Source organism: Hippoglossus hippoglossus, chromosome 22 (genome assembly GCF_009819705.1).
Source record: "Hippoglossus hippoglossus isolate fHipHip1 chromosome 22, fHipHip1.pri, whole genome shotgun sequence".
In the NCBI taxonomy this organism is placed as follows: Eukaryota; Metazoa; Chordata; class Actinopteri; order Pleuronectiformes; family Pleuronectidae; genus Hippoglossus; species Hippoglossus hippoglossus.
In genome coordinates, this window is record NC_047172.1 from 7,889,055 (window position 1) to 8,029,141 (window position 140,087).

At 42.3% G+C, this 140,087-nt stretch overlaps 11 protein-coding genes and 2 long non-coding RNA genes across 22 annotated transcripts in view; 9 read left to right on the forward strand and 4 right to left on the reverse strand.

Annotated features, from left to right (window-relative positions):
• The first annotated feature begins 6,856 nt into the window (after positions 1–6,856).
• On the forward strand, positions 6,857–18,891 carry lclat1 (lysocardiolipin acyltransferase 1). 4 transcript variants are annotated; one of them, XR_004612605.1, is made up of 7 exons: positions 6,862–7,221; positions 12,293–12,460; positions 12,874–13,072; positions 13,681–13,827; positions 15,451–15,567; positions 16,448–18,385; positions 18,442–18,891. XR_004612605.1 is itself a non-coding variant. In XM_034575366.1 (6 exons), exons 2-6 carry the CDS (start codon positions 12,293–12,295, stop codon positions 16,969–16,971), a joined length of 1,155 nt encoding a protein of 384 aa, XP_034431257.1. In that variant the 5' UTR covers positions 6,857–7,221; the 3' UTR covers positions 16,972–18,891. The 4 variants fall into 4 exon arrangements, 3 of the variants coding, with proteins under 3 accessions (XP_034431257.1, XP_034431258.1, XP_034431260.1); XM_034575366.1 differs by having other exon boundaries at positions 6,857–7,221; positions 16,448–18,891; XM_034575367.1 differs by having other exon boundaries at positions 6,861–7,036; positions 16,448–18,891.
• Positions 18,892–21,194: 2,303 nt separating this feature from the next.
• Positions 21,195–24,765, reverse strand: ypel5 (yippee-like 5). Its single transcript, XM_034575372.1, has 3 exons — positions 24,559–24,765; positions 23,281–23,447; positions 21,195–23,168 (listed from the first exon to the last, which is right to left on the reverse strand). The coding sequence occupies exons 2-3, from the start codon at positions 23,419–23,421 to the stop codon at positions 22,944–22,946; spliced, it is 366 nt and encodes a 121-aa protein (XP_034431263.1). The 5' UTR covers positions 23,422–23,447; positions 24,559–24,765; the 3' UTR covers positions 21,195–22,943.
• A 1,423-nt stretch (positions 24,766–26,188) lies between these two features.
• Positions 26,189–41,514, forward strand: LOC117755514 (phospholipase B1, membrane-associated-like). Its single transcript, XM_034575371.1, has 42 exons — positions 26,189–26,932; positions 27,921–27,973; positions 28,082–28,145; positions 28,271–28,334; positions 28,423–28,457; positions 28,941–29,007; positions 29,093–29,141; positions 29,495–29,560; positions 29,670–29,735; positions 29,819–29,874; positions 30,006–30,075; positions 30,304–30,411; positions 30,548–30,601; positions 30,980–31,048; positions 31,232–31,436; positions 31,530–31,588; positions 32,209–32,282; positions 32,381–32,424; positions 32,522–32,630; positions 32,732–32,783; positions 32,875–32,955; positions 33,327–33,392; positions 33,486–33,586; positions 33,688–33,769; positions 33,954–34,058; positions 34,154–34,249; positions 34,353–34,424; positions 34,532–34,609; positions 35,248–35,308; positions 35,389–35,447; positions 36,320–36,387; positions 36,468–36,511; positions 36,636–36,735; positions 36,820–36,871; positions 36,988–37,068; positions 38,337–38,402; positions 38,555–38,649; positions 38,900–38,981; positions 39,091–39,195; positions 39,305–39,400; positions 39,544–39,618; positions 39,696–41,514. Exons 1-42 carry the CDS (start codon positions 26,644–26,646, stop codon positions 39,933–39,935), a joined length of 3,558 nt encoding a protein of 1,185 aa, XP_034431262.1. The 5' UTR covers positions 26,189–26,643; the 3' UTR covers positions 39,936–41,514.
• Positions 41,515–42,384: 870 nt separating this feature from the next.
• On the forward strand, positions 42,385–58,066 carry LOC117755516 (serine/threonine-protein phosphatase PP1-beta catalytic subunit-like). Of its 2 annotated transcripts, none has more exons than XM_034575374.1 (8): positions 42,385–42,522; positions 47,945–48,076; positions 54,316–54,546; positions 54,639–54,743; positions 54,852–54,923; positions 55,176–55,327; positions 56,353–56,487; positions 56,586–58,066. In XM_034575374.1, the coding sequence occupies exons 1-8, from the start codon at positions 42,471–42,473 to the stop codon at positions 56,592–56,594; spliced, it is 888 nt and encodes a 295-aa protein (XP_034431265.1). In that variant the 5' UTR covers positions 42,385–42,470; the 3' UTR covers positions 56,595–58,066. The 2 variants fall into 2 exon arrangements, with proteins under 2 accessions (XP_034431265.1, XP_034431264.1); XM_034575373.1 differs by having other exon boundaries at positions 56,597–58,066.
• Positions 58,067–58,585: 519 nt separating this feature from the next.
• manea (mannosidase, endo-alpha) lies at positions 58,586–61,909 on the forward strand. Of its 4 annotated transcripts, none has more exons than XM_034575375.1 (5): positions 58,586–58,769; positions 59,419–60,028; positions 60,279–60,388; positions 60,744–60,820; positions 60,977–61,909. In XM_034575375.1, exons 2-5 carry the CDS (start codon positions 59,527–59,529, stop codon positions 61,608–61,610), a joined length of 1,323 nt encoding a protein of 440 aa, XP_034431266.1. In that variant the 5' UTR covers positions 58,586–58,769; positions 59,419–59,526; the 3' UTR covers positions 61,611–61,909. The 4 variants fall into 4 exon arrangements, with proteins under 4 accessions (XP_034431266.1, XP_034431268.1, XP_034431269.1 ...); XM_034575377.1 differs by having other exon boundaries at positions 58,594–58,922; positions 60,977–61,752; XM_034575378.1 differs by having other exon boundaries at positions 58,594–58,840; positions 60,977–61,752.
• On the reverse strand, positions 61,788–62,114 carry LOC117755519. The gene is made up of 2 exons (XR_004612606.1): positions 62,009–62,114; positions 61,788–61,927 (listed from the first exon to the last, which is right to left on the reverse strand). It is a non-coding gene; the product is annotated as an uncharacterized LOC117755519 (long non-coding RNA).
• A 2,584-nt stretch (positions 62,115–64,698) lies between these two features.
• On the forward strand, positions 64,699–71,276 carry fut9a (fucosyltransferase 9a). The gene is made up of 3 exons (XM_034575381.1): positions 64,699–65,181; positions 67,004–67,240; positions 67,472–71,276. The coding sequence occupies exon 3, from the start codon at positions 67,480–67,482 to the stop codon at positions 68,560–68,562; it is 1,083 nt and encodes a 360-aa protein (XP_034431272.1). The 5' UTR covers positions 64,699–65,181; positions 67,004–67,240; positions 67,472–67,479; the 3' UTR covers positions 68,563–71,276.
• Positions 71,277–76,468: 5,192 nt separating this feature from the next.
• On the forward strand, positions 76,469–79,458 carry fhl5 (four and a half LIM domains 5). 2 transcript variants are annotated; one of them, XM_034575382.1, is made up of 6 exons: positions 76,469–76,657; positions 76,756–76,936; positions 77,094–77,268; positions 77,955–78,124; positions 78,280–78,466; positions 78,893–79,457. In XM_034575382.1, exons 2-6 carry the CDS (start codon positions 76,775–76,777, stop codon positions 79,042–79,044), a joined length of 846 nt encoding a protein of 281 aa, XP_034431273.1. In that variant the 5' UTR covers positions 76,469–76,657; positions 76,756–76,774; the 3' UTR covers positions 79,045–79,457. The 2 variants fall into 2 exon arrangements, with proteins under 2 accessions (XP_034431273.1, XP_034431274.1); XM_034575383.1 differs by lacking the exon at positions 76,469–76,657 and having other exon boundaries at positions 78,893–79,458.
• Positions 79,459–80,762: 1,304 nt separating this feature from the next.
• si:ch211-266g18.9 (transforming growth factor-beta receptor-associated protein 1) lies at positions 80,763–87,847 on the forward strand. The gene is made up of 12 exons (XM_034575380.1): positions 80,763–81,644; positions 81,829–82,023; positions 82,210–82,364; positions 83,205–83,287; positions 83,415–83,765; positions 83,941–83,998; positions 84,078–84,221; positions 84,587–84,721; positions 84,801–84,945; positions 85,028–85,449; positions 85,552–85,671; positions 85,730–87,847. The coding sequence occupies exons 1-12, from the start codon at positions 80,957–80,959 to the stop codon at positions 85,739–85,741; spliced, it is 2,508 nt and encodes an 835-aa protein (XP_034431271.1). The 5' UTR covers positions 80,763–80,956; the 3' UTR covers positions 85,742–87,847.
• Positions 87,848–103,425: 15,578 nt separating this feature from the next.
• On the forward strand, positions 103,426–108,187 carry col10a1a (collagen, type X, alpha 1a). The gene is made up of 3 exons (XM_034575384.1): positions 103,426–103,555; positions 103,877–104,021; positions 105,712–108,187. Exons 2-3 carry the CDS (start codon positions 103,892–103,894, stop codon positions 107,544–107,546), a joined length of 1,965 nt encoding a protein of 654 aa, XP_034431275.1. The 5' UTR covers positions 103,426–103,555; positions 103,877–103,891; the 3' UTR covers positions 107,547–108,187.
• A 3,247-nt stretch (positions 108,188–111,434) lies between these two features.
• On the reverse strand, positions 111,435–114,373 carry marcksb (myristoylated alanine-rich protein kinase C substrate b). Its single transcript, XM_034575385.1, has 2 exons — positions 113,943–114,373; positions 111,435–112,989 (listed from the first exon to the last, which is right to left on the reverse strand). The coding sequence occupies exons 1-2, from the start codon at positions 114,036–114,038 to the stop codon at positions 112,396–112,398; spliced, it is 690 nt and encodes a 229-aa protein (XP_034431276.1). The 5' UTR covers positions 114,039–114,373; the 3' UTR covers positions 111,435–112,395.
• Positions 114,374–119,499: 5,126 nt separating this feature from the next.
• Positions 119,500–140,087, forward strand: part of fyna (FYN proto-oncogene, Src family tyrosine kinase a) — a 21,152-nt gene continuing 564 nt past the window's right edge. Inside the window, exons 1-11 of the mRNA XM_034575386.1 lie at positions 119,500–119,689; positions 129,816–130,066; positions 132,294–132,390; positions 133,010–133,108; positions 133,348–133,451; positions 134,136–134,285; positions 134,440–134,604; positions 135,752–135,931; positions 136,355–136,431; positions 137,041–137,194; positions 139,277–139,408. Of these exons, the coding sequence (XP_034431277.1) occupies positions 129,826–130,066; positions 132,294–132,390; positions 133,010–133,108; positions 133,348–133,451; positions 134,136–134,285; positions 134,440–134,604; positions 135,752–135,931; positions 136,355–136,431; positions 137,041–137,194; positions 139,277–139,408 (1,399 nt within the window). The 5' untranslated portion in view covers positions 119,500–119,689; positions 129,816–129,825. The remainder of the gene's footprint in view (positions 119,690–129,815; positions 130,067–132,293; positions 132,391–133,009; positions 133,109–133,347; positions 133,452–134,135; positions 134,286–134,439; positions 134,605–135,751; positions 135,932–136,354; positions 136,432–137,040; positions 137,195–139,276; positions 139,409–140,087) is intronic.
• Positions 124,362–140,087, reverse strand: part of LOC117755526 — a 17,280-nt gene continuing 1,554 nt past the window's right edge. Inside the window, exons 3-4 of one of the 2 annotated variants that reach the window (XR_004612609.1) lie at positions 137,847–137,879; positions 124,362–124,375 (exon numbers count right to left, since the gene is read on the reverse strand). This is a non-coding gene — a long non-coding RNA (uncharacterized LOC117755526). Of the gene's footprint in view, positions 124,376–137,355; positions 137,880–140,087 lie in introns of those variants that run through there. The other variant, XR_004612608.1, reaches the window with a different exon arrangement.

The following is a 140,087-nucleotide window of genomic DNA, read 5'->3' on the forward strand; positions in this document are numbered from 1 at the left end:
ACCACAATGATGCAGGACTAATAAAATGTGGTTGAGTGGAACAGCTCTAATGGGGAACTGGGGGACTTTACAGGAATAAACAGAAAGCTTTCTGATCACGGTTACAATGGAAACGTCTGAGGTGATTTGCTGCTACGTTCTGTATTAGCGACCCAGCGGGTCAAGTTTGATTGCCCAGTACCGGGAACAGTCCATCAGAGCTGCTGCGGTATGGACTTCAGGGGCCTAAAGGATTGGCCAAGGTGAAACTTTCAGGGCCTTAAAGTCGCTTCCTGGAAAAAGAACAATGAACTGACATTCTACTCTGCTTCCTCTTTCCTTAAAAAAAAAAAGAAGCTGTATAAAGAGTTATTAATACCCCCCAGGCTTATGGTAGAATAGTGGTCAGCGGCAGTGAGCGTGTGGCTGTAGTGGCTTTAGTTCTGGGCCAGAAAACGAAATGTCCTCTGTCCCTTTTCTTAATGACTGTTTTTTGATCTCAGTGGAAAATGCCATGAGATCACGGAAAGAAGAAGTCATCAGAAGTTAGGGAAGGACAGAGCGCGGCCCCTTGAGAGTGCGACCGACCCTGCGTCCACCTACTCAAGCATGTGACATCAGTCGGTAACCTCTGAACTTGTGCCGTCTTGCAGATATTGCTGGAGAAAGCAATATGCTTCGGCATTAATAAAGAAAAGTCCTGTATTTCGGAGGCTTTAGAAGATATCGGAGGAAGCCCTGGAGCGTCTTTCCTTTGCTTTTATACATTTCGAGAGGCTCTTATGTTTAGTTCCCCTTCTTCACCCAGAACCTCAGTTAATTAACTTGGGTTCACAGGAGTTCAACGTATTCTAACATTCATAAAATAATCTTGTTTTAAACTTTACCATCATCTTTGAGTTGCTGGTAGTTAACACCAATAAAGATCTAACTTTAAACGACCTATTTTCCTTATAATCTTCTTTTTATCATCATCGATCATGATCTTCTAACAATTTATAAATTAAGCTTTTTATATGTTTCGAATCTCACTTGTCGGTTTGTTTGCATATGTTGCCAAGCCAATATCAACCTAATCTGATCACAGCACAACCGCAGAGTCCTGCTAGGGCAGATTAGCTGAGTTTTTCTTATTTAAAAGAAGTTATATATAGACTATTTGGACAGATGATAATATTTTCTTGTCCGCCAAGAACTTGATGAACTCTCATGTCTTCATGATATTGTCCAGCTGAAGCCAAAGACCAGGGGTCTAACTTGAGACAACATCAGGCAAAATATGTTCAACATATCAACACATATAAAACTCATTAGCATTTTAACTCTAACTATAAAATAATCTAAACCCACCATCTACTGGCTCAAACGTGATATTTTCCGGACCAACGAGCGCTATCAATCTTTTTATGCAGTTCTCGGCAGAAGCATGAATAAGCATATTTCCCCAAACTACTCCATTACAATCTAAATAAATAACTCCTACAGACGTTTTCTCCCCTGAGTTTAAACTCGATAGCTTATTTAGTCATGGCTGTTTCACGTTACAAGGAAACATTCTCGATTTGTCATCAAGTTTTTCCGAGGATTAACTCATACATTCCCATATGGATGTGCCCCATTGTGGTTGATGTCACTCTAGATTTTAACCACTTTATCTCTTGTGTAAAAGTCTTTATACTGTAAAGCTGCTCATTAACAACCTGGTGGTCCCGTGTGACAGCGTTCATTCTGCAACTGGCAGGACAAGTAGCTCTGGGTTCTCTGTGACATACGGGAACAAGGAGAGTGTCTGGCACACCATTGTTGGCACCGTATCTCTGAGAGCGTGCGCGCCTGTGATGTATTAAAACCGTTGTTAGGGTCCTCTGAGTGAAGTCACTGATAGCTCTTCTCGCTCATTCTTGGAATTCTTTCCGATGGAAACAATCCCATCGCTGATCCCAGTGTGTCAGCGGAGTCTGACCTGCCAACCCCTGAATTCTCCCCGACTCCCAACTATAGTCCACATTAACACTGTTTCACTGTCACTCCTCCACACATAAACTCACACCAACCCCTGCATGTGCCATAACATAACCCCCCCCCCCACACTCCCCCTCTAGTCTTAAGTGTCAGGAGGAGAAAAATAATGCTTATCCTCTGAACTCATTTTCCACTCCTTTGCCATTTTTTTTACCCTTCTCTCCAATATCCTTGTTTTCTTGTTCTTTCTATTTTTCGCTGTCCCAGACTTTTATCCCGCTCTGTTGTTTCAGCGAGTTTCCCATACTTACATGACAGGAGACATGTACTCTGCATTCCCACAGAGCAGGTTATGTAATTTAAGTTAACATTTCATCATAAACACTGCCCTTGTTCCTATAACCTTGCTATTTTAGTGCTGCAACCTTATTGTGTAAGCCCCCACAAAGGTTTATCCTGTGTGTGCATGCAAAACCGCATCTGTGTGTTTGTGCAAAGTGTGCAAACAGGCCGCATGCGCTCGGAGGTTTCATGTATAACCGTGTCTGTTATTATGAGCGCCGTGTGCGTAAGGGAAAGATTCTTTTCCCATGGTTCCTCAAGTGTGAGAAGAAAGCAGAGCTCTCAGGACATGGAGCAAAAAAACTCTGCTGGTTATTTATAACCTGTCTGGAGACGGCCCACTGAGCGTAGACACATATCTGGCACTGTCAACAGGAGAAGAGCTAGAATAAGATACGCTGAGAAGCACACAACAGGGAGGATTAGAAGGTGAAGGAGTCAGGGGAAGGGAAAAAGAAGGATGTGGAAGAGGTAGAGAACACCTACAGGGGAACGTGGGTAAATCACAGATCCCAGACTGGATGTCTCCCTCGGTGGCCAATGTAGATAAGACGTAGTGACATAAGGTAAAATGCAGCCACGGCATAAACGACACTTGGGAACCTGCTTGGTGTTATGATGCCCTCATAAAAATTTTACAACTCAGGACTACTGTACTTTCCAAATGACATCAAGAGCAACAGGGATTGCGTCGGAGCTCCAGAAGTCTGAGACAAATCATTTTTTGTCCTCACAGCGCCACGTGAGATCCAGCAACAGTTGAGCTGAAATGATTGCTATTCACAACAAAGCCTCCTCAACTTCACAATTAATCAGACTCAGGCACACACTGAATGCCAAACTGCACGTCTGCACACCGGCCTTCGAGGACATAATGCAACTGCACATATTTCGATGGATGAGTCTGATCACCCTGGGACTCGTTCTGTATTTAACACGGTGATCTCCAGCTACGTATCTATCTCATCCTCCAGCTTTTTAAAGCTTCGATCAATACACGTCTGCTGGCATCTGCCTCGTACTGTAGTTTTTGTGTGTTAATGTGCAAAGCCACAGGCTGCCGCTCCTCTGTTTTTTGGTATAAATAGACATTTTATGGCCCCGCCACTGTAATCCTTATTGCCTCGAGACCGGGGCTGGAAAAGGAGAAAGAAAAGGGAGACAGGATCGGAAACACACAGACGGAGATAAAGGATGCAAAACCAGTTACAGTAAAAAAAGAAAAACAAGACAGGAATGTCAGGTGCTGTCAGGTGCAAGGGTGAGATGTGATGTCAGTGTGAGAAGGAACTTCACTGAAAGACAAGTTAAATCATCCGTGGCCTCTTTTGAATGTTCAAGAAAAGGAGCTCAAGTTCATGAGAGGCAAGAATGTTTTAAAAAAGCAAAGTGGATGAGTTCTTTTCTCAATAAAGCCTTGTTAAGGGGCTAAAAATAGTCTCAAAATAAACCAAAACAATGCCCGAAAAAAGTCACTGTCTCCCTCATGGACTTACATAAGTGGAACGGCATGTCCAACGAGAATTAACCTCGCTGGTCCCTGCATTTATCTGCTAATTGGATGTGAGCGCTCACTTGAATTTAACTTGGCCGACCTCCTGTGTTGTCTCTATCAGTGAATATAACTTAAGTGAGCATGTTTTCTATCTTTTGGTGGATTAGAGCGAATGTGATTCTTACCGCAGGGCTCAGATATTTGGAATTCTTAAAGGTAGTATGATTAGGAGCGCTTGATCATATTGCTTTGGCCAAATTATCTCGGACAAGCGTCATTAATCATGGGGATGTGCTTCGCTTTTGAAGGTGAGTTGGCATCAAACTGTAAAAAAAAAAAAAAAAGAAATCAGAGCTTGTTTCGGTGCAGAGTTTTTCCGATCCCCTCTGAAGTGATGCGTTGACCCTTGAGAAGTTTATACTGATAAAGCTATACAGTTCACTCAGTCGCTCAGATAGAGTGCATGCCATAGGGAGCAGGTCATGGAAAAGTCTTGAGTTTGACTAAGTGCACTCTCTCTCTTTTACCCCTGTCTGTCAGTCCTCGTCTACCTCACTCAGCCACGCACACGCAGCCACACACACCCAACCCAGTCCATGTGCATGCTCGGATACACTCAGACACGTCGACCGGTCCGAGCACTCGCACATCACTGAATGCTGAGGTAATTTGTAACAGTAGAACGGCTCATGACGGTGGGTAAGAGAAACATATGACACATGCTGGGATTTACACTACTTTAAAAGGCCATGTCGGGAGACTCGGTCAATACCAGGCCCTGACGTTTGAATGAGTTCTGACTGATTACCAGCCCCGGGATCTTGGGGTGGAGCACTGCAACGTGAGCAAAGCTCCCTTGAGCGCACAACAAGTACTTACAAGTATAGTGTAGGTGTAGCTCTAAGTGTTTGCAGACATTTAGGCCACAGCAGAGGTTAACTTCCTGAAATGAAGTGGGTGGGGTCTTGAATGATCGAAAATATCAGCTCCCGACTGGGAAGATTCTCGTGAACGCCATCACAAGTTGGTCCAGCAACTCGGAAAGTCTGTGGTACACGAGTTGCCGAGCTGCTGACGTCATCACCTATGAAACAATTATCATCATTTTACAGTCAGCTTTAAATAGCAGCATATTTGTTAAATGTTATATTTTTGTCACCTGCAATCTGTATGTCCATCTCTCATTAGAGCCCAAAACCACCTTTTGACCAATACAGATATTTATTTGATTAATATGCACGTTTGAAATGTGTCTGTTGCACCAGATCCTTTTTCTTTGCTCTTAGTTATAAAGCAAATATTGAAAAGAGGTGTCGAGGTGTTGTTTAAACGCTCTGCATATATAAATACAACACATTTTGAAGTTCACAGCTTATTCACTCTTTAAATCTAAAGGTATAAATGATGAACTTCTCCTTGGTGTAGTATTGTAGTCTTGTGCTGTTTCTTTTTTTATTGTGCTGTTAATTATCTTTTTATCATCTTTTTTATTGTCTTCTTTATTATTTTCTTATCACCTTTTTATTTAACTATATTTATTGTCCCTTAACTGCTTTTATGTGATCAAGTTTGTATGTGACAAACCTCAGTGTTGATGTCTGGCCTTCCTGTCACGTTGCTTCCTGCCGATTGTTATTTCTCTCGCAATTGCATTTTGCTTTGCTGTCAAAGTTTGTCTGTTTTTAAAGGTGCTATTGAATAAAGTGTTATTATTATTTTTAACCTGTATTTGCCTATTTCACAGCAGACATTTTGACTTGACACTTTACCATTTTCAGACATAAACTTCAGATAAAGGGCAGACAATTGAGCCCAGACATTTTCTGGAGTTTGACTTTATCATATGAAGAAATCAGCAGGAGATTGACCGGGTCCAACGCATCCACAAAAACAAGAAAATCTCGGGAGCGTTCATGTGAGGTGTGGCATCTGGGTAGAGCAGGAGGCAGGACATAAGGTGCAAATGCTGCTGTGGAAATCGCTTGTATTTGTTTATAGCATAGTGACACCGGCTCTTTTTAATCCAGGGAAACCTGTTTTCTTTTTGTTCAGTTTTGCATCTGTTGTAGAAACCTCATCAATCCACCCACTTGCTCACAGTGAATCTTACAGATAATCTCCTGCTGCCTTCTCACATGGGCTCATGGCATGCGGACATTCTCTGGAGTTTCTACCAGGGGGCTGGCGGGGAAAAATCCAGAAAGTGTCTGCAGCAACTGACTCGGACGTTTGTGTTCTCACATACATCTCTGGATCATTTGAATATATGGAGTTCAGTGCATGTCTGTAGGCGGATTAGCAAAGGCCCAGCTGTTCCTCATCAAATTAACATAGGCAGTGATTAACTTCATTATTTTACACCTATGCTTTTCCTGCTGTGTCATGTCAAACTGTCTGCTGTAAAAAAGAGCCTATTTATGATTGACATGACAGAGAGTGTTGTAATAAGTCAGTTGGATGATTTACTAAAACTCTAGCCTAGTTTAAAAAAGTTACGTTGCGTGATTATTCCCATTTTGTCCGGCCTTATTCTTCTTCTCCATGACATTTTGATTGGAAATATTGTCCACAAAATGTATTTGAGAGCAACAGTTTTATTTATTTCATTTATTCTTATTTATTTATCAAATACAAAAATTTTATGCAATACATCATTTCTGAGGGGAAGAATTGCCTAAAATCCATCCAGCAGCTTAAGAAGTGGCAGATAATGACTAACATATGTAAATAATTGAATGTGAAAATGATCACATTGAAAATAATATGATGCATTGTTGCTCAGGCATTAATTCAACTGCAATAATGATAATAAAAAGAGTCAAATTTAGTTTTATATGAGAAAATGATGTGAATACTTCAACATTGGAACATGAGTAGAGTTATCTGCCTTTTTCCCTTTTCACCCCTCGACTCCAACTATACTATACTATACTTACAGCTAAAAATAAAACGACCTCAGCCACTATCAGTGTGTGAAATCTACTTATTCTTTAAAATGAGGGCACATGCTGCTGCTGCTGCTCATTCTGCCTCTGTGGTTTCCCCATTACTGCAGCTTCTACAAACAGCGCCCCCTGTCTGCGCCTGGGTGTAAGGTGCGATAGGAGGTGACAGGTTGCGTTAGCAGAGCAGCATGGCGGCTACACCTCAGCTGCAGTGATATTAAAGTAAAGAAACATAAAGAAAGCGAAGTCACCGCGGGCCCGCGACGGTCTCCGCTAATATTCAACAGTTTTCGCCTTGAAGACCAGTAACGCGGTTGTTATTTTATTTTTTTAAATAAGCCTCTGCTAGTTAGCGTAGCTCATGTTAGCAAGCTGCTAACTAGCTAGGTGGCGGAGCTGCTATGTCGCAACCGAGCGGTTCGGCTTACAGGAGCTAACAGGAGCTAACGCAGCTCGCGCGCCTCAAGCAAACTGTGCATTTGGAGGAAAACCGAAAAGGTGGGTGTGTTGTCATTCAACGGTATGTAGAGGATATTCCACTGTGGTTAGCGCGACTGCTAACTGAGCAGGATTACCCCCGGCTAACATGTGCTAGCTTTGTGTTTTAAATGTTGCCTTTAGGGTTTTGCTCTGTTAGCATCAACGTTGTTGTTGTTTTCGTCAGCCCCGGTTGTTGTTGACAATACGCGCGCTGCAGGCAGAGATTACCCGGGTAGCCGTTAGCAATGCAGGCTAATCCCCCCCACCCAAGCGAATTCTATACACTAACGTTATTTTATACAAATAGTGCAACTTATGGCTGAGTTGTGCTAAGTTTTAAAGTCGCAGTTATTCACGTTTTAACGGTGCAGAAGCTCGCATGATGTAAACTGTGTGACATTTGCTCTGCACGCTTGTCTTGATCACTCCCATCACAGCTCAGTGTTTAAAGCTGTCACTCATTTGCATCTGAAGGCCATGTCAATAACTAACCCGGCTACAATGCTAACAGGAAGTTTTATTATGTACACATCTTCCTGTTTGTGCAAGTAGTCTCCTTCGTGTTAAACCTTAACTAACCCTCGAAGCTCTCTCGCTGCCCCACCCTAGCTCAATGGAAAACTGCTCTTGATTATTCATCTAGGAGACGTGGGTTTACCCAGTCTGCTTTTCCTAATGCTGGCAGATTTGACCACAGAAAATACTACTGTGGTTGAACTAGGTGAGATGGCAGGTTGTGAGGCTCCAGTCACTGCACCTCATTATTTATCTATAGATCAGTCAATATGTAATTCTTCGGTCAACAAAAGTTGACGTAAACACGAGCAAAGTTATGTGTACACTGGAATTATTGTCAGACTCTGACACTTTTCCTACCTGTGTTCAGTATGTTTGCACAGTGTATCTATCCCCAGGGGCTGCTTGAAGGTCACTAAAGGACAGTGTCAACAAAACGTTTCTCCTGAAACCCAGATTTTCCTCTCTTATCAAATGAATTTGCAGAAAGTGCACATCCCTGCCAGAGCCCAACAGTCCCATTATGAAACCCCATTTAAATCCACTGGACCCATTTTTTTTATTTGGACCTGCACCAAATTGCACTCACATAGATATAAGTCTTCTAAACATGCCAGCTTTTTTTTGCATCTACATAAAATAAAATAATCATTTATTAGTCCCACAATGGGGAAATATGCAATCCATCCATTTGTCATTTTCCAGAGAAATCAACAAACTGTTGAAAAGCCTTATCTCTCAATGTTAAGCAAAGTGATATGAAAAAATTCGTTATCCAGATCCACATAAAAACTGAATGGGTTCCTCCCTGACACTTACTGCATCCTTAAAGTTTTGTGGTAATGTAGCAGTAGTTTTTGCATAATCCTGCTAACTACACTAATATACAAACAAACACACCCTACAACATAATCTCCTTTGGGAGGTGATAATCATCTCAGCCTGTTAAGCCTTCTGTATTATGTTTAGTTAAGTGTTTGAGTCCACAAGACACTTTTGGAGTTCCAAGGGTAAACAGCGTTGCAGCCAAATCCAATACAATTGATCTAAATGGCAACCACTTCTTAAAACGTAAAAAACAACAGAACAAAACCATAAAATGCCTTCATACTGCTCCTGTGGTGTCATCTAAGTGTCCGTAAGTCCCGACATCAAATTCGACTCAAAACAAAGTCATTTATTTTACACCATGTTTTTAGCAAGTGTCCTCTGTGATCCTCTGGAGCCGCGTTTGCCTGTGAATCACAGCATTGACTGATATTAGCCTTTCACTTACATATTGGTATAAGCTAGGCCTAGGCAATAAAACAATATGAGTGATTATCACAATATAATTTTCATTAATAGTAACATAACAAAGGTTCTATAATGCCAATGAGTTGTGCAAACACAGTGAGGAGTTATAATACATAATTAAATAACCTGAGATTTGCAAAATGTTTTGCTGTTTATCAGGTTTTTGTCATTTTCTGCTCATACAGAAGTAAATTTCCACGAAAAATGCCGCAGAAAGATGTGCATTAGTTTATTTTCTGAATTCAAGTTCACGTAACTGAAGCCTAATTAAAATTTCTTTGTCATAATAGTTTGATAATGGCATCCAAGCAAACATTGCCAAATATTTGTACATACACATTTTCATATATTGTTTTTTATTTTATGTATTTTTTGTTAAGAAAAAAAGAGATGTAGAGGATGTAGAAGAGTTGTAGACGATGTAGACGTTGTAGGGTGATGGCGAGTTGGGAGACATTTGGATTCTTCCAAGTGCCCTTTAGATCAATAAATAGACCTGCACTTAAATCTGTTTGCAGTTTAATTATCTATTTCATCATCCTTCCTCTCTTTCATCCTCTTACACACACACACACACACACACACACACACACACACACACACACACACACACTACCTAAGCACATTGTTTAGCCTAGACATGCTTGACCTCTTCACTCTGCTATGCTCTACTGGGATGTCTGCTCTTCTTGGCTTAAAGTGAGGAATGTAAAATGATTGCCAGAGAATTCAGACTTGGACTATGGGGAGTATGCTGTGTGTTGCCTCTGCTGGTGTGTTTCGGCAGTGCTTTCAGGATAATTACATAGGCGAAAATGTTAAACCAACCCAGATGGATGGGAATAAATCAAACTCACAACGTGTGCTAGCTTTGGAGTATGAAAACAAAAGCGTTTCCTTGGATGCCTTACGTAAATAGTGTTCGGTCCCTGGTGCCCATGCCAAGCGGAACAAAAACATGTTTATTTAACACTTTAATGTTCATAATTCCATTCAATTCTCACATCTCCTACTCCATGAGTGTTATGCCTCTGTGCTGCGTGTGTTAACTGACTCTGAATGTTCCAGCAGCCACCCAAGGGTGTGTCTTTTGTGTGCGTGGGGACATAGTCTAATTGTGGCAACTGTGCTGAGCAAGCCTTGTTTCCTCACCTGTCTCATGCCTCACATTTTCCGTTGTTAAAGCCAGTAACCCTTAAACCCTCATTGCCAGCATAAACATGCACGCAAACAGACTTGCATTTTTTTTAAATGCACCTTCAGCCACTTTGGTGAGACTTGCTGCGTCACGGTGCCACAGAAGTTGTCGACGTGAGCAAGACGATGGGAGTGTTGGGGTCAAGTAGTCTGAAACAAATGCTTGTGCAATCATAATAGTAATTGAGGTGAAAAGGTGTGAATCACTGTTAACATTAAATAAGAGAACACCTGTTGGATGACATAGCTCAGACTACCATACGTCAGCAAGGCCGGGAGCTAATCAGATCATGACTCGCTGTAATTCTCCTTGCAAACCTTCACCTTACGCCTGCAAGTACTGATCCGGTTGTAGTTCCAAGCTTAAGTTTTGTGAAATTTGGTGTTTGTCTTTGTTTATAAAAACATTGGATTTTTTATATGTTTCTGAACATGTATCCCATACTATGTACTACGTGAGGTCACCAAAGTTCATGTACTAATAAAGTACAGCCAAAGCAGGTGCAACAAGATGAACAGGACATTGAGAGTCAAGCCTGTCCTGCCTTACCAGGAAAAATAAAGTTAAAATACCTCAGTTGGGTGTACCACAGTTATGTAGGGATTTTCAAGACGGATATAATCCACATTTAATATTACCATTGAATGCTGAAGAGGTCACCACTGATGTCATTGAAATGACAACTGATCCCCCATTGGTATGTCCCTATGAGCCCCTATAAACTTATTTGTTAGGTCATAGACAATTGAAGGTCCTGTTACTTGGTTTTCTCTTCCCTCAGGGATCTAATGACCATGAGGTGTTTCTGTGGCAGTTACTGTTACAAAAAAGCTTAACTAGCATTCAGTCTACCCTTTTTACATTCATCCAGGTTACTGATGTCTATACAGTTGTGTGTGTAGTTTCATTTTAAATAGGTTACATCAGCTGTTTTCAAAATGACCTTGTCGTGCGTACATTAGTGTCAAAGACACTACTGGTGTATGGGCTTATAATGACTCCAGGATAACTATCTATGGTTGTGTCACTAAAACAATGACCTGGCAGCATTTGTTGAAAATTCCTGTTACATTAAAAAGTTGTTGACAAGATTTTGTTGGTTATAGTTGGATTTTATTACCCTATTGATGCCACAGCACCGAAGACAGAGGCATTGTTTTCTCGGGTTGTCTGTCCGTCCCATTCTTGTGAACATGACGTGTTGAGAAGAATGCCTTGAGGGAATTTCTACAAATTCTGTACGAACATTCAGTTGGGCTCACAAATGAACTCATTCGATTTTCTTGGTCGAAGGTCGCTATGACCTCTCATAACACGTTTTTGATCTTGTGAACGCAACTTGTCAGGAACACCTCCAGGGAATCCTTTCAAAATTGGTCACTTGGACTCGTGGTGGAACTGATTCTAATTTAATGGTCAAAGGTCATTCTGACATTACACATTTATGATCTTGTGAATATCATAACTAGGGGAGTTCTTCAGATTTGGTACAAACACACACTTGGACTCTAAGATGAACTGTAGACTTTGGTGGTTAAAGGTCAATATCATGATGGCCTCACAAAACATGTTTTTGACATTTTGAACTTGAAGTCTGCACTAAGGGGCCGGTTGTTACTTGGACTGATAACAATTCCTGGAAAAAAATGCATATAGACTGAAAATACTGGTTGGTGGCAGCATACAACCCGAGAGTGGCTGTTGTAGATTTATGTCAGAAAACGTGGCTCAAAGGTTGAGCTCAACGTTGAGTTAATCATTCCAAAGCCACAGCCACACTTGATTTAGTGACCACGCACCCTCGATTTGTTAACCACAGTCAGAAAGATTCTCCTATTTACATTCCTGGCGTGGAATGTCTGCCCTGGATTTTCCACTGTTTGTGGGAAAATATGTCGGAAGAACAACAGAACAGCAGGCTTCAGTATTGATGAGCTCCACTTCAGCTCCTTTCCATAGTAGCAAGACAGGAATACATTCCATTAACATTTTTTTTGTATCCCCATCCTCAGCTCACATTTTGCTTAGCTGTGACGTATATATATTCCAACTAACCTCGTCTCATTCATCTCTCCACAGATGGCTGTGTCGGTGCGGGGCCTCTACTTTATGGTGACCCTGTTTTTGGGTAGTTTCTTTGGAAGTGTATTCATGCTGGGCCCATTTTTGCCCCTCATGCTGCTGTCTCCTGCTTGGTACCGCTGGATCACCGATCGCATCGTCGCTACCTGGCTCACCCTGCCTGTGGTGTGTACCCTGGCCTTTACTGAGCCTAATTCTGTGTGTGCCAGATGGTCTGAAGTAACCTAATTGACACAGTCACGATAAGATGCGTCATCTCCAGCTTTATTTATCCTTCCCTGTTTATTTTTGTCAGAAGTACACTTCATTTATTCAGACTGCCCTTGAGAAAATATATGCAAATCTTGTTTACAGTGGCTACAAAAATGAATAGCATTATTTATTCATTTTCATGTGACTCTTTTCTCTCTTAAATTCATCTTGCCACCATTCCTCTTCCCAGTCTCTCCTCTCTCCCTCTTCATCCTTTTTTAAATTCCCTTTCTTCTCTATCTCTTACCCTCTCTTCTTTCCATTCTTCCCCCTTCGCACTACTATCTTTTATCCTCCGTCCATCCCCACTACTCTGCGCTTTATAGGCCTTGCTGGAGCTGGTATTTGGGGTGAAGGTGGTGATAACAGGGGATGGCTTCATTCCGGGGGAGCGCAGCGTGATCATCATGAACCACCGTACACGTCTGGACTGGATGTTCCTCTGGTGTTGTCTGCTCAGATACAGCTACCTCCGCATGGAGAAGATCTGCCTCAAGGCTGTCCTCAAGGCTGTGCCTGGCTTTGGTGCGTATACAGTTGTCATCGTGCTTATACAAACTTGCACAACTTTGCATACTAAAATATAATCTTTTCTTCATACAGCATTTCTTCAAAGTAGTTTACATTAAAGAGGAGGGGAAATAATTCAAATGTGGAAATATAGAAGACAAACAGTATCATGTAAACTCAGTATGTTGATATGAAAACACAAGACAGTTTAATATAAGCAAAGAAAATAAGCAATTTTTATGCCTCCGCTTCAGCGACAAGTGTTTGGTGCTTGTGTATGTCCCATTGTTGTGAACAACTTGAGGGAATTTCTTCAAATTCAAAATGTTCAGTTAGATTCAAAGATGAATTAGTTAGATTTCAGCAGTCAAAAGTCACGGTGACCTCACAAGTCTGAAAAAAAAAATGTATGTTGACTGAAACCGCACTGAGTGGCATCTTCCAACTGGAGGCTCGTATTTCTAGTCTTTCCTGCAAACATTTCCACCAGCAGGTTATCATAGAGCATTATGCAAATGTCCCAGATCTCAAGGACAATTCTTGAAAAAGTGTTGCACAGTCACTTGAATATGAGAAGTAATCAGTCACACATATAAAGACAATGCACTGTGTGTATTTTCCAGGCTGGGCAATGCAGGTGGCCTGCTTTGTCTTTATTCAGCGTCGTTGGGAGGCGGACAAGAAACACATGGAGAACATGCTGGACTACTTCTGTGACATCAGAGAGCCACTGCAGCTGCTGCTGTTCCCAGAAGGCACAGACCTCACTGGTGAGAAGTCAAAAACGCATCGCTCCATCCATACCTGCAACACTTTGCTCACAATTCAGTTGTTATTCTCAGAATGTGTAGTCCACCAGCCAGTTTATGGAGCTCAGTGTGGCCTGACACCTGACACTGTTACGCAAACATAATTTCAAAGTGATAAGACGTAGTCAAATCCCCTGACACACACCCCACACAGTCATTTCTGCAGGAATGCTCTGATCTTTGGTGTCCAAAGCCCCTTTGGATCACAATTAAGCCAATCAGAGTCTAGAGCAGCTTTTCTAGGGGAAGCTTAACTTCTCTTTACATTTCATGATGTCATGACCTCTCATGATGTCATGAGGGGGTCCAGTTTTGTTACATCATAATTGGCTGGCAGCTTTAGGGCTTTAAAAGATTGTTTCACTTTTGATGTTGCGTTTGTACTTGCGCGTGTGGTTGCACGAGCTTGCGTCTGCAGTTAAGTCTCTTAAACCACTGGGCTTATTGTGGTGTTATGTATACAGTATGTTCTGAGTAGGGTTGCAACTGTAGGAGACTTTACGGTATGACAACTGTCTCGGATAATAAAAGGTTTCACGCTATCGCTGTGTTTCACAATTCATTCTTGTGGGATCTAACCTAATATCCTCTTTGCCAGTGACTGTGTGACAGTTGGTCCTAATGAATTAACAGAATTATAATCAACTGATTTACAAACACAATTTAAAAAGTAGCATGTAACTCTGGCATGTTGCATAACTAAAGCATGTTAGTTTGCACACGCAGGCCTCCAGCTTCAGGATCAGGTTCTGGATGTACGTAAGACTCTCTACAAACTTAATTGATTGAAAGATTGCATAAGAGTTACAAGTTCAGTACGTCCCCTCGAGGGAACAGAGGCCTGATCAGCAGGGGTCTTTCCATACTACCTCTGTGCGTCTGAAGCAGCTGCTTGTTACATAATATGATTAATGAGTCATGATATAGTTTACATGTTCCCGCAACTAGCTCCTGAGGAATGTCTGGTTAATAAACACACATCTTTCCTGTGTTTATGTACCGCTCTGGTTTTTACAAATGTGTAAGTATTTGTCACTGGAGGATGTATTTCATAAATGAAGTCACATCCCGTTGTTTTTCCAGCTTATTTTTGTGATTGTATCACTCTTGTTTTAGTTCCTAACTTCTATACAGTGTCAGGCTGTTGTATAGAATGTGCATGTATGTGTATTCAATGTGCATTTGTTAATATTTTACCCCAAACATTTCTTAATTCATGTTCTGTATGTTTGGTTATATTTGTTTTCTTTTTAGTAGTTTATAATTAACTTTATGGTTAAACTGTAAAATATCAAGCCTCAGTTACATTTCTTAGTCACAAGGTGTTAATATCAACATCTCAGGAATCATTGCCAAATTGCTTTTTATTTAACATATCTGTATTGGAATTTTTTACCCCCTAATATAGGTATAAGGGTTAAATAGTTTTACTAGGTTGTAACTGTAATGTAAATCGTATAATATACAATTACTGATTGCATCCTAGTGAGAACAGAAAACATTTTTAGCACAATGTACTTGTGAAAATGTATGACTTGGTGATTGTGTCTTCTCGAGATTTATCACTGTGTCTGTCTCCTGCAGAAAACACAAGAGCAAAGAGTGATGTGTTTGCTGCCCAGAACAACCTGCCAAAATTCGAGTATGTGCTGCATCCACGAACCACTGGATTCACCTTCATTGTGGACAGACTGCGAAAAGGTCAGCTGGGATCCACATCAACACTTTTCTGAAATCCTGTAAAGACAATGGTCCTCTTAAAAATCTGCAAAAAATGTTGTGGATGGTGATGCAACAAACAGTGTTGTCGACAGACCAGTGCTGTGTTATTTATTTTTGATGAATGGAATGATTTGGTTGCAAAAAGAATAAGTAGGGCACAAAGCCTGTCATAATTATGGAAACGCGTCATCAGCATAACCAGGGGAAATTGACATGTTACTATAATGACTAGTTATTCCACTGACGCTGTTTTGAGAAGAGGGATCATACCTGTTATTCAAAGATTAAGACCTATAATTCATCCTCCTGCCAGCCGTTACAGCACCCCTGGGATTCTCATGTTTCCCTATGAGCCAATTATGGCAGTCGTCCAGAGTTCTTAAATACCACTTCTGGTCTCGCCGTCTCGAACCCCACCCACCCTGGATGCTGAGCATGGCACTAACTCTCCAAGCAGGTGCTGTGAATCATTATGATTTCATCAGACTTAGCGAATTCTCCTCTCGGGCTCTCTGCACCGCTGACTGACATGCTGCACATGTCGTCTTTGTCCAGTCTGCCCCTCTGAGCTCTATTTTTTCCATCATAGACCTGAGGTGTACAGGAGCAGGCGCTGGCATGTGTCCTGTACACTTGATATTTCATTCAGTTCTCCATTCAGTTGAATAGCACAGTTGAATAACCAGTGTGGATGTGAAAAGGGATAATATGAAGTCTCCTTGTAGTGTCATGTCTTTGTCTGGAACTACACAGTTCACATTAAGTGGGGACTGTTTAAAGTGGGAAGTCTTGGAGTCAAAATCAAGTTCTGCTGTTCTTTTATTTAACTAAACTTAAGAAATTGTGTCCTTTTTCTTAGGAGACAATCTGGATGCCGTTCATGACATCACAGTGGCCTATCCTAAGAACATCCCCCAGACAGAGCGCCACCTGATCCTGGGGCTTTTCCCCCGCGAGATCCACTTCCACGTCCGCCGCTACCCAGTGTCTTCCCTGCCCGGCTCATCAGACCTAGAGTCTTGGTGTCGAGACCGCTGGGCTGAGAAGGAGGTCCGTCTCCGCGACTTCTACTCAAGCCAGCCCCGGGCCTTCGACAGAGAAGGTGTCGCACGTGTGCCACCCTGTAAGACGGAGCTGCGCGTGGCTCTGATCAAAGCCGCCTCGCTGCTGTACTGGACCAGCTTCATCGCTCTGTGCTTCACCGGCCTGTGGCTGTGGGCTCCATTCAGGCTCTATTTCGTGGTCATGGTTGGAGTGTACATGGCCCAGCAGAAGCTGATTGGAGGGCTGGAGCTGCTTGAGTTGTCCTGCCACCGATACTGGAAGTCCATGGCTGCTGATGTGGGTGACAAGAAAAAGGAGATGGCTGGGAAGATGCAGTGAAGATGAAAGACTGGATTGACTGGTCAGTGGCATGTGCTTGGCGAGGACGCTGAGGACTCCATTGTCTCGGTGTGTTCAGTCCAGAGGGCTAGAGGATCCCTTAGAGGGAGTCAGAACTCCATGCCTTAGAAAGGGAGTAGTATGTGCTCACCTGCAGTTTGCATGGCTTCAGTGGAAAGATCTCATCTTTCTGTTGAAGGAAAAAAAAGAGGAATGTTATGTAAATTTGTGTTGGGTTCAAGAATTCCATCATACATGGTGTCAACTGCCCTGTAATTCTCTTCCTGTATAATCACAGTGGATTCGCTTGCTGTCTGTGCATTTTATCTGTTATTTTGTTGTTGGTGTATCTGTTGTCGAAGAACCTCAGTGTTGACATGTGTCATGGAATATTGTTGTTAGTAATTTTTTTTTTATACAATTGCCATGTCCTGTTAACTTTTTTTTTTATTCCTGTGTTGCCCTTGGTTTTATTTTGTATTTTTCATAAGATATGGAACAGAGCCATAGTACAGTTAAAATGTACATGTGATGACTTGATTAACCAATTTTCAAATAAGCACTGTAGTTAGTGGGAGTATGATGAGACTAATTAAATGAATCCATCATAGGACGGGTACAATTCCTAGAGAATTATCAAGGTGTATACAGGTATATATGTACCACTGTTTACCTTTACTGGGTATAACTGCCCTTTTATACAAATTGGGGAATGGAATTTCCCACGTAGTCATAAGAAAACTTGTGTGATGTTGTTTATCACTTTAAAAAAATATGTTGAAACTTATATATAATTCTGCTTGTTTGCTCAAGTAGCTTTTGCGCATAAAAGCCAAAGGTGAGAGAAGCGGACGCAATGTAAAACAGTACCAAACAGAATGTAGTAGGAGAGAGTGTAGCTTCACTCACCACTGACGAGCTCGTCTGCAGCTCCACTGAGTCCACGCTTGTAATCAGCGACTCATCAAGATCAAACATCTGACTGAGATGTTACGTCTGGATAAGCGTAGAAGCAGATGAGCTTTGTGCCCTTTCTAGGAATGAAGGGATGCCGTGCAGAGGCAGGATGTGGGTGGTGCTGGGGTGGAAGAATGCCCTGTTGGGACAACATTACCCTTCGATGTGCAGGGTGGCACAGAGGACCAGACTTGGAGTGGAAAACTGGCCCTCAACTCATCCTAATCCAAAAAAGCCCTGTAATGCCCACCTCTGCCTTTGTCACTCTCTAGAGGACTGGCATTGATGCGCCTGCTAAACTCAATTAGCGAGTGACAGCTGAGAAAGCGTCTCCCAATTGTGCCAAAAAAGGACAGAAATTGAAACAAGATTGGAGCGGTGCTTCAACCACACTTTTAGCCACTGACTCCTGCTACCACTGAGCTCGATACCGTCTCAAACCACGTTAATTCTCGGGGTCGGGGAACTTCCGCGTCTCTGACGACCTTTAGCAGTTTCACCGCCACTGTGCAGTGTGTGATCTAGCTCGCGATTTCAACCCTAGTTTGTTATATAATCGTCTTTCATGATCGACCGCACTATATAGAAGGTGTCTGAAGCGTTTTCCTTTTTTTATGTGAATCTGAAGCTCCTGTAGTTCATGTGAAGGGGCTGGTTTCATTCACTGTGATCAGCTGTAAACACTTATCAGCAGCATGTTGTAGTTTACCAAACACTGTTCTCTGTCCATATATCCTCAACACACGCTCAGCTAGAAAGGGATTTATCTGTTCACCTGTGCTGTCTTGTGTCGCTCATTTTACAATCACTTGCTGATGCTGGACCTCATTAAAGTCACTGTCCTCAGGTACACACAGTGGACACTGTTGTCAGTCCGTCTCTGAAAGGAAGATATATATATATATATATATATATATATATATCTCTGAATAAATAAACTGTATCAATTCAGTTGGATTTCCAGACGTTGTTATTTCAAGTTTTTTGCAAATGACGACTACCGCCTGACAACTCACCTGATCTTTTGGGTAAATTATGTAATAGCTCATATCACTGTCATTAGGTTGATGGTATCATCAGTTTAAATGTTATCGACCCTTGTTTCTCAAACATTTTGTTTTATTACAGGAAGTGTAGCAAACTCCAAAAAACAAAATAGTCATATACATTATCTCAGTGTGTTACTTATGATTGAAATTATAGTGAAGATAAATGATTCCCTTTCTGCCTGGAACCCTCCCGGAACCCCCTCAAGGACCTTTAGGGGTCCCCGGCCCCTGTTAGACACGTTATAGTGTGTTGTCACGACTTTATGAAGAAAGTTTGACAATATGTCTCAGCTGCTGCCCCGTCATCTCACGCATTCTCTCGTCACTGCTTTAATCTACTGTATCAACCCCTACGCTGCAGCGGCTGAGTCGAGACCTTGAACGCTCATGTTACACAACACCAGGGAGTATAGTCTTCATTGCCTGTTTTGCGTGCACACATACAAATATGTTCTTGTCCGCCACGGACGACGAAGAAGGTCAGGAGCTTTGAAGGTGAAGAGCAGTCGCCATAGTAACTAATGTTGACTCCCCTGTCTCCTAGCAACGGGATGTGGAGTGATGTCAATGGAAAGCATGCTATTTTCTCCTGCTGACAGAATGATGTCACTGCTCTGTGTGTGTGTGAAGAGAGAGTGGAGGGGAATGAGAGAAGTTTATTTCTACATTCTATATATCGCTCCTCTCCTGGAGGGATAGAGAGTGGGGGTGTGATGGTGATATCACGTGGAATCGGAGAAAGACAAAAAGGTGAGGGTGAACTAAAATAACTGGGGATGGTGATGAATCACGGGCCAATTAAGGGCGCAATTATGCTCCCAGTGATTTTTTTTGGTCTCTTCAATCAAAAATAATCCTCTGTATCTGAACACACTTTAAATCTGCTCTGATGGGTTCTATAGTGGGTGGAAGGAAGACACAGACGCCATCATTTCACTAGTTCATGTTGTACTCCTGCTGTTTGATTTGTTTCCAAAAGACAGAGCTTAGTAATAGACTAGTTGGATATCAGAGCCGGAGGTTTGCGTCTTGAGAGAATCTGAATGTCCCGAGAGGACTGGATGTCTCTGAAGGGTAGTGGAAAAATAGGTCTCCTTGTAAGCACACACACAAAAGACTGCCACATCCAGATTGGTGCCATGTCTTTCCAATTGCATGCAGACTAATAGGATCAACAGGACGGTGTCATTATCCTTATCTGACCATATGGCTTTTTTCAATAAAGACGTCAGACAACCCTGAGGTTATGCAGGGACGAAGTCCGAGACTACTATGAATTATGAAGCAGGACAGTCAGTTCTCTGGAGATGGAGCCTCCTTTTTGCCTCTAGTCATGTCCGGCATTTAAATGGCACTGGATATGCTCATAAAAACATCAGTCTCCTCAATCCATTAATCCTTTAGATCCCTGGCAAAGGAGAAAAAAAGGAAAAGGAAAGCAACTGCTGTTGGTTACTAAAATAACCCGGGACAGTTTATTTTGTTCAATGACCTTAATTCATATTTGTGCGAGCTAAGTTTAGTGCTGCGTGCTCGGTGCAGGGCGCCTGCAGGAGTGACTGCAGAGAAGCAGACCTGTTGTTGATCTCACCGTTGTGACACAGACACACCAACAAAGAGGCCTTCCAACAGGATCACGGCTATAAATAACTCCGTGGCAGCACTGCAATATTAGTGGGTGGATTAGGGCTGAAACGTCATTGCCTATTTATAAACCAAAATGCAGTCAAACCTCTGCATGGTGGGTGATTCACAGTGAGTGCAGAGTAGGTGGGATTAAACAGGATTATAGTCTGGATGTGATGTGTTACTGGTCACAAATGTTTCACATTTTCTCCCTCACTGCTCATTCTGTTTTCTTGCCTTAATAGGGCATTTATTTGACTTTAAATAATCCATCAGATTTCATTCATTTTCTCCGTCCCAGTGAGTAACATCCTTCTATTTCAATCCTGCAGTGAAGCTCCACGAACCACGCGAGGCGAGCTAACGTCAGAGGCAGGCGAGGGACTCAGCATCATGCCTCCATGGGAAAACGTCCAGAGATCATCCTGTTCTTCAGTATTCTGCTGCCACCCACAGGCCAAACACGAAGTTTATAAATCTGATTTACCTTGAGAACAAATTTCTTGTAGGACAACGTATATCATTTGAAAATGTATAATAATTATCGTTAAAGTGTGTAGAAAGCTACAAAACAAGCACAACCATGATGAATTGAACCCAGCAAGACTGCATCTTTATTTAGAAATCACACCAGAGAAAATCCTTCTGTAGCCATACAAGAAAACAACTTCCTTTCAACCTCCAATCAGGAAAAAAATACACTAAGATAAATGCATCAGACAATAAAATAATAACAGAGTAAATCGAATAAAATCAATCGCTAAAAGTGAACAATAAGTGGTAACTATATTCTGTCATGGCCGTTGACTGAACACTGCACTGACTTGCTGATATGGATGGTGTCAGCTTCCTCTCTGTGTTTTAGTGTAGAAATGACACGTGCACCCTCTCACATGACCTTGCAAAGGCGAGGAGAAGCATTAACAGCATCACTTGTGAAGGCTGTTCCATTCCGGTAACGCCTGTGGGCTTTCACCACATCTGAAACGGCACAATGTTACACCAGGGCCACGATGCAGCGCTGCGAACCCGCTTCCAAAAATAACCTCAAATGTCAGGAAAACTGAGATTTCTTTTTTTTCTAACAGTGTGACATTTTGAAATCTTCACAGGGCAACGATGGTATAAAATCGGGGCAGGGACACAGGGCAGATTTGAAAGACTTGTTAGTCCATTAAAGCTCTGCACTGTAATGTAATGTGCAATGTGCCCTAATATCAGGATTATAAAGGATGTTTTTGGTTTGTTGTCGTTTCAAAAACTGTGTTGTGATAGAGAATGGGCTCTTTGTTAAACCTCTATTGTGTTACTCCTGAGGCCCCGTTGGCTCGTCACCGCTCGACACGCTGAAGACACACAGGCACAGAATCCATAGTAACAGACGCTGATTGGTTGAACTCTGTACAGGATCAACACTACGATTTTTGTACTGTGCACAGGGGCTCACTTCCACACCATGAACTGGGAAGAATAGGGACATTTTAAAGCCACTTTGTGTTCATCCCCAAAAATGTCATGTCAATCAAAACAATGGTACATCACACGAAACCTGCCCATCATCATCATCATCAAACACTACAATGAATACTTACACATGACATCAATCTGTGCTGTATCATTTGGATGAGAACAGAAATTTGAAACACTTTTACATTCGGTACAATAAAGGCTAATAAAATAGGTCACAGAAATGGCAACTAACTCTCTTGACTGTGTTTGGGGCTCACCAATGACGGATACAGAGAGAGACCAGGTTCACGACACAGAAGGACAAGCCCCAATAAAGAAATGTGGTTCGGTTAACATTGCAGTGTAGAACTGGGCTGGTTGCTTTGCCCCGAGTGTGAGAACGATGAACACACTCGTCTCTAACGCCTCCAGGTTATCTAAGTAAACCAAACAACCAGTGACTGATGATGTCTATTATCGTGCATGTTTTCAACTATTATACCCAAAAAAGTGTGGAGCATGCCGTGTGCAGCGATGATGAGACTGTGTGACCGTACATGAACACTTAACAAGTGAAGTTACAACAGTGTCCCCTGCTGTTCTGGAGGGGTGGGGATGGGGGGTGTACCCTGCGACACATCAATCAGGGAGTATTTGTTGGGAGAAGCTTATTGAGCAAGAATAGATCCAGCGAAGATCTAATCAGCAGAGGTCTAAGGTCATGGGCCAGAGACAGGGGGGGGGGATTGAGGGTGAGGGGGAGTGGTCAGCCATCACTTCACTGAGCACGAAGTCTGCAGGTGGCGCCATGCAGCACAGGGGCAAAGGGGTAGAGGAGAGGGACAGGAGTGCACAGGAGTGAGCCTTCAAGTTGGTTTCAACTTCAGGGGCTCATGAGTTGTCGGAGGGGACGTGCTCCTCGAAGCCCTCGCTCTCCCGAACCAGCGCCCTCTCCAGGATGACGCGTCCCTCCTTGTACCGCTGACTGTCCTCGGTCGCAAACTCGTAGATCCAGCCCAGCTTGCTGTTGCAGTTCTTGCAGCTGACGTCCCTCACCATGTGCCGGCCGGTGAGCATCACCCTGTCCTGGACCTCGCTGTACTGCAGGTTCACCACCTGCAGGGTTTGAGACACAAGCACACGCATGGGTTTTCAAGTGAGGAATGAGATACTGAATGTTTGTATCCTGGGTGTTTGATCCATCTCTCTTCATGGCTTTTCACTGTACCTTATTGAAGAGGAACGCTCGGCCTGTGGCTCCTGTGAAACGCGTCGAGATGAGCTCAGAGCGATTAGTCAGGATGGTGTCGCAGTTGGCGCAGGAGAAGAGGCGTGTTCCGCCAATGTGGTCCAAGAAGATACGCCCCATTGTCAGATCTCTGGAAAATGACTGAACTAATGTGGGGGGGGGGAAACAGAAGGACAAACATTGTTTTGTTGGAAAGTGAACTAAAAACGAGAAGTTACACATAAATGGATATATTTCAAAGACATCATTATGATAGACAGGCACGTCACCATATAAACACACACATCCCGTGATGCAGGATTTTTAACTCTTTTTATTCATTGAATTTAGTTTATCTATTCATTTATACATCTTAGACTGTTTTACAGATCCTCCCTTTATGCTATTTAATTTATTATTCAATAATTTACTTACGTATTTATTTTCACATCAATATATTACAACTTATAGTTTTATTTAATCCTCATAGAATTTATTTAATCTTTATCATTATCATTTATTTCTTTTTACCTCCCTTTGGTGTTTTCTTATTTCAAATTTAAGACAGTTATGACAGCGATGGCCCAGTTCCTGTTCATATTGTTTTGCTCTGTGTGGATGGGGGGGGGGGGGGTATTGTATTCTGTAAAGCACACTGTGTTACGTTGTTTGAAAGAAATTAAATGGATTGAAAAGACAAAAACACACAAAGTCTAACTGATTGATTGAATGACATCAGAATCATTTTTGAAGTGTTTGCCACCAGTCAACTGAAGTAAATCAGCTGTTGTCATATTTAACAGATTCTTTTTTTCTACAGGAATATAACTTTAAAGCCTTTAACTTAAATAAAACAAAAACTTGAGCTGACATGATTATCATTTTATTATCATTATCATCTCGACGTGTTGTTGTTGCTACAGCAGCTCTGACTTCCACCAGAACTTCATGTCCCCTGGACTGTGTTGTGTCCGGAGTCGTGTTGACTGAACATGGCAGCTCTGAAAATAAAAGCTGCCCATGACGAATACTCGAATAACACGACTCACAGGGAGGCTGAACCACCTCCTGGTCCAAACTGGTCGTGGACTGGTTCTAATGGGAAAGGAGATGGAGGACATGGGCTGGTTCTCGTCGCGGTTTAGCGCAGTTAGCTCTTCAGTTAACCAACGACACGAAGCTAACGTTGAGTTAGCCTCCGAGCTAGCAGTGCTAATGAAAACAAGCTAGGAGCGAGGGGGTAAAAACAACGCGCTCCCAGCCGCGGACGCTTCTCACCTGTCGGGTCGGAGTCGGCGGCTCGAAGTGTCTCCGGCAGCGAAGGTGTCACGGGCGAACGAGGCGCGTGTTACACGAACATCTGCAGTTTGTGTCGTCGTCGGTGCCTTTGTTGTTCTTTTCCAGCTGTTCCTGTCTGAGCTGCGCGAGCTACTGTCAACATCCGGCCGGGGGGGGGACGTCCTGCCCGCGCAGCTCCGCCAGGGGGCAGCAGAGCCGAGCGGATCCTACACACGTGGATAAAATACACGAGGGGAGTGTGTTTGAGTCATGGTCTGAAAAGCAGGTGGAGGAATCAAACATCCACTGATGGAAATGCAGCCGAGAAACGAGCCGTGGACGTGACAAGGAAATCAAATGGTGCAACTGCAGTTAAAGGGATAGTTCACCCAAAAATGAAAGTTCACTCATCATCTGCTCACCACTGTGCTGGTGGAGGGGAGGGTGAAGTGTTTGAGTCCACACAACACTTCTGGAGCTCATCACTGATTGTGATTTCTTCTTGTACTCTATTTTTTGCGATTGTGTTCTCCTACGTGTTGTCGGGTTTTGTGATTTGCCGTCATGATAAAGAATATGAGAGGCCTCATGTTCAACTGCAGCTCTGTCCAACCCTCAGTAACAGTCAATTACAATGTACAGTCAATTCCCTCAGTAATAGCATTTTGATAGGTGCACTTGTTTTGTTGCAACATATCAAAATGTTATAAACCATAAAAAAAAGACATAAACAAAATCTGATAACTCGAGATGACTTGCTGTTTTACTTGTCGCTCGATTCCAAGGGTCGGACTATCTGCAAAGCCAATCTGAGGACAAACTCATAAAGTGTTTAACAATCTGATCTCATCTCATCTCCAAAACTGAACATAAACAGTTTGGTTGTTTGGTTGTTAACATATTCTTACACAACATGTATATGAAACCCCTGGTGGTTACATTTATCATCACAGGAACTGTCTGCTGCTCGGCAAAGCACTAGCACAGCTCTAAATCAGAGAGGAACATATTTAGACATGATTTATATGAAATTGTATGATTGCACTGTGTAGGGGCGTAGCACAAGATTCTGGGCCCTATACACAAGCAGTCTCTGTGGGCCCCCCTTCCTCTCGATTCATGATGTGCCTCATACATATTTAAAAATAAATTTCTACAAATAACAGAGTCAGCTATGCAAATTAATCTGTAGTGTTTGTTGGGGTAGTCACTAATGAATGTGTGGAGCTGGTAACCGGGGAGATGATTGACACAGTTGCTTGGACTCGTCTCATCATTTTCTCCTTTAAATGCAGTATCGGCTGGACTAAGATGAGGCTGCTGACTGACACTCACATGGACATTAAGCGTTGGCTTTAAGATGCACAGTGGTGTGAAGTGGTGAGGCGTGTGTGTGTGTGTGTGTGTGCATCATGATAAGTATTTGAAACGTTGCTCTGTGTCCCGTGTGCTCCGCGCTGCCTCGACCCACTGTGGTAACCGCTTGTGTCACAGTACTGTACTGTACTTTGAGTGGTCAACAAGACTAGAAAAGCTCAATATATAAATACAGACCATTTAAATACAGACCATTTACATTGGATAAATTGAAAACAGAAAACCTATAGAAACAATGTCACATTGGATACAAGTTTTAAAAGGTTTCTGTTCAAGCAGCATTGAAACAAATATCCTAATTATATTCATTTACATTTATTTTTAAATTATGGATGTTATAAAGTGTGTCTGGCTCTGTATTGGCAAAAGACATAAACCAAAATATGATTATGAAGGATTATATCTTTAGGCCTTTCACCTTGTAAATTATATTTTATTTGTTATTTTTATTTATAGGAACAGTGCTCATTGATTGACTGATAAAATATCATGGTCACAGCTATATGCCACTGACAAGACGTTAGCAACAATTTAAACATAAACTGGTCTCAGTTTGGTCTGTTATAAAAATGAGAATATTATTTAGATGTCCAGGATAAACTGCAGGTGACTCAGCTTCAGACTGACAAACAAATCACAGATACGGAGAGGGAGGAACGATCAGGAATCTGCTTGATTGTTATCCTGATAAACTGATAAAGGGAAGATATGACTGACAATAAAAGAGTTCGCACGAAGAGAGGTTTTCCTCATCTTTTTCTCCCCTTTTCAACGCTTTGCCCTCTCAGGAACACTCTCTCTCTCTTCTCCACACCCTGCACTGGCACTTTTACAGGCGGTGAGAGCAGACGTTTTTTTAGGCCGAGGGAAGAGAAGAGGAGGAAACCCACAAACCCCCTCAGTGTGGAAGGCGCTCAGTTATCTGCTTACACCATGAAGACGAGATGTGCGCTCCTGATTCTGGCCGTCCTCGTTGGATCCTGTGCTCAGTTTACAGGTAAAGAACAGGCAATAACTGTACACATTTACAGTCATGTTTACATATTGAATGAGCTGAATGACACGTTGCACTCGGGGACGTTTGGAGGGATCAGAATCAGATTTATTGAGGTTTTCAACATACAAGGAATTTTCTTATTTGGGGAGAAAGATAAAGCACAGCCAGTTTCCCTCTTCTGTTGTTGTGGTAATGTTCACATATTGTAAGTTATCCTGCACCATGAGTTAGACTAGTTTACACATAAATCATTGCAGAAGCTGTATCTGAACTCATTCCTAAACCGTGCATTTCAGATTTTGAGTTTTCTCCGGCATTATATGACACCAGGGTAACACTTTACTTTAAAACCTTTGATATCAGCATTTATAAGCAGTATAATATAATTTGATGCAAGATGCTCTAATGCAGTCATTCATTGCATTTATCAATGTTTAATGCACAGAATTTGTCAGCAATTGTAACTTCTCATTTGAAGAAATATATCATATTACAATGTGTGCTTTACTATATTATAATTAGGTATCTGCTTATAAACCAGCCTCCACGTATGGGTGGATGAGTTACAGTTGTTGCCAAATAGTTTTATAATCAGTCACAATGGCATTATAATGTGTGATAAACAGTTCATTGTCTGCTATGTATAAATGTGCACAAAGGACTTTGGGCTGCAAATGGAAAAAGACTAAACCACACAGGAAGTTTATTACACCACAGTTTATTACACAGGATGATGATACGAGCAATAAGTGACTGTAACGTCAGGTAATTCGCCGCAAAGCAGCTTTAACCTTGAAGCAAAAGTAAAGAAACGTGATCCCATGCATGGTTTAACAAAGAAAATGGTCTCTCTGTAATAAACTAAATCATTTCATTCATTAAATCACTATTTTAAAAGGAAAGTGCAAGACGAGAAGAGGGAGTTTTTTAATGCATTACTTTTGGGTGTTCAATTTTTCGCTGTATTTGTTTCCTATGTCACATCTAGATGCTGTTTACATTGTGGGTGAAAATGATCAGCCAACAGAAAAACAAGAGACGGTACGGTACAGTCCATCATCGTGTCTGAGTGTTATTTAAAACCCGTCATTTGCTTTTTACAGATATATTGACAATAATAGTCTAAGAGTTTTCATATTTATGTCACAGGCAGAAACTTACATGTCAGTACTTTGCTCACCAACACCTGGACCCTCGTCTCCACCCTCCTCAGGTTGGTGTTTTCTTTTGACTGATTTCTGTCATGAGCAGATCTCTTATTTGATCAATTCAGGCCAAATGATCTAAAACCATTTGCAGCGTTGTATCATAACTTTGCTTTAATTCACTTGTTTTCAGTCGACGCTCTCAGACCTGCCGATATCTCAGCTGTTTACACCTTTGGGATGCCGCTGTCTCACAGGTAAGACGCATAAACATATACTTGGAAGAGCAGGAAGTGGTGATTTCAATCTATTTGTATCTGAAGATGTGTACGTCTCCATAATTAGGCACGAAGCATCCATCCTGGTCAGTAGAATAACTGGTAAGTCCCACTACGCTTTCTCACCACTGAGTATTTCTACAAATTAGTGGAAAGACAAAAGTACATAATCATCTAAAATAACAAGCGGTCTCAACAAAGTATTTTACAATTTCTATTTACAATCACAAAGTGCACGGAAATAAATGTTAGTGTCCTGGTCATTGATTTTGTTGTAGTTAAACACAATAATCTTTCTCTGTCACTCATTAACTGTTGAGTGGATTTGAACTAAAAGTCAAGAGCGTGTTACAGGAAACTCCAGATACAGAGCACACTTTGATGAACGAGCGAGGGAACAATTATCTTACAGTTTAGTCGAGTTTATCGCTCAGGATAAGACCAGGGGCCATAAACCCTCGTTGATGAAATGATAAAAGCATTTTATAATTCATAATGTTCATAATCCACAGTCTGAATGTGATGTGAGGGATGAAACATACTGTAGTTTTACCCTTTACGATTGTGTCTGTGTGACTTTTATAGAGTTGCTCTCCATGTTTACCCCTGAAATGATCCCTCAGCATGTGGCTCAGGCCTCATCGCAGCCCAGGTAATAGACACATCGCACACAGATGAGCGGTCACACATTTTAAATGTGGTTTGAAGCTTATTATATGAGAGTGTTTGTGTTGCAGGAGATTGTTGAAGGAAGCTGAAGAACTGTCGCGGCCCCTGTCACATCAGGTGCACATTCACCCTCTCAGAACAAAGTTGAATGTTTTGTAGACATTTCAGAGAATCCAGTTTACTCTCCATAAATAGAATAAAACAACAAGAATACATGATACTTTGACTTGGATCAGATTCTGTATTTGGAAGGACAAGCAACACTAACAAGACTCCATACACATGAAGCAATCCTCTTAAGTCTCAGCTAGAACCCAAATAAGCATCTTGTTTCTTTATCACCTTTAAACAAATTAAAGTTAATTGTGACAGAAAACCATTTACATATATAGAGTTTGCTCACTTTTGCGCTTTTCATACATCTTCTACATTATTTAAAGATAATATGTGTCCTTCATATTTTGTTGCAGGTCTCCGGCTGGAAGTTTGTTCTGATGTTTGTCTCGGCAGATTCCTTGTGTGCCTGCTCGCCTCATGTAAGATTCCTTCTTTCATGCAAAATCATGTGATTCGACCTAATGCAACATAGCGAGTGGATGTATAGATGGACGATAGGATTAATGCGACTGGATTTTCTTGCCTCAGGTTGCTGCAGATGTCGCAGCTGTTGTTCGGGATGCGGAGACAGCTCTGCTGACATTGCAAGAAAAGGTATGGTAGCGTTTTGGTCACTAGAATTTAGCTTTGAATAAATAATAAAAGACAAAACTAACATGCTTGGTGCTTCTGTACAGCTGCATCGTGCATTAATCCATGTCACAGTGTGGAGCGCGTTTCACCAGCAGGACAAGTGAGAGTTTTTTTATCTTCTTTATTTTTGGAACTAGCAGAAATAGCTTGTTATTTTAAAATAAAAAGAGTGTTGTGATCTTGCTCTTTGTAAAAGATGTCAGTGATGTTTTTCACTCTTTATTGTTGCAGTTGTGACTGTATGAGAAATGAAGGCATAAACCAGCGCCTACAAAAAGCAATTCTTCTAAAAACTCTGCAGGTAAAAAGTCAACTGTTGCTTCCGGCTCATGTTCAAGTCTTTTATAGTATTTTTTTGTCTTTTATTTAAATACTATTCTATTCCTTTTTCTTGTTGTCTTAGATTGTTGTATTCTCTTGTTTTTTATTTGTTCTTTCTGTGAAGCACTTTATAATGACTGCTTTGAAAGGTGCTATATAAATAAAGATACCATAACAATTAAGAATCATTCGCCTTTCGTGTCTTCAGGATTCTCTAAGTGGTGTTTTGGAAAATCCAAGGTGGCACAGCAGCAGTTCAGACTTCTCTGTCGTGCTACACTCTGCCCCAGTCATCCTTGAACCCAGCTCAGATTCTGTAAGTAAAGAAAAAGATATTTCAAGATGCCATAACAATAATATAACTATATGGTAAACAAACCTTCCTTTGAGTAACAAAGTGTCCTTTGAAATGGCTAATGTGTAACGAGCACATGTCTTGTGTTTCTTTGCAGGACAACCTGGGGTCTGACATAAACCAACTTGCTGTTCAGCTTTGGACAAACATGGTAATTTATTAAAAACCAAAGTAACGAATGGCAAATTCAAACGTGCAGAATGACAAAGCAGCAAGTTGAATATCTTCTGCGTTGATCTTTACTGTGTCCTGACACTGTCATCGACCCTGCGTCTGAGTCGTAAAATGAAACGATGGAACGATTACTACAGTTAACGCTTGTTGCTCTGACCTGAGATTAGATAAGAGATGTAAAGATTAACTTGGTGGGATTATCTTCATGATGTCTTTCTCCATCATCGTTCACTCTGCATTATGAACACGCGCGTTGTGCAATCAGCTCTATTACATGCTCTGTGGTAATTGGCTAAACACGATGGCCCCACTTGAACCTAAAAATCTTAACCAATCGTCACGTTTCCTCCTCCAGCTCCAGCCAATGACAGGTCAGACAAAGATCACGGACAACGGTGTCATCGCTATCCCTTGCCCCACCCAGGTGAGGCCTGCCATTGCTAAACACAGTGTTTTCAGTCACCCGTTACTGTGGTTTGATGCAAAAATGTCCTAAAGACGTGTCCTAAATCATTCAGAATTCAATCCAAGGTCCCAAACCTCAAAACAGACTTTCAAAATAAGATTTAAATACTATTGCCTCACTTCTTTTCCACTCTCGTCTCAGGAACGACCTTTCTTGAGGACACAGAACAATTCCCCCTCTGACAGAGAGACGACACTTTACAACAAAGCCTCCTCAGTAACAGACCCCAGAAGTCTTACAACTCAACGGCAGGTCAGCAGCAGCAGGAAGTCAAACTGTTCCCAGGTGATGGGGACAGAGATACCCTGCACAGACCGCAGTCCATCTCCCACCACACCAACTTCAGGTAGAGAATATTTGTCATGCTCTTATTCTCTGTTCTACTGATGGATGTATATGGAAATATACTGTTACCTACTTGATTCTACTTCCTGTGCAGTGCATGAACTCAGACCTGGAGATATCAAGGTGGTGGCAGCGGTGGGCGATTCTCTGACAGTGAGTATTTTCATTCTCCCGCTATATTTGCAAATTTATTTCTGCACCACTTTTGAAAAGCCAAATTTATCTCAATACAGATTTCGATATAGATATAGATTTCGATATAGATATAGATTTCGATATAGATATAGATGGACAAAATAGATATAGATAGATGACCTCAATCAGTCAGTAAAGTGTAACAGTAAGTGCAGTTCAAAGTGCATAACAATTGACCGATGAGTCAAAATTTAGATAAAAGATAAATAAAGATTAAAAGAAATGATGGCAGTAAAAGTTATTCTCACAATAAAAAAAGAAAAACTAAATAAAAATACAAGAAAAAAAGATAGATATCTAAAATAGATATCTATCTATAGATAGATAGATAGACAGACAGACAGACAGACAGACAGACAGACAGACAGATAGATAGACAGACAGACAGACAGACAGATAGACAGACAGATAGATAGATAGATAGATAGATAGATAGATAGATAGATAGATAGATAGATAGATAGATAGATAGATAGATAGATAGATAGATAGATAGATAGATAGATAGATAGATAGATAGATGGGAAATGTTTCCACTGGTTTTGTACATGGTCTCAGAATGTGTCGTCTCTCTGCAGGCAGGCAATGGTGTGGGAGCAAAGGTAGACAACCTCCTGTTAGTGATGAATGAGTACAGGGGACTGTCATGGAGGTAAGAGAATGGAAAGTTCACCCGGGTCACATTTTTTAACAGTGTGGGAATTCATTTGTTGATTCTGTGATGTAATGAGCTGTTTCTGCATCTTTCAGCATCGGTGGGGATGAAAACATCACCACGGTAACCACTCTGCCAAGTACGTTCCACTTATTTTATGTCATTTCATCAAATTAAATGGAATTATTGTTTTATACAATCCCGAGCCAACATTGAGCTTCTCTGTGGCTTTGCAGATATCCTGAAGGAGTTTAACCCCTCACTGACCGGCTTCTCAGAGGGAATAGGTAAAGAGGACAATCCCAAGGCCTTCCTCAACCAGGCTGTGGCGGGAGCCAAGAGCGGGTCAGTCACGTTCCTTCGAATCCTGTCAAATAAAACCTGAGCAGAACTTATGATGAGCACATCAGAGGAATGAATACACACCTTTCTTTTCCTGTTCTCAGTGATATGGTGCAACAGGTGCGCATCCTGGTGGACAAAATGAAAAACGATTCGGTAAGGCTGTGGTGAACAACAGTTGAACCTGGTGTAACCTTTGTTTCCCTTTTATTTTGATAATTGCTAAATTCACCTCTTGTCTTTACAGCGCATTGATTTCCTCAATGACTGGAAAGTGATCACTATGTTTGTTGGAGCCAATGACTTATGTGACTTCTGCTCTAACAGCGTGAGTACTCATATATTTTATCAAGACAGATTTAATTTATCACAGAGGACAAAAGTGTTGAATCACAATCTATTGACATTTCAAATAATTATATCATTATTGATTAATCTGCAATCTTTATTCATCGATACAGTGTCAGAACAATAGTGATGAATGGTCATTAGAATGTCCTGCAGCCATACTCATGTTGAAATTGCTCGTATTGATCTATCAACTGTCGAAATCCATCCAAAAGCAGTAAATCCTGACATGAAAGAAGCTCAAACCAGCAACAGGAAATACCACCTGACTCAGATGATTCATTAATTATCACAATAGCTGCTGATGACCTGGGATTAACTGACTGACACTGTCTCTGCTTCTCTCTACAGGTTTTTTTCTCGCCCAGGAATGTGGCCAATCGTATCCGCCAGGCTCTGGACATCCTGCACAGTGAAGTATATGATTCCCTCATCTTACTCTCACAGGAGCATTTCAGTGTCATAAACCACAGACACACTATGAACTCTACGTTTCGTTTTTTTACCCAGGTGCCCCGTGCCATTGTTAACCTGGTGGAGATGTTCGTCGTTGATCCGCTGCGTGATCTGCACAGTGACAAGTCTCTGGGCTGTCCCACCTGGTTTGCAAGGTTAGTGAGTTCTGTTTTTTTAAGACACAGTTTGGTTAAGAAAAATAAATAAATAAACATGACCAACTCATCACTTAAGAGTTTTGATGTTTGTGTTTCAGTTTCATTTGTCCCTGTATACTGAAGCCTAAAGACGGATCCGCTGAACTGCAGAGGGCCAACGACCTCAACAGGGAATATCAGGTACAAAACCATGACACGTTAAGAGGAACACATTTCTATAGTGACAACACATATAGTTAATATTAAAGGTTTCAAACCTGTGGAGTCAGTTCATCTGTGAAAATAGACTCTGCACATTTTATTTGTTCCCCAACCTGGGACATCCTTTTTCTGTTCTTTATCTTTGGTCTGTGTTTCCTTGCAGCGTGCCATGAGAGAGCTGATTGACACTGGTCGCTACGACACACACCACAACTTCACCGTGGTCCTGCAGCCCTTCATGAGAGAGATAGTACTTCCCACGTTAGAGGTAAACGCTGACAAACTTGAAACATTAATTAGAATTGTGTTTTCATTCATTTTTGTATGTTTAAAAATGTCGTCCCTTCTTCTTTTTTTTTAAAGGATGGCCGTCCTGATCGTTCTTACTTCTCCCCCGACTGTTTTCACCTGAGCCAGAAAGCTCACACTCTCATGGCTCAAGCTCTCTGGAACAACATGGTGTGACTAACTTCACCAGAAGACATTTCTTACTTTGCATTTTGACTTTTATTTCTATTCAGAATGATTAAAAAATAAATCTCTGACTTTTACAATCTCCCAGTTAGAGCCAGTGGGGAACAAGACTTTCTCCCATGACTTTGAAGCCTGTATCGATTTGAAGTGTCCCTCTGAGGTAACGTGGCTTTCAGCAACATTCAATGAGTCAGAAACAATCCAATATGTGTATTTAATCGATTTTATGGATTCACATTCTTATTTTTATTATTTCTTCTTCATTAGACCAGCCCATTCTTCAGGACCGCAGTCAACAGCAACCACACCTTCACCGGCCCTCCGACCACCCCTCCTCCTGTTAACGTAAGTCATAACTATGAAGGAGTATTTGACCTTCCTCACACATTTCATCAGTACAGCACCATGAGGAGAATAGAGCCTGTCTCCTTCCACACATGCTCCCTTCTCTCCAAGCAATACCCAAGGTCAGGTTACAGATAAAGGGCCAACTAGCAGTACATCGGGGTGTCTACGCTCATGGACTTTCATATCTAACTCAGATGCCCCAGACAGAGACGCATTTTATAACACCAGTGGCAAGACGTAAGGAGACAACATGATTTATGCATGCTTTAGGCTTATCTGTCCAATAGGATGCCAACACCTACATGTAACATAGAGAGTGACAGCAATTCTAGCCTTTCAAGGATGTGCTGTTGGAATGGATGACGCAGGGTGAGGGAGATAAATTGGGATGTTGTGTGAGACTTGAGGGTGATAATTGCTACTCTGTTGGCGTTGGTGTATTGTTTCACCTTCTGGTCTCCTTGATGCATCAAGTCTACATTAAAATCTTCTCCATAAGACATCAGCTGCTGCCTGAGTTCTCCTTTCACCAGCTTCCAGAGAACTTCCATCACAATAATCATAGAGCTGGTGCACGATGGCCGGCAATAGATTACAACTACAAATGCATAAAACACGTCTCTGTCATTCTTTAGAACTGGGGAAGTGACTTCTCCTGCGTCGACACGGCTCCGTCCAACTCTGTGCCCACTTCAGGTAAAGTCACATGATGTCACTCAGCTGCCACAGGAAGTGAGTTTGATGCAGCGTGTGTGTTCACGTTGATGTTCTGTTAGTTCACAGGTTACGGCCGGCAGACATCAAGGTGGTGGCCGCTCTGGGCGACTCTCTATCGGTGAGCTCCGACTAGTTTTATTCCCCCGGAGCTTTCAGTTGTCTTCCATTGTCTTCTTCACTTGATGACTGAACTTTCACCAGCGATCCATCAGTCAATGCAGATCTTTTATAAGCATCAATTCAAAATTCTCACTCTTACATATTGTATCACTGCACCATCAGGCCCCTGCACACCTAACTGATCCACTCCACCCTTATTCGTCCGCTCGCTCTCTCAGGTCCAATCATTTAAATGTATTACAGATCCACACACCGGTCTAAAGTCATGTTTTAAGACAGTAGCATCTCAGTTGTTAGTCATAAACATGCTGAGGAATTATTAAAAAAACACTTAAACAGGCACCATGTGTACCTTGTTAGTCTCTTATGTCCTCTCCTATGTTTCTGTTGTGTATTTTTGCATTTTTTATGAGCTTATGCAATTCTGTTTTCAACTTTTTAACTGTTATGGCCCCGTAAAGCACCTTGTGACTCTTGTCGGTGAAAAGGTGCCCTATAGATAAACTACTTACTTACATGTCTTTTATTGCTTTATTCTATTTCATCTCTATTTTGAAAAGTGCCAACCACTGATGTCACTAGGGACTTGAACCAAGAAATAGAATCGATTTATTTGTTTATTTATCTTGTGAAACTAATACAAACATAATAATTTTTTCTAGCTAGCAATCTTGTTGCGTCTTTTTATGTTGTATACACATTATTTCTGCACAACCCAATTTGTCATATAGAGCCAGTGGACATGGATACATGCTGGATTAATAATATCACCTGATTAATCACATAATTTTATTAGCAGAGAGCACAATATCGATTTAATAAGTCTGAGAGAGAAACATGATTAAAATGATGTCTGCATCTCTTTTGTAGACTGGGTTTGGTGCAAAGGCCAAGAATCTGCTGCAGCTCAGAATCGAGTACAAAGGAGTTGCATGGAGGTGAGAGACTGTGCAACAACAAAATCATTTGCATTTCATCCTGCACATTTTTTATTCATTATTTGTTTTTCATTAACCAGCATCGGAGGAGACAAAACTCTCGAGACTGTCACAACATTACCCAGTAAGTCTCTAGCTCCCTTTGTTTCTAGAGAACCTTTTATAAGTGTAATGCACAGTAGCACCACTAGATGACAGAGGTGGACTGGAACACAGCTACTAGTGTTTTTCTCTCCTCTTATTTTCAGATATTCTAAAGAAGTTCAATCCTCAAATCAAGGGAATGTCAGTGGGACAAGATGGCAAACAGTCTGGCTTCAACGTGGCCGTATCAGGGGCCAAAATATCGTGAGTGTATTGATTTGCTATCAGGTTAAAATAGCTCCCTCTCAAATGTTTTGTGGACTCATGTCTGTCTATAATTCTCGACAGAGGAATCCCAGGGCAGGTCCGACGTCTGGTTGATATCCTGAAAAATGATTCTGTGAGTTTAACATGCACTGGTTTCACGTTTAAAGAAATGAACAAGAGAAACAAGTGAATAATCTTTGTTCCCTCCCTGTCTCTGTGATTCTCTCTCCATCCATTTAATGCAAACAGTCAGTGGATTTCAACAATGACTGGAAGCTGGTGACCCTCTTCATCGGAGGCAATGACCTGTGTCAGTACTGCCACGACCGGGTGAGCTGCTTTAAGACGTCGTCACAGGAAATGCAGGACAAGTGGTTAAACGTCCCCACGCTGTTCTGCTGATGTCCTGTGTGGAGCTGTCTCATGATATCACTCTCCAAAACGTAGCTCGAGCACCGGAGCAGAACAATCGAGCTGTTTCTTCTTTCTTTTTCTAATTGTTTTTATCGTGTCAGAGTGAGATGAGAGCAGACGTGGTTTCTCCTCAATGAGCACATTCTGTCACTTCCCACAAAACAGCCCCCCTCCTCCAGCGCAGGCCTCTGTCTGAATTAAACAAGCACACGGGGCCACAGTGGCGGGCCTTGTTCTCTGAGAGGCATAAACAACACTGAAGTCAACCCAGACTCTCTTCATCCTGTCTCCCTCGCTCCTTCTCTCTCTCTTCTCATCTCGCCTCCATTTCCCTTTCTTTGCTCTCTCTTTCCATTACTGATGGGGTTTTCTCTCTCTTTAATGTGTGGGCTTTGCAACAGAATATCAAAGCAGAGCAACAAATTTAAGACTAAGAGCTCTGAGACTGTGATAGTGACAGCTCATAGGGTCAGTCTCATGGATGCTATGTGCTTTTTGGGGCGGCACAAGATCCACACAACTTACTGTCACCCCAAACAAGACACAGTGGAACAAAATTACATCGCATCCAGCTCACAAATGTAATTACTGATGCTATAGTTTGTTAACTAGAGATAGATAGAGATAGAGATAATACATCAAAAGAATATAGAGTAGACATTAGGATATTGCATGCAACTGAATGAAATTACTCTTAATGGATAAATAGATAAAGTTAATAGATGATTCTAATGTGTTGTAAACATAGAGAATATTGCAGACAATGTTCTTGGTTTAGTGCGGCGTAGTCCAGCAGTCCAAGTGAATGTATAGGGACACTGGGGCGTGATGGAGGCTCGAGCCAATCCCAGCTGGCACTGGGCGAGAGGTGGGGTTCACCCTGGACAGGTCGCCAGAGTACCACAGGGCCATTCGCACCTACGGTCAAGTTAGATTCTCCACTTAACCTAACCCCAATCTGCATGTTTGCAAAACGCAGACACAGGGAGAACATGCAACCTCCACACAAAAAGGCCCCTGTCCGAACAGGGATTCAAACTGTAAACCATCTTGCTGTGAGGTGACAGTGATGCACAACCCCACCATGCCAGCCTGCAGATCACAGGCATGAGTTGGTTTATGTGTACATGTGTTCAATGTGATTTGATAAATATCCTTGTACGTTGTGTGTCTCAAACCTACAGGCCTCTCTGTCGCCTCAGAGCTACAGACACCACATGATGACGAGCTTGGACATTTTGTACAAAGAGGTAAATGGGATTGTGCCATAAATACCACCAGAGATCCTGCATTTAAAAAGGCAGTGTTCACTTTCCATTGATGATCAAAAAGGATCAATTGGATTGAATTCTTTGAAAAAAGTTGTGTAAAAGTCGTATATCTATCTTTCTTTTGTCCGCAGGTTCCCAGGACGATAGTCAATGTCATGGAGATCTTGGAAATCAAAGGCCTTCGCAGAGTCAAAAGAGACAGTCTTGGGTGCACCTGGATACAACAGTACGCTTGTCGATCCACTCATGACGAATCAATTGCACATTGAACCGAATACTCTGTGTCTGAGGCAGATGTCTTAATATTGATCTCATAACTTGTCATAACAGGAATATGTAATAATATGATGCTCAATAAAGGACTAGCACATCCACAGATATCATAATATACAGTGGATTGCATCAGGCAGCAAGCAGTGATGATTAAGCTTTTAATTTTTCTAAATCAGCTCTTAATCTCCACCTCTCCTCCTCAGGATTGCATGCCCGTGCTTCTTGCAAGCAGAAGAGGACTCTATAGAGCTGGCTGAGGTCAAACGGATCAATCGGGAAATGCAGGTGAACTGACAAGAACGACGAGGGCTGATTTTCTTCTCTCTGACACTCTGAGGAGACATGATTGTTATGTTGCTTGTAGTAACAACAGTATTTGTGTTTTTCTTTTCAGATGGAGGCGGAAAATGTAGCGTACGGAGGCCGCTATGAGGGCAGAGAGGACTTTGCTGTGGTTGTTCAGCCCTTTTTTCAAAACTCTATCATTCCTTTGAATGCTGTAAGTGACTTGTCTCCTTCCCTGTAGAAACTTAGAGATTATTTTAGGTTAAGGAGAGTAAATAAGCCTTTTTCCTGCAAACACTGATGCTGTATTTTTTCCTCTCCAGGACGGCAGACCTGACCACACCTACTTCTCTGAGGACTGTTTCCATTTCAGTGAGCGGGGACATGCTGGCATGGCTGTAGCTCTGTGGAATAACATGGTGAGTGTGGCCGCACGGACAGTAAAGGGCTAATCGAGTTGGACAGAGGAAGGGATTTGGACGAAGTCAGTTTAAATTACAACCTCTCACTGCACTTTGGTCACGATCTGAACTGAAACATTTATTTCTGTTTCACCCCATAGTTGGAGCCAGTGGGTGAAAAACAGACATACAACAATTTCACAAATGCCAGAAATAGCGTCAAATGCCCCACTGAGGTAAGAAAGCTGCCGTTGACCCACTTGTGACTGATTTGACAGTACGTGGAAGTGTATGATTCACCCTTGTTTTTCAGGAGCATCCATACATCTTCACAAAGGGGAACAGCTTGACTAGGCCAGCACCCACATCCGACAGCTCCACAACGCTCAGCACGCCCCTGCCCCTCAACCCTGATTGCTCGAACAGCGTGGCCATTTGGCTCGCCGCCGTTCTTGCCGTTGTTGGCCTTTTGATTGGCTGTGTTGCAACCTGGCTCTTCTTCTGCTGCAGAGACAAGGGAGACAAGAGGAGGCGGAGTGTGCATCAGGGTTGAAGAGCACTGGGTTTTAAAGTGTCTAAAGAGGAGAAATGACAGAATGTCATTTACGATGACAGTAGAAAGGACATTGTTTGTGGTGATAAGATAGGCCTGTCTGCTCTGTCTACACAAGTTAATTATTGCCCTTGAACCACGGCAAACATTACTGGATGCAGAGGTGGAAAAATGGCAGTGAGTGTGTTAGCATGTCATCTGTTTTAGTTTGGGAAGTTCTGATCTCCTGAGTTCTGTCTTTGTCGAGTCGTCTGTTTAGTCTCTGTCAGCTTCAAATTCCTTATCCAGCCTTGTTTTTCCTGAACAGTTTGAGTTTGCCTGTTTGTTTCCTGATGGGTCTGCCCCTTATTATATGTTTTCGATGAATACTGTTTTTTCTAATTGGACCTGCCTCCTGCCTCGCTCCTGCATTTGGGTCCAGCTGCTCTCCACAACCGTGACATTAGCGTATTTTGTCCTCTTGAAGGATGGTGATGGTAAATGACTGTATTTCCAGTATCATCAACCACTCAAAGCTCTTTACAAGTCACATTCACCCATACACACACTTTCATTCAGTGCTTCTACTATCACACAGGGCAAGCGCCATGGGCAATTTGGGGTTCAATATCTTGCACATTGCAATACAGGAGCCGGGGATCAAACCACTGACCTTCTGGTTAGTGGACGGCACTCTCTACCTCCTGAGCATAGCTGCCCCAATGGTTCCCTACAGTCTTTTACATCAGTGTTGCATCAAGCTGTATCAAGGCAAGTTTCATGTCCAAAAAATACAGACTAGGATTTACTGGCTGCACATTAACTTATTTCTGCTCTTGTACATATGATTTTAATAAATTGAAAATGATTTTAAAATTAGTAGTTTTCAGATAAAGGAGTAAAACACAAAATACTCACCTCTAAACTTTAAAAAAAAGTATTTTAAGTAAATGTACTGAGTAACCCTAACAACAGGGCACTTTGGTAGGTGTAGTGTCTGTGTTATTTTATGCAATGATAAATTTGATAATATTTGAAATAAATAATTTGCAATATTCAATTTAATGATAAAAAAATCAATAATTCATTCTGACTGCTCGGATGACATCCGGACCAGCGAGTCCTGGGCTGATGATGTCGCCCGTCTGTCCAGCCAACCACCACCAGCAAAACCTTTAGTGGTATTTATTTTAGATAGACATGAGATCCAGAATGTCACCCCATCACAAACGACACAAAGCCCCCACACATGAGTGACTCGGCTTGGAACACAGCACACATCAGCCTGCATTTATTAGCTTTATCAGGGCTATAACCTGCTGATAAAACATGAAGGGGGTTGTTTTATGACCTCCATAAAGTGATGAAAGCCACCGTCTGCTTCCGTTAAACACACAGTATTGGGCTGTACATTTACTCAAGTGTTGTACTTATGTAAAGTTTTGGAAAGTACTCGTCGTACTGTTATTCTTACTTTCCCCGTGCTGGTACAGATTAAACAAAAATTATTTCCAGCTACAAAATTAAATGTTCTTTTATATTTATGCATCACTAAAGATAATTAAATCATATAATGTTGTCTACACTCATTGTTCACTTCATTTGGTACATCTTCACTATCTACTACAATATAATACAACCGTGCTAACTTTAATGACGCCTGGTGTTCAGGGTTTTATTTGACGCTGTCATAGAGCTATTGATTCAGATATATGTTTTATTATTAACTTTATATACATTGATGGTGTTGTACTGGACTGAATTATGTGAACAGATGTTTCTTAAATCCAGGTGTGTGGCTAAAAATGTAGCAACATCTCTCAATGTAGTGTAGTTCAGTGCGAAACCACCTTTAACTGTGATTCAAATAACAAGTACACTATTAAATTTACACATTTCTGACAATCTCAACAAAGTCTGTTCATTATGAGTTAATTTAGTTGAATATGGGGCAGAGCAGTTTCAACAGATTGTACATGTGTGTGTTATAACTCGTATACACAGAGGAGGAGACTATATACTATTTTTGTATAATCCTCACATGTATTGCATGTTACTTATTAGTTGCTGATGCCTTTTTGACTCTTGCCTTTGTAATCCTGCAAACTTCCCAATTGTGGGACTAATAAAGGATTATCTTATCTTATCTTATCAGTTTTGATTCCAACTTGTTTAACTGATACTTATTTAAGATTTAGATTTTAAAGGGATAGTTCACCCAAAAGTGAACTATCCCTTTAATTGATACTGACTTATGCTGGTAAAGATAAATATGTGAATCATTTCTATCACTGCATATGTAGAAGTTGTGCGTGTATTTAGGTCGTTTTACAAAATAATAACATGCAAACTAGATATAACTCAACGCAGGATGTGTTTATGAATTAAAAAAGCCACAAATAAACGTATTTACTTTGTATAAATGTGGTTAAAGTGAGTTTAAGTGCATCACCTGTAGTGCTCTGACATCTACGGTTAGCTTCCTGCACAACAGCGCCTCCCCGCGTCCGGGGCGCGCATTGACTCGGGCCAGCGCTGTGCAGCATCAGTTCGAAGATGGCGGAGGGTGAACTGAACGTGGACAGCCTCATCTCTCGGCTCCTGGAAGGTGAACAACTTCCTCACTGACGCTACAACACTGCGCAGAGTTTGAGTTTCCGCTTCGATCGAGCGCTTTGTTGCATTAATTCGTTTTTGTTGTGTCGCGGTTGCTTCGGGGGAAAACGCAGGGAAGCGTTTAGCTAGCGCGGCTAACGGCGGGGCTAGCGGCTAGCTGTACCGTTAGCTGTTTATAAACACAGGCGGCGGTAAACGCCTACATCTCAGTTTACAGTCAGCGACTCTCCGACACTCGTGTTATCAGGGCTCCGTCTTTACTTTAGCTTCTAATTTAACTTTCTCCCGCACGTTTGTCTTTTCTTGTTGTATTCTGCCACGTTTATTTGTCCATATTACGGTCGGCACGCATGGAGAAGGAGGGGCTGGGACTGTTTAACGTTTACATTCAATAACTACGATCATTTGTCATCTCGGTCTTAGCGGCTACATCCTCCACGTAGGTTAAGTTCGTGTTCATATTTGTTTTTCCCTCAGGCATCAACGCTTGGTTTTCTGCGTCTCTGCCCTTGACGCGGATCATTTTGCTGTCACCTGTCCTAATGTGCTGTTCAATTTTAAAATGTCACGTTATTGGGAAGAGGAATCTTTAGATCAGCTGTAAAAAACAAGTGCTCCATTTAATATGAACACACACACACACACACACACACACACACACACACACACACACAAACACACTTGTATGTAGACCCACACAACCCCGTCTTATCTGACATTGAATGTTATTGTCACAACATCCTGGACCAAGTTGACTTGTGCTGTGACTCTTGTGAAGCAGGGTTGTCTTGTTGCTGCTCTCTCCTCTCATCTGGGTTTGTGGGTGTGTTTCAGTGGGTGTGTTGTTGTGATTCAGTGCACACAGGCTGCACAATGCGCTTCTCTGACCGGTTCATAGAGCTGGGCACTAAAACAATATCAGTAATTTTCACCATATACTTGTCATCATGAGCAAATATAACTGTGCCGATGGAGGTGGCGGGTGAAGTGTTTGAGTCCACAGAACACTTCTGGAGATTCAGGGGTAAACAGCGCTGCAGCCAAATCCAATACAACTGAAGTAACTGGGGACCACGTCTTCAAACATATAAAACCAACAGGAAATAAACCTGAAAATGCCTCCATTCTACTCCTGTGGTGTCATCTAAGTGTCCAGGCTCCAGCCATATGGTCCAGACCTAGTTTAAATTCATCTTGTGTTGTTTTGTTCACAATCTCCCTGTTACCTCGATCAAGGAGGTTATGTTTTAGTCTCAAACAACTCAGCCATGACATTTTGGAGAGAGGTGCTCCATGAACCAAGGAATTAACATAACCTTTTGGTGCAGATCCGAATCGGGGGTGGGATCCAAACTTTCTTTGATATTGCAAGAGAGGGCTTCTTTTTGACACGTTCGCTAATATCACAGGGAATAATTTATGGATCTTGATGAAAAGAAATCTGGCATATTTAAAGGACATGCATCTATGTGTGTGTGCAATTTGCTGCTGCTTGATTGAATTGAATGGGACTATTAGGCCGTTGCAGAGGTACATGCTCCACTGAGCTCCCTTCTGCTTGCTTTTGTGCTTGGTAAATCAAAGAAATCTTGTTGGTGTGTGTGGACCTGATTTTGGATTTGGCACAGAACGAGAAGTGCAAAAAATCGCCTTGTGTTGTCTGACCACCTGCTGTAAAGGAGGCAGAGACATTTCTGTTCTCCTGTGAGATATTCTTTGAGTCACACCAGAGCACGAAGGCAAATTCATCTGTCCTTGGCATAGATTTCACCAGTATCTCTGTTGGAGATGAAACTGTATGCCAGCACTGAAATGCATCTTAGGAATAATTTGGTATTATATTGCTGGAAAAGTGCTGTCACCCTGCAACTGCGATGTATTTCTTGCACAACTCATGGTAAATAAAATAAATAATATAGATACTCACTGTCTGCAACCTGCTCCTCGCCCGTTTTCCACTTACTTTTTAAACAATAGTCACATCTGTAGTGTCTCACATTTGTGCTCATCAGAGCGTTTGCAGTAATTGGAGCTTGCAGTTTGTCTCTTCACTTCCCTTGGCGGTGACTTGTTGATTGTGCTGCTCATATCTTCAACACGTGTTGACATTGGTGTCTTTCACAAGTGGTCAGTTTTGTTGTGAAACGATGATGCCGTCAGTTTTTCTCACACAAATAAAACAAGTGACTGCACACGACTAATTGATTTGGATGTTGTCATCTCATAGGCTTTTCACACAGTTGTTCAGTTTGTATCTAATGATGTGATGAGATAGAATTAAGTGTGAGTTGGTTAATTTTGATCTAAGGAGCAAATCATTGAGGAATATTGTAGATGTCAGTTAAAAGCACAAGATGCCCCCTGGTTTCTATGTCTGTCATCTCCCTAAAAGAAATCGCAGCTTGTGAAATGCCACCTCCAGTGCGGAAGTATTTCCCAGATGATTTCTGTGATATTTATTGATGAAATGAATCTGGATTCAAAGGGTAAAAATGCAAAAGAAAAAATCCTGTTAAGTATTCGTCTCCTGTTTGTCTGCAAACCTAGAATAAAATGTAAAATAACCTTATTCTCAAAGGGTTCAGGGAATCCAACCAATGTACCAGAGCTGGAATGATTGCAAACACTCCAACTGCTTTCAGACATGCACGGAAGTCAAAGACATTTTCCTGAAACTTTCTGGAGGGGCTGTGTGTGAGAACGCAAATGTCAGAGTCAGATGCTTATGATACTTTCCAGAACAGAAAATCACATCAGGATATTAATCAGCAACTATTTAGATAATCATTTTTTAAATAATTTTCTTCCCATGAAAATATACCAATCCCTAGTTCCATCTTCTGTCGAGTTTGAGGATTTGCTTTCTTTGGGCTCTGTTTTAACAATCTGAGCACATGGAGCTGGTCCATTTAGGGCTTGTCCAAATCCACTACTGTTAGTTTAATGATGGAAAAAAGGTCCCTGAATTAATTGTGAATGTGTTTTGGACGTAAGATGCAATAAACCAATCAGAGGGCCGTCTCCCACTCCCTTTAATTGGACTCTTGATTGGACAAAGATATTAACTGAGGCCTTATGAAACTTTAACAGGTATTTTTCATTATTGTCAGACATTTTATAGACATCTGACATCTTTTACTTAATAAAATAATTACTTTATTAGCTTTAAATGGCTTTCCACAAAGTCTCGTCTCTTTTTCAGGGGCATAATAAAGTTGTAGAGGGTCTGAAACACATTCATTGGTATTTTCTGATGTTCAGCACAGATGTACCGTATCAAGAGACTCATAATTCTCCAGTGCTAAATTTCCAAAGCAGAAGAAACGTGAAAAGCCTTTAGCCTTCACTCTGCATCTCAACATAATAGCTTATTGTGTGTTTTGCTGTCTGAGGAAATGTGGTCTTGAGGAAAAGCCAAGTGTCAGTGAGAGCGCTTATTCATTGGAATTAAACCTTATGAAACGCTGTCAGTTTCTCCAGACACGTGTACAACCACACAGTTACACACAGTTACTCACACACACAAACAGTAATTTGGTATATGATGTTGGCAAATCCTTGTCATGGCTCCATTTTAGCCTTTGCCCCTCAATGTTCTTAAGGACGTGATCTCTTTTTTTAAAGTGCCGGTCTGCAGAAGTGCAAACAGTGAAAGGTGCAGTGTGAAAACCAAGCGGGTGAAGCATCCGAGCTTAACTCGCTCAGCTCTGATGAGGCCGGGCCGTTGACGGAAGAGCCCTGCTTCTGCAATTTAATGCTTGACATCCTGCTCAGCACATGGGTATGAAGCAGTGCAGATACAGTAGATGGGCGATAAAGAAAATTGATGATGTCAAGCAGCCATTGATGAAGGTTGTTGGAGACTTAGAATAGTTCTTGGCTCAAAGATTCACCGTCTGTGAGGATGCATGTTCCTTTGGTTCATTCCCTTCTCCCTGAATTGGTTGAATTAGACGACTAATGTGCAAGGTTGTGACTGGGTGTGCAAGTAGCATGTTTGTGTTTGCACAAAAACACATTCACTAAGCTTTGGTAATTCCTAGTACACATGTTAATCCATTTGAAACTGCTGCACGTTTGGCCCTTCAGTTTTATTGTGTTTCCTCTGAGGAAACAAAAGGGGGAAGAAGTAAAAGGCTTGAAGGAAACTTCCTCTCTGACGAACACATGTTTGTTTCACGAGGGGTCAAGCTTTAAGGCAAAATGGGGACTCATTACATAACTCCTGAGTTAAGGATTTGTTAACCGCTTTTGTTTCTTTCATCAATCTTCATGCAGTGACGTCAAACTAGGACTGAAGTTTGTAAATGCAGTCCATTTACTGCTTGTACATTATTAAATACATGCAGGACTTTGTTTGAAGCTAATCTACTTACATGATTCTTGCTGTTATGGGGTTTGTACCCCGATGGTTGAATGCACTTATTGGAAGTCGCTTTGGACAAAAGCTTCAGCTAAATGATATGTAATCTAATAAAAAGTGACATGGAACAATTGATTTTTTTGGTATTGATATTGTATGACCCCTCTTTAGCCTGTTAAACATTCATATTTGTATTTCAGCTTGTGTTTACTATTAGCACAAATCTATTGTTGTGTAGCTGCAACTGTGTGTTCTTTTCAGGCTGTCCAAAACTGAAATAAAACACAAATATCAACTAGAATGACACTCAGTAGAGCACATGCCTCCACCAATCTGCAACAAATTGCACACATTTATAGATATCTGAATGTGCCAGATTTTTTTGAAAATCAAGATCCATGAATTATTCACTGGGTAACTGCTTGAAAATCTCACAATGTTAAAGAAAGTGAGAATCCCTGGTTAAGCCATGGGTTCTGATCCATACAGCATCCTTCCACCAAGTTGGTGGAGGTAAATATTTCAGACACAGATGTTTTAAACTAGATTATATTATTATATTGTCTGCCCCTCAGGTAATATGTTGTGGAAGCTGTTTTCTATATCTATTCACACTATCTCTGACTATTTCAACTGCTGACTGTAGCCAGTTTGCAACTCTCACTCTTTTCTTCAGTATAAATCTGATAAATCTGCACCCAGAGCCGTGGCAGAGCCCCAGAAAGGCGGCTTAAGCTAACAGTGCAACTACACAGCCAATAAACCCACACCACTGCTGAAGATGCAAGCTGCTGGTGTAGTCTAAGCAGTGGGTTTCTTAAGTATGACTGAGACCTAGCAGCTCTAAGCTACAGAATCATTACGCCCCCACAGCTCATCAGATTTTAAGATTGCTTTGTGGTTCCGCCACAACACTTCTTTTCCCCCTTGGCTGCAAACTATTTTATTATGGCCTGGCTCTGATAAACTTTGTTGTGTCGGGGGTTCCCGAACTTGCAGCATTACCTTTAACAATAAAATGTGAACGCACTGACTTTTCTCTCCTCTCCAGTGCGGGGATGTCGCCCGGGGAAGATAGTCCAGATGACGGAGGCAGAGGTGCGGGGCCTCTGTATCAAGTCCAGGGAGATCTTCCTCAGCCAGCCCATCCTGCTGGAGCTCGAGGCTCCCCTGAAGATCTGTGGTCAGTGATGTCGATTTACACCCACATTTTAGTTCCTTTTCTCACCACTTCACTTCATTTACTTTATCTTACTTACACTTGTTTTTTTCCTCTGTTACATACTCTACTGTGACATTTCCTTTAAATCACTTAAATGAGATATTTGCAGGCACTGAGATATTAAAAGCATAAATATGAAAATAACTGGTCTGAACACTTAAGTTAAGCAATAGCTGCCTGTCAAATATCTTCCTGATTCCTGAAAATGAATTCAGTGCCACTGTGCAATTTCTTGCACGACTTGAATCGACATACTGCTCTTGAAGTGATGTTATTACTCATATGAGAGGTTGCGACAGGCTGTGTTATGGATTGACACATTACTATAACAAAATGTCAGCACTATTTGTTTTTCCTGTGGTCCACTAATTTAAGTCTAGGTACTACATGCAGCTTGAATATTAGTTTACCATCCTTGGCAAATGTTGGATAGTGGCAACACATCTTAATTTGTAAAGAGCAGCTCAAACAGAAAAGCTCCAGGTCGGCTGCACCAGTGGCAAACTCCCACTCTTCAGAGCACAGCCCAGAGCAGCAATCCATTTCTTTGACGCAGAGTTTACTTATGTAACCAGATGGGATAACACTGCCTCAGCCTGGGTCATATATTCAGCCACTGTCCTGTGCAGGTTACAGAAGGTAGATTCAGGGGAAACATGTACACAGAACAGAATGTGTATCACTGTCATACACACGTAACATAGACAAACCACACTTTTGCAAGTTAGCTCTGAAAAACTTAGCACTATCTCGGTCTCTATCTGTCTCGTGCACATCTCAGCATACTCCCACATGCTTTATCTCTTCCCCCAGCCTAGTGCTGCAACTGCAAACAACTCTGGACTAATACATGTACAAATACAAATACAATACAAAGGCTTATATACTGTATATGCTCAGGAGTACACACCCGTCTCTCTCCTCATACAAGTGTCTGCATGCACATATTTACTTTGTTTGATTGTTGTTATATAGACAAAATGTTTTATTGTGCGAGTCTTATTAAGGCTCATTCAAGCTGCTTTTTCGCTTGTAATAAGCAAGTTCTCTAGAGAGCAGTGCAAAGTCGAGAGTTCCGGGACAACAACAAACATGTCGACTGGTTGTTAAGGATTCATCTATGTGGACCTGACCCCGACACGTGTCTGTAAAATATGCATGAGTGTGCAGCGGTGTTACTGTCACAGTGTGGGGTTTCTTTGTGTCTCTTTTTCTTTCTTTGTTCTGTTGCAACGGCCTCTAACCACAGGTTGATTACTCATCTTTAACCCACGACTGTTGGATCACCAGTTCCGACTATAAAGACCCAGCAGTGACTGCATTCAATTATTTACTAAGGTCACATGGATCAGATTCTACATATACTCACTCTCTCTCACATGTTAAACTTGAAGACCCTAGCACAATTCTGCCAATGTGTAATATATATTTGGATTTTTCAACGCATTGTTGTTGACGATGATGTTCCCCGTACAAATAATAATAATAATCAAACCCTCATTGTGAGGATGTGTTAGAAAGTAATTTGGACAGATGATGATTATTAACAGCAGAGTATAATCACAACCCTCTGCAAAATTACCAAGCAGATTAATTTCAACCACAATAACCTTGTGTTGATTAAGAACTAAATGCTCTTCATTTGTTAGCCTGTTGAATTAGCTGAGGAAAGACCAAAAGTCTGGCAGCTGCTTTGTTTTTATTGTTTGGATTTTGTGGAAACATTTATCACATCATTTCTAAACCCTCAGCAGTGTCTGGTCTTGGTTGAATATGATGCCATTTGTTATTGTCTGACGGAAAAGTAGCACAAACCGTTCACAGACTGAAGAGGAGGAGATAAAACTGTTTTAGAATGCACACTGACATTTTCAGATGTAAAGGATAGATTCAAACACTTGCCAGTTGTGGACATTAAAACGTGTTCTGGTTGCTGTAATCATTATATTATTTATATTATTATTATTATTATATTACATGTCATTTGGCGGATGCTTTTATCCAAAGCACCTTACAATTATTCTATGAGGGGGCCATTTAGGGGTTCAGTATCTTGCCCAAGGACACTTTGGCATGCAGATGGGGAAGACTGAGGATCGAACCGCCGACCTTGTGGTTGGAAGATGACCGCTCTACCCCTCAGCCTCCTGTTCAGAAAAGATCCCCTTTTATTGCGCTTTGAATGGAAGTGATGTGACTCAAAATCCATCAGCCATGACAAAATCCTTATCTTCAGAGCTATGGAATACAGGAGGGACTTTTGAGTACAAGCATCCTTCATGTTGTTGCTGTCCTGTCACTGCAGATCAGCATGAAAAATCTGTCCACTGGTCCAAAGAAAGTTGATTCAACTAACTCAGACTGCTTGAGCACAATATAAGCCTCACATGAACCTTTGTCCCCGTGTCACCTCGACTGAAATCACTTTTAGAAAGCATCATTTAACAGCCAGTAGAAGCTTGAACCTCTGAACCTGTTTCGTTGTTCATGTGGGTTTATGCACAGACTTAAAAACTTGTATATCTATGCTTTCATTAACAAGTCTTTTATTTTCTTAAACAAAATCTGATTTAGGCTGAAACCAGTTTATTTCTACAAACGTTACAGAATTTAACAACTTGACCAAAACAAACTGCATCCCATTTGAGAAGTGAGCCGACCACTTTGCATATATCTGTAGACAATAAGAAAGTAGACAAAACTATCAATGCTAAAATACTTCAAATGATAAATTACTTATGATATAACAATAGATGTAACCATATTGTATTAGAATATTGTCAGTAACTTGTATGAATTAGTCACCTGAGGTAGTTTCTTTGGTTATTGTTTACATCCAACATTGTTATATCAGACCTTTAAGGTGCAGATTAATTTACTTTATTGCTAGTTTGTTTCTTTCACTTGTATTTGTGCATGTGGTGTTTCCAATGATTCCTGAAATAAATTACTGCACATATTTTGTTTTTCATATCATTTTTTCTGTTTTCTCTTGAACATCTGCCTGTTCTCTTTGTTGGGTGAAGTGGATCCTTTTGTTTTTAGGAAATTAATTCAAGTGCCATGCTGTATAGAAAAGCAAAGACAGACTATATTACAGTTATGCACAATCAGCAGTTTTTTGAGTGTTTTTGTTGTTTTCATTCTGAACAGTGTTGTTTAGTGTTCTCACACTGCTGTTGTTTTTTGTTTGTTGGTGCTTCTGAACCAGCTGATGATCTGACTGCACAAGGTCACACTACAGCATGCTTGATCATAGCTTTTATTACTTAACTACCAGTGTTCTAATGCTTGGCCAATAATGGACATTATCTTGTGCAAGCATAGGCAATATTTTTATTTACCATTTAGCCTTATCTTCAGTAGGCTACATTGTAGCACTGCAGCATGAATATATTTCTTGTATTTTCCATAAATATCCATTTATGTACCACAGTCACAAGATTACTACTGAATACGATTACTGATGTGCACTTTTATTATTGTAGAGCGGCCGTATGACCTGTTCTTTTATATTGTGCTGTCTTGAGATATATGTTCTCCATTTATAAGACTGACCTTCCCTTTGTTGTTGTTTTTTTGTTTTCTGCCTTTTACTCAGCTTTTAAAACCCTGAATATCTGCTGCTATTCTTGGACTGGTTTGACTCTGCAGAGGCAGTCCTGAGTAAATAATTCACTGTCATCCTACAATTTGTTGTGAGGAAGGAGGCAGGGGGGCTGCTGAATTGAGATTCTCGGTGAAGCTCACAAACTCATGTACGCAGCAATAACTCAGGCTGCACTGGTCCTGCAACGACTCCTAGAATTTGATGAAACTGAACTCAGCTCAGGCCATTTTCAAACCGACAGCCAATCAAACACTGGCCAGTAAATCATTCTGAGCAGGGGAAGTAACAAAAAAACATAGACCACTGCACTGAAAATATCAGCGAAGCTAAGCGGTCGTTTGGTATGCCATGAATGAAAGAGCATTATTTTATAATCCAGTTTACCCAGCTTTTACTACAGAGCCACAGCTCAGCTGAAGTTAGCCCGGCTCTTACAAAGTTCACTCACCTCCAGCTGTCGCTGCAGAGATTACAGTCTATGTTGCCATGTGTCTGCATCTGCCATTTTATCAAAATGTGGCTTTGGCATTTCTTTTCCTTTACTCAGAAAACTGCTTCATAAATTAAGAATGCTACTTGTTTACTGCTTCATGGCCATTTCTGTTTTGGTGCAGGCATAAGCAAGAATTATTGTTTTCTGTGTGATGTCCACTGTGTTTACTCAGTCCTCTGTCGGTTTCTGACCACAAAGACTTAAAAACAGTATTTGTAGGTTCAGGAAGTTCACAGGTCAGTTCCCAGCTTTAGTTGATTTGTGCAATGGAGACTTAAACTGTTCCCAGTAGGCAATGGATGAGGTTGGATGCCATCCCTTTAGAACTGGAATGACCAAAAATTCATCCCCTATCAGCGCATACCCCATCTTCTATGAGAGAGAGATCCATGTGAGCATCCTGTAGTTTGTGCTGCTAACTACTAAGTCGCATAAGTTTCAATTATTAGTTGAAACCAAATGGCATTGAAAAGAACAGGAGTGCAGTACTCGTGGTCTGTCACAATCCGCAGCACCAAGTACCCGCATAGGTGGCCATTAAAACATCCATAAATATTTTACTGTTTTCTGCAGGTCGGCAGGATTCGGTATAAATTCATCGGATACTGCTTTCATTGTGCACATGCTCGAACAAGCATACAGCTCTACTGCAGGAGTGTCGTCCCCCCGCGCCCACACCCTGAGCGATCAGCTCCAAAATGTTATAATCTGGAGATACACACCAAAGTAATATTAACATCATGTTTGGTGAAAATCTGTCTGTGTTTTAGGTCAAACTCCCTCGTAAGACTGAACAAATTGCCCACTGCTTATTCCCAAACACAGAACACTAAAGATATGACTAGTTTTACTATTGTGGTGGGCTAACATTCTAATAATTCATCGTTTCATCCACCATCACATTTTCCTTCTCCTAAAAGAAGGTAAAGCTCAAAACGAGTGACCTGGATTATGTTACTCTAGCGCTGCATTAATACTTTAAGACTTGTTTCATTGATTTTGTATATTATTGATGGGAAGGACTGTGAAGTTGTTACCATGCAGCACTTGCATCAGAACTGTGCATGGCAGGCTGGGGATGTGAGAAATGATTGATGATGCACTGAGAATAAGAGCTGTACTTCAGACATTCATGTAATCATTCATTTGCAGAAAACGGTGCTTTTACGTGCTGCCCTTAGACACAGGCAAAAATAACTACAGGCCCGTGCAGGCATATAGGTTTGGTGCCAGCTGTGGTTTGTGTTTTGGTGCCGAGATCACTGACAGGCACCGTGGAAAAAAATTACATCCCAGCCACTCTCAAGACTCCAGTATAAAGTTGCAATTTTTATTGGTTATTTTAATCTCAAGGCCAGACAGCTGCACACTTTAACAAGACCTATTTTCATTTGTATTATTTGGTGCCATCTTGTAATGAAGCATTGCCATAAAAAGAGTGTGGCACATGCATTTTCTTTCTGCTTCGGTCACAATGAAGCCTGTTATTATTGTCCTTGCTGTCCTGGAGATGCCCTCTGCAGTCATCTTTGTCTGGAGCACTTAGCCCAAAATTGGAGCAGCTCTTCAGTTGGTGCAGGAGGATAAAAAAGGAAGCAGGTCTTGGCTAGGTGATGAAGCGAGGCTCCCCCTGCAGAGATCCTGTGCTTTTGTGAGCGCGCCTCCAGCTCATCACTGTCTGACTGGTGTCAAGGAAAGGAGAGAGAATCCCGGGAGAGCTGTTAAAATTAGTCAGTTTATGCCACTATCTGGATGTGCGTCCTTTATTTTTGTGATTAGCCTGGATTGGAGATGTTCTGTCCCTTGCTTGCTCATGTCCCATGGGCCATGGCATTGACCTGATGGCTGCTCTAATGTGTGCATCCATTACCTTACCTCTGCGATCATAGTAATAGCCACGGCCATATGGTCAAAGTTTCTGATATATCACCACCAACCTGCAGGTATAGCTGTGTTCTTAAACTCCGCTTCAGAGAGAGAGAGGAGCTGGTGTGTATGCATACGTGGGGATGAATATGTTGATTGTTCTTTTGTCTCCAAAAAAAGTATTCAACAGTGTTTGTCCCCCCCCCCTGTCCTCTCACATCCTCTTCTCAGGTGATATCCATGGCCAGTACACAGATCTGCTGAGGCTGTTTGAGTATGGTGGCTTCCCTCCAGAGGCAAATTACCTTTTCCTGGGCGACTACGTGGACAGAGGGAAGCAGTCCCTGGAAACTATCTGCCTTCTGTTGGCCTACAAGATCAAATACCCAGAGAACTTCTTCTTGCTCAGGGGCAACCACGAGTGTGCCTCTATCAACCGCATCTACGGGTTCTACGATGAGTGTGGGTAGAATTAAACTCCTCCTGCGCACAAACATCCCTGAAGTACCTATTTAACCAATGTTCCAATAACGTGTGATTGTGTGTTTCAACAGGCAAGCGCAGGTTTAACATCAAGTTGTGGAAGACCTTCACTGATTGCTTCAACTGCCTCCCCATTGCTGCTATTATCGACGAGAAGATCTTCTGCTGCCATGGAGGTGAGAGACGTCATTTTCAACCCTTCTCTCAAATCGGAAAAAAGTGGCTTTTTTGACGACCTTGTTCAAAATGTCTTTGGAGAAACTCCTCTTTTATTTCTGTTTCAGGGCTTTCGCCTGATTTGCAGTCGATGGAGCAGATTCGCAGGATCATGAGGCCAACAGATGTACCTGATACAGGTAGCGTGTGTGTGTCTGCACGTACTTGTGTGCATGCTCATCCTTGAAACTGCACATATTCACTTCCTCCCGATATCTCTCTGGATTTTCTTCCAGCCTTTCTCTTCCTGAACCATCAGCTCTTATATCAGTAAATCATTTGTGTTACATCAGCACCTTCGTACTCCCTGTTGTCAGCCGGTGCTCCTCTTTTAACTCCTTCCTCACTCATATGACCCTCCTCTCCCTCTCTCCCCTCTGGGTGTCCCTCAGGTCTGCTGTGCGACCTGCTGTGGTCAGACCCAGATAAGGACGTGCAAGGCTGGGGAGAGAACGACCGCGGGGTCTCCTTCACCTTTGGAGCAGACGTGGTCAGCAAGTTCCTCAACCGCCACGACCTGGACCTCATCTGCAGAGCCCACCAGGTAACTGTGAAGGAAACTAAGCTAGAGAGGCTGGATATGATGAGGTGTAATTCGAAAGGAGCACACTGCAAGCAAATTAATCTTGGGGCTTAAAATTGGTTGGACATGCACTGTAATGATGGCTCACCTCATTAGATTGTGTGTCCTCATTGCAAGTAATAACTGTGACTGATACCAGGGACGTTATAAGAAACCTGAATAGAAAAGTCTTTAACCTTAAAGTGTCTCAGCCCTCGCCTGCTGAACTGCGACACAAAGTCAATTTTGATGTAAAAAAACCTTGTGTGATGCATCAACTGTGTTTATTTAAACATCAGACATAAACCCTTGCATTTTTTGCTCTGGAAAGATCTGACAACATAAAAACATATTTTAAGTCTTATTTGGGGATAAACAAATTAAATGTTTTATGATATTTGATGGTGATTCCACAAATGTCGTTTTTCGGTGCCAATGACCATTGGAAATACAATCATCGCTCTCTCTCCCCTTTCATTTAGATACGAGCCCGTTCTAGTTATCCTAAAATAGGTGCCCAGAGACGTCACCAAGATGGCTGCCAAGTGGCGAGAATTGCCTATAAGGACTTTGATGATATAAAAGACACAGACCACAGTCTTAAAACACGTATTATTAGACCTGGTGCAACAGTTTAACCCCAAATTTTCTGCTCTCATTTGATCTATTATTTATTCTAAATTTACAGAGATATTATCAATAAAAAAAATGTTCTTTGCTTATTGAAAATGGAATATGATTCAGAGAACCAAAAGCTGCTGTCTGCATTCGTAACACAAGACATCAGATACATGATAGAGGAACAAACTTCTCTGTTAATTGATGAACATCTAGCAGGAGCGTCCACAGCTATTTGTGCTCTGCGCGTTTGGGCGTTTGATATTGATTCAGCCGTAGGTGGTTTTGTACACTCAGTCTTGATGGCTGAGTCTGTTACTAGCTGGACATCTGCCTCTGAAGTATTGATCACCGTGGGAGTTGGAATAATCTCATGTGTCTTCTAACAGGTTGTGGAGGATGGTTATGAGTTTTTTGCCAAACGCCAACTGGTCACACTTTTCTCTGCTCCAAACTACTGCGGGGAGTTCGACAACGCTGGCGGCATGATGAGCGTCGATGAGTCCCTCATGTGCTCCTTTCAGGTAATGTTAAAACCTGCAGGGACATTTATGCTTCTAAAGATTTTCTTCATACACACTCTGTCTCACATACATTTATTTCTCTCTCTGTTTATGTGTTGGTGTTTTAAAGATCTTAAAGCCCTCAGAGAAGAAGGCCAAGTACCAGTATGGTGGGGTAAACTCTGGCCGGCCTGTCACCCCACCCCGCACCACCCAAGCCCCCAAGAAGAGGTGAACGTTCAGCCTCGGCTCTTCCCCTCCCTCTCACCTTGTCCGTCCTTGGTCTGCCGTCATGGCAACCCCTGTAACTCCCCTGTATAGCAAAGATATGGGGCTCATCTAATCGCCCAAATCTTTTTTTCCCCTCTTTTTTCCCCACTCACCCTCCGACTCCACTGACAGCTCTTTTCTTAATGTGTATGTGTACATAAATTTGCTGTGACCAATCTGTTTTATTTTTGTTTGCCTGTTTATTGGTATTTTTGATATTATTAACAAATAATCTTTTGGTGGTTTTACTTCCGATACCACTTGAGTTTTTTCTGAGATTCTGTCTCGTGTATGGATAATGCCTTCTCCTTGTAGAGGGGCTGAGTTCAAAGAATTATTTTCAGTTAAACAAAAATGAATATTGTTCTTGCCTTGATCTCTGATAAAGCAGAGAGAATTCCGCCAATATATTTCAATAAGACTGATATTTACGGCCAGTGTTAAATCTGTACACACAAAAAACATCTCTTAGATTCCAGTTTAACAGTTTGAAGTCATTATAGCTTGTGGTTGTTGTGCACAAGCACAGTTTGTATATTTAACCGTTGAAAAAGTCCACGTCCCTATGAGTAGCAAAGAATGTGAAGAGACCGGCTTGAATGAAATAAAGAGGCTGAATCAGTTGCTGCCGACAGTGGAGACGCTCTCCTCGAACACATCTTCCTCCGGGCATCAATTCCTCCACTCCGTTATGTCCCTCCCCCCCGCACCTCAACTCCACACCCACACACAAAACATGCCGCTTCTCAAACCGAGCTGGTAGATGTTCTCCATCGGCTATTCCTTAATTCTTATTTCTCACCATGATAATTTCCCAGATATCACTGAACTAGTTCAGGTACAGAATATGAAAACTGGTTGAGTAGGAAGTGGGTCCCAGTACCAGGCAGTTTTGTTTTGTGTGATTGTGATACCACCTGGTGTGCAAATACAGCATTACAGTACAAATCTGATGTAAATTAAACTCGACAGCTCAAGATGGGTTCTTCATTACAACGCCAGTAAAAAAATGTTGGAGGTACTTCAGTTGTCTATTCAGCTGACCAGCGATTAGCCCAGTCAGCGCTTCAGCGTCAGTCCACTGCAAACAGTTGCCTCTTTCTTTTCTTTTCTCCTTTTTTCTTTGTTTCTTTTTCTATTTTGCTCTCTGTGGTATTCTTCTTCTGTTGGACTTCTGCGTTCTTTCTTCACATTGTTTACTTTTTACTCACTTTATTTATTTCCTAACGACGATAATAAGGAAACAATGAGGTGTTACCAAAAGCTGTTTTGCAATTTGTACGAGTTTGTTTGAAAGTCTATAAATTAAATAAACTGGATGGAAACTAAAGATTGTTTTGTCTGTATTATTTGTGTCTGTGCGTTCCAAAAACATGAAAAGTTGCTTTTCCCTCTACACTGTCAGCATCCAACCAATACTTTAAACACATGAAGAGGCATAAAGTGTGAGATATATGTACAGTCATTACATCATACTCAGGTAAAGAGGACGTCTCTTGCTGGTAGTATTCTAGTACTCTTCTTTTCTGCCCTAAAACAACCAGGAGGTCAGTTGCAGGAGGAAACGTGTAGTAAGTTCAAGGTGAGACAAGATACAGACATATAGTTTCACTTTAAGAAAGAGGAGAGGGTTGTATATTATTTTCCCTGAGCTGTAGATCTATCCTATCTATATATATGTATGTATGTATGTATGTATGTATGTATGTCTGTCTGTCTGTCTGTCTGTCTGTCTGTCTGTCGAGAATTTCAGTGCAGTACATCACCCACGTCGAACGGGGGCGACATCCCTCTCCGTGCTTCAGTGAAAGTTGCTCCTGTGGCTATTGTTGACTCCACGGGACATACCACGTGACCTCGGCTCGTTAAACCACATGGATGGGTCACAGTCGCCGCTCTGTCGCAGTCTTAGTGTTTCCAGATCTGTTCCGTTAGTCGGGACAGCTGCTGAACCAGAAGTGCAGGTTGCTCTGTGCGTGTGTACATTTTGAGAAGATGTCCCGTCCTCTGCACCACGACAGAGACTGAACCAGGTATCGAACACACTGTTTTTAGATTCAAATAGACGTGGTGTCACTACGGGAGCCCGGAAGTGTTTGTGTGTCTGAGGATCAAACTCATTTCTGCTGCTGAGTCCAAAGTTCATCTTTGCAGGAGGAGCTGCAGCAGCTGATCTGGTTGTTATTGTCATTTTCTATTAAATAAATCTCTAAACTGTTATAATATGTTTGATAAACTCAAGTGACTTGAACTGTTTCTGTGTTTTTGACCTGACTTCCGCATTCAGTGCTGTCATTCCAAATATAGCTTATAGTCTCTGTCATGGGCGGATCTGGCTCATGGAGGGGCCCCGAGGCAGCGTTGTTGTCATTGGGCTCCCACGGGCCCCCCACTCTCCGTTACACTTCATTATTTCCCCTAGATACAAACATGGACTTGACTTACTTACTAGTAGTAGTAGTATAGTAATATCAAAGTTATTTAAACATCTTTGGGATTGGACTACAAGTTAGATGTCAATTCAATTTATACATTATATCTCAAGGCACTTGAGACCTTAAAATTTGAAAATGTGTTAAGGAATATTGATGAGGATTTTTCATTTTTTTGAGATTAAACAATAATCAGGAAAATAATTAGTAGGTTAATCAATGTATACTTCTTTTTGCTTCAAACCTCCAGGCTGAACAAAAACTCACTGACTGAGTATCGATGGCTTCTTCTCCAACAACAGTCCCTCTCTGCTGCCTCAGCAATGAACTGTGGAGTTTTTCCAGCACAGACTAAAGGATGGCAAGGTTCAGGCGCAAATCTTGCATCGCATTATTAGCTTTGATTCTGCTCGCCCTGGTCATAACGCTGGTCTTGAAAGCTCTCTCCCCAGAGGACTCTCCATTCAGCGGCCCCGTGTTTCCAGACAGAAAGAATGACGATCAGATCCCGAGAGAAAACGACAATAAACCCCATCAGTTTAAAATGAGCAACGCTGCTAAGTCGGACAAAGATAAAGAACTGGAGGCGACGTTGAGGAGGTTTCCTCCTCCAAACTACTATGTCCATACCTTCTACTACACGTGGTTTGGGAACCCCAAGTTCGATGGCAAATACATCCACTGGGACCATCCGCAGCTGCCACACTGGGACTTTAAGGTGGCTCATGGGTATCCACAAGGGAGACACAGCCCACCTGATGACATCGGGTCCAACTTCTACCCCTCTCTGGGAGCTTACAGTTCCAAGGACCCCTCCATTATAGAGGATCACATGCAGCAGCTACGTACTGCAGCTATTGGTAAAAGAGGATTTCACCTGAACTTTTAAATTTGGAAAAAGCTGGATGATTGTTTTGTTTTGCTATGAGATGGGGAAAGAAATAAGAAATCACCCCTACAGTATGACTCCCACTGCACATTTCATATCACTGCAAGACCTTTCACACTGCACTGTATACATATAATGCTTTATAATCATGAAGAATTATTATGATATTGATATTATATAGTGTTTTCTTTCAGTCATGTTTGACCTGTGTTTATTCCCAGGGGTCATTGCTGTTTCCTGGTATCCTCCTGGTTTGAAGGATGACAATGGTGAACCAACAGATGACTTTGTGCCTTTGCTGCTGGAAGTGGCTCATAAATACCATATTAAGGTCTGTATGCAGATATTAATGAGTTTCATCACACAAAAGCTGATCAAATGTTTGATGTGCAGAGTCACTTGATAACATGACCGATTTATCAGTTGGCTGATAAAAATCAGCTGATATGAAAACTTTACACATTTACAGAATAAAATTAATTTACAGTTTATATTTTACCGTATATATTTATATTTATCAGCCAGCATATCAATAATTTTACTCCCTAATATTTGTATAAGCATCCGCCCCCAAAAATCAGTCGGTCTGTAAAAAGATCCATAATATTCTAAATATTAAAACAAACATGTGGATTGGAATGTCTGTGCTGCCAGTTTTTATGTTGCTGTGATGTCTGTGTTCACAGGTAGCTTTTCACATTGAGCCGTACAAAGACAGAGATGAAGTCAATATGTTCTCTAATGTCAAATACATCATAGACCGGTGAGTAGTGCTGTGTTCCTTCAGTCTCACACTGTCTCATTGAATCATTCTGTCACGGCTGGTTGCATTAATCGATAATTACTGTGTTTCCATCCGTCTATTGATTCCTGTGACATTTTTCTGTCTGGTAATCAATCTGATAACGCTCCTCCTCAGATACGGAGAGCACCCCGCGTTCTTCAAGTACCGTACAAACACTGGCAAGCTGCTCCCACTCTTCTATGTGTACGACTCGTATCTGATGAACTCTGAGCAGTGGGCGAAGCTGCTGAAACACACAGAGACTAACAGCATCAGGGACACCCCATATGACGCCATCTTCATCGCCCTTCTTGTCGAGGAGAAACACAAGAGGGATATCGTGACGGCAGGATTTGATGGTGTCTACACTTACTTCGCCACTAATGGCTTCTCTTATGGATCCACTCAGCGGAACTGGGACTCTATCAAAGCATTCTGCGTAGACAACAACCTGATTTTCATCCCGAGCGTGGGCCCGGGGTATATTGACACAAGCATTCGACCCTGGAACCTCCAGAACACTCGAAACCGCATAAACGGCAAATACTACGAGACCTCGCTGAGCGCTGCGTTAGAGGCCAGGCCCGATTTCATATCTATAACGTCTTTTAACGAGTGGCACGAGGGGACGCAGATTGAAATGGCCATTCCCAAGACAAGCCAGACGGTGTACCTGGACTACCTGCCCAACAAACCTGCGATCTACCTGGAGATAACTCGCAAATGGGCTGCCATATTCGGTGGTGAGCGACGAAGGTGGCAGGAATGATTTGACCATAGAATTCATGGTAGAAAGTATTGACATAAACACTTAGTGGAGCTCTCATTACAGAATGGATGAAATGAAATTGATGAATAATTGTATGATGAACCACATCACTTTCTTAATTTTTTACATAATGGTGAATTACTGTTAATTTAACTGATGTCTTAGTATTACTTGTTGAAACCGCCTTGGCACTGTTTGGGATAAATAACGTTATCAGCATGTGTTTTGTCACCGTCTCCGATGTATCCACCTGAAACTGCAGCATGATTCCTGTAAACTGACTATATCACACCTGAATAGAAACAAATAAAGTGCAGCTCTGAAAGGATGGAAAGACGCTATTTGTCTCACCCTGAATGAAGAAGAGGTGGGGGGGGGGGGGGGCATCAGGTAAGAACATGTGTTCATCATGTTTTTAAGATCATGATTGTTATCTTAATCCCCATCGGTCAAATAAACTGATTCTTATTTTTAAGCATAATGTGCCATATTTGTGCTGTAAAATTGTATTTATTTGATAGGGACAGTTAATCACTAGACAAAATACTGTAAATGGGCCAGAGTTAGCTGTATAGGCTAATATTCCTCTGTTGCCCTAGCAACTTGAAATAATATATAATGACCCATTTTATATAATTACAAATAATCCAAACTAACTGCAACAGATCCATGATTAAAACACTACGGCAGATAAACGGAATGATTATAAATTATAAGTAAGCCGTATCTTAAGCTTCTCTTATGTCATTTAAAAACTTTAGAAAATTGTCTTCTCAAACGTGTGGATATCTGTGTGTCTCCTCCAGGCACCGTTCACACAGTATCTATGTGTGACTCTATAGAACCACTAACCGATATTAGCTCTTGGTTTTCCTACTGTAAACAAATGTGACGGGTCAGGTAAGAATCCACCGATGCTGAATTCAAACTCCAGGTCATAACTCTGAGAGTTGGACTATTTCGACAATGTCCCCCCCCCCCCCCCACAGGAGAGTGAACCTAAAACGTTTGAATGAAGTTTCTATGTAAAGGTTCCTTGTGGTCACTTTAAAGGCAGCTGAACCGTATTAGCCTATTTCATGTTATAATAATATCGATAATTATTGTTAATAATAATAATGATGTGTGTTTGTGTGTCGTTGTGCATCTCATATGTCACCTGTGTGTGTGTGTGTGTGCTTGTCTTTCTTTAGTTATAAGGGCTAATTTTGCTTCAATACCATCATTGTGAGGACATTTTGACCTTGTGCGGACATTTTAGCTGTTCCTCACAAATCCAAAGGGTTGTTTGAGGATTAAGACTTGAATGTAGGATTAGAATTAGGTTTAGGTTAGGGTTAGTTAGTTAGTTGTGATGGTTAGGGTTGTGTAGGGTTAGGGGTGTTAACTCTTGCTTTATCTCAATCAGGGTCCTCAAACTATAGAGACGTGCGTGTGTGCGTGCGTGCGTGTGTGTGTGTGTGTGTGTGTGTGTGTGTGTGTGATCTGAATCAGGTGTGTTTGTGCACTGCTGTTATAATCGTTTCCATAGTGATGCTAACTCCTTAGTTACCGCTGGTTCGTTCAGGGATTAGACACAAGAGACACCTAACGAACTCTGGTTCACCTCTCAAAGGCGAATTCCTATTGTTGTTATAGGTGTGAGCGATGAGGCAGCTGAATGCAGGGACACAGATTGTTTGTGGTGTCAAAATTTGCACGCCATTCTGCTTTGGTTGTCAAAGAGACACGTTTTCCTACAGTGGGGCAAAGCAAAGTGGGAAGAGGGAAATTTGTGGAAGCCGCAAAGAGTGAGCTGAACTTAGTGACTGTATTTACATTGAGCTTAGTCGTTATTTGATGCTATGAAATAGAATAAACGTCAAGATCGAAAGCTGAGACTGCCTCGTGAGTGGTAGAGCGCATGTATTGAGACCTTACCACTGGTCTCAACCCCCGAGTGCTACTGAGCGGACTCCAGATGCGCAAGATGGCAGCGTTCCCAGATATTCTGGCTTCATTTCTGGATTGTGGGCGGAAGTGGAGCTGCGTGGTCCCTCTATGCTTCGAGGACGCTCTACAATGCCTCTTTAAATGTTTTCTTTATTTGTTAGTAAGACATTGATGGTGATGTTTTTAATATTAACCCTTGTGTTGTCTCTGCTTACCCCCCAGGAGTCTCAATGACCCCAGGAGAATTGGATAATGACAATCCTTGGGTCACCCTAACCCTAACCCTGACCGGCCAGGGCTTGCGGATGATCACACACACGCACGCACGCATACACACACACACAGACACACACACACACTCTGGGTCAATCCAACCCAGGAACAACATGAGGGATAAAGGGGGCTGTACATTTAAGCATCAGCGCCACATGACCGCTGGAGCGTAATTTGATTGGCTGATTGTTGGTTATTTAAAGATTCCAGCCAGAATCTATATCCTTGCTATCTTGGATGTGCAATGTGACATTTTTAACGTCAAATTTTGGAATTTGAATTAGGCTTGTATTGAATTAGACAGTTTCAAACCTTCTGAATTGTTGAAAATGAGTTTTTTGAACAATTGAAGAGTTAAATTTAGATTAAAAAAATTCAAACACACAATACACCAAAACCAAAGACTTTTAAATGTCCAAACCTGGTGACACAGATTTACACACCATGTTTTCAGCCACCTTCTTCACAGAGACATCAGTGTTTTGTTTGTTACAGGATATGCAGCCAATCAGCTTCTGTTAATTACCTGGAAATCTGCATAAAGTGCTTTAATAACTTGTGTGTAACGTAGTCAGTGGTGATGGTGGCGCATTATCACCTCTAACAGCCTTTTTGGTTGAGAGGCAGTCACACACACACACACACACACACACAAACACACAAACACTCTACCTCCCCACCTCCCCATATTTGTGTTGTTTTGGCGCATCAGTCGTTGTGAGGGGGGAAACCTGCCGATCCCTCTACACACACACACCCACACACACACACGCACGACTCTCCCGTCAATTCTCATCTGAACCATAAACTGATGATTGAAGTGTAACGTGCACTAATCTCAGCATCACACGCACACACACACACACACACGCGTGCACGGAGGCTCCGCCACAGCCTGCAGCTGCATTGACGGTAAACAGAGGAAGGTAGCGCATGGGCAGGCAGCGGGGAATTATTCCACATCGCATCACATGCCTGGGCATACATGGCGTCCTCACACACCGAGCCATGACTCCGGCGTGCAGGCTGCTGGCGTAGCCTCCGATGCTCCCGTCCTTTCCTGCCTGTTCATTTCTTTCTGTGTGTGTGTGCGTGTGTGTGTGTTTGCAGCCGTCATTGTGTGCGCGTCGGCGTGCAGAAGACCGCGCGCACATTGCAGCCGACCGTGCATAGGTATCATCGAGGATCGAGACGATGGATGCGGGCTCTTCCGGATCCATCCCTGCGAACACGACACCGCGCACGGGCATGATTTCTCCCCTGCAGCCGCATCCACGCATCCTCCGTCGCGCTGCCTTCGAGGAGGGTCCGGTCCTCGGGAGGAAATGAGAAGAAAGGTCTGTTTTGACTCACGCTTGTCAAGATGGTGAGTGAAATTGCTGTTTTTCTCCTCTATCTCTCCCCCCGTGGCTGAAGCGGCGGCAGCAGCAGCAGCGGTACCTGCTTATTTGACGACAAAATCCCGGCCAGCTAATTATAAATCATCGGTGCTTTTTCCATTTTTATCACCAAGGAGCTTGTTTTTCTTAGCCTTTCTGTAATCATAACGCACATGCACACTTCGTATTGAGGGAATATACATGATTTAGATTGGACTCCTTTGCATCTTTGAGGCTTTTCTTCCCAGCATCATCCTCCATGGGTTTAATTCTTATCGCTGCACGTTTCTGGTGCGCAAAAAATGTGAATATCCTCATCAACTTCAGTGCACTTGACAACCATTTTCCTCCTCTATATGGCATCACGTTTTAAAATGACCTTCAGTGCTCACAGGGTGGAAATTAATTCTCACCTGGGATGGAGTGTCCCTTTTTCAGTGCTGTGGCCTTCCTGACAGAACACACATAAATCAAAGTAAAAATGTCCAATATGTGATTTTTTTTTTTTGGTTTGCAGGGGTCAAGCATTTTCGTTTGTGTCCTCTTATACCTGTTACTGATATAACATCTTGAATTTGGTGCTTCACTGTGACTGATGCTTCCCCAAAAACATATCTGTGCTTCCTGCCTCGCTCCAGACATTTCAAACCCTGCTGCAGACTACTCACCCATGCAATGCTCTCTCTCTCTCTCTCTCCCTCTCTCGCTCTCTCCCGGTGTCCCAAATACATCACAATACATTTGACACAAAAAATAATACCCAAAAAAACTCAGCTATGTTCTTTAAAATGTGAATGAACGCCTGGGCAGAGCACGTGTCCCACTCCGGGCTCATAAGATGGAAGGGAGGGAGGGAGGAAAATAACAAGTGTTGTGAGCCGTGTAACCCTCCCATATCAAATACTCTGACCTCAGCACCATCACCATGGAGACACTATAACTTTACCACCACACACTGCATATTTAATAGGCCCTTGATTTTGATCTCCGCAGCACTGATCGCTCCACTCCCTGGCACCAACATACGAAGGTATAGCCGCGTGTGCGCTGCCGGGCTGCATCCTCCGTAAAGCAAAGAGCTTATCACGGCTGCAGAAAGCGTGGTTCAGCAATGTAAGAGGATTTGCCTACATGAAAATGTATTGATACTGTAAGCCTTTAAAAGGAGTTACACTCATCTGGCCCGAGTTCATGGTGCACATCTCTGTAACTAAGTCACACACATGATGCTGTCGATCGCTGCGATGCCTCGATATCAATCCCCTCATGGCGAGCTGGACAAGTAATGTGGACAATATCAGCGTTTGAGCTGCAATTACTGGTGTTAATATGTTTCGGTGACGCATGAGATAAACAAAATCCTCTCTGAAGGTTTATTCCTGCTTGTATGGCCTCTTTATGCAGCGTGCAGGTGTGTAGAGCCCCAGAGAGCTGTAGAGTCAGGGGGGGCCTTTCTACTCTCCTCTGCCTTAAGATGGCAGCATTCTCTTACAGTACACAAGGTGTGTGCCAAAAGCTAATAACAGTTGGAAGCTTGCACCCCAAGCTTAACTGGCAACGTTTGAAACAACAACCATTATTAGCCGGAAATTTTGCAATAACCGTAGTGTTTTTGTTTTATTTTCCAGCTCATCCGTTGAGTTGTTTGTGGAGATGAAGCCTTCCCCTGCTCGCTGACAGCACATAACCTGCAACACATGCATGCTTTGTGTTTTCTTGGTGATGCTTTGTGTCCCCCCCCCCCCCCCCCCCCTTCTCCTGTAGACCCTAACCGATTCTCTCTGATTCTCTCCCTCTGCTCATGTAAAGGAGGCATCGCTAAGAGGACCCGTGCATTCGAGATCAAACGCGCCTCATTAGATCATTAAGGATCATTATTTTTCTGCGCAAGAGGCCTCTCTTAGCCGTGACCTGCAATTCTTTTTCTATGAGCGCTGATTCACAACGAAGATTGATCCCGCCGTCGACCCGATGTAGGAGCTGCTCCCTCCGACCCCCACGACGTCTACTCTCGCTCGGATTTCAGCATTCAGTCGAATCCACCAGGTTTGTATTAAAATGTGCCCGAGGAGGTCACACATTTTATTGCTCCCATAGCAGAGGGTGTGTACTCTTATGCTATTGCAAGAGTACACACCCTCTGTACCCTTGCTGGATTTAATTGAGACATTCCAGTCAATGTTCCAGTGGAATAGACATTACATGAGGATGTGATTAGTTTGGGTGTTGCATCTTGTTGATGATGACTTTTCTCTTCCTGTTTTTTGCCCTTTTCAGGACAGAGTATGCCATCTGCACCTTTTCACAGAATCCTACGACCCCTTCTGCTCGGCACGTTCATACTGGGATGCTTTGTCACTCTGTTTTTGATGTATTTTAAACCGTCCACCAGCTGGCTGTCAGGTCCCGTAGAGTCAACAGCATCCACGGACCGCGTTAAGAGCCTCTTCTCCACCAAGAGCGATAAAAACGTGACGACCGTATTGATATGGCTCTGGCCCTTCGGACAGACCTACGACCTGAGCGTCTGCAGCTCTCTCTTCAACATCGAGGGCTGTTTCATCACAGCCGACAGAAACTTCTACAACAAGTCAGATGGCGTCATCATCCATCACCGAGACATCTGCACCGACCTCTCCAACCTGCCGCCGTTCCAGCGACCGTCCTTCCAGAAGTGGGTATGGATGAACCTGGAGTCGCCGTCGCACTCGTCCCAGCTGCCCGGGATCGAGAACATCTTCAATCTGACTCTCAATTACCGTCAGGATGCTGACATTGAAGTGCCTTATGGGTCCATCGTAGCAGCGGAGGGCGAGGAGGACTTTGTCCCACCCAGCAAAAACAAGCTGATCTGCTGGATTGTGAGCAACTGGAACCAGGACCACGTGCGGGTGAAGTACTACAATGAGTTGTACAAACACATCGAGGTTCACGCCTACGGACAAGCCTTCGGGGAATACATCGCCGACCAGGACTACTTCCCCACCATGGCTAGCTGTAAGTTCTACCTGGCTTTTGAGAACTCCATCCACAAGGACTACATCACCGAGAAACTGTACAACCCGCTCTCGGTGGGAACAGTGCCGGTGGTTCTCGGCCCGCCCCGGACGAACTATGAGAACTTTATCCAGGGAGATGCCTTCATCCACGTGGATGACTTCCCCTCACCCAAGGAGCTGGCGGACTACCTGCTGCTCCTGGACAAAAATGAAGAAATGTATGTCAGGTACTTTGAGTGGCGGCGGCACTTTAAAGTAAAGAAGGCCTATTTCTGGGCAGAGCACACATGCCTGGCTTGTGATTACCTGCGCAGGCACAAGGAGTACAAGGCATTCAATAACCTTGACAAGTGGTACTGGGGTGGATAGTGCTGTGAAGGGCTATGAAGGGCTTGTTTTGTTGTTGAAGGCAGTGCTTTAAGATTTTTGTCCTTCGGTTGACATGAAGGTTCATGTTCGCTGTTCTGTCGAGAGATCCTGACTGATGTTTTTCTAGTGGTTCAGTGGCCCAGTGAGATGTCCATCTTGTGTTTTTTATTTGCAAGCCAATTTTGCTAAGCCTTACTTTGCCTTTTTTCTTTAATCCATTGTTATTTGTATTTATTTTTTAAGAAATTACAAATGCACTACATTTTTATTGTTGCGTTAACCCATGTTTTACTTAACATGACCACATTTGCTGCTATTTTCAATTTTCTTTGTTTTATTATGAGTTATGAATGCATGTTCGCGTGAACGACAGATAATATTCTGAATGCAAGCTTGCTTGTTTTTTCTTTCTTTAAAACTCACCTTCTCATGAAGTGGCACACAGCGGACCTTGCAATAGTGTTGGCTGCAGAAGTAGACTGACAGAAAAGTGAAAATATTTATGTGATATTTATTCAAGTGAGGCATTAAACGATTCAAAAAAGAAACAATTTCATCTGTGCTAGTGATGCAGTCACCTATGCAGTGTTTACTGAACTCAAATGTGAAAAAAAATGTGTCATGTACATAATGTGTATATTGGAAATTATGTAGCTGTAATTCTTTTCTCCATATTTTTCAAAGTTTGCATTTGCACAGTTGATCTCGCGGTTTGCCGATCTGACCACATGTACAGTGAGACTTCATCGTACTCTGTGGTCGTTGAAGGCATATGGTGATCATTACCCCGCTCGTCTCTGACAGCCGATGTGACTCCGCTCGGTGAGAGGGAGGTTACTATTTTAATCGTGTTGCGAATCGCTCATTGTCACTTGTGATGTGTCACAGTGCGGTGGGATCCCATGTGGATGGTGATGGTACAGTGCCGAGCCATTGTGCTGCGATGTGAAACTCCCACACTGCTCATTATGTTGCATACTGATTTGATCTTGAAAAGTAATTTCTAACCATGCGAGGGACAAAAATAGCACAAAATTAACACATAACGGAATCTTTCTATTACGCTGCTACTTCTGTTCTCTCATCGTCAATTTCATCTCAAATATCAACCCAGATTTTTAGAAACTGTTTTCCGCAGCATATGGTTAAAGCGAGTGTGAATGAGACAAGCTCAGACAAGGTGAGATCTGCCCACATGTTAGGAAAAATGTGCTTGCAGCGAGATCCTCCACGTTTCTGTTTTTGAATCATTACACCAGTGCTGTTCGGGGAGTTGGCAGTTGCTTGTTAAAGTTTTTTTTTTTTTTTTTTACACTCCTGTTTACAGCACTACACCACTCGAGATCACACTACTAACAGACAGCTCTACATCTGTAGATATTACACCACAATCAATGTGTGTCAAACAGCGTTCTGCAGCTATTGACAAGATGGTAACATTTTTCCAAAGGTACTGTGCAAAACCATGGCAACATTTTATGCAAGATAAGCCCGTGGCTTCTTGGTTAGAGTACTCAAACGTGTCAGGTTTATTATCATTTTGATACGTCTTCACACTGTCAAAAGGGACCATTGATGTAAATATTGATGAATCCAATTATTTTTCTTATGGAATATGGCTCTGAATGCCATTACGAAAACCTGTATATAAAACCTTGTTGTAGACTGGATCGATCCAGCCCACTAACACAGATCATTCCTGTATGTGTGACCCAGACGGAGGGAGCTCGCGCAGTGTCTGCATTCATGGGGGGGGGGGGAGGAAACAGTGGTGTTGTATATATTTTTAATGTTTAAATCTCTTTATAACATGCGAGTGTTGTCAGGCGGTGGATGTGATTTCACTGTTCCTTTGTAAGTAAAGCTGGTGCTTCAAGAGACTGTGAATCAACGTGAAAGGAGAGAGAGAGAGACTTGAAAATAATAACCTGCATCAGAGACAATGGTGTTAGTGTTGTAAGGTGGGCGATTTCGTCCAGGGAGGTAATTTTACTCTGGAGAAGTTTTTATAGGCAGTAATCCTGTTGGTGTGACCTAATTGAAAAGGAGTCACGCTCAAATGCAGCAGTGATATAGCACTTTCATTCATGTGGAGTTGTGTGAGTCACTGTGCTGGTGGCTGTCTTTTAGATGGAGCTATTGTGAGATCGAAAAACTGTCATGCAAGACCTCTGCCTGTCCCACAGATTCACTATGAACCTGTCGCCCGTGGGTTTCATATTGTACAGTCTAATCATCGGAAAAAGGTTCCTCGTCCATTGAGGTCGGCGACTTTAAGAAACGAAAAGTTTTTCCCTTCTGCGTGTTGTCCGTCTTTTTCAGCCAATCTTCCTTTCTCTCTTTTTTTTTTCTTTGCACAAAAACAAACACGAGGAGCCACAACTTTCTCTGTCCCCGTGTCTGAGTCCGTGAGTGTGTCCCATCACCAGAGAGTGAATCAGGACGTCTCTGGATACTGTCTGAATTGCCCATGATTTTGTTGGAGTCATCATAAAAAACACTGTATAACCAAGTGGGATGAAATCTTCTTGTGTGACTGGACATGACGATGCTCCTTTTTTTTTTGCCAGTTCACTGAAAATGTCAGTGAGTCAATCAGTAAGGTTTTATTTTTACATTTTTTTGCCAAATTAATGTATTTTGCCAAATGTTGTGTTTGAACTGTAGATGTCTGATAGTGTCAAAGAAAATAAAGATATGGATAAATGAGCAAACATGGATGAAGCAACGAGAGTTGATGGTGCCTTTGCTGCTTACATCCACATCGCAGCGACATAAAATGCAATAAAGACAGAAGTCGTCCTTTCTGCTTTTAGAGATGAATCCACTTTCATCCATTCAGGAATTAAATAAGTCTTTTGTATGGCCTCTGCTACAGGTAGATTGGGTCTGTGTCTGATGTACCGGACGTCAAGCTTCATGGCTAATTTGATTACGTTCAGTGCCATTTAGCTATAGATATTTATTTGGCCACTGCCTTTCATCCAGCGACTTGTTAGACCAGAAGTCTTTTGGGAATGTAAAATCCCCCCCTATTTATTCACATCATCACTGACTAATATTCAGGCCTATTTATATATTTATAATATACCATTGGATAAAGTATAAAGAGGGATAATCTCAAAAGGAGAACAAAGAGACGTATATATTTAAAAACTGGACTGTCCGACTTAAAACTGGACAGATGGCGACCCTGCCACTAAAGCAGGGGCAAAGCGCTTGCCTTTATCTCATTTGTTGTTTGTTCAACTTTGCAAAAACCAAAGTGCGGAAACATCAATTTAACTATTTTACAGGCGGTTTAACAAATTACATTTTACAAGCTAGAGTCAGTTGTGGAGGTGCGGTTAAGTGGATTTTGTTTTACCGTCATACTGAGCGAGCTAGCTGCTAGTAGCTAACAAGCTACTGGCTATAGTGATATATTTGCCTTACAAATGTGACGGTGGTAGAGACAACACAGAGATAAGCACATTTTCCAAATTGTATTTCTTTAATCTTGAATGTATAGAGTTCTGAGTTTGTTGGGTTTGACATCTTTTACATGGTGCCACCTAATACAGTGTTCATGCATCTAAATGGGATTTCCACAGTTGATGCCCGTGCTGTTCTACAGTCCAATGTAATGCAGACAGAGATATAAATAGCAATCCAAAAGCCTTGATAAGTGATTGATGAGAGCAAAGAGAGCGTGTTGTGGTGGTTACGCCTCGATCCTCTAACTGTTGTTAGATACCCCATGTGCTCGCAAGCACTCTGATATTTGAAGTCATCTCCTGCACCATGCAGCGAAGATGACACTCCTTTGTCAATGGCCTCCACTCAACTCTGCAGGTCAAAGTGTGTGACAAATGCGTGTTGCCTGGATCAGTGGCACAAATAATCCACTGATGTCAGTTGGGGATTAATGTAAAAGTTCAGGTGGGGTGGGGGGGGGGGGGTATGTCTCTCCTGTTTGCAGAAATCAAGACAGGGCCACCGAGGTTTTCAGCTCTGGATGTTGCATTGACATGTTTTAAACACATTACAGAACATTAATGTACAGATTGCATCTCTTGTTCCTCAGGGAAACGCACTTATTCACTTTCTTGCCTAAACCAGACCAATTAACAAGCTGGGTCTGGTCGCCTTCCCATTCAGACCAATTTCAAATCATGTCCTGAAACTGGTCAGATTAGTCACCACTGGTCCATAATGGGTCCATAATGTTTGATATGATGATCTGTATCGTCCAATAGGAACACAGCTGAAGCCTTGTCGTTAACAACCAGGGGGGCTAGCACTGATGTGGGGAGGTCTGTTGAATCTGCTATGGAGAGAGTATCCAAAGAGCTCGACAGATTCTATATAAGAAGAACAAACAATGGTTATGGGTTCACAGTTTTCTGCCCCAAGTCACACAGTTTGTTGCTCTTATTGGTTGTTGGTTGATAATAATGCCCGCTGGAAATCGGAAAAAATATACTAAGGGCTCCAGACCCATTCTCAAATGTGAAGTACTCTGATGATACCAGGCTATTTCTTACCAAGCGTTACATTAGAAGATCGTACTATTCTCGTGTATGATAACAGTACGATCTTCTAACTGTACTATGCATGTACGATTTGCCGCTAGCATCACCAGCAGTATCTTAACTTGAACATTGGACTTGCTTTGTAACTTCTGAACGTGTAAATAACTAATCCTTTGCAATCAAGTTTGTCATATAGCAACTTAAAAATGTATAATGTCAATGTTATGTTTACAGCTAGTTTCTGCTGCTCCCATGGGACCAAAATAGGATTCAGTGTGACGTATATATAATAGATTTCTAGCAGCAAACATTTGACCATTTACCTTTTCGGATATTTTAAATTCACATTTTCAATCCTATTTGACCAATAAGAAAATGAACACCGTGTGAGATTCACCTGCATATTGATGAAGGCTTTGAATCATCTAAGTCTCTGGAGAGTTTTCAGTGAACTTAAGCCTGTTTATTTGGGTTGCAGTGGTGGTGCAGAGTGTTTCAACAGAAGCGATGATACCTGGTCATTGTTGTTTCTTTCTGTCCTCTGAAGCTCTATGAGGTTTACTAAAGATTGCTTTAGTCAAAGGTAGGTTAACCTTTCTGTTATTTGCTTTCGTTTTCCTGGCTTTAAATAATTGATCATTATTTTCTGCTCCAACACGTCTTACAAATTGTAGGTGTAAGGTTTCATTGAGTGTGTTTTGTGCACTCACTTGCTGCTGCTGGCACCAAAAACCTTCACCTACACAAACACCATTAAATCAACTGGACTTGGAGGAGGAATGGGATGGAAGAGGAGAACATTTTAATGGGGTGTGCATTCCTAGGAGTGGACAACTTTCTTTTCTCCTCAGCAGTGGAGATCATATGTCTGGCTGTGCGACAGGTCTTGTCACCCACACACACCATGACTCACGTTGGTGAGAACCAGGGGAGGAGGGGCAGGGACAGTGATGGCATTACCCAGGGCCCTCACACGGCCTCCCTGGAGGGGTGTAAGGTTTTGCGAGATTGTAGATTGCATCTCTTCATCCCCGGTAACCCCCTGTGTGGCTATCCTGTTCAGTTGAAAAACGCCACGTTGAAAGCGAGCTCTGCGCGTCGCAGAAGACAGCAGAGGCCTTCTCAAAGGGCCCGGTCTGTGTGAGTCCACTCATTAACCACTAGAGCCGTCCCTCGCCTCAACCTAATGGATCCCACTTATGCTGTCATCGCCATGCCAACCAGTTGTCAACTCCGGTGCAGAGAGGCTTTTGTGCTCCAGAGAAACTCAACTGTGTCGTGTTGACCAGTCTGCAACAAGTCACCACCTCAAAGGAGCCACCAAAGTAAATGCTTCTCTTCTTCTGTGAGATCATTCGATTAATGTGGGGGGGAAACAGCCCCTGACACCTTATTGTAAAGCCTGAATACATTAAGATAAGAGGACACCTGAGTCCGGGTCAAGTAAAGGCCTTTTTATTAGGGCTGGACAGGCCGCATTCGAAATCTGCTGGCAGCTGCTCACTAGTTGACATCGGAGGATTAAGCGGGCAAAAGGAAAATGCAAGATCAGCAAGCTTTTTTGCTCTGCAGCGTTGGCACTGTCTGGTGTACAAGTTAATAATCCACGAGACAAAGAGCAGCACCTGCTATCCATCAGATCAGAGCAGTTATAATAAATAAAAATACAAACACGCATGCATGAGTGCAGATTAAGTCCGACAATATAAACAGAATGTACACTAATCTGCTTTGTTCAGATGCAATTTTTTTCCCACGTGATGCTGATATTATGCCAACTCAATCTAAAAGATGAGTTTTTGTTTACTGGTGAATATGGGTCACCTCCGCCCCGGCTTGTTGTCACATGATGACAGACTGTGCAGCCACACAACAAAGATTAGACACTATTCGAGAGGAGATGACTATATTCGTCCTACAGTTGGTTCTGGGGTTTATTTAAGGTCTGCATTGTTTTGTGACGTGCGGCCGCTGATCTGGACACCAGCAGGGAGCCAGCGTGCAGTACAGTGGCAATTTAATCCAGAGAGAAAGATAACCTTAGGAGTTCCCCAGGATCCTCCCGCTTGGAAATAAGAAAAACCTGAAGGATGGCACGGCTTCAGACCACAAACCTGTCCCGCTCCCGAGATTAGTTTGTGCTGAAAGGCTTATATAACATGTAGGTAAAAAATAACACAGCCTTTAGTTGTTCCTCAGAGGTTTGTAGACACCACCTACACGCACCGCAGAGCCGTGTTTCAACATCATCTGTCGATCCAAGAACAGACTGCAGCTTATTATTTGTTGTCGGAGTTCTTTTTAATTTCTTCTCTCTGCGAGGAGTGGTAGCGGATCGAATGTGGAGTGAAGACAGAGTTCATCCAGACAGAGTTGCATTCCTCCCAACCTCATCCCTGTCACTGACCTTCCTGTGTGTGTATACAAGGGATTAGGCCGGTGGGCTGGGCTGGTGGTCTTCCCAGGCTATTTTTATGAAGATGTCCGCCCCCACCCTGATCCTTTTGGAAAAATGATATGAGCACATGTTCCAAGAATCAAAATGTAATTAGCCAGGTGTCAGTCAAAGACGCAGAAGAATTTTGATTAATGTCCAAGTGGAAAAGTGACAATTTGATTCATTTCAGATGCATTTTTGACACCTGAAACTTAATAAGCTTAATGAGTCCAACACACACACAAACATTGAATACACACATCAACATAGCCTGAGAGATCTCTTATTCCACTGCTTCACACAAAGAGAATTTGATGGACTTACAAGAGTATCGCTATCAACAAGATGGCCTCTATTAATCTGTCATTCCTGCTCCTCCTCCTTCATTTCACCGTGGACGAGTTGAACATCCACAGGCCTGCAGCTTCCCTCCATCTGAAGTGCTGCCAAAGCACCCTCAATAGCCACTGAGAGGTCCTGGCAATATAGTTCAGTACCTGGCAACCACAAAGCTGCTGGCGCCTACCTCTCATAAGCCATCTGCAACTGCCTGTGAGTGTAGCAGGCAGTGACAAAGGCCACAAGTGTGTCCGGACACGCCAACGCATCCAAATGGCCGACAATACCTCTGCTGTGGCACCGAAATCCAAATTGAGAAAAACGAAAAATATCCTGAAGCATATATCTCATCTTTTCCTGACTTGTTGCATCAGTTGCATATATACGTTGTCGTGTTGTCCAACAGGAATCTATCTGCTAGTAATCAAACTGCATTTCTCGTTGCTTTCAAAGTGATAAAGCAACAATGATTGGATCAGTTCGAGGCTTGGTGATATGTGCACCATCAGGGCCCTTAAAAGGTGCAGAATGATGCAGCGGAGCATGTCAATTCTCCCCAGAGATTATCGCTAATAAGAGGGCCAGTATTTATAGACGATCCCCCACAGTGGAGACCCCTAATCCTGCCTCACCGCTATTCGTCCCGGTGCCTGGTCCACTCTCTCTCTGCAGCCCCCAGCTTTACAGCCTCATCCTCGCTCCATATCAGCCGAGCTCGACACAACACTGCGTTTTTTTTTCTCCGATTCTCGCAAAAGAAGGGGAAGAGAAACTGCTTGGTGTCTTTGCTTGGCTGGTGAGAGGGGTAAGAGATTGCCTGGACTATTAAAGGAGCTTTTTTCCATCTCTCCCCACTTTACTTTATTGTCCAATCTTCCTGCCGCTGCTCTCTTTGACCTTCAGCTAAGAAAAGCAGACGACGATGTCCACCAGCGAGCGTTTCGACTGCCATTACTGCAAGGACTCCCTGCTGGGGAAGAAGTACATAATGAAAGAGGACATGCAGTACTGCACTAAGTGCTATGAGAACCTGTTCGCCAACTGCTGTGAGGGATGCTCTTTACCGATTGGCTGCAACTGCAAGGTAAGGAAGCACCTCCATCGCCATTAGAGCCACGACTTTGATGTAACCAAGGTGTAAAATAAGAAAGTATGTATTTCTAACTATGCATCTAGTAAATAAACATCTAACTTGGCAGAAAATCCACAAGTGCAATAACTAATCTGTTCAATATCTACAGGACCTGTCCTATAAGGATCGCCACTGGCACGACCAGTGCTTCAAGTGCGCCAAGTGCAGCCGCTCTCTGGTGGAGAAGGCCTTTTCCGCCAAAGATGATTTATTGCTCTGCACCGAGTGTCATGCCAATGACTATTCCTCCAAGTGTACCACCTGCAAGAAAACCGTCATGCCAGGTACACAATCATACACTGTCATGTTTTTAATCAATCATAAAAAAAAGGAAAATGCATTGAAAGATTGAAAGTTAATTCTTGACCTTGGGAATGTTTGTCTGCATAACTGTTTCACCACACGATCCATTAAGTAGCTGCTCTGGAGAGAGGAGTCACTGATCCTTCTGCTATTTTTATATTCAAGACTGAACTTTCAAACTTTCAGAATTGGAAAAATTTGCTTCTACTGCTAGTTTTTCTCACGGTGAAAGAAATAACTACGTTAAAGGAATGAAGGTATTTTTAAAACCAAGAACAATCTTTCAATCTCAACTGAAACAAACACGGATGAGAAGAAATGATCTTCAATATCATAACCAATGAAAAAGGCTTCTGGTATCATGTGATACAACGGAAAGCTCACAGCCACTAAATGGACTTTGTGGTGATTGTTTCTTCAGAAAAAATAACAGGTTTACAAAAATGATACACTAGTTATGTCATATCTATTGTTATATGTACGGAAATATGAAAACGGAAACTTATAGTATATAAAACACCAGACGACAATGCAAAAATTCTTTCCAAGATTATCAAGATTGCATCGTCCCCTCCCCACAGTTAAAGCTGGACTATTTTGAGCCGCACTGCTTTTCTGTCATGGAGGAACCATATGCTGACTAAGCTGCTCTCGTCCCATGTGCCAGGTTCCCGCAAAATGGAATACAAGGGGAACAGCTGGCATGAGACCTGCTTCCTGTGCCACCGCTGCCAGCAGCCAATAGGAACCAAGTCCTTCATCCCCAAAGACACTGGCTACTTCTGCGTGCCCTGCTTCGAGAAGCAGTTTGCCTACCAGTGCTGTGCCTGTAAGAAGGTAGGGTTACAGCTGAGTCGTTCATGTGTATTGACTGCTGCAGGCAATCCTCCTGACTCGGGCGTTTTAACAGTAATGACTGTTACTGCGTGTGTAACACCTAGAGAGAAATAAACGTCATTGATTGTCTCTGTGTGTTTGTGTGCATGTTTCAGTCCATCACAACAGGTGGAGTGACGTACCAGGACAAGCCGTGGCACCGCGACTGCTTCCTATGCATTGGCTGCAGAAAGCAGCTGTCGGGCCAGCGCTTCACCTCCCGGGACAACTTCCCCTACTGCCTCGAATGCTTCAGCAACCTGTATGCAAAGAAGTGTGTGGGCTGCACCAAGTCCATCACCAGTGAGTCACTGGCTGTGCTCATGTTTTCATTCACTCACACACCGCTCACGCTCACATGCAATGCCTTTATCTGCATTTGTGCAGGAGCTGTCAGATAAACAAGGTGGCATTGACCTGTATATCATGTAAATGCATGGACATATGGGCGGCCGTGGCTCAGGAGGTGGAGCAGGTCGTCCATGAACCTGAGGGTCAGCGGTTTAATCCCAGTCCCTGGCATTCCACGTCCTGAGTGTGGCAGGATGGTAAACCCTGTGTGTGATAGAGAAAGTGCTGCACATAGATGAACTGAATGAATGTGTGTGTGAATGGCAAAATTATAAAGCACTTTGAGTGGTAATCTACAGTGTTCGTCATCAACAAGACGAGGAAAAGGGCTGTATAAATACAATCCATTTACCATTTTCACGTGTTTTCTGTGTGCAGGTCTGGCAGGGGCCAAGTACATCTCCTTCGAGGAGCGCCAGTGGCACAGCGAGTGTTTCATCTGCATGCAGTGCTCCATGTCGCTGGTGGGACGCGGCTTCCTCACCCAGCGCGACAACATCTTGTGCACCGACTGTGGCAGGGAGAAGTGATCTTTCCACCGGGGGTCACTGCTTAATCCGAATAACAGCAGGGCCTAATGCTCGGATACAGATACCGTAGATTCATGAATAATTTTCTTCTCAGCGTGTCTGATGCATAAACAAACTTTGAATGTCAAACGCTTGGTGTTATAAATGAACATGAGTTCGCTCACACTGCCCACACACACACACACACACACACACACACACACACACACACACACACACACACACACACACACACACACACACACACACACACACACACATTTCCACATAAATAAACGTGTAGCTTTTAGGTCAGGACGCCATAGGTGCAATTGTGACAAGGATGAAATGCTGCTACAAACATATTAGAGCTGATGTTGACCAATTGATCAATTGACACAAGATTAATTCTATATTGAAAATGTATTGATTACTTTTCAGGCAATAAGTTCCAGCTCTACTTGAGATATGATACTTTTTAAAATCGTATTTAACAGTAAACTAAATTTAAGTTTTTTGACGGTTAAATGGATAAATCAAGCAAATCAAAGAATTCACTTTGACAAAATGAGAACTATAATACCTCAGGCTACTGGCTGTTGCTTGTGCAGAGCCATAAAAATTATATAGTCTGATAAGCTAAATTATTCATCTGTTATAAAACATAAAGAAAGTGAAAAAAAACACCACTCCTGGATCTGCCCCTTATACACATCTGCACCAGTGCAGTTGGCCCAGGCTCCATCTATCTGCCAAGTGTGGTGGAAATCAGTTAAGTGGGTTTAAGGAGAAAAGAAGTTAAAGAGACTGAAAAAATAAAATCCTGGACTCGCATTTTAGTCTGAATCTGCCCTTAAATTTACTTGGTTCTTCCCTTGCCAAAGTTACACCCTTCAAATAAATGTCACTTAGGAATCAAATATTCAGCATGCCACTTGTTTATGAAAACAAACCATCTGCTGGATATTTTCTGACTTTATTTCTAGATTTATATATTCCTACTATGACTGCATGGGGAAAAAATATGTAAAAAAAAAACTTAAATATGCATGATAAGTGCTTCTCATATGTGAAATACTTAAAACATACAAAAGGTTATGACAATAAAGACCTTTCCATGTACATCATGCTGAGATGGATGCCATTTTATTGCCTGCTGTTGTTCATCCTAATTTCTTGTTTGCTTCAGTGCTATCCAGAGGAGAAGTGTGTGCATTCACTTATATACAATTCCTCAGAGGCAAAAGTTCAGAACAACAAATAGAACTGGTTGGTTTAAAATCCACATCTTTTATGGCTCTGTTGTCCCCTGTGAGCCACTCGTTACACAATCACTGCCATGAAACAAACCTCCGCTGTGTTTCTGTTGCCTCTTGACCTCATCACACCCAGCTTGTGCACATTGTAAACACACTACGAGTGCACCCGTACATGGTTTGATCAGCAGATCTTTTTGCCTTTCTACTTTTCCTGCTGACCAGAGCCACCACTTTGGTTCGCGCTCGAGCCAAGGATCTCAAGTGACCGAAACTGTGGGCACCTCGAAATACCCGCCGTCTTCGCCGCACCTTGTGTTTTGACTCTTGTAAAAGTTGGCTTTCTCTGCGAGGCGGCTGGGTGAGTTGTGTAAGTGTCCTCACATGGCAGGATGAGCAGAAAATGCTGACATCGACTTCCAGGCAGGATGTAGTCACATGGGGGAGGTGAAACTACTTTACACTTCATTAAGTTGTGGAGGATTCAAAGAGGCAGGGGGAACAGCGGAGAGGTAGGGACATCTTATCTTACATATCGCTGAAGAACAGCTGCGATTTTGATGTTTCAGATTACTACAGGAAGGACTTTTTACAGCCGAATGTTACTTGTTACTGTTACTTGAGTAACCGTTGACATTAGTTGCACAACCAAAGTCAAAGGTTACTACGTGTCTGCAATGGCTTTTAAAGCATTCACAAAAACACAGATCTATGAAAAACCCGAAGCTCCAAAAGAAAAGGACAAATTCGGCATCCAGTGCCTCGAGTGCTTCGATCGAAATCTGTATATTGGGAGTAAAAATGCAACAGTGCAGCACCTCATCCTACCAAGCAGCGCCAACGGAGACCTGAGTCCTGGTCAGAGCAAAACCAGAGAAGGTAGAGCCAGAAAACTCGGCTCCAGCAACCCAGTCGTCCAACTGAGAGCGGTCCCGCTTTTCAACCACCTGCTTGTCCTGTGGGACCGCGGCGTCACGGCCCTCAACATGTTCTCCTTGGAGCCGGTTCCTGCTTTGAAGAAAATCCAGCACGTGTCTCTGTTTGAGGTGTGCGACTCATTGCTCGCAGCTCGGGCCGGATGCGTGCAGATGGTGACTTCCTCCAGCCGCAGGAGAGTGATCCGCATCCACGTGGTGGGAGTGGACAGGTGGGAGGTTGTCAAGGAAGTGTCTCTCCAACAGGATCCCGTGGCCTTGGCAGTAGATGGCACCAGTCTGTGTGTAGCCACCTGCGACAGGTACCTCCTCTGCGATGTGGAGACTGGGAGCAGCGAGGAGCTTTTTCCTCACAATCACAAAAAGCAGCTCGTCATTGTTACCTCAGTGGGACGAGGGGAATTCCTCCTGAATGGGCCTGAATCTTTGGGTAAGCGCTGCCAGAAATCTTTATGGTACATTTAGTCCTACAGGCTGTCGAGCACAGACGTCACCATGTGTCATTATATGCTTCCATTCCAAAGTTAATCAGCTCATATGAGTCCAACATATATTCATACAGCCAGGGGATATTTGTTTTGCCAAGACATCATTTCCTCACCCTCGTCCCCCAGGCATGTTCGTGATGAAGACGGGGATTTGCCAGCGCCCTCCCCTGCAGTGGCCTCAGGAGGTGCTGGCAGCCACAGTATGTTTCCCTTACATCCTCACCCTGCAGCCCCAAGTGCTGTCTGTCTACAGCATGTTAGATCAGCGGTGCAAGCAGACTGTGAGCCTCCATGGAGGGAAGGGTCTGCTCTCCACATCAGGTAAACCAGGCGATACTAATAAATCACCTAATCCTGGCACATTGAAAACCTGTCCAGCTGTGGTTTTGTTTTTGAATGATGAAGCCACGTTTGCCCCAGTTTGCACCGATCCACTCCATCATCCATTGCACCTACTCTTCCTTCACATTGAGTGTTTCTGAAAACCAAAAACAAATCTCCCCTCAGATGGCGTGTTGGTGTTCACGGAGAGAGACATTTTCAGCCTGCGTCTGGTGCCGTTGGAAGAGCAGATCCAGGCGCTCGTAGGACACGAGAGGGTCGAGGAGGCTTTACTGCTGCTGGACGGGGTTCAGAGCCGTCGTCCACTTGACTCATACAAGGTGAAATGTGATTGGTAGATTTGCAGTAAGATGCAAAACGTGTCTCTGCTCTGAAAAATGATGTCTCTGACAAATGTGTTTTTTTTCTCAAAGGATACACACAACAACATTGTAGGGGATCATTTAGTAACAGATGCATTTATTTCTTCTTTCTTTAATTTAATCATGTAAAATATAACTTTTGAGTCGGCTTGACTTCTTCAGCAGCTGTTTTACCATATTAAACTATTTGCTACTACATAATTATTGAAAAGGAATAAAAACAGAATATGAAATTTGAAAAATAGAGGTAACATGATGAGCACTGTAGATTATATACATACAACATGATTTCCTAGTATAAAAATTCCTGGATCCGCCCCTTAGCACTTGAACAAACATCAGCATGATATGACATGATGTGTCTTAGTTTGGTCCATGTCCCGTACACTTAAATGTCGGAGGTGGGATTTGTGACCTATACTGCAACCAGCCGTCAGGAGGAGACAGAGACGCTTTGGCTTCACTTTTGGGGAGCAGTCATGTCGTCCATCTTTATATACAGTCTGGGTTCACAAGCTTAGCATATCAGCATGCTAACATTTGCTGATTAGCATGTAAAGCTGTTGCACACGTTGGCTTTATTACAGTATTTCTCTGAATTCCTCATTTTATGGCTCACTGATAATAATGTGTCAGCTTTTATGCCGTTTGAATGTCCTTAAGTGGAAAATATTGCCCTTGAGATTGAAGGAGAGTCACAGTCGTCTGCCTCAATGATTTCAGCTCACATGTCGGCAGACTGAAGACGCTGCCGTGTCACGTACGCCTGTTTTTAACCGAATATCTCTTCACTGACAGGAGCTGCAGAAGGCCGTCACTTGCCTGGCTGGATTTGTTCATTTTTACCAGGAGGGTTTTTCGGAGGCCAGAGAACTATTCATGTGAGAGTAAAGCCTACAGAGTAAACACGACACTCAACACACAACACTATTCAAACTGTGCAAAGTAAATCACAGATTGTTGTGAGTTTGTCTTAAAAAAAATCCATGTTCATTCATCCTTGAACAGTGCAGGCGAGTTGGACCCCAGAGAACTCATCCTCCTCTTCCCAGACATGAGGTCGTGTCTCAGCAACGACTTTCAGTCCCAGTTTGATCAGGGGACCAAGAAGGGCAGGGCTCTTCAGGTGCTCTGGCGAGAGGACACAAACATGTTTCATCACTACCTGTCCTTCCTGGCAGACTTTCTAAGAGCTGTCAGGGGGACTGAGCGAGACTCAGCGTGCAGGGCGGAGGTGGACTGCGCCCTCCTGAGGCTGTACGTGGGACTGGGAGACACTGAGAACCTGCAGCAGCTCGTCACTTCTCCTAATGAGTGCAGGCTGGATCACTGTGTTCCTGCTCTGGAGAAAAACAACAGGTGAGAATAAACATGTTGTTACATAGATGAGCTGTGATCACACTACAGATTTTGCTCAGTGCACAGACATGAAATGGTTTTCAAAGACATCCTGGAATAATTCAGCGTTAGATTTTTTATTGTTTTTCTAATTTCTGATGGGTCATTTCCTATTTGATCTCTTTCTATTTTTCAGATTTTTTGCCTTAGGTTGCCTCTATCAAAGCCAAGGGAGGCAAACTGATGCAATAAAGGTGATTTCCCCCTTAAACACACTTCTATATTAACTCCATGTTGAAACGCCATGTGTTTTATCTTGTTTTATTCTGTCAGACTTGGGTAAATATTGCAGACGGCTCCCACGAAGACGACTCTTGCTCAGATGTGTATGGACACATAGTGTGGACTCTCAGTCAGCTGGACGACAGAGATATCGTGAGGAACTTTGCAGATTGGACTCTGCGAAAAAACCAAGAGGTGCCTATTTATCATTTAAAGCACGATTTTCAAAGCACGACATGAAATCTTTCATTTATTTTATGATCTTCATTTACTGTGACATAGTAACATCTACGCCTCTGAAGAAGTCTCTCAAGTTTTACCTTTATATCGAGACCAAGAATATTCATATAGACCTTGTATTTGCAGAAATATACATTATTGAGAAAAGGTCAGATTTCAAGAGGTTAATGCTCACAAGCTGACTGCAGAGGGCAGAGTTGCACAATACAGCTAGAATCAAACCACAGCAAAAACCCACCCACTCCATCATATTAAGTAATTATGGGGCAATTATGGGTCATCAAATCATCCAATAACAGTTTTTCTTTATTTGAAAAAAGAAAGGTGTGCAGATTTTCACCAACCGCCCTCCAGATGATCGACTGGAGACACAGGACGTCTTCGTTCTCTTGGAGAAATATCCGCTGGCGTCGGTTTTGTATCTTGAGTTCTTGATCCATGATTTGAGCAGCGAGGTGGGTACAGCAGCAGCCACCTGATCGAACACCCTGACCCTTTCATCGATGATAACCATCGGTTGTAATCTGCCCTCAGGAGGAAAGACATCACAGCCGTCTGGCCTTGGCATATGTTACTCAGACGCTGCGAGAGGAAGAGGAAGCAGGTTTGAGGTCGACCAGGGGGAAGCTGCAACATCTGTTATGGGAATCCAAATTCTACGACGTCTCCACTGTATACGGTGTGTAAACGTCTTATAGGAACACAAATCATTGGAGAATCTTCAGCAAATTACAGTAGGAGTCTTTTTTTTCTCATTGCAGAGAGAGTCAAGTCAACGACCCTGCACGTAGAGACAGCCATTCTCCTCGGCAGGAGCGGGGAACACTCCCGGGCCCTGCAGGTGCTTGTTCACCGGGAGCGAGACCCCCAGGCTGCAGAGGCCTACTGCTGCAGGGCTGCCCAGGGCCACGACGCTCCCTTCAGACAGGCCCTGCTGCTCACCCTGCTCCAAATCTACCTGAGCTCCGAGGATCCCACCAGCACTGCGGTGGATCTGCTGAACGACAACCCTTGGGCCTTTGCAGCGGAGGAGGTCGTCCAGCTCCTGCCCGACTCCTGGTCTGTTCAGCTCGTCTCCCAGTTCTTAGTCGGATCCGTGAGGGCAACGCTCCACCAGAGTCGCGTAGTGAAGCTGCAAGAGGCGCTGGCCCGGGTGGAGCTCATGCGGCACAAGGTCACTTGGGTGAGTTAAAATAACATAATCTACATTTTCTTACTGCAGCAAACATTGTGTTTATTCTTGTTTTCCTGAACCCTCCTGACCTTTGACCCCTCCCCTCTGCAGATGCAGGCCTCAAAAGCAATGTTCAGACTGGAGAAGGAGCAGAAGTGTAAGGTTTGTCAGCGAGTCCTTGCCGAGCCACACTTTGCCTGTAACCTGCACGGCGAGCTGATGCACGTGGGCTGCACTGGCTTTTTTTAGCATCGCAAAGACAACGATCGCCCAGTCTGTTGCCTGTTCGTGCACATTATGAGTTCCTCTGCACTCCAGAGAATCACATTAATTTCAAGCCGGTTAAGTGTCTGCTTCTCACCTGATGATTTATCCAGATTAGACCGTGTCATCTAAGCAAACTCCCATCAACGGTTCAATTCATGGACCTGGGACCAGACAGGTTCCCTAATTAGAAAAAAGAAAATACATAGTGTAAATAACTGGTTTCGAAAATGCAAAAGAGCACGCGTTGCACTTTTTCAGGGCGGCACGTCTGAGCTTTTTCCGAGAGCCACTGTAGACAGCAATAGCTATAAATTGGATTGTGGAGGACACTCGGGGACATACTGTATATTCACTGATCAGACAGTGGTGTTTTACATGGAAACCACCCGTGGTCGCCCTGATGACCAGAGGGAATTTGACCATCCTCCAGTGCTGTATATACGCATCCCCACCATCATGGTTTCCACTGACTGTATATTTGTCTGCATGGAGCTGGAAATAGAAAGTCAACATGCTGCACGTGAGATACTTCTTTTTCCAATCCAGCCTGTGCATTAATGTACATTCAGCGAAAAGCAGGTTTGAAATGAAAAGTAAAAAGGTGCAGAGCTTTGAGTCATTTCTATTATAGACTTATCTCACATGCAGCCAAATGACATCTGTGTGCTTTCCTCGGAATATGAAATCCAAGGCAGTTTTTATTTTTCGTCCCTGTGTCATTATCACAGACGTCTATTCCCAATAATCACGCACAAACTCCACCGTCCACATGTAACCGACTGCAAATAAAACTTAAACACAGGTCGCTAGCTGGATGACAGTTGGAGCGGAGATATATTTGTTTGTCGTCTGTCAGAATGTCGAGACTCGGCGCTAACCCCAACTGTTTCTTTATGCCGATGCATTTTGGGACAAGAGCTGTGGAGACGCCTAAGGGGGCTGGATCAGCAACTTGGCTGGACTGCTCATAAGTTGTTGGCCTGGGGTGAGAGACTAATTGCACTGTAGATAAATAGTGAATTATGAGCCCGTTGGATGGGATTATCTCTTTGTGAAGCCTCCGCCAAGATTTCTTGCTAATGAGGCTTTTTGTTTCCCACTGAGGGCTGAGGACAATCAGGAGCTGCATTCACTTTTCTCAGTGCGGTGAAGCCTTTCGAGGGCATCACTAGGATTAAATCTCATTATATTTCTCACCGTATCAATTTGACCTGAGTCGTATAAATAAATAGAACCATATGCGAGAAAACCTCAAGAAGAAGCTTTTTTTTCTTTGATGTGGTCGCAGGAGAATTGCCATGCACACTCCTCCATACCGCCTCCTTGTAATTTTGATAATCTGCTTCTCATTCAATCACGATCTGAGCATTCGTGGAATAAGCGAGTGTGAAGAAAAGCACGAAGCATCAACTCCTCCCTTGCTTGCATGAAGGGAGCCTCTCACGGTTTATATGGGCCCGCTGTGAGGCCTGCTGCCCAGCCTGGGCCTCGGGCCGGTGCCTGGCGACCGGTGACCGCTGGCTAGACCTGGCGGCCTAGGGATCCGGTCCACTTCTGTCCTCTCTGGTACATCCTCAGGGAACACTCATGTTGTTTTGAACGCTTGAGGTTACGCTGTGCCTCAAAACATGTTTTTCTCATCCTTGATGTTGACCAACAGGCCCGAGTAACCAGAAGGTAAAAATACGCAGACACCAGAACAAATACACCACCCAACATTTGGTGGAATCTCTCATTAAATAAAATAAGTTCAAATCACGAGTCCCTGATGAATGTAACACTCTTGAATACTGGAGTATATTAGTGCCTGGACTCGGGGCACCCTGGGGTGCTGGCCAGATGGTCATTTTACACATGAGGGGAGTGGATTGGATGCAAAAGTCAACAGTTGGAGGGAAGTATGGTGGATATCCAGACATTGGTCTCCCATTATAAATATCCCCGTCACCACAGAGTCAGTGCTAGGAGGGAAAATAGGAACATTTTCTTCCTGTGCTCGTCTAAATTTAAGGGGAAAATGTCTGCTGTCTGGACTGTAGGATGTAATTGTTTACATGTTAACATAGTTTTACATGCAGGGAAGGAAGCAGTTATATAAGATGCATATAGAGCCTTGTTTGCCTTCATGGTATGTTATATACATATAAAAATATATATACATAACGTTGGGGTATCAGTTTTCTACTTCACTGTGAATCACTGAGGATTGTATATAATTGTGATTTTGACATGTTTCAGATGTCTGCTCCAGAAAATGATACAGTACTGTTTAGGCTCAGACACCACAGCTATAAAACATGGTTTAACACATTGAATTTGATATGTTTTATAGCAATGAGTTTTATAATTAAATGTCTCTGGGATCAGACCGATCCTTACATAAGGTCACCGTGAAGAACATTACATTTACATACATGTATTTTATATTTACTTGTATTTCTTTGTGAAATAATGTTTTGCAAATAAAGCGAATTGTATACAATGATGTCCAATATAAAATATTTCTGTAAAGTCTAATGATTCAGCTTTAAGGTACTGTCTGCAGTATTCACCGCCTCACTGCATTCGATTATTGAGTTTTAAGAGGATAAGAAGAAGACAAAAAGTTATTAATGAAAACAAAGCTTGATTTTGCAATTATGAAACACGAGAGAGACAAGAAAGACATCGTTAGACCACAAGGGTAAAAAAGTGTGGTTTTAATATTCACTACCTTTAAGTCAATTGTTTTTAATCTCAAAGTTTTATGGAGATGTGTTTTCCACTCTTTGGCACCGACTCTAAAACAGCTCATGAAAAAAATGCTGCCTAAAGATCATGAAAATTGCAGCAGGTACCTCACTAAATAAAGCCTTCGGGAAAGATGAATACACAATGCTTCTCTATGCATCGTGCATCATATTTATAGTCAAAGCCACAAATTACTGTATCATGTCCCTCATGACGCATTTTTCAGTCTTTTAGTGGTTGGTGAAAGACAAGGAGAATCTTAATTTGCAACCCTTTTGGTAGCAATAATGGTAAGTTAGTAGAAAACCTAAGCGATTGAACTTTAATTCCCACTTTCCCCCGGCAATACTAATTCTGTAGATATAGCAGAAGTATGGGAATAAATAGCCAAAAAGGATGATCAAAGAGCGTCTTTTTTTAAACTCTTAAAGCAACACTCTCATTTTCATGACTTGCTACCTTGGGGTTTGGCCGGACGCCACTGGGAGAGAAGCGTAGGGTGGCCCACAGGAGACACACAGGGCCGAGACAGTGACCACAGACACCCACCCTGCCCTGATCCATGGAGGCACGGGTTATATACATCATGCTGCATGCTATAGAGTCAGATCGCGTCCACAGGGCTACTATTGTTCACTGTTCACCACTTACAGTGTGAAAAACAATTTGTTTGACAGGATGTTTTAATGGAGATTTATGCTTTAATTATGCACATAAGTGGTACTTGCAGGATAAATAGCATTAGCGCAAAAATATCATTTATTTACCTCCAGATAATTTGTTTTCCAAAATAAGTAAGTTTTATTATTCTAAATAGTGCCTGGGGATTGTATGAAGATTATTGGGTGGGAGAAGGTGGTCAGAGAAGGGAGGGTAGTCTGACTTTAGGGGGGGAACACGAAAGTTGTTGTTTCCCCCATATTCACTTTTTAATTTGACAGCCACTAGTGACATTTATCTGATATATGAGTCACATTGTGTTTCATGATATGGTTGTTTACAGTTTGTGTTTCCTACATGAAAGGTTGTGAATGCTCATCTGCTCAAGTTTATAACTCACACACTTTATTATCTGTTCTCCTGCCGTTTGCCACTCAGGGGCATGTTTTCATCAAACTCGCCATCAATCTCAGAGAAACATCAAACTTCGCTTGTTTCTCTGCCCCAGACTCAGCCACAAATAGGTTTATTCCCTAACACTTTATGAGTTATTAACATAACTGTACTGCATTTGACTAATGACTCCATTTTAGATGAAGTATGAGGGTTAGTTTTTGGAGTGTGAGTTGTTTTTGGCAACCTCATGCTCTTTTCTAGGAGTGAATTTGAGTTAAGTACTCGGCACAAGCTGTCTAGTTGTGGTGGTCCGCCTGAAATATTATTTTTCTTTTCTTATTTAATGTGGAGACTTTCATGTTTGGACCATTTGGATTTCTTGGAACATAAACGGACCTGCTAAGAAAATTTTAAATCGGGCGAAACCACAATCTGACTATTTCCTTCATTGTTACATACAATTTTGTGTTAATAAATTTAATTATCTATATTTTAAGCAGCACAAAATCCAAACGGACAGATTAGATCACCTCATCTTTTACAACCAAGCACATATATATATTATCGACAATTGGCCTCATTTAGATTTCTTTGTCTTGTACATCTTAGCTTCCTTTTGCTTATAGTGAAAGACGTCAATTTAGCAAACTGTAGGTGATACAAATATGATTGTCCCGTGTGAAACAAACAATTAAAACTCTGAAGAGGCAGAAGGGATGGGAATTCGGTGCCGCAGGGTCCCTGAGCTCTATCTGAGAGCTTGCGTCTCATGTGGTGTTTGACGTCACTGATTACAGAGCATGTGCCGCACGTTACTGTTACTGTACCCTGGGAAAGTTGAGACCATAGAATCACGCATAATTAGACATTTAGTGCCAATCCTCCCCACAGATGCACACACCCTTCACCACAACAGATAGGCCAGGAGTTAAAAATGGCCCCTGATATCAACCACTGGAGGCTGAAACTCCCTCCCTCTGCTTTCTGAGAGCGGGAGTTACTGTAACCCGCACTGTTAAGGCCCCGGGGGGGAAGAAATCCAATACTAACCCCAAAAAGGCCTCGTTTATCCATTGAGCTGAAGCATCTGCAGAAGAAATCTTAAGTATTGTGTTTAGAGACGGAAAAAAGTCCCACGAACAACCCTGAACTATCACAAACTATCATAAACTCAGTCAAATTAGAGGTATATTGTATTTTAGCATAGAATTACAATTCTATTTCTACCGATCGAATATCTCTGGGCGCATCCAACGCAGGGCTTTCATTGAGTCTTTCATGAACTCTAACTACCACGGAGCGCAGAAGAATGGAAGGATTCTCTGCTGACGTGAAGCTGCACGACATCTCTGCACTTTGTGGTTTCATGAACCAACACTTACCCGTACTGGAGGGTATTTCAGGAGTGCCTGAGCATCAGCATCGAGGAAAACGTGCAAATAACAATTACCAAAGTACAAGATGTTTTCCAAACAAAATGTACACAGGAAAAAATTATATGTATTTTTTTTGTTTGGGACTAAACCAAGTGAATTTGTGTGACCTTTGCTCTCCTACTAATCTTATCAGTTAACTTGGAACCTGTTGTGCACAGTAACGACTGTAAGTGCGTTTGAGTGTGACACATGGAGAGGAGTCTTTACGTGTCTCAGGAGAAGTACTGCATGTATGTAAAAGTTGTATGAAGCCGTTTGTAACTTCAGAGGAAGAAGCACAGAGTCTGATAAAAAAAAATTGAAAAATAAATAACAAATTATGATTTTATAAAAGCATACTGTGCGCCAAACAGGAGTGTTTCAAGGGAATTTGGAGGCCCCAGGCAAAAGGGACCTGGGCGGCCCCCACTGAACGGAACCCACCCCAAAGACACACATGATACCAATTCATTCCAATCTTGAAACAGCTTTTGATATCAAAATGATAAATAAGGTAAAAACTTTTAGAAATTGTTAAGTATTAAGCCCCTCTCGGCTCGGGGCCCCAGGCAGTTGTCTGCTTTGCCTTCGCTGTAACAACACCCCTGACGTCAGAGATAAAACCAGTGATTTTGACTTTTGAGGCCCCGTATCATTTCAAATGTCAGGGATTGTTTAAAAGTTGAGGTTACCTTCGGATGAGAAAATTCAATAAATCAACATTGACTTGAAAGAGCAGCATTTAGTTTTTCCTTAGGACCCTCCAGATTTAGCTTGTGACCCTGATCTGAATGCTGTTCTCACCACTGCTCGGTCCATGTGATCTGTGACGGATAATGTGCTGACTGAGTCATTCAGCTTTCAGCAGATGCTCAAACACTGTGGGTCCAGATACAACAAGATATAAAAGCCCAGTTATGGTTGTGGTGATGGCAAAGTGAATCACGGAGTCCTAAATAAAGCTCTCTAACTTTCCATTGTCTCAACACAGACACCGACGCCGCTTGAGCTCTATAACACAACATTATGTAGATTTAACATGTTGCTTAATGACGCAACAAAACCATGGCAACAGCAACGATTATAAGTATGAGTAAAACAGAGCAAGAGGCCCATAAAAACCTGGGGGGGGGGGGGGGGGGGGGGGGGGATATGTGAGGCAAAACGTGCTGGAGATATTTTTAAATGCTTTGAATCGTTCTTTTGAAGCACAAAGAAACTTCAGTAAAACAGACACAACACTGAACAGGTATAAACAGTTTCATTTGTCTAAAAGTCCCCGTTAAAGTTAAAACTTAAAAAAGGTTTTGGATGATTTTATTATTTTTTATTATTGTATTCTATTAATACCAACAAATAAAAATAAAGCAATTTTTCATTCAAATCGTGAATAAAAACAAAATGTTCCACATTCAGATATAAAAGCCACAGTTGCACAATTAATTATTCGCGATGGTTGTGGTTTGAAACATCTCGCAGCTGTCTGTTGAAGGCGTGTTTGACAAAGTGTGTGTCTGTGCGACTTGTAGGTGCGACTCCACATACCAGACGTTTTTTTTTTCTTATCCCCCGGTGATTACTGACATTTGCAGTTTACTGGAGCATTTCATCACAGAGCAGAAAGTTTGAACCGTCTGGAGGAGCTCGCCTCAGCTCCTCGGCTCCTCGGCTCCTCGGCTCCTCGGCTCCTCAGCTCTTCGGCTCCGTGCACAGACCGGACAACAAGTCAAACAAGATGCATCTTATGTTAAGCCAAACTAGAAGAGCCTGAGAGACTGGGGCAGATTTTTACTCCCCATTAAAAGAAAGCTCATGAGTTTATAATGTCAGGTTTTGGCACATTTCCGACCTTTAATTTGGAGAGGGTGTTTCGCAGTCACGAAGCCTTGGAGAGATAATGGCGGGTGAAAGTATAGCTTACAGTGGCTTCATGTGTACAGGCGTGGAATATAATTAGCTTAATTTCACTGAAGCAAACCACTTGTCTCTGAGATGTAGGTGGGATCAAGCTCAGAGCAATCAGCTGAGGTGCTTCACACAATGTGTATGAAGCCATAGTGACGGGCTTTGAAATAAGAGTCCAAACATGAAGCTAATCTCATTTCGGTTTCAAATCTCTTATTTCAGATCTGTTGAGAAAGCAGCAAATGTGTGCAATTTACGCCGGCTTAACGACAGAGCAGCAGGAGGAGGAGAGGGACTGTGTCTCCCTCTGTCATTAAAAACACACTGTAATAAAAACCTGACTGCAAATGCTCTGCTTCGGTTTGACCTCACGTTCGGGTCAACTAAAATATCTTGCATGCTATTGTTCAACAAAAATATATTTAGTATCGTCGGAATCCTCAGATGAACAGAGGTGGAGCACAGTGGCGTCTACTCGACCTGCTGTGGGCCTTCATTGTTCATCCCTGTAAAAGCACAATGAAACCAGAAATAAATACTCTAATCATCAAATGACAAATTTCGAAGTAGAATAATTAGAGCTATATTAACGTGGCATCAAATTGGTACATGTAAAGTGACAGGAGTAGCGGCAGAATGATCAGTGCGGTCACTCCTCTGCAGCGACGTTCTGGATTCGAATTATAGACTCATGGACGACACGTCCCATTCTACAAAAATGATGCCAAAATATCCTGGATACAGGTGCTGCCATCTTTGCCATCATTTTCAGTCTGAGTCTGTGCAGTAGTGATTTTGTGGTGGAGCCACGGTTTCGAGATCCCACTGATACTGTCAGTCTCAGCTGTCAATCATGATGTTTCACCACGTATTTATAGCATCAAATAACTAATTAAAACCAAACTTTCCAAAACAAATGAGCATTTAAACAAACCTCAGTGTGATAAGAACTACCTTCAATGACATTTTTGAAAAAAAATTATTTGACGTGGATTTTTCTTTTTGGTGAATGTCCCATCCACTAACATGGAGTGGGGAGGGTTTATGACCTATACTGCAGTCGGCCACCAAGAGGTGATCAAGATGTTTTGGCTTCACTTTTGGGGAGCTGTCATGTCGTCCATACAGTCATGAGACCAGCCAACCAGGCCAGGGCTAGCTGGTTAGCATGCTACGAAGAAGCAAACACGTGTAGAAGCATTACAAGAGCTAACGTTGTTTTTCCTCACTGGCTTTTGGCAAGTAAAAGTAGTAACTTTAATGCTGATTGTTGTTAATGCTAACACTATGCAGCAATAGTAAAAACGTACAAATAGCGCATTTAACGAAACATTTGTTGCTATCAAAATTATAAAGATGATAAATGTAGCAGCCTAAATTAAGTTTATTTGACGTTTGAATAGAAAGAGTGGGCTACATTATTCACTGCTTGCTGGATGTGATGCAGCAGCAACAGCCATTGTTATATTGAAGCCTTTTTCCATCTTTGGGAGCCATGTTGTCAAATGTCTGTCACTTCATTAAACAGTCACTCGAGAAAGCTGCTGCCATTGAAATATGGCACTACAGGACTTTCCAGACATGGTTCAGTCCACCTGTCTGTCTCTCTGTCTGTCTGGATTCTACCAGCGGCTACAACCACAGGTTTATTCAACCACGAGCTGTTCGCAAACTGACCAGAATGTGACTAGACCAATGTAAACAGTGCAGCAGAAGAAGTGCACCAGTATTAGGACTGTAATTCTCTCTTCCTTCACCACAGGACCTCAAACTTCCACATTTGGAGATTTTTGTTTAACATACAGACCTTTAAATATCTGAGAAAAACACCAATTGGAAACTCTTCAAAGTCACATACAGTATATGTGCCATTCAGCACAACTAGCGCTTCACCTTGTGCCATCCAGACTGAACTGTCCAGCTCCGGCTTCAGAGAGGAAGACATATATTTACAGGCTTCGGATGTGCCTTAGAAGCAAAGCCCATACCCTTTGAAAATGGTATTTACAGTAAGTGCATTATGCAGGAAAAGGGAGATTTGGTACAGGAATTATAGAAGAGATTAACAGAGGATCTTTGTCGGGAAAGAAGGTCAGAGACCCAAAATAGTCATCAGGCCTGTCCTAGAAAGATCTTCCAGCAAGCTGTCATTGCCATTAAACCTGTACATGCTGCAATTGAGGTAGAGCTCCCTGGGAAGTGACATTATAATTATTATGTTAGAAGGAAAGGAAAGTTTTACATGTGGATCAGGCCCGGTTAACAGGTCTACAGCTGTGGTCACTTAAGACAGCTGCAGCGTGCCCAAATTACAGAGCACAATGACTCACACTCTTTCTGTGTTTAAGACCACTTGGCTCGGCCTCGGGACGGGACAAGCCCTCACAGTAAAACAGGCGCTGCACACAGAAACTGTTGGCTCATCAAAATAACAAACTCTTTCTTCTGCTTTGCCGCTTCGGCCTCGCAGACCACCTCGAAGCATTTATTATTTCTGCCGTTTTTACGTTGATCAACTCGAGGAGAAATACCTTGAATTTTGCGTCCAGGGAAGAAAGAGGCCACGCTGGTGCCTTTGAGAAGTGTATAAAAGAGCAATAGAACATGACGACCCCCCAAGAAGCTCTTCAGAATTTCATTGATACATTTACATCACCACAGTTTTCATTTGTGTAACGCTGCTGGCTCACATGATTTAATAAAATCCAGCCAGGATTCAGCCCATTAAGCACATCGGCCTTAACCTTTCCCCAACAAGCCTTTCATCAAGAAGTGCATGTAAGAAGCTATAGAATTACAAGTGTGCACATCATCCTGAACATCAGCACTACCTGCTAAAAAATGGATGGGGGTTAATGGCTCATTACATATAAATGCAGGTCTAATAGCTCCTTTACAGATGTGCTCAGCTGTTTCTTTGTGAGAGGAAGAAATTAAACCACTCGTGCTTTCAAAGCTTCCTGCAGAACATTTCAGAGTAAATGTCCACCTAACGCAACATGGACAAATTTAGCCTTTGAGCTTTGTTTTCAGATTTGTATTGTCTGACTGTCTGGGACAGCATCAAATGACCTGGGGTTAGACATGTTTAATGCTCCATGGTTTCCTCTATTGTGGGCATTCAAAAGACACAGCAAAGCCAACAAATTCCCTTGACCCATGCTGGGTTAGACAAATTTCCTTTTCCACAGTCGCAGGCCACGTGAGGCTCTGGACAAACTCTCGACACCGATGTTTTTGCATTTTCAGAATCCACCTTTGGTTCATCTCTTCAAAATATCCTGCAAACATAAAGTCTGGTCCCCGTAAACCCCTAAAACAAACACAACGAGGAGCCAGCTACCAGAGTGCAAACCATAAGGAATGAAACTTTTAGTTTGTGTGTTCTCTCGTCTTGATTTATTCTGGGATGTTCTTGTGTCTGTGGATCACCAATAACAAACTCAGAAAACATCTGCACCGTGAAGTTAGAGAGCGTCAAAAGAATCCTGGAGTGTTGGTTTTATGGGAAGACGTGTGTTGACTGCTCGGTCACAACTGAGTTCAATTAACAAACCAACTGCATATTTGGCCTTTTTATAATAGTCACAATAGCGAGTTGTTATTGGTTTCTGTGATATTTTAAATGCACTTCAACCAAGTTGCTTTGATATTTCTAGACCAACAAACAGGTACACAAGAATCCAGACATTCGACGTGGCCTGAAACTAAAGGCCCTTTGACTCGAGGCAACCAGAGGGATGAGGCCATCACTTAATAGGACTTAAATAGATGGTATGATATTTATCTGTTAATATCATACCATCTATTGGAAACCAGAGGGATGAGGCCATCACTTAATAGGACTTAAATAGATGGTATGATATGTATCTGTTAATATTTGGGCAGGTTGAAACAACCTTTTTGTAGCTCCAGCTGGTGCAGACATGGTTCACAATGGATTCAGAGTCTGGGCTAAAACCTTTTAAACTAGAATGTCACTCAGTCGAGTCCACAACTCAACCAACGCCCAACAGTCCCCTTATAAAATCACATTTAAATTCACTAGATGCAGATTTTAATTCACTTCACCACTATTGACTAACTATTAAATATCAGTCCCCTAAACGTGTCTGATTTTTCCACTGAAATACATGAATTACTCTCACAAAGATAAAGAATGTCAAAATAATACATGCCTGGATCTGCCCCATTATTCTGATCCTCCTTGGGTCAGTTGCATATTGATCCACGATTGTCCCCAAACTGGGATACGATCAATTATACTTGTACAAACTATATACTTGTTCTTAAAACTAAGGTTTAAGGTGATGAGAGACAACATTCATATTATGACATAGCATCAGAGTTTGCGTGTGCATCATTCTCTATTAAACGACAAGAAAAGCCAAGTTATTTTCAGACAGTGGACAGGACGGTTTTGTTTGTTTGTATTATATAATGTAGAATTATTCCCATTTAGACGCAGTTAAACTACTTTTCTGGCTCTGGTGGCAGTAAAGGCCCACACAGCGTCCATCAGCCAGCAAAACAAACCTCGAAACCACACGCTGGTCGAGCCTCGACCTCGGCATTGTTTTGGACACGCTGCGTGTTAAGCTCCAGCTAACTTCCTGTGGTCACGTCTTTATATATATATATATATACATGAACAGCACAGAGATATGTGAACTGTGTGGGCACTAACTAACAGTTTAGCTCCGACACTTACTGTGAGACAGGCCAAATATAGTGTAGAGAAACAACACTTGTCTTGTCCCTCATTATGGCACAGAGCTAACTATCGGCTCCTGCCAATGTGGTGACATTGTGTTGTTTAAAGGTTCAGTGTGTAAGATTTAGGGGAACGGGATCTTTTGGCGGAAATTTAATATAAAATAATCCTAGTGATGTTTTCAACAGTGTGTTTCATCTAAATTGTACGAAATGTGGTTTTCTTGACCTTAGAATGAGCCCTTTATATTTACATCGGGAGTGGGTCCTCTCTACGGAGGCCGCCATGTTTTTTACAGTAGCCCAGACTGGACAAACTAAAAACCTAAAGAGTTTTTATGACAGCGGACGGCTACCACAGGTTGTCTTTCATGTTTGGAAGGGGAGGGTGAGGTGAGGGGTGTTCAGCTGCAACATGCAACTTCACCTCTAGATGTCACTAAATTCTACACACTGAACCTTTAAATATTGTTTCTTGGTTATCGCTCTGTATTCCAGGCACAGAAAGTAACACTTCCCTCCCACACATTAAAGTCCATTTAATTATAAACTTAAAAAATCGAATATAAATCCGCCTCTGCACTGCTGCACGTTTTCACCCCCTTGTTTTTCACGACTTGCCGACAGTTTTATTTTTTTTTATTCCAGCGTTTGTTGTGAAACGGCTGACGCTGCCTGATACAGTCTGATGCAGGCTTGATGTAGCGGATTAGTCATTATCCTTAAATACAGAATGCCACCACCTATACTTAAGCTCCAAAATCCCATTTAGGTGGTTTAATTTAGCTTTGATATCTTTAAATGATCCCACAATAAGCAGATACCTCGAGAAGCCTGTCTGCTGGGAATGTTTGAAGGTGAACCAGAGAGAAGAGTGGAAAGTCATAATGAATGAGAAGTAGGGATTGTTTCCTTGCTTCAGGACAAAACAAAAAAATCTATACGTTATTCTGACCTTTTTACCTTTGTAGTGCATCGTGTGCACAATAATTATTTTTGCAGCACCTCATAAACCGTCTGGCTGAGGTCTTTTCGTTAAATTACTTTCTGGCTGCTGCAACTCTGAAACTCTTGATTCCTCGGTTAAACAAGGACGACGAACGACGCCTTAAAGCAGCGGCTGACTCAGACTTTTCCAGAAATAAACTTAACAGCAAATTGAGCTACGAGAGCAGAAACAAATCAAATCAGATAGAGCAGCGCTGGACGTGGTCGAGCGGCAGCGAGCCACTTCTGGCTTTCAGGAGCGTGTCTGACAGCGGTTTCGGGTGATAACATCACGAGCGGCGCATGGGTGCAAATTTTCCAACTATTTCCAACTTATCAACTTAATTACATAGAACATTTCATGTGTTTACACAATAAAACACCCTGAAGTAAAAAACTTTGAGTATTTTACTCATGTCTGACTGTTTGTTGAAGCTTAGGAAAGCTTGCACGTCAACTCACTGCTCCGCGTTCATACACACTCACACCTGAGAGTTGCTGGACGACACCCAGCGTTTACTTTCTCATCCATAACATTTTTCCTGCCATTGTGGGGTTTAAAACTTGGCTCCCACCACCAGCATCAGTAGCACCACCACCATTTTTCAGTTTCTTTTACACTTCTGGCTCCATTTGGGCTCATGTTTGTTTTCAGGACTCTCTAATTTCCCCAACAATCACTCACACAGGCCCCTGTCAAGTCTGCCATTCATAAAGTTTAAAGTAGCTCTTAGTGGTCCTTGGAGTTTATTGAAACATTAAATTTGTATCCCAGCAGTGATGGTGTATCTTTAGCAGTTGCCTAACTCACGTGCTCGGTCGAGTCCCCCCCTTACATCAACCGCCAATTATGTTCTCCTCCTGGGTGTGGGTTGAGCCTCAGTCAGCACGGCGAGGAAACCAGAAACATCAATTCCTGGCCAGCGGAGCGAACGAAAACAGACAAAATGCAAAAACCTTTCCTCAAACTCTGTTATCATCGCATAGTACAAGCACAAACATCACAAACATTGCCAGGAAAACTGTCCAGTAGCGCTTTCTGGGGAATTAAGCCCAATCTGCAGGCTGTAGTTAAAAATGGACGCAGGCCTGAACAAAAAGCCAGACCTCACAATGCCAGCGTTCGTCCTTCAGGAAGATCAGACGAGGACATTTTTGCCCTGTCACTGATTCCCATGCTTGTTCTTGTCTTCAATTTTACCGCTTGGAAAACATGAAAAATTTCCTTCAAAATATTCTTCTACATATTAACTATCACCAGCAAGCATTACACAAAACCTAAAATCAACCGAATCCCTGAAAGAAGAGGCTGAGCAGCTTTCTCTGAGACTTTGGGTGTGTCTCACTCATAATTAACCATTTTTCGCCTTGTCTAAACTCAGTAAAAATCACTTTATGTTATCAAGTGTGTGAAGTGAGATGAAACTGAAAGCATGTTTGTGTTTTACAGTGAGAGGCTCTCTTCAATATAACAGAAAAGCAACGTCACCGCCTTCAGTTTGAAGGCTGTTAACCTAATTCCTAATGGTTATTACAATAAGCCCTGGCGACCACATCAAGCCTCTGCGGCGCCGTAATGAGCCGAGCAGAGACGGGCCAGGTCGTGCACTTTCACAGCCTTCAACTCTGCCAGTACAAGGACAAGGACACAGAGTCCTGTTCAAATGAGCATGGTGGCGAGTTTAGAAAATACAAAATATGCTGCAAGGTTATAAACAACATCCAAAGTTTACTATGGTTACAAGGCCTCTGCTTGGATGTTTCATCCCCTTTACAGATGTAAGTTGCTGCTGTTTGGTTTTTTCTTTGCATAAAGAGATGATTCATTGTTCTGAGCACATTCGGACTAAAAACGGAGAACCTCTTCTGCGGTGGTTTCTCCATGTTTGAAAAAACATAAATAAACTGAAATTATCGGAACCTATAAACATATAAAGTCTTAACCCCACCCTCCCTTGCTCTGTCATTTCATCTCAATCTGACTAAAAGTGGAATGGCCTGGGCCTCCACTCGGGGCACCGGCATAAAGAGATTTTAAAAGAATATAGTATAACTAGAAAATATATAAAACTGGTGGCACCAGCATCGTGTGGTGTGGTGTTTACCAGTAACTCATCAAAACAGGAAGTTTCCGCTGCTTGGTACTCGGGTAAACAGGATTTTATTATTCAGCTGATAAAGTAAAAGTGAACATGTGAAATGAAATGTGTATGTGTGTGTCTGCTTGTGTATGTGTGTATGTGTGTGTCAGTGTGTGTGTGGGTGTGTCTGTTTTTGTGTGTGTGTGTGTGTGTGTGTGTGTGTGTGTGTGTGTGTGTGTGTGTGTGTGTGTGTGTGTGTGTGTGTGTGTGTGTGTGTGTGTGTGGGTGTGTGTGGGTGTGTCTGTTTGTGTGTGTGTCTGTTTGTGTGTGTGTGAAGGCGTGCTCCGTGGCCCATTTAAAGATTAAATATAACTTAGCTGTAAAGAAAATGACCTGGCTGTCATTGGTCAATTTACATCACATCATGAAGTTTTACATGAAAGAGAAGTACAGGATAATTTATATTTATTTCAGTTCTCGGGGAAATTCTGTTCCTAACTTTTAGACTTCTAGTGCGGTGCCCGTTCTTAACAAGCAAAAATTGTTCATCTCAGTGAAGATTTTATAATCCGTGTTTTTCATTTATGAAACATTGTTCCTGTGCGTGATTCATCTATAACTTTGAAAGATTTACTGATATGCTGTTATTTTTTCATACATGCATGTCGGCTATTTCAAAGATCTGTTAAGCGTTCGTTCATAACTTTTCAAAATCAAAGCTCTCTAATTCAGCTCGATAAAAAGCTTTGCAGCAACAAATCGAATGTTGAATTGTGTGATTCTATGAATATTGTTGCCATGGCGAAGATCAGCAGCTTTGCTGTGTGGCTGTCTCTGGTAAATAATGAAATTATCAATGTGTGTTCTGGCAGCGATTGTTAGTTTGATTCACTTACAGACCGCTGCTGTAGTTTATCTGAGGACGTAAACCAGTTGAACAGTTTGTGAGATATAGGTTCATATATACAGACAGATATTTGTGGAATTAGATAGTATGATGTCTGTTTGTTGCTATAATTCAGTGGTTTATGCTGAAAACTGTGTTGGTGTACAGTGTTTTAAAATCTTGTTCCGTGTGCCCCTGCCCCTCTAAATGTCTTTGCCCAGCCCTGGTTCTCCTTTGTCAAATGTGCATGTACCACACCTCTGCACCTTCACTGTAAATTATCTGTCCTGTTGAAACAGTTAGAAATTTAGATCACAAATTACATTATGTTTTTACTTGACAGGAAGAGAGAAACTTAAACAAAGCTTGCCAAACATGATGAAGAGCTATAAGTCAGAGAAGGTAGCACTTTGGAAAATTACAGATAATTTGCTCTAATTTAACAACAACAAAAAAAAAGATGGTAGGGGGGGTTCACACAAGCTTCATGTTGTAGCATCTTTAATCATAACCCTGTTGAGGGATGGCTGTCACACTCCTGTGTAGAGAAGACGCCTCATATAGAAACATGGTTGAAGCCCTCAATTGTGCAACTCATCGTCTTTTCTGCAAATACACACATGCTGTCAGCGGGATGCACAGTATATATATCATAAGAACACAGGAAGAGCATGTACCACAAACACTCCCATGTTCAGGGGGACTCTGGGATGGGACACACAGTACCCTACACATCGTTTACGGCCACTCGCCTGTTCCAGAACATGTGATTATTTGGGTGTATGCATTTCCTATGTGGCCGGCCTGAAATTGAGAAATTACAGTTGGAGGATCTCAAAGTAAGCAAGGCGAGTTGGAGGGTGAGGGCGAGGGAGGATAATACTGGAGGATGGAGCTGATTGAGGAAATACAACATTGTGACAGAAACCAGCTGTAATTGTGGAAAAAGGCCTGAAACCTCTGATGATGTATATACACACTGAGGGGGCCAAAAATATCAAGTGACCACAGCAGGCAGGGCCCTCTTCTTCTTTTTCTTCTTCACAGCAGGAGCAGCGGCTTGTTTGCTCCGTGGAGGGGGTGCGGTGGCACAGTAAAACCTGCCCTCTGGTGTTCCAACATGGGTAGTGCACATGAGGGCCTTAGGACAGTAGGTTGCATTCACAAGGAACCAGCAGCAAATGTCTCCTCCAGTGGCTCCTTATATAGTTTTATTAGTTCAATTACACAAACCTAAGAAAAATGTTTGTCCTGAAATAGAGACTGAAATGAAGACCACTTTGTCCCCTGTTAGCCACACTGACACAAATAATAACAAGAAATAAATAATAAAAAACTAAATATGGTGTCGGTATTGCTTTAGAAGTAAACAGGATTATTTTCTCTCGATCTAAGACGTCTAAAATCTTTCTTGTCCACCACTTCCCCTGTTTACCTTATCATGAAGGAGCCCAGACGGTCGGGACAGGTGAAGACGAGTCTCCATGTAAATTTGCACTCTGGTCCTGTACATCCTCAATGCGGACTTTGTGTAGCAGCACAGGTACCTCTACCATTCTGGTGACTATTTTCAGAGCTGTCCTATAAACATCCATTAATATAAACATGCCCCGAGCATATATAAAGTTTTAATGTTCGACACTTGTAAATATAAATGGAACAAGGGTGGGAAAGAAAATGTGTCGTCTGTTTTGTGCAGTCCTTCATTCATTCATTCGTTTATTTATGTTTTTTGCCTCAAACACGACTATTTTCAAAGTTCTTGAAAGAAGAGCTGAAATAAGAGGTAATCATGTGTCTGGATATTCAAGACATGGAGGCATCCTGATGTGTCATGCCCCGCTTTGGGCAGATCTGTCTGCTAATTACAGCCTCGCACCGAGGAGGGAGGTACTTGCATGGTGGGGGCTCCTTTTTTTTTGTAATGATGCGAGGGGCAGATATGGTATAAATACCCACATCATTGTACTGGGAGGCAGCATATCCTCAGTTGTGCTCCTACCCTAAGGATATACAGAAGCACCAGAGGCTCACTGGTGCAGAAGACATTGTTTTTTCACCTCCTTTGGAAGCTGGTATGTTTGTGTTTTCTCTTCCTCTTCTTCTCTGCTCTATCTCTGGAGGAGCTCAGGCAACATCCAGGCTTTGTGTAGGCCGAGGCAGGCTAAGGGGGAACGGGGGGCAGATTTTGGCTTCTTGAGGATCCAGGATGCTTTAACTAAATCCAAACTTTAGCTACATCTACTCTAGCTCATCCTATCTTATGTGCAGCTTATTGCATTTCTGTGAGGCTGTATAACATGTGCACTTAAACTGTAAAAACAGTTTTAAAAAGAGAGAAAACTAAACCTTCCTGTAGACACTTGTGCTGACTGCTCCTCTTCTTCTCCCTGCAGATTTGACCTTGCAAGATGGACATGCGTGTAGCGAGCATCCTCCTCCTTGTGGTGACCCTGACGGCCGCCCATGGAGAGCGGTACGTGGTGAAGAAGATGGTGAAGGCCGCCCCTCAGTATCAGCCCTACTCTGTGAAGAGCCATGGTAAGAAAAGCAAAACTTCCTACCTCTAAAAGTTTTTTCATCACATTTTACAAACTGAGCCTTTAAAGTCAAGATCTTTTGCCCTAAAGACTTATTTTTCCTTGAGGAACATTTCAAGTTAGTCTTGTCTTACCTCTGCGAAGGAATAAGCATCTTTATTGTGGCCAGTGTGAGCAGCAGCATGAGTAGCCAGAAGGATGTTAGCCACAGCCAGTTGCACTTTACTCTGAAAACTCAACTCCAGCTCGCTCTGAAATCTCCTTGTGCTCTGATTGGCTGCAACAGCGTGCGTGCTGCTCCAATCACACAGTCCATTTAGATCTGGAATCTGAACACCAGGATATTTACTCAGTGCAGAGCTTTGCAGTTTCATTCTGCTGGAAGTCCTAGGATTTGATGCAAAGATCATTTCAGGATTTCTTTTTATTTTAAATATTCATTTTTCCTCTTATTCATCCAAGGCAAACACATTTACAATTTTATTTTTATTTTACAGTTATCACAATAGACACTATTTCTTAATATTTTTTTAATGTTTCTATATTTTTTTAATAACTGTCTGTCTCAACTCTGGTACAGAATATCCATTGTGCTGGTATAGATTATTGAAACTGAATATTTTAAGGAGCACAAATGTATAAGACTACTACTACTACTTTGTATTTAATGCATTTTTATCAAATCTGGTATTTATTTTCTCTCTTTTCAGTCAATTTAGTAGTAAATGTTGCCAGTTTTTTTGCTTCCATACAAAGGCACATTTCAGTTATTTTCTAACATACATTAACTTTGCTTTAAAATAAGATTCTCTAATTAGAGCAGAACAAATATCCACATTTCTACTATATTCAGAGTCTTGCAGAAATCTACTACATTTAAAAAAAAAAAGAAAAGTTAATTATGGTCTGGTCTAGAGTGTGGACTAAAATGCATTACAAAATATGAAACGTTGCTGTTTTTCTGAAAAAAAGAAATTTTACTGCTATTTCTATTTGAGAAAGTAGCTGTTAGTGAATTATTTTTAGGTTGACTGTCAATTACAGTCCAGTCACCCAGCTGTGTGGTTTGTTTGGGTGTGCCTGCTTCGCACAGAAGTAGAAACATCTGTTTGGCTTCATCCAAACAGTTCGCCAAGGAGTGAGCCTTTTACACATGTGACCACATCAAGGCAACAAATAAAAAAGGCTCCGTCTCATTTAGACCAACTGTTTCACAAACAAGCCACACAGGTCTCTGTGCAGCTTTATGACCAGCACACTTTAATCTTTTTATTTTATAAATAAGAAAATAAAAACATATTTTAAATACATATTACATAAAAAAGTAGGGACAATTTTTTACATTTTATAAGAAGACTTTGAATGTTTAAGATTGGAAGAATCAGTGAATCAGCTCCATGTGGCCATTCCTCAAAAGTACAGGATTTGTTGATAGGAATAAAACTTGATCCACCTCAGTAATAAAATACCATTGAATTTGGACCAATAATCTAATTTTTTTTTTTCTGCCTACACCATTTTTTCTCAGGGAACAACACACAAAAGTATAAGCAAACTAAACAAAATATTCTGAAAAGTAAATATATAGTATATTAATTTTAGTAACACACAGCTGATGACTTGCTGACACTTGTGTTAGTGGTTTGTTTGTATGGTGGTACCGATGATGCTCACTCTTTCATTCTTCACAGTGGTGTCCGTGCCTGGTGAGCCCGGCCCTGCAGGTGAGCCCGGCCCTGAGGGACCTGCTGGCCCTCCTGGCCCCCCAGGTGAGAGCGCCGAAGGCCTGTCTGGACCCGAGGGACCTCCAGGATCTCCTGGAGCTCCTGGCCGCTCCATTTCTGGAAAACCTGGATCCCCTGGTGGACCTGGCAAACCTGGCAGCCCTGGACAACATGGTGAGAAAGGTGACACTGGAGCCCATGGCTCTCAGGGACCTAGGGGAGCACCAGGTTCTCCTGGAACCCCCGGCCCCGCTGGCCTCTCTGCTTCTGGAAAGCCTGGATCTTCAGGTCTTCCTGGATCAATGGGACCTAGAGGAGAGTCTGGTCTGAAGGGACACCCAGGTATCCCTGGACTGCCAGGTACAAAGGGAGATAGAGGGGTGGGAGCTTCTGGACCACAGGGTGAGACAGGACCTGAAGGACCTATGGGCCAATCAGGTGAACCAGGTGCTGCTGGAGTTGGAAAGCCAGGAAGGACAGGTGCCCCCGGAGAGTCAGGAAAGCCAGGTAGCTCAGGTAGAGATGGTGCCACTGGTCCCATGGGACCACAGGGACCTAAGGGACACACTGGTGCCGCAGGTGTAGGTATGCCAGGTAAACCAGGCGATAATGGTGCCCCAGGTATGCCCGGTCCAGTTGGCTCTAAAGGCCATCAAGGACCTGCTGGTGCCACTGGTGCCCCTGGAGTCCCAGGATATGGAAAGCCAGGTGCAAATGGAGAGAAGGGAGAGAGGGGAGCCACAGGTGGCACTGGTGCCACAGGTTCAAAGGGAGAGCAAGGTCATACAGGTTATACTGGTGCCACTGGTGCTACTGGTGCTACTGGTCCTGTTGGACCTCAGGGTGAGAGAGGTTTCGCAGGTGAATCTGGTGCTGCTGGCTCTAAAGGTGACACAGGTGCAACTGGAGCTCAGGGATCTAAGGGAAATAAGGGAGATCAGGGAGTGCAAGGTTTCCAAGGTAAGCAGGGTTACCCAGGTGCTGCTGGTCCTCCTGGACCCAGAGGTGCCAGTGGAGCGACAGGCAACAAAGGTGATGGAGGTGCCCCAGGTACCCCAGGTTCCCCCGGTATTCCAGGCCCTGCTGGACCCAAAGGTCTTCCTGGCCGTGCAGGTGAGCCAGGTGCTTCTGGTTCTGATGGTGCTGCAGGTAGCAGAGGCTCTGGTGGTCCTCAAGGTCCTGCTGGTACTCCCGGCCTTAAGGGACACCCAGGTCTCCCTGGTGCCCCTGGCCCTTCTGGGTTGGCTGCTAAGGGTATCCCCGGACCACAGGGTCCCCCTGGCCTGCCTGGTGATTCTGGTGCTGATGGAGAATCTGGCCCAGCTGGACCTCCTGGTGCCCCAGGTCCCCCTGGTGAGGTTATGTTTGAGAAGGGCAAAGGCTACGGTGAGGTCATGGTCAAGTCCCCCATGTCTGCTTTCACTGCTTCTCTGGCCACCCCTTACCCTGCTGCTGGCAGCCCCATTAAGTTTGACCAGATAGTGTACAATGCTGAGAATCACTATGACCCTGAATCTGGCATTTTCACTTGCCAGATTCCCGGAGTTTACTATTTCGCCTACAGCATCCATGTCAATGGAGCCAATGCTCTGGTTGCTCTGTACAAGAATGGCCAGCCTGTTATGTTCACTTATGATGAGTACAGCAAGGGCTTCCTGGACCAGATGTCCGGCAGTGCCGTCCTCTTGCTCGACGAGCAGGACACAGTTTACATCCAGATCCCCGATGATGAGGCCAATGGTGTCTTTGCGGCCGAAAATGTCCACTGCTCTTTCTCTGGGTTCCTCATTGCTTCAACGTGATAGGTTGATACAATAGTTCCCAAAAGCCAACCAACTAAATTTGCAATCTATTTCTCAAATTAAAGTAAACTCCCTGTTAAATTTCCCTCAACCAAACAGACAGGCAGTTAACAGTTCTTTGAGGAGTAGTAGCATCTCGACTTGAAATCTACAAGAAATGGGTGCTTAGAGGAAGGAAAACTAATTTATGAAAACAGGTGATCAGGGATGGGGGAAGCAATCCACAAAGGTACCAGTGAGCTTTTGTAATGGAGACAGCATGTGAAATGGAGGCGTTACAACTGTGTTGTGTCATGACTTTTTCTCTCTGTTTCTTTTATACTGACTTCAACTGCTTAGACTTAATTAAGTGTTTGTCTGTTTCTTTGTTTGTTTTTGTACAACCTTGTTTTTTGTTCGGATGACCAATAATCTTCAAAAGTACACAAATACTGTCTGTGCAACATGTTGTAACTGTTGTCCTTGTACATGACCTGAATATTGTGAAATGGTGACGGTCAAATTGATCGTTATGATGAAATAAGTCAGTCCAATTCTGTCATACAAACAGCATTTGTTTAACATCAACATCGTTATATCCCTGAACAAGCATTATGTCATGTAAAGCATAGTGACCAAAAATAAAAGATGTCTTAACAAACGTTTTGTCTCAGGAGCACTTTTTAAATGGGAAATGGGAAAAGACAAATGACTTGTTGGTACCAGCCTCCTCATGCACTGGGGTTACACTGATTTCCTGTTCCTGGGCACTTCAACACATTATAACAGTTTGTGGCCTCACAATATTTTTGCAACTAATCACAAACTAATAATTACATCTGCTTACTTCCCTTTGCAACACAGAATCAGCTCCACTGAGTAACAAGGAAATGACCAGTGAAAGTATTTCGCTGCAAAAATATAAATAAGTTCATTGTAAACCATTAAGAATAGATGGTGAAATATCATCCCCAGAGCCACATATGGGTGATACCATCCCCCTCTGATAATCTGCTGGAAATAATGCTTCACTTAGGTGTCATATTACTCAACATATTCTCATGAGTCTGTGCCAATAGAAGAATTCACCTCCTTACTACAGAAGTAAGAGCTGTAATGCTCAATCAAAAGTAAAGTTATGCAATTTAAAAGCCTCTAGAACTCAAGGCTATTGAACCAGGTATTGAAACATGCCTACAGGTTTCAGCAATTCAGGCCTTCATCAGGGCAAACACAACATGGCCTTCCTTGGGCTGTTTTATGCCTAGTGGTAAACAGGTGATCAGTGCAGACTGCCCAAGTCATATGCAAATAAATCAATACATGCACAACGTCTTAGAGCATCCCAATATTGAGATACTCCAAACATACCTATAAATATACCAAATAAACAATTACAGAAAAGGAGAAAAAAAAAGTCTCCCATTTAAACCTGTGTATTGTGTAACTTTCAATGTATATATATCCAGAACGATTATTTATTATTATTATTATATTAAAAGTAAAATTACTCATCATGCAAAAGCCACACACACCTTTCAGGTCATTGTCATATTACGTGAGTGTGAATAGTTGTTTGTCTCTATACATGTCGGCCTTGGGGTAAACTGGCAAACTGGTAAACCCTGTCTTTCACCCAATGTCAGCATGGGATTGACTCCAGCTCCAACTACAACACTTGAAATATAAGAATTATAGAGGATGAATGGCTGGATGGATATTATTAAATGTTGTATTATTGTGTTACTGCATTTTAAAGCATTTGATAGCTTGTTTTGTGGGAGGTCAAAGTATTTTTTTTTTTTTTTGCTGTAACAAGGCCCCCTATTTTTGAAGTTCACAACATGTTTTATCATTTGGGGAACTTCATAGTTATCATTTCATATTCACCATAGGCAACTGGAAACACAGCAAAATATTTACCTTGTGAAGTAGAAGCATAGAAGGAACAGAATCAAAATGACATGACTAGATTTATTAGAAACCTGCATCACATGAACAAGAAATGAAAAAATAAACACAACTAAGTTCCTAGTCCACTTTAATGGTTTAACCAGTTGACATGGGGCCAGCACTGGGTCCAGTATAGAAGCTGAGACGGATGAGGATCATAATATATGAATCTTCTGCCCACATGATGGCTGCTGGTTGTCTGCTTGGCAGCCAAAGTTTACAAAAACGTCTCTACCGTGCGAGTCTGGATGTTGGTGTGCTGAAAATAGTTGGCTTGTGGGACCAGGGACAGGGATGGTCCTCTCGCCGGGCAGCAGCTGTTTGATCTGCCCTGGGAGGGAGAGGGAGGTGGTGGTTAGGTGAGGGGCCCCGGGGACCGAACGGAGAGAGGAAACTGGTTGAAGGAAACCACTGGGGACTTACAGCTGAGGGGACTCAGAGATGTGGTCAGTGCGAGAGGTGGGACGACGGGAGCCCAGACGGGGAGCAGCCTCTGGTCAACTCCACAAGCCACACTCCAAAATTATCTGCTGCACTTAAGAGCATTTCACTTTGGAATATATTTGTCTTTTAGAGGGCTCACTCATCTGTGTTTATTTGAATGATCTGAGGAACAAGCTGGTATATGAAGACACCCCGAGGAGGATGGAGACTGTGGCATGATGGGACATGTCATGGCTGTGAGATGCATTTGAGCATGGGAGACAGAATGGGAAGCAAAGGGCCTCAACAACCTGACCAAGATGGATGTGACGACCAGGAAGCAAAAATAGAAAGATTATGTGTAAAACACACCCTTCCTGCGGTGTCCAGAGCTGCAGCACACAGGGTAAATATGAGTGCAAAGGAAATAAATGGGTTTGAAATGAGCGTGCAGCGCTGCAGCTGTGGGCGTCTAAAAACAGACAGGTTTTGGTGCAATCTCTTCTATTCTTAAAAAGATCCCGGTGGTTTCATGGAAGGAATCCCAGCGCGGTGATGGGAAGCCCAGGGCACCGGTTCGGTCGGGGTTGGCTGCAGCGGTTTTCTGCAGCTTCATCACCAGACGGCATAAATATGTCTGTTGTTTCAAACGCTGTCGTTTATGGTGTAAAAAAGCAGCAGCTCCGTGATTGGATGAGACGCAGCTCAAACCCCAGGATCTCATCACATAGTTACGCTGCGGTTTCTTTTCAGGAGTCATTACCTCCAAACTACCGGGAGGCAGAAAGCACATCTCACTTTGCATCAGTGCAAATTAGGCTGGTTTGGAGAAAAAACATGTTTGTGACCATCACGTATTTTAGGTTGTGGGGAAGGTGTTCCGTTGTGGATCGCTGCTGACTATTTTCTACAGGTGTTTATCTTTACATTTTATACTTTGAGGGTTTATTCATTTGAACAATGGTTTTAGGATTTATTCTTTTTAAAGGCTCAGATCTTACTTATGCATTTCATACTCATGTATTTTGTCATTGTCTGTGTTTGTGTGAGCTCAAATACAAATCAATGATTAAAGTATTGGATTTTGAATATATGAAAAGGCCCAAAACATGTAGGTCACATTCTGTTTTGTTGGATTTGATCAATAAGATGGGATAGAGGGCATTTGTGTGTCAATCTACATATCCAAAAAGCTATTTATATATTTTGACACTTTGTATGTAATTTCATTATTTTAAGCTAATTATTGTAATTACACATCCTGATGTTTCACACCCAATTTATAATTCAGTGTGAGAAGTTATTGCATCTTATCTATAAGGAGTTGAGACTCCAAACTACTGGGTTTTTTGTAAATGGGCGCCTGTAATGTTTTACCATTTCAATATTTTACCACATGAGGGCGCTATAAGGCAAAAAACCCATGGGGTGCATTTCTCCATCTCAAGAGAAATCTCAGAGCAACTAAAGCTACGGGTATTAATGTGAGGAATGTTTTTATATTCGCTCCACACGATAAACAAAATGAGCCAATTCACACTTCAGTCCTTTATTCTTCAGTGCTCACAGAAAAAACAAACGGAACACTTTGTCGGCAATGTTACATTCCACATCGAATAAAGTGAAGCCTCATTATGTACAAAAAAAGATGCTCAAAGATTAGCGCCCCCTGGCCCCTCGTTTTTGTGCTTTTTTGTAGCGTCGATTTGAAGTGGTGTAGTCATCACAGCTTGATGCAAAAAATCTGCTTAAAACATCTCCCAATTTTATTCAATCTTACAAATGGTGAAAAACAAGAAAAAAAAAACTTCATTTACAATGGGTAATCTGTTAAAAACTTCAGTCATTTAGGTACATCTCAGTCATAAAACCAGTAATATCAAAGTCTATACAACGTGCATTACTACAGAGTTTTGAAATGGTGGAAATCTAAATGGAAAGTGATGAGCATCTATTGTTTTTGACAGTTAACTAAGTCTAGTTCATTCAGGAATGGTTGTGTCCACAGGAGCGTCGAGCTTTAAAGAGTTGTAAACAACTGTGCACTGCAAAGACAACATGTAAGACTTGGTTTCCCTTTAAAAAAGATCACAATGTGTCACATCTTGCAGACACAGCTTTAGCTGCTACATCCAATTGCCCAGCACCAAATACTTAAGATTAAATATGTCAAATTCAGCAACATGTCAACACAGTCATGGTTTCATGTAGAAAAAAAAATATACACTCACACTCACATTCGCACTTTCACACTCACCCACGTCACAAATGCAAGCACCAATGAGCAGTGAAGAAGCAGCACACTCGCCAGTACACCTCCTGTCCATCACTGCCACGGACATTGCAGTCATTGTGGACGGGGTGGTTGCAGAATAGTAAACAGAAACACCAACAAAAAAAGAAAACAAAAAAAATCCCTGGTTTTAGACAAGTCCTCGCATTCCTTCAGACGGGCTCCATCATCTCCTTCATTCTGGTGTCTTGATCAGCAGGATTACTCGGTGGCGGCGGGGGCGGCCTCCGGACTGGCTGCCGTCTCTGGCTCAGCGGGTGAAGCTTCAGCTGGTTTCTCCTCTCCACCTCCTGCGGCTGCTGCTGCTTCTCCCTCTGCCTTCACCTCCTCCACTGGCTTTGGCTCCTCAGCTGCAGCCTCCTTGGCTCCCTCCTCACTGGCCTCGGCTGGCTTGGCCTCCTCAGCAGCTGCCTCCTCTGATGCCTCCTTCTCTCCCTCCACTGGCTCTGCTGCGGCTGCTGCTGCTCCTTCCTCTGCAGCCTCCTCAGACTCCTTCTTGGTCTTCCTGAAAGAGAAGCCGCTGAGCTTGAAGGAGGGTTTCTTGAAGGAGAAGCGCTTCTTCTTCTGCTTGCCGTCCTCGCTGGTGGATGGAGTGCCTTCCTCCGGCTTGGCAGAGGCTTCCCCGTTTGTGGCTGCGGGCTCCTTCTCTCCGTTGGCCTCGGCACCCTCTACTTTCTCGCCTTCTTCTTTGGGCGCCTCCTCGGTTGGAGTGCTGCCGTTGGCCTGGACATCAGCTTTGTTGGCCTCCTCTGCAGTCGGAGAGGCATCTCCATTGGTTTTGGCATGGCCGTTCTCCTGGAAAAGAACACACATTTAATTCCTCCACAAATGCATCACCATGCCATTTAAATTTAACAAAAAGGGAGGGGCAGACGCTGGTCTACGTTTGCACATGTGGATGCAAGACTAACACCTGCAACATGTGGCGTGCTCACATTTAATTATATGCACCGACTGGTAGTAACCAATTGGAAAATGACCCTAAAACTGCAGCAGCATCTGTTACCAGGAGAGTGACGACAGATCTGTGGCTTTCAGCAGTAGGCTATTCGGTTAGACTGCAGTACCGCAGGGATCCTGGGGGTGGCGTTCGGTGTGGAGACGATGGGAGCAAGATGGAAATTTGGGAATTTTTAATCTGGTTTTAACGCCCTGTGTTTTCAATAAAAACGCATTTAACGTCAAATAATCAATAATCCTCACGCACTTTAATGTGTGCTTGGTATAAATCATTGATTGTGTGGGTTGCGTGTGCACAAAAACGTGCTTTCTTTCTTGAACCTGGCAACAAAGGCGTGGTATCTTTTTTAGAAAAAAAAAAATGGCCATGCCTCAATGAGAGCGACCGAAACACCAAATCTGCACAAACTGCGCCTGAATCCGATGAAAACATTAGAGTGCAAACGATGTGAAATGTTTAAGAATTTGAAAATGACATTTGAATCAATCTCAGTCAGAAACAGGTCATTCGATTTAGTTATTAAATCCCCATATTTGCAAAACGCAAAACGCATGCACGCAACAATTAAAGCGTTTAAACCGCGTTGAAATAATTGCGTTGCTAACAATGTGGCGCTGCGCACAGCGGCAAACTGAGACAAAGCGCTCGCCGGTGAAAATGGATCCGACATGTGGCCACTTTCCCCTGGACGCCGGGTGAGCGTGCGGGTGCAGCTTCGGTGGGAGGGGGGGGAAACATCGGCTCCACGCATCGCCACTAAGGAATCAAACATTTCTTTTCTACCGACCTGTCCGTTCGTCTTCGCCGCCACGGCCGCACCTTCTGCGGGCTTTTCCACCGCGGCGTCCTCTTTCCCAGCGGTTTTGGAGGTTTGCGCTCCCATGCTTTCTCTCGGTCCAACAAAGGAGCCCGACCGATCAAATGAATGAACAAAGACCGCAAAGCTTCCTGCTTCCCCCCAAAAAAGACACTCACGCACGCACGCACACGAGCGACACCTCCTTTCTGCGCAAAAAACACACAACGCGACGCGAGAGGAGACCGCAGCAGAAGGAGACGCGGAAAAAATGTGGCGAAGGGGCTCAAAAAAAGAAAAGGGAAATTCTCTCTCTCGATTTTTTTTTTTTCTCTTTTTTTTTTTTCGCTGGAACCCGAGCGGAGTTTTGCAGATGGAGAGAATCGGCCCCCGCCGCAAATGAGATGCGGGAGAACAACGCCCAAGTCCACTGATGAATGGGCGCCGGGGCTATGACGTCACGACCAGCGCGTCCCAGCCAATCACCAGTCCCCGGTATCCAACGAGCAAAGAGTGGGGGGTTGTGGGTTTGGGGGGTGCACGGTGGTCACGGACAATGGAGGAGACACAACAACATGGCCTACAACTTGTCTTCCATTAACGGTACCCTGAAGAAAGTTCCTCTCTAACGGAGCTTTAGAAAACGACCTGTAGATGTGTGATGACTCTGATTCTAAGCAGGCGAATGTTCTCCCCCCACAAACAGCTGCTCCTCCTGCACTGAGGGAAACGCTGTGTTTAGAAATCTGTGTTTTTCAAGAATAAAAATGGCCCCCATTTGTTTTTTTGCATGTAGCTGATTTTGGGGCTGGGCTGCAACGCAATGTCAATAGTTATCGACAAAATGGATTTGAATCAACATCAATACAACAGAACTCCAATGTATAATGATGTGATACTTGTGCATTGTGTAAATACACTGATGAGGTTTTACATGTAATTTATGTGGCTCAGATTTGTCAGTTTGAAACAATAACCTTCACTCAAAAGCAGAAATAAGGCCTTAAATCTAAAAGAAATAATAATGTGACATGTATCCTTGAAATTATCGATATTGATGAATATCTTCATGAATATATGAAGATTTTCTTCTTGATATCATTTTTGGTCATATCGACCTAAGATGACTTTGAGTTCATGTAATTTTGGTATTTGCTTATTCTGGCCATCCTCTCAAACGTCCAATTAAATAGGCTTTATTTGTAATTGTAACACAATATGATATACAGTTGCACACCCTACAACATGGCTCACAATGGTTGTGTTAGTATATGCTAGCACCAAAACAACAGCATGTTTTGGAGCTGACAAAGCAGAGCTCAGCTGGTCTCATGTTCCATCACCATGTAGCCTCCTGACATATGCTCACTAACAGTAACTATAAGCGCCTGTGCCCACAACTCCCAGCATCCCTCTTCTTGCATAATAGCGTCTTGTCTGCTCGTTGCAGCTGGAGCATCCCAGTGACCCAGATATAATGAGAGTTTATGGTCGTTCCTCTGCTGCTGCTGCTCCCTCCTCCAGCAGCCTGCAGTGCTCCGACTCCACCACCAGCCACAAGTCTCCTCTCTCTCCCTCCCTCTGCATGACCCACATCTCCATGGTTACCAGTCCAAAATGGCCCCGAGGAAGAGGAGGCTGCGTGTCACCGGCTCGGCAGTCATGACTCCCGGTTGGGGAGAAGTAGGGTGAGAGTGAGTTCAGAACTGTACGCGGTGCAGACAGCAGTTTGGGGATTAGGGCAGCTTCTGTCACCCACCCTCTCTCCGGCATCAGAACTAGGCCATGCTCATTGTTGTGATATTCTGATTACATGCAAAGCTGTGAGTGTTGTGTTGAGCTGCCGTGAAAGAGTAAAGTGGAAGACAAAGCCAAGCAGGGCATGACATGTTTTCAGAAAGCACCGGGGACCCCAGACATTTCAAACACTTCACCTGTCAGGAACACACTGTCTGCTATGCCTTTAATATGTAAGGATCCTAGTGTGTGTGTGTGTGTGTGTGTGTGTGTGTGTGTGTGTGTGTGTGTGTGTGTGTGTGTGTGTGTGTGTGTGCGTGTGTGTGTGTGCAAGAGCTGCAGGCTTCAAATCAACACAACCTTCAATAATTTATAATAAGTTATGTCAAATCTAACCATTCAATGCCACCATCCAGAAAACAAGGAACCATTTTTTCAAATATTGTTATTTGGTTTATTTAAAAAAAATGTATTGACCACACAAGTATTTTTGTTATTTGTATTTTAGGCCTCTTGCCAACCAGTTGCGTTGTCCATTTATGGTAAATGTTCACCTCTGCCCCATGTTTAATTATGTCAGTTTAGAGTAAGAGCTTGACAATCTGTACATAATTCCCTTCATTAAAATGAAAAGCATTTTCTTCTTTTAGTGGACGAAAACAATATTTATAACCCAGGAAAATAGGTATAATGTTTTATATTCTGAAAAAACATTATTAAAGATAACTAACTTTAGATGTTGCTGCATTTACTGATATACAAGCATGAAAGTCTGAAATGAGCCTAGAAAGGTCATCCCACTGTCTAACAATACTTCCTGCCCACACACATTACATTACATTACATTTAGCTGACGTTTTTATCCAAAGCGACTTACAATAAGTGCATTCAACCATGAGGGTACGAACCCAGAACAAGAATCAAGAAAGTACAATTTTCTTAAAGAAAGCCAAACTACAAAGTGCTATAGGTAAGTGCCATAGAAGTGCCACTAAATCGCTATTTTTTTTATTTCATTTTTTTAATTCATGGTATAGTCGGAAGAGATGTGTTTTTAGTTTGCGGCGGGAGATGTGTAGACTTTCTGCCGTCCTGATGTCATTGGGGAGCTCGTTCCACCATTCAGGAGCCACCATTTATGGAACGAATAGGTTTGCAGATATGACATCAAAATGTGTCAAGATACTAAAACAAGCTCAAAGCATCAAGCATAAGTTCATTGTCAGGTAAAAATTATAAACAGTTCATGGTTGCAGCTTCTCCTGTGTGTGGAGTTGCAGCTTTTTTCTGACTTATGTGATTTTAAATGATGTATCTCTGGCTTCTGGACAGAAGAAAAATACATTTGAGACCTTTCACTGTTGGAAAATGTGATGAATATCTTTCACTGTTTTCTGACATGTGACAGATAGAGCACCTTGTCCTGTAGTCTGATATACAGTTCTACCAATCATAGAGTGGCTATGACAGAGAGGCAGTTTGATTCCCTACTCCCCCCTCCACATGTTATAGTGTTATTGACCAAGTCACTAAACTAAATTGATGCATCTGCCAGCATGAATGTGATACGTAAAATAAATGATTCTATATTATATTATTATATTGTATTTGACTGATTGTGTTTCTGAGTGTTTTTGCTCTTCAGTCTGATCTGTAATAACATCTGTAAAACTGGAGGAATGCTAAGTGAGTACAGGTCAAAGGTCAACATCGGGTTTCAGGAACACAAACCTGAGTAAAGCTTGTAAAATATCAAAAAGTTAAATATATATAATAATGCTTGAAAGACAAATTGACTTCTGTTAAATATCTGTGTTGGTTCATGTATTGTTGCCATTTAGATGAGTCAACACATGAGTGTGAAATTTTACCCCCCGACACACACTCACGCTCGTGCTGCCTGTGAAGGCATATGCACATCTACAACACAACCGACATATTTAGCTTTTATTTGGATATTATTATTGTTTTATCATTCATGTTATGTTATTATTGTATTGACTCTTGTAGTTAGTCATGTTGATTTCACATTTTCTGTTTTGGGGAAACATTATTGTCTTTATCGATCCGCCCACTACTGCCCCCCCCCTGCGCTGTATATTCATTCTCTATGTATTTATTGTTAAACTGTTCAAATAGATAATTTACAAATGACAAAATTACAGTCTGGTTGAAGGCTGGCGAAAGGCAGTGGCTGAATTTTGCTGGTGTTTTCCTCTTTCATTTTCTTGGTCAGCTTCCAGTGAGAGTAGTTAACACCTGAATATGAGTGTGTATGTGTGTGTGTGTGTGTGTGTGTGTGTGTGTGTGTGTGTGTGTGTGTGTGTGTGTGTGTGTGGTGTGTAGTGTGTAGTGTTAAACTCTACAAATAAAACCTCAGACCTCAGCAGGGGGATCCCACTTATTAACAAATTAACAGCCCCTCAGGCTCAAAGAAAAGGAAATCACCTGCTCTTGATTTGAGCTGGAACCAAATCTCTCATATTCTCAGACCTGCATGGTAAAAGCCACTGTTTTTAAAATCCACATTTCAAATAAAATAAAAATAAATACAGCAAATCGAACTCTACTTGAGTTAAACAAAAACAGACAATTTATCAATCTTGTCTTGTTTTTTTTTTTTCAATCACTCCAGAGAGGAGGCGGTGTCCTGCTACATATTGTAATATCTGATTGGCCGTAAATTCTGTCCATCAAATTTCTATGGTCGATGTGGATCCGCATCAGTCGGACGCAATAACATCTGCGTCAAGATAACGTACAGACACCGGAACACTGAAGGTTTGCATACCAAAATAAAATCCCCAAAGCTTTTATTATATTTGAAATGTTACATTGAGCATTCTTATTAAAACAGTGCGTTTAACTAAGCTATTTAACAAGGTCAAACCATCATTGCATTTATATTATTTTACACAGTTCTATCTGCTTTATTTGTACTATTTGTCTCTTTCAACTTATTTTTGAATTTTTACACGGATGCGTCCTTTTTTATTTCTTTCACCTCTTTGATCCTAACTCTTTATAATCTTATATTTTGCTTGAACATGGATTCAAACCGACTACCTCTCTGTGTATGAAATGTGCTGTATGAATAAAACTGCCCGGCCTTGTATAGATTAGCTTAAAGGTTCAGTGTGTAAGATTTAGGTGAAACAGATCTATTGGGAGAAATTGAATATGAAATAATCCTAGTGATGTTTTCACCAGTGTGTTTCATCTAAATTGTACTAATTGTTGTTTTCTTTACCCTAGAATGGGCCCTTTATATTTGAATACTTTATATTTACATCGGGAGTGGGTCCTCTTTACGAAGGCCACCATGTTTTTTACAGTAGCCCAAACTGGACAAACTAAACACCTTTTGAGTTTTTATCACAACTGAAGTCTACCACAGGTTCTCTTTCATGTTTGGAAAGGAAGGGTGAGGTGAGGGATGTTCAGCTGCAACATGCAACTTCACCACAAGATTTCACTAAATTCTACACACTGAACCTTTAAATAAATAAATTTCATTGTAATTCAAATAAATGTTGTTTTTCAAAAAATGCTTATCTTTGTTTTCACACACCTACATACTTCAAATTGTAAATATCCATCTATATTACACAATCATTTTCTAGTGTTTATAATATTTTCATATTTTATATTCATACTTGCACAAATTCCTTGTGTGTGTTTAAACCCCTCTTGGCAATAAACCCTGATTCTAATTGGGGATTCTCATTTATTTTCAATTACAAAAACCCAGATGGGAGTTTTCTCGTGAAGGGGACTCCCCGGATGTGGTGCGTGTTGCGATGCGCACCCTGACGCGCGTCGCCCTCGTCATCCTCTGTGCGCACGGCGGCGACAGGAGCTGAGGACTCGGCTGTAGAGACGACTCCTGCTCGCTCCGCGGCTCCGACCCAACGCTGACAGGGAAAGTGCGGACACGCCAGCGAGGCTCCTCCGCGAACGTCTCCCCGCACACTCCGATGGATTAATGTGATTTTTCTGCGGTAAGTTGCGTTTCTTTTCTGCCCCCCCACCACCCCTCTTCTCCTCCTCCTCCTCCGCCTGCGTTGAATTTCAATTGGTGCACCCGCCTGGTCCCCCCGGTTCTACAGCCAGATGGATTCCTGACGAGAGCGAGAGAGAGGAGATAAATAACACAGAGTAGGTTCACTGTGGACGATCTGCACATGTAGCTGTGATGGAGACACACACACACACAGACCCACACACACACCCAGATGCAGTGGTGGTGGTGGTGATGGTGTGTGTGTGTGTGTGTGTATTTGCGCTGTTGTGATTGTGGAGAGGCTCTTGTGTTGCAGCAGCAGAGATGGACGCGCTGCAGAACAGAGCTGACCACTGAGGCCACGCACGCACACACACACACACACACACACACACACACATACTCTCTCACACACACACACAGGGGCCTGCAGACAGCCTCCGATTTATTGATTTCCCCCTAAATAATTGTCACAGACTGTTGAAGGGAATCGCATCACCACGCTGTTAAATAGCAAATTAAAGCGGTGTCATAATCTGGTTATCTGAAGGGTCTGGAGGTGCAGCCATCCATCTTGGGTTGATATACTGTGTGTGTGTGTGTGTGTGTGTGTGTGTGTGTGTGTGTGTGTGTTGTGTGCGTGCGTGTGTGTGTGTGTGTGTGTGTGTGTGTGTGTGTGTGTTTGTTGTGAGGTCCTGAATCTGTTTACATAGTCACATTATGGGGACAAAAAACCAGTCCCCATAACATAGATCATTACAGTCTGAGGGGAAAACGTGTTTTAAGGTTGGGTTCAGGTTTATGTTCGGGTTTACATTAAGGTTAGGTTTACGTTTGGTTTAGGGTTTTGTTTAGGTTTACATTAAGGTTAGGGTTGGGTTTAGGTCAAGGTTAGCATATGGTGAGGTTAACGATAAGGTCAGGTTAGATTTATATTAATGTTAGTTTTAAATTTAGGTTAGGGTTAGGATTAGGATTATGTTTACATTAAGTTTAGTTTTCGGTTAAGGTTTAAGTTAACGTTAGGTTTACGTCGATGTAAGGTTATAGTGAGGTTAATGTTAAGGTTAGTTTTACGTTAAGGATATGTTAGGTTTAAATTAAGGTTAGTTTTAGGTTAAGGATATGTTAGGTTTATGTTAAGGTTAGGGTTAAGGTTAGACAAGTAGTAGCTATGCTTAAGTTTCCAGGAAGTCAATGCTGTGTGTTTGTTTACATGTGCAGTAACTCAAAGCAGCAGTTGTGTGTTGGTTTACAAACAGCAGCACAATGCAGTCTCTGCTCCATGACACAATCGTTGTGCGTGATGTGTGTCACCTTTGAATGAAAGGACTCACACACTGTGGTTCATGGACTATATACATTTCCCCTCAGGCCCTCTGTGTCCATACTGTCCAACCGTTACTCTGCAGACACGCAGACACGCAAGCAGTGAATCCTGGAATTTCAGGATGTCACGTTCCCATGAAATGTGTTTTCATAAAGGTGTAGATCTCAATAAAGGTCCAGTTGGTCAATTTATTTACAAGATATCTAGTAGTTGTTTTTGTGCCTCTCAAGAAATGTCACATAGAAGCCATGTAGAGTTCCAGATTGGTGGAATAGGCGAATGACACACATGTCATTGGAAACTACTTATATCCATAATTGTTCCAGTCATTTCTGAGGCAAAAATGCTTAACATTTGATCCTAAAATGACGATTTTCTGCTTCACTGTGTTTTAACATGATTGTAACCTCACTGTCTTTTGGCTTCGGTTTATTGGTCAAACAGAAAAAGACCTGTGAAGAGACCTCAGGGTGTAAGGAAATAGGGATGGACCTGTTTTGCTGTTTTCTTCTGTTTTGTTGAAGCAACAATTAATCAGTAGAATGGCCCACAGTAGAGCGCATACCTCCACCAAGGCCAAACAATCCTACACATGATTGTCTAGTTCTTATAGTATAAAAGAGGACATGGTCTGATAACCTAAATTATAAATCTTACATGATACATAGTCCAAGAAAGTTGAAAAAGACAATCCTGGCTGCCCAGGATACATCTCTCTACCAAGTTTGCGGGAAATTGGTTCAGTAGTTTTTACTTATTCCTGTGAACAAATAAACCAACAAACAGACATGGGTGAAAACGCAACATTCCTAAAAATACTCTATAGATTAATCAACCCCCTTTTTAAAGAATGGATTTATCTGCTGATAGGCGGCAGTGGCATGGTGGTGCAGCAAGAAGGTTCCGGTTCGAATCCCGGATTGGTAAAGTTTGCATGGTCGCCCTGTATCTGTGTGGGTTTTCTCCAGCTTCCTCCCACAGTCCAAACCCATGCAGATTGGAGTTACGTTAATTGGAGACTTCAAACTGCCCGTGAGTGTGAATGATTGTGAGAGTGATGTCTGTATGTTGGCCGTGCAACACACTGGCGATCTGTCCAGGGTTTATCGATGTCATCTGGGAGGGGCTCCAGCCCTCCCCATGACCCTCCAAGGATAAGCGGTATAGATAATGGATGGATGGATCTATCTGCAGATTATTTACTTGATGATGTAAATGCCCATCCCAGTTTCCAGATCGCAAGTTGACATGTTCAGATGTCTTGATTTGTGCAACCCAAAGATTTATGATACAAAGCCGAGAAAAGCGACACATGCTCACGTTCTGCTTAAAAATGATTTAATTCCTCCGATAGGCGTTAGATTTCTTTTCTGTCGACTGACTAATCCATTAATCAACTAAGTGCTGCAGCCCTACATGCAGCTGCTGTATGGCTATTTCCATTGGATCCGTGCACTGACCAATGCCCTCCACTGGCATGAGATTTGGAAAGAATGATGAAAAATCCCTCATTGTAGACTGACAGGCCCAAGCAGCGAGAATCTGCTCATGCTTCTGGAAAAAAAAAAGAAACAGAAACATTAGTTCAGGTTTCTCTAATTTGGCCTTTTATGCCATTCGGAAAATGTCTACGTACGAGGCACAAATCTCGCTGACTGACTGAATGGATGTTTACAATGGGCTCAGTGATTTAACAACATGACTCAACTGTGAACACTGTGACACCAAAAGCCCAGTAAGGCTTAAACCCACACATACATACTGTATGAAGCTCAGCTGTGGGTTTTATAACTAGCTTTGAAAGCCTTAACACTGTGTGTCATTGTGCAGATAATCATGCAGCGCAGTGAAATGTGGCCATTGTCTTGTTGTTGATACACTGAATGAACTCAGTTGTCCGACACAAGCAAATATTGTAACTATTCAGAGAATGGCAGCCATAAGGAGGAGAGTTGTTCTCGAGTCTAGTAAACACAGCAGCGGGTTTTGCATGATTTCAAATGGAGCACGTCCGATAAATGGTCCCCATTGGGTCATTTCATTAATGACGTATAACAGGTTTTATTGTGGTTGAATGAGGTCGTTATAAGTGGGAGGGCTGTGGGTGGTTTGACCTTGTGTTGTGGCGTGTCAATGATCTGAGTGTCCAGGGACCCCACACTTCAAGCTGAACAGGCCTGTCTTGTCTCGGATTACAGAATGATTGTGTTCTCTAAGTTCTCCGGGGATAAATAATGACGTTTGTTATGAGATGTAATAATCAGCTGAGCACATTATTACAGTTTCAGTCAAACTTCAAAGACTCTGTGCGGCCATTGTCTACTTTAGTGTGATCTTTGTTCAATACGCCAAGATCCTACAGTGCCTTGAAATTCAATCAAGCTGCACCAGGCACTCATAGATGTCCGTCCTTTTAAATATGGAGATAAGTGAAAATGTAAAAAAAAAGGCCATATCTCGCAATGCTTTGATCGGATCCGCACCAAAATTTAAAGGGTTACCTTTTTGGCCCATGTCCCATTCAAGTTTCATGGAAATCCGATCAGTATTTTCTCCCGTACTCCTGCTGACAAATAAACAAACCAACAGATGGAGGTGAAAACATAACCTCCCTGGTGTTGGTAATAAAGAACAGAAATAATATCAGGTCAGCTGGTTTTCAGTTTAACAGTGTGTCCCCATTAGAGAACATGAGTTGACCAGACAGATTAATCAATGTTTCAAATTAAGTTAGTTTCGTCCTATGCTTTATAAGAAATTAAAAAAACTGTGTAATGAAGTAGGGGAGGGATGAAGAACTATTTGAAAAAATATCAGAATAAGAAATTTGATACAAATACAAAAACAAAATCTATAAGCACTTCAACACTCTGCCCATATGCATGATTTGTGCGTAATGCAAATAGCTGTTAAAATATACATGTGCGGCTTGTATTGACTCCACAGGCCTTATTAGACATATGGTAATGAATTAGGGCTCCAGTTTATAACTATGTTAATAAGTTACATTAATATATATGTGTCATTTATATTTTCAATGATCGATCAGTTGTTAAGCTATATAATATAAAAGATCTGTGATAAATACCATCATGATTTGCCAGAGCTCAATGTGATGTCTTCAGATGCAGTTTTCTTTTCAATCAATAGTCCATTAATAACTCAGAAGCCAAAGATCTTTAATAAACAGTGTTTGCAATTTACAGAGAGAAAGAGCACATCATCACATTTGTGTTTCATGTTTTCCGTGTATTAACTATTAAACGCTTATACAGTTCAGAAAAATTTACATTTTTTGTTGATTGATTTAATCCATTAATAATCAGATGAATTAATCTCTACACACATGCAGATCTTTTACTCTCTGTCACACAACATCACGCTGCACATATGTCTGTTTCTCAGGCCTCATTGACCGTCTCCTGTTTAATCCATCAGTTCTGCTGTGTGACCCTGACATGTCTGTCTTTTTCATTTAGTTAGTTAGCTTCACTACAAATGGACGAGGATCTCATTATGGCTGCCAGCTCTGTGCGTGTGCGTGTGCGTGTGCGTGTGCCTGTGCGTGTGCGTGTGTGTGTGTGTGTGTGTGTGTGTGTGATAGTGTAGATGATTAACACTTGTGCCCGTACAGCATCAATATAAAGGCCTTCATTTCATAAATTAATTTCCATTTGAGCCCAGTGGTTGTGATTAATGTGGAGGCATTAACCTCGTCCTGTTGCTTTTTAATTTCATCATCTTCTTCCTCATTTTCTTTATCTTCTTTATCTTCTTCTTCATGTGTTTCCTAATCTTCTTCGTCTCCTTCGCCATCTTCCTGGCTGTTTTTTTTGTCTTTATCTTCTTTTTCTTCTTCTTCTGCTTCATCTTCCTTTTCATCCTCTTGATCTTCATCCTCTTATTCTTTTTCTTCTTCTTCATCTACTTTTTCTTCATCGTCTTCTTCTTCTCCTTTATCTTCATCTTCTTCGTCTTCTTAGTCTCCAGTCTTCACTTCCCGATGTGAACGAATCCTTCTACAGCGTTGATAAATCATATTTAACAGATTTGGACTGACATCCTTTCAGACTGCATCTTGAGCCAATCAAGATGAGGAGTTTTAGTGTGATGTGTGTGTGTGTGTGTGTGTGTGTGTGTGTGTGTGTGTGTGTGTGTGTGTGTGTGTGTGTGTGTGTGTGTGTGTGTGTGTGTGTGTGTGTGTGAAGTCAAGCCCACCCTCGCTCCCCCCTCTTATCTCCGCCTAGTGCTGTTAACTGTTACAAGACATTACGTGTCTCCGATCCCCATCCCCATCGGACCGCGCTTATCACGCCAGTGTGGTCCTCTCGGAGGCAGGCTGTTCATCTGGGCCTGAGAATAGCGTGATGAGCGGGGTCATGTGACACGCAGGCTTTGCCACGGAAAGGGAACGAGCCCCGTGGTTGTGATGCCTCCATGTGCTCATTTGTTGCGAGGAGAGAAATCGTTGTGCCACAGGTTGGGAGGGACCGAGCAAGCGAGCACGTCTCTGTGTGTCCGAAATGATGAAATGCAGGGAAAACACCCAACTCAGATCCAGGGCTTCGTCTTGCCACATTGAATCACAGAGATCTGAGAGCCACTGATGAATGGCTCCGACGCTCTTATTGTATTGAAAATGTGGCAAAGCTTCCTGTAGCTGTGGAACGCACTTCATGTTTCTGATCTCCAAAGATGGCGGATTTTATTGCACCTATGCAGCAGCTTCAGTCTCAACTCAGACGTGATTCATATGCAAATATTAACCGAGCGAACACTGTACATAAAAACAACACGTGAAGGGACCATGTGTATATAAACAATACAAGATGGCCTACTTCCCTGCAGCAGACACGTTACATGCTGGTGTATTAAAAGCGAGGCTCGTCTCAGGCCTTCTTACTTGAAGAGCAGGAAGATTTTTATAATCCCCACAGGCAGCACGACGACATGAGATCTCCCCTCATTTACTCTGATCCCTCCAGGAGTGGAGCCAGTGCTATTTCAATCACTGCCGTCAGAGTGTCCCAGTTCATGTTTGTATGTATGTGCGTATGTTTTGGTTTCAGACTCGTGCTCCCCTGTTTCCAACGCTCAGGAAAGTCGCTGTGTATCCTAAAGATTATTGCCTCCGCTTAAGAGGTTATTGTTGCATCTGCGTTTGTTTGTGTGTCTGTTAGTTTGCAGCATCGCACAAAAACTAATGGACTGATCTCCACTAAAACTTGGTGGAATGATGTGGTCAGAGATGAACCCATTTAATTTTGTTGCAGATCCGGATCAGGGAGCGGTTCCTGGATTTATTTTCTTCATCATTGCAGGACAGGGCGTTTCTATGATGTTTTCACTAATTTTCTAGGGAATAATTCATGCATCTGGATGAAAAGTGTCATATTTAGGGGACCAATTTCTATGAGTGTGTACAATTTGGTGCAGCTCAATTTAATTTAAGGGGACAGTTTCTGTCTCGCCAGAGGTATGTGCTCTACTGAGTGACATTCTCGTTTTTCCCCATCAAACTATCTATTGATTCTTTCTTGATTAATTGTCTAATCTATACAAAACAGCAGAATGTAAATGCCCATAATAATAATAATATCCCGACCCCATGGTGGTGCCTTCAAGGTCCAACCAACAGAGAGAAACTGCAATTCATCAAAAATGTTCACGTCTAATCAATAAGTTGTCCGACTGTTACGTTGTCATGTTGACAGTATAACTGTCATTTCTGTAGGTTTGGAGAGACGTGCTTTTCCACCTGAAATTTAAATTAGAGGCTTAACGTGTGTTTTTAAAGTCTATTTGTGCTGCAATAAAGAAGCTGCTGTACGATGTGAGGTGGTATTAAAGTCTAAAGTATTTTAGAGACGCTTTCATCGTCCTCCTCCTCCGTCTTGTGTTTCAGTCTGTGGGCTCAGCTTTGGTTGGAGCTCATACTGCAAAGCTACCGCCGGGCTCGTCTCTACTTCTGGGTACTTTATGGGGTTTTATTGGCAGTAATGAATTACAGTGTCCTCCCTCTCTCTGCAGTGGCTCCTATCTTTGAGTTAGTTAGGTGCGGAGTGAATATACTGTAGAGGACTGGAAATGTGCACAGGAGGTGAATTCTGTATTTGCTGGGCATGTATTTCATCTTTTAGATTTCATAAGACCTCTTTAACGCATTAATGACTTTTACTATACTGTAAAAAACGTTGGATATTTCATCAAGATCCAGGAATCATTCTTCACACTTTAGCAATGCTAAAGAAAGGAAACACCTCCATTTGATCGGATCTGCACCAAAATGTAATGGCCTGTTTCTTGGCTCATGTCCCATCCTTCCAACAAGTTCAGGATGTTTTTGTGTAATCCTGCTGACATCAAACCAACCAATGAACAGGGGCGATAACATAACCTTCTGGCGGAGGATATCATGACAACATGAAGCAGAAGTTTGGATTTTATATCAGTGCAGTTTGTTGTAAGTGGTGCTCAAATGATCTAAGACGCTTTGTGTTTTACTTTTTCCACAACTTGTTTGAAGGCATTTGAGACACTTGTCTTTACCCTGTTGCAGTGTGCAACAAGTTACACATGTGTTTGTGATGCTTCAGCCTTTTCTGGCTTGTAAATGTAAAACAGGCCTCAAGGAATTCAGTCATTTACTGTGTGTAGCTTTCCTTGTTACCAATTAAACTCTTGGAGACATGTCCTTCAAGACGTGTCTCTGTCTCCAAGAGAAAAGACTTCAAAAACCTGACATGATCGTTTCTGGATAGTTCCTCAGCCTGAAAAATTTAGTAATTTCAAGGGGTTCAATTTATATTTCCATTTTATTCATTACTTTGCTCATTGATAATTTGGTCCATAATTTAGAAAAATATTAATAAAACCACTTTACAAAGAACGATTCACATTTGAGAGGCTGGAATCTGTAGATTTGGGCAATTTCTTTCTTTAATTCTTAAACAATTGATGATGATCCAAATAATTGTTATCTTTATTCTATAAACTAATTCATGAACTGACTAACTGTGTGACCTCCAAATCAAAAGAGACTCAAAATATCCTCGGGCTCAAACTGTTCCCTTTAAATCATCTTCAGACGTGCGACGTTGCTGGTTATTTTTATCGATTATACATTTGTTCTTCCTAATGTTTTCCATCTATCTCACCGTGAAACACATTTCTCATTCGTCTTGTTCCATTATTTACCCGCCACATAAAAGAGGCACCACCTGTGAGTGCGCTGTTATCGTGGGTGTAAGTGAGTCTTTAGCTGGGTCAAGAGTTTCTCCCTCTCTTCCTCCATCTGCTGAAGCGCTGGCGTTTGCCCCGAGCGCCACTCCGGTAAACAAGTGTGTTTCCAATTAGCCGTTTCCGACGTCAGCTGGCCGCTAATGTTTGATGTCGGCGGCCTCCTCCTCCGCAGCCATGTTGCAACCAGCTTCAAGAGCTTTGAGATATAATATTTAACAGTTCTTCATCAAAATGTATTCAAACAACAAGATCTATGTTACGTATTTTGTTGACAATGTTCAAACCCAAAAGAAATCCCCAATTTTATTCAGGGTAACGAGACGTTTCATTTAGGTCGCCTCCTAATTGTGTCTTATCTGCTTTACCCGTGGTTTGATCCATCTCTGCTACAACTTCTGGGGACATGACAAATGAAAAACACACTGCGAGCCAGTTACCCAGTCAACTGATTTTTCCTTCCACTGTTTGAATTGGTCACATGTAATGGATTATTCATTGTCATTGTCTTTGTGTTCTGTCGCCGAAGCTCCCCCATTAAAGAGTAAATGGTAATGGGGGTGAAATCCCATGATCCTATGCTGCTTCACGCCATCATCAAACTAGTTCTTTTGTTATTGCTTTGGATTTAGAGACCCCTGAAGACATTTACTTTTCACATATGAAGAACACAGCTGGAGATGGTCCGGGTCAGATTCCTTCCCAACAACAGGAGCCTGACGTCTGCCCTCATCACCAAAAGCTCACATATCTTGTTGTCTTTGCAAGTTGACATCTTCGTCAGCATCTTCTACGTGTGTGACGCCTCTTTTTCATCCTGAGATATGTGTCTTCTTCTTGTTTTTTCTTTTGTTTTGCGTCCGTCGTGTGTTAGAAGCGTCATTTTGGTTTGAGAGCAGTTATATTGTAGGTTTAAAGTGGGGGGTGGACACAGCGAGGGGAAATGTGCATAACTGGGTCTATAGAGATAGTCAGGCTCTTTTTAATTGGTAAAGCCGACTGCCTCACTCATGACAGAAACTGCTTTAGCTTTGCTTCAGTCTCCCTCATGAGACTCCGTGTGTTTTATTTCTGTGCATTTAAACTCTGTGCTGTGAATCCATAGATGGGCGTGCGGCTCCTCGTAAAACAAACAAAAATAACGCGCATGCCAACTTGTAAATGCAATGGCCGGGTGTAAAGTGTGGTCGTGCAGTTAGAGGGAAAAGTAAACTATGATAATTAGTGCAGTTAAATTCTTTTATGGCAACCTTAACCTGGATATTCTCAGCACAAAGTGTCTCCCATCAACATCAGTTTGTACACAAACGCACACATTATCCTTACACTGCAGCTCTGTCACATTATGCTCCTCTGTTTAATTAGTAATGGACATTAAAGTATCGTGTTTAATTTCAGCCTAATTGAAAGATTCTTCATGAAGGCTCTGTCGCTCTCTGAGGAAGCTCTGAAATAATGGAATATTGAATCATAATTTCCCCAACGGAGACGGTATTTGGAGCTATTACTTTACCTTCGTGCTAATTCCGTCTCCTCTTTCTCTCTTCGCCCGCAGAGAGTAGAGGATGGGCTGCGTCCAATGTAAGGATAAAGAAGCAGCGAAACTCACTGATGACCGGGAGACCAGCGTCTCGCACAACTCGGGATACCGCTATGGGTCCGACCCCACGCCGCAGCACTACCCCAGCTTCTCCACCATCCCCAACTACAACAACTTCCACAACGCCGCCCAGCAGGGGGTGACCGTGTTCGGAGGGGTCCACACATCCTCGCAGTCTGGGACGCTGCGGTCTCGGGGAGGAACAGGTGAGGATTATATCTCCCTTTTCATCTGGGCTTCTAAGACAAGGTGACACTAACTTTGAGATATGTAGCTGTCATCAAACGGGGGTCGAATTACAAATGGAGCAATTAAAACGGAGAAATAAAACGTCTAAGTTGCAAAGTTGTCTCTGATTACCACTCTGATGGCTGGCTGATTTTTCTCCTTTGTGTGTGCTGATGTTGTGGCACTGCAATAAAGTCATCTCTCTGCTAAAGATGAATGTCCACTGGCTGCAAGTTAATGGAAAACAGAGTGACCTAAATTATCACCGGTGTTCTGCGAGGCACATCTGACGACCAGAGAGATCGGACATTGTGCTGAATAGTAAAAATGTGCTCCTGGGCCTGAGCAACGTGCATCACAGTCTCTTACTTAAGATTTTAAAGATGCATACCATGTGTGATGTATAAATTAACAGCATCTCAGCTACTTTGGGCCTGTTTTTTTGTTTCTTCTGAAGGTTGATCCCAGCTCAGATAAACACTCAGCAACTGCGGAGTCAGCAGAGTCAGTGTGTGTATGAATAAGAGATTACTCCAGGAGGGCAGCACAAAGAAACATGGAGGAGTTAAATTTAGAAAGCCTCTCAAATAAAAGTAAAGTGGGACAGAAGTTGAGCAGAGGCCTCGTCTGACCTCTGACGACTGCAGCATGTCGGCCTTTTGCTCATTGTAAAGCATGTTTTTCAGTTGGCGTTGCGTTAACAGGGAAATGTGCTGGGCCTCCTTGCAGCAGTTGTCCAGGGAGGATTCAGATCACATCAGAAAATGAAATCTTTTCACAGTTTCAGGCTTATTAAGAGATACGGGGACTCCAGGGCTGTTCCAGATCACATCAGATAAATTTGATTGCCCCCTAATCTGGACCAGCAGCGTTAACTGTTCACTCGGTCACAGACGATGCTTTGCCTGATAAAGAGGAGTCAGGTTTTATGGGGTTGTTAACAAAACAGGGACATTTATTTTCTTGCATGTTAAACATGCAACTATTATGTTTTTTGCCACTTGGGGGTAACTTGTTCCAAATTGATTGTTATAGCAATCGAGTTAACAAAGCGACATATTTACACATTCAACTAACACCAAGCAATGTTAGCATTTTATTTGGAGTTGTCCCAATCTTTACTCCTCATTTAGCTTGTTTATGTCTCCACTCACTCCTGAAGAAAATGTTTATATTTTTAGCTGCTGTTTTCCATCATCTTACAGCTCATTGCTTCTCGCTAGCTGTGACTGCTCGTCATGTAGTGTTGCTCGGGTAGTGCACGGTTCGTCTATTTTACTAAAACAGCTGCAAAAAGTAATATACAGAGGTTTCAGGCCATAAAACCAAAACAATCAGCTTAAAAATGCTTATATGTTAATGAAGTATTGATTAATGTAGCTTCAAAAGGCCCCAAAAATGTCATAAAGTAAATAGATTACTCACAATCTCTCAAACATAAGTTATGAATTATATATTATCACAAATAATAAAAACAGACCAAATTACTTTGGTTTCAATTGACACTGTAAAATATAAAATTCAAATAGCTGTAGAAAAATTATACCATTGATATTATAGTTCCCTATAAGCTTCACTTTCCCCTTGCTCTTCAGCATATTCACACAGCGGCCATTTTCATCAGACGTCGATCTCAGGGTGGGTTTGAGGTTTTGCTGAAACACGATGAGTCACTCTCAGCTGTCAATCATCATGACTTTTTATCCCATTTCTATAGCATTGAATAATTAATTAAAACCAAATGTAATGCAAAAATTTGCACTTACATATATGAGGGTGATAAGAACTACTGAAAATGACTGAAAATGTATTTGACGTGTATTTTAACTTTTTAGTTTGGTCCATGTCTCATCTACTAACATGGAGGAGTCAGGTTTTATTACCTATACGACAGCCAGCCACCAGGGGGTGATCAAGATGCTTTTGCTTCACTTTTTGGGTAGCTCTTGTGTCGTCCATCTTAACATTCTGTCCATGTCTGTCGTATGTTAAAGCACTTAAATGGAAAACATTAATACTTTAAACTGCGAGACTAAAATAAAGCAGCAGGTGTGATGTAAAGAGTAAATTAAGTGATTGTTATTGGTGTTATGTGACAAGCAGCCCATGTGTTGAACACATTAACAAACCACAATGAGAATCCCATCCATACAATTCATACCGTGCCGCTGTCAACACAACGCGTAACGCTTTGCCTCCCTGCAGGGGTGACTCTGTTTGTGGCTCTGTACGACTATGAAGCCAGGACCGAGGATGACCTCAGCTTCAGAAAGGGGGAGAGGTTCCAGATCCTCAACAGCACGTAAGTGTGAAAATATCTGCGTGACACCATTAGACAGGGTGGCGGTCGTGTTTTCCCCCTCTGTGGCGAAGGTCTGATTCCTGCGCTTTGAAAGGAAATGTTGTTTCCATCGACACAGATGGAGGAAACAAGTCTGTAATCTGTAGAAGACTTGACCTGGTTTATGCACGTTGTTACATTTAAGATCTGACAGATTTCTCCCATTGTAATGATGGCTGTCTCACTGTTTGCGTCACAGGAATAAAAAACATCTCGTTAGATTTGTGAGTAAGAAACAGAGACAGAGTGCGTCTGCTTTTATACAATAAAAATGTTGTTTTTCTAGTCTGTTTTTATTTGATTTCTAATGAGGTGTCAGACAAAGCCAATAAATGTGCATCCACTTGATTTAACTGGTTATTTGTGCATGAACAGGGTTTCTGCTGGGTCTTATAAAATCTAAAAATGCCTGAAATGTAATCATCCCGAAATTTAGGCCTGAAATAAATACCTCAAAATATGATGCACTAGGTTCAAACGCTGATGAAGTGTTCATCCTAATCTGTCTCTTTCTTCCTCCATCACTCTCTGTCGTCCTCCTCCTCCTCCTCCTCCTCCTCCTCCTCCTCCTCCTCCTCAGTGAGGGAGACTGGTGGGAGGCTCGTTCTCTCACTACAGGTGGAACTGGTTACATTCCCAGCAATTACGTAGCTCCGGTGGACTCCATCCAAGCTGAGGAGTGAGTAGAACTATCCCTTTTTTTTTTTTTTTACATAAGCAAACGCTCTCTCGCACTGTCTCAGCTTCAGCAGCAGAGATCACATCATAAATATTTCAGAGCTCATCTTGCTGCCTCTTTGTTAAATGTGGCATCGCAGCACGAATGGAAAGAAAGAGTTTACAATATTGGGGGAAAAAAACTCTGTTCAGACCAAATGTTTCTCTTCGTAGTTTGATCCCATGTTTTTCCCCCTGCAGCTGGTATTTTGGCAAATTAGGTCGAAAGGATGCAGAGAGGCAACTTCTCTCCAATGGCAACGCTAGAGGCACTTTCCTCATCCGTGAGAGTGAAACAACTAAAGGTACTTTCTGACTTTGCTGCTTCCAGCACGCCGACATGCTGAACGCTTTTAAACTTCAGGCAACGGGCCGACGTGTGAATAAATAAAGGTTTAGCAAAGTGCAAATTAGAAGCTGCTTATTTATAGAGGAGCTTGCGATGAAATCATCCGACATCGCAAATTAAAATTCAATTTATTTTCTCATGTCATTAGTTTGTCAGTTGCTCCACATTCATTGTCCTAAATCGTTTGCACATTGTGCTAAATATACACTGACACACATCACATGTTCTGTGATCCCTTAGGAAAACCAGCATGGTTTAGTGTTATCAGATATTTTCCTCCATATTACTTGAATTGGTCAGTTTAGTTTTTTATGTTTTGTGTTGACTGTCCGTCCTTCCCGTTCTTGTTAACAAGATTTCTCAACAACACCGTATAAACGATGACTTGGCCTCAAAGATGAACTGATTAGAATTTGGCGGTCAAAGTCACAGTGGCCTCACAAAACAGGGTTTTGGCCTCTTGAACATTTATATCTCATGTCTGCCTTTTAGAGATTTTCTTCAATATTTGACCATTTGTCACTTGGACGCAAAGATGAACTGATGAGTGGATTTCAGTGGTCAAAGGTTAAAGGTCACGGTGACCTCATATGAACTGCACTGGGTCGCTAATCCTACGTTATCCTTGTGTCTGTGCCAGGGGCCTACTCCCTCTCCATCCAGGACTGGGACGACGTCAAGGGAGATCATGTCAAACACTACAAGATTCGAAAGCTGGACAGTGGAGGCTACTACATCACCACCAGGGCCCAGTTTGAGACGCTGCAGCAGCTCGTACAGCACTACTCTGGTGAGAGTTATGGGCGGGGGGGGGGGGTGTACAGGAACTTCTTGACCTGACTGATCTACTCTATGTCTGCTTTCCCTCTCGTTTAAATTCCAATGTCATATGGTTTAATACTTCTTTAATATACTGATGAATTCCAACTGCGTGCTCGATCCAGCCAGGGCTGCAGGACTGTGCTGCCGCCTGATTGTTCCGTGCCACAAAGGCATGCCCCGTCTCACCGACCTGTCCGTCAAAACCAAAGACGTGTGGGAGATCCCGCGAGAGTCTCTGCAGCTCATCAAACGTCTCGGAAACGGCCAGTTCGGGGAGGTCTGGATGGGTGTGTACCGTTTTATTGTCGAGCTCTTTTGGCACAAATGGAAAAGAATTGTACAGCTGTGAGCAATGTTGCAAAACATTCTGTGTGTGTTGGATCATTAAAAACGAACACCCAGCTAATGTTACCCACAGGGAGGGGTGTTTGCTCTGCATGATCTCAGTCCATATTAACTGGATCAAGATTGTTCCATGGTTTCTGATTGGACTCAGGATCTGAACCGGCCTTTTAGACCAGTTAAAACTTGGTATATGTCAACTCTTATGTCTCTGACATGTTCTTTTACTTCATTTGAGTTCAGTAAAACTTAATTTGTCCCACATTGTCCCCGGGCAGTAACAGGCTCTATGCGTGTCGGATTTGCTGCTTTGCTTCCAAAAACATGGATTAATCCGAATCCAAGAGTGTCCAAATGTTTCTCTTCTAGCTTGAAGTTGAAGTCCTGAAAACTAGTTTGACATTATTTTATCAACATTTAAAGCACAGTGTTTACAGAGAGATGCCAGTTTAGCAGTGACCACTCGTTAGTGTCGTCTTGTGTTAGACTCTGTGAGGGACAATATTTTGGGGCTTTCGGTGGAGACAGTGGGTTTCTGGGCCTAGACTCCATCTTCCGTACACTGTTCACAGTCCAACTATAGTTTCCTTGATCACACAAGTGGAATGTTTCTCCAAAGAGCAATACTTGTTTAGGTGTTTTAGCTCCAGACGACATTTTGGCTTATCTCTATTAACAGCAATCAATTAAAAAGTCGATGCATTTCAGTCAGTGTGTTCCGCCTCTTTTGTTCTCTACACAGACTGTTTGCCTGCTCAAACGTGATTGGTCAAACTAGAAACAGAAACAAGAAGGCTTCTGACCAAAATATCTTGTCCTTCACCTACAGAATCTATTTATAGAGATTACCCTTCGTATAAAGTTACACAGATATTACAATCTCAAGGTAACTGATAACTTCAGTAGATTTCAACAACACATTTTACTTTCATGTCCTGTCATACCTCTGATATTTCATTTTGTCAGACTCTGAATCATAATTTTTTAATTTGACAAAAATCTCACTTTGGCATTTCTGCAGGGTTTTATTTCCAATCATTAATCTTTTGTAAATTAAATTTTAACAACCTCGTAAATTTCCTTTCTCGTCAGGCACGTGGAACGGCACCACCAAAGTGGCAGTGAAGACCCTGAAGCCCGGCACCATGTCGCCCGAGTCCTTCCTGGAGGAGGCTCAGATCATGAAGAAGCTCCGACACGACAAACTGGTGCAGCTGTACGCCGTGGTGTCCGAAGAACCCATCTATATCGTCACCGAGTACATGAGCAAAGGTAGAAGCTCAGTTTAAAGTCACACTATGAATATTGCATATCCATATGTGCACACACCTACACAGTGTGTGCATAATTTACACATCTGCATGGACAGTGCAGTATGTGTTCTTCCTCATCGCGTGCTGCTCATTCCCATGTACACTGTAGAAAACACAATTTCAACACAGCCATACAAACACAGGTGTGGTTTTAGCTGGAGAGATTTAGCTCAGAAACACTGAGATCCTCGGTTACCACAGTAATAACTAACAAATAAATATCTGAACCAAGTGTAACGTGTGGCAGGAATCCCAGAATTGATGTCACGTTAACGACAACATGTTGTTTCAGTTTTGATCCAAATCCGAGTTGAGTTCGAGCAGCTGAAACAGCACAATCCATTCGTTTCATCTGTTTTCTTTCTTTTTTTTCCTTTTTCAGGGAGTTTGCTCGAATTCATGAAGGACGGAGAAGGACGAGGTCTGAAGCTGCCAAATCTAGTGGACATGGCAGCTCAGGTACGACGCCGAATATGATCCGACATCTTTTAAGAGCGTTATCCACTTTAAACAGACCCAGCTGTTAGCAGTGAGTTTCATTAGGGCACTTCTCACATCAGCAGAACGAAATGACAGAACTTTAAGTTACACATTGGTTGCTCTGTGATCACTTTATACCAAGATGTGGACAAATGGACAACAGGTTATGTAAAATTTGCGCAGATTGTATTTTATTCTGAAGCCTTAACTCATCACTTCCTGTTGGTTGATAAGAAATTGTACCTCACACTTTTTTTTGGGGGGGGGAATCTATGGGTCTTCAGTCCTGGTTTTTCGTAGGCTGATGAAATGAATGTAACGTGCTGGGGTTTCCACATGTCCGTCCTTCATCAACATAAGTATGAACCTTACCAAGCCTGGTTGAAAGGCGCCAATCTTATCATACATAAACAAAATAGAGGCCACGCGTACATGTCACATATGAGTTGAGTCCGTAGGAGGAGCACGACTCAACCAACCTGAGAGAAACATGGCGCCACCAGATGAGGCTAAATTCGTATTTGGCCCAGATTCGATCACCTTGAAAGTCTTTGTTGATATTTACGTTACATAAATCTTGTTTCCCAGGTGGCAGCAGGCATGGCGTATATTGAGAGGATGAACTACATCCATCGAGACCTGCGCTCTGCCAATATCCTAGTCGGAGAAAGTCTGGTGTGCAAGATCGCTGACTTCGGATTGGCCCGACTCATCGAGGACAATGAATACACAGCCAGACAAGGTAGACTGGTTCCACTGGGTCACACCAGCTTCTTGTAAATCCATCATAAAATAGATTGATTCACTAATTTGTGCTGCACCAATGAAACAGTTTTGGCTTAGGAAGACGGATGTGGTTGCTAGGAAACATCCGAAGTGCTGTCCAATGAAAAACAATCAACTATGTAAACAGGAAGTCACTGTAGCATCACAAGCTGGGACAAAACTTACAAAAATAAAAGTTGCTAGATTGATAAAATTGAAGTTGAAATCATATTCCTTCTCCAAATCTTTCAGTGTTGTAATTATTACTCAGCAAACACTTAAACAACACTTATCAAACACTTATTATAACTCGGGAATTACAATAAAGCTGCAACCAGCAGCCACAGTTTAATAAGAAACACTTTTTATTCATTGATCCCACTCTGGAAATGTTTTTCTTTCTTTTATAGCACGTTGACGGAATAGAGATTAACTTCTGACCCGTTCATTTGCTTTATCCGTTGTCTGACTTTAACCTTTCTGCAGCCGCCTCTTCGTCTCTCACCACAGCATCTTCTAAAAACCTCATCGTCAGAGGAAAAAGTCAGCGGGCTGGCAGATGACTTATTCCATGCAGTCAATTCCAAAACACATGTTACACACACACACACACACACACACACACACACACACACACACACACACACACACACACACACACTCTCATAAGAACACATGCTAATGTTCAGAATAATTACAGTAAATGGGTGGGAATATGTCCCGGTGACACCAGTGGAAAACAGCAGTATGTGTGGTTACACTGTGGCACCGAGACAACAGAATATCACATTCACAAAGGGCACAGTGCAGACTTAAGACAGAGCCCATGTTAAATACACAAATCAATCTGTCACTGTGTATCTTGTTTGAAAGAATCACACAGACGTCGCACAAGGGGGACGTCCACACTAGTTAGTCACTCTGTCAACACGCTGGATCGCTTGTTAGCGTTTTAAATGTTTACTTCGTTCTGTGCCCAATGCAAACGAAGATGAGGAGAGATAATGGAATCTTTCCTTTTTTATTCCCTGGTGACATGTTGCCATGTTCTCACGTCTCTGCACTAATGAAATATCAGATGAAGGAATAAATCCTTACAGACAGGCTGACCTACTTCCTCCTCAGGATGTTGCTTTAATTATCTCTGACACGGAGGTTATGTTTTCACCCCTGTCTATTGCTTTGTTTGTTTGTTTGTTCTTTTACGCAGAAAGTGCGTAATCCAAATTTCCCCAAAACTTGTTGATGTGACTTAGGTCAAGAAAAATTCCAGTAAAATTTGTGGTGGATCGAGGCAAAGGGGCGGGTCCAGAATTTCTTTTGGGACTTTCTTTAACATCTTCTTTTAACCTTTTTGTTACATTCTTACCAATTTCTCAGAAAATAATTCATGTATCTTCCCGTTCATCCATCCGATAAGATGAACCTTTATTAAACTTGCCTGAAGGGAAATTCTAATTTGACAAAGTAACAAAAAAGAGTTGCAACACAACAAACAATAGAAATAAGCATAAAAACTGAATCCAAATTGTAATATACAATATTTGCAAGCTATCATTCTTGGAGTTTTATCAGTGGTTTTCTTTACTGTACATCCTTTGTGAGTGGGGGGGGAGTACACCCCAGACTGGGGTGGAAACGATCAGTCTAAGGACAATTAAGAGTCCTCAGTTAACCCAACTCAAATCTGCATGACTATGGACTGTGGGCGAAGGAAGGACAACCTGGAGAAATCCCACAAAGAAACAAGGAGACCATGCAAACTCCATACAGAAAGACCTTAGCTGAACCAGGTTTCAAACCAAGAGGCAAATGTGCAAACTGCTGCACCACCACGCCGCCCTGCATGGATCTTAATGAAAGAAATCAGGCATATTTAGGGAACTGATTTCTATGATTGTGTGTAGTTAGGTGCAGCTTGATTAAGATTTAAGGGGCCTTATGGGCCTTTGTGGAGGTTTAAACTCAACTGAGTTCCATTCTATGTCTCTGTCTTTCTGCTGAAATCACAACATTGGCGTAGCAAAAATCTCAAGCATCTTTTCGGAATTTCTTTCAGGGGCCAAGTTTCCCATCAAGTGGACGGCTCCTGAAGCCGCTCTTTACGGGAAATTCACCATCAAGTCCGACGTGTGGTCGTTCGGCATCCTGCTGACGGAGCTGGTGACAAAGGGCAGAGTGCCCTATCCAGGTGAGTGTGTCCAGCCCAGTGGATTATGTAATCACATCTCATTTCTAATCATGTTTGATTAATGCAGCGTGCGTGTGAGTCTTCTGAGACAACAGCCATGGTTCTGTATGCTAAAAAAAACCCAGCACGTTGCATAATTCACATTACGTTGTGCATAATCCAGAGAATTGTTCCAGCCGACTGTGACAACATGTGAAATGAGTCTGTGTTCATCTGCTCCCATACGCATTAAACTGAAGTCTCCTGCATGAGGAGCAGAATAACAGAAGAGAAGAAAGAGCTGCATTTTTTAAATTAAAGAATTATTATAAACCCATTAGCATGGGGGGTTAATGAGCTTTTTCATGTATGGACACTGGTTTAATTTTCTTCTAAGCTCAGCGATATAAACCATTCAAAATGAAATATATAAAAATATAATAAATATAATGTCATCAGAGTTTTGTTATTATTTTATTATGTATGTATTAAGAGACCCCTAGTGGCCAGAGTTACATATTGTCATTATAAATATATAGATTGAAACTGCACTGGTTTGCAGAGACATATAACAGCAGGCCGGTAATTCTAGTCTGTTAGTATTTAGCTGATATATATTCTTATCAGTTTTATTTTTTAACTTAAATATATATTGGTGGACAATGTGATAAAAATAAAATGAAGTAAATTAAATCTGTAG

Bases quoted from the DNA above. Each gene is read 5' to 3' on its own strand.
- lclat1 (XM_034575366.1), top strand. From the start codon at position 12,293: ATGGCTGTGTCGGTGCGGGGCCTCTACTTTATGGTGACCCTGTTTTTG. The intron at 13,073-13,680 runs GTGCGTATACAG...TGTATTTTCCAG, and splicing joins CAAGGCTGTGCCTGGCTTTG to GCTGGGCAATGCAGGTGGCC. The intron at 15,568-16,447 runs GTCAGCTGGGAT...CCTTTTTCTTAG, and splicing joins TGTGGACAGACTGCGAAAAG to GAGACAATCTGGATGCCGTT.
- ypel5 (XM_034575372.1), bottom strand. From the start codon at position 23,421: ATGGGGCGTATCTTCTTGGACCACATTGGCGGAACACGCCTCTTCTCC. The intron at 23,169-23,280 runs GTACAGTGAAAA...CAAACCCTGCAG, and splicing joins GAGCGTTCCTCTTCAATAAG to GTGGTGAACCTGCAGTACAG.
- LOC117755514 (XM_034575371.1), top strand. From the start codon at position 26,644: ATGACTGACAATAAAAGAGTTCGCACGAAGAGAGGTTTTCCTCATCTT. The intron at 34,425-34,531 runs GTAACGTGGCTT...CTTCTTCATTAG, and splicing joins ATTTGAAGTGTCCCTCTGAG to ACCAGCCCATTCTTCAGGAC. The intron at 38,982-39,090 runs GTGAACTGACAA...TTTTCTTTTCAG, and splicing joins GGATCAATCGGGAAATGCAG to ATGGAGGCGGAAAATGTAGC.
- LOC117755516 (XM_034575373.1), top strand. From the start codon at position 42,471: ATGGCGGAGGGTGAACTGAACGTGGACAGCCTCATCTCTCGGCTCCTG. The intron at 54,744-54,851 runs GTGAGAGACGTC...TTTCTGTTTCAG, and splicing joins GATCTTCTGCTGCCATGGAG to GGCTTTCGCCTGATTTGCAG. The intron at 56,488-56,596 runs GTAATGTTAAAA...GGTGTTTTAAAG, and splicing joins CCCTCATGTGCTCCTTTCAG to ATCTTAAAGCCCTCAGAGAA.
- manea (XM_034575375.1), top strand. From the start codon at position 59,527: ATGGCAAGGTTCAGGCGCAAATCTTGCATCGCATTATTAGCTTTGATT. The intron at 60,029-60,278 runs GTAAAAGAGGAT...GTTTATTCCCAG, and splicing joins GCTACGTACTGCAGCTATTG to GGGTCATTGCTGTTTCCTGG. The intron at 60,389-60,743 runs GTCTGTATGCAG...CTGTGTTCACAG, and splicing joins CTCATAAATACCATATTAAG to GTAGCTTTTCACATTGAGCC.
- fut9a (XM_034575381.1), top strand. From the start codon at position 67,480: ATGCCATCTGCACCTTTTCACAGAATCCTACGACCCCTTCTGCTCGGC.
- fhl5 (XM_034575382.1), top strand. From the start codon at position 76,775: ATGTCCACCAGCGAGCGTTTCGACTGCCATTACTGCAAGGACTCCCTG. The intron at 78,125-78,279 runs GTAGGGTTACAG...TGCATGTTTCAG, and splicing joins AGTGCTGTGCCTGTAAGAAG to TCCATCACAACAGGTGGAGT. The intron at 78,467-78,892 runs GTGAGTCACTGG...TTCTGTGTGCAG, and splicing joins CTGCACCAAGTCCATCACCA to GTCTGGCAGGGGCCAAGTAC.
- si:ch211-266g18.9 (XM_034575380.1), top strand. From the start codon at position 80,957: ATGGCTTTTAAAGCATTCACAAAAACACAGATCTATGAAAAACCCGAA. The intron at 82,365-83,204 runs GTGAAATGTGAT...CTTCACTGACAG, and splicing joins GTCCACTTGACTCATACAAG to GAGCTGCAGAAGGCCGTCAC. The intron at 83,999-84,077 runs GTGATTTCCCCC...TTATTCTGTCAG, and splicing joins GGCAAACTGATGCAATAAAG to ACTTGGGTAAATATTGCAGA.
- col10a1a (XM_034575384.1), top strand. From the start codon at position 103,892: ATGGACATGCGTGTAGCGAGCATCCTCCTCCTTGTGGTGACCCTGACG. The intron at 104,022-105,711 runs GTAAGAAAAGCA...CATTCTTCACAG, and splicing joins CTACTCTGTGAAGAGCCATG to TGGTGTCCGTGCCTGGTGAG.
- marcksb (XM_034575385.1), bottom strand. From the start codon at position 114,038: ATGGGAGCGCAAACCTCCAAAACCGCTGGGAAAGAGGACGCCGCGGTG. The intron at 112,990-113,942 runs GTCGGTAGAAAA...GTTCTTTTCCAG, and splicing joins CGGCGAAGACGAACGGACAG to GAGAACGGCCATGCCAAAAC.